Raw genomic sequence first — 144179 nt, 5'->3', positions numbered from 1 at the left:
ATTTTCATCCTGCTTTCGTGAGAGGGCAGCATTTGGTGGGGTGAAGCTGCCCCCTTTCCCCCCAAGCCACAGCCGAGAAAGACACCTGCCTGCCTGCCTGCCCGCACTCTTCCTCCTGTCTGAGGTTTTCATTGTTGTGAGCATTTCTTTTGAGGATTGGTAGCGGGGGTGGGGTGGGGTGGGGGTGTTTGGTTTTTATTTCTCCCCCCATCTGCTGGATGGTTGCAGCAGGTTTTGGTCACTTCACATGACCCTGGGACAGTGTGACCATCATAAATATGAATCATCTGAATGTAAATCAGAAGATCCTGGAGATGCTGCAACATTCCAGCTGATCGGTGCTTCTTCTGGGCTCAGCAGACGCGCCGCGATCAGTGTCACTGTCCAGATGATTGGTGCTTCTTTGGGGCTCAGCAGAAGCACTAGGATCAGTGCCGAGCTCCAGCTGGACCCTGGCGCTGATCCTGGTGCTTCCTCTGAGCCCTGACAGCCCTGAAGAAGCACCGATCAACTGAAAAACAGTGTTGATCCTGGCACTTCCGCTGACCCCTGACAGCCCTGCAGCTCCAGCCGTCTCTCACTCGGCTTGTGTGGTGCTGCCGCCAGTTCAGCTCATTCCCCTCCCCCACTACCACTTTTCTAGTATGGTCGCATATCACTTGCCAGGTGCCAATATAACACAGGTGATACGCATACCACCAGTTGAAAAGCCCTGGACTAGAAAACCTCCAAGCTCCCTTCCAGCTCTATTCTGATAGATTGATTGAATTTAAGTAGCAGTAGCTTGCAGACATATAGCTGCTTATGCATGTATGTGATTATATCCGTATAATCAAACAAAATGTATCCGTATCAAATACATTCTTAAGCTAAATGCAACCTTAGCATATACATGGGTGTCCCAAGAATATCGTTATATGAACCTATTTGTCAGTTTACTAAGTTCATTGGAGCAAAATGAAATGTTGCCTGTTATATTTACCCACTTCTTCATATATAAAGAGTCAATTCACAATAAATAATAATACAATTTTCCTAGCCTCGAGGCCTGCAAGGGATTGTCCACTGCATCACTTGGTGATCCTGTTAGCTCTTGGATCTTTTCTACTTTCAGTTGCTTTCAGTTGCTGGAATAAGGGCTGTCTTGTTGTCCAGCCCTGAAAGCTGTTGGCATTTTTGCATTTTACAACCCCCATGGCAAGGGCTTTAAAGATCAAAAGATCAAAAACGTTGAACTGAGCCAGAAACAAAGTGGCTACCTATGCAGCTTGCAGAGCAAAGGTGCAATGTGTGTCATTCTAGGGATATACATAATTGCTCACATTGCTGCATTTTGCACCAGCTGAAGCTTCCAAAATTTCTTCAAGGGCAGCCCATATATATTACATTACAGTAGTGCACTTCGGAGATAAGCAGAGCATGGATGACTGGGCAGAGCCTCCTAGTCCAGGAACAGTTGCACTGGCACACAATACAAAGCTGCAAAAATCTACCTACTCATGATTGCCATATGTTGTTTGAGCAGAAATCACAAGTCTAGGAGGACCACTAAGTTGCTGACTGGATTTGTTTGGACAATGCAACCCCATCCAGCACCAAGGATCTCATACCCTGAGATGGAAGGCCCCAACATTCAGAGCCACCTAGTCTTGCCAGGTTTCAGCTGAATCCTATGGTATTTTTCTCCCCCAGGCTCCCACATTCTCAAGGCACCAGGGATAGGACATAAACAGCATTGCTTAGGTTTCTGGGGCAGAAACCTATTTGGATATCATCAGTATACTGTATCCCCTTTGCCACTCAATGTTTTCCTTCAGAGGTTTCATGTAGATTTTGAATACTGTAGGAGGGAAGAGAGCACTAAATCCTGTGGAACCTAATGTAATTCCCCCCCAAAAAAAATTATTATAATATAAATCTCAATATTCCACTTGTCAGGGAGCCAGCTTGATATATGATTAAGACACCAGGATATCTAGTCGTGCCTTATGCATGAAAGTGGCTGAGTAACTTTGGGTCAATCACACTCTCACTGTTCTAGGAAGCAGGCAAGCGCAAACCATTTCTGAAATCTTGCCAAGAAATCTGCAGGGACTAATTCATGCTGTCACACAGAGTCAACACTGACTTGAAGACAGCAAATTTTAATTTAATTTAATTTAATAATATTTCTATACCGCCCTTCTCCCTGAGGACTCAGGGCGGTTCACAGGGCAAGAATAAAATACAAAGTTACAAATATTAAAAGAAAATTAAATAATTGCCCGATTTTAAAACAATTAATATATTACAATTATAAAACCCCAAAGATAATATTAAGAATACAAAAATAAAAAAACCCCACCAATCCCCCATCAGGCTAGGCCGGCTTGTACAAACAAAAACGTCTTGAGATCGCGACGAAAGGAGCGAAGATCGGGCGCCATCCGGAGCTCTACCGGTAACTGATTACATAGTTCCGGAGCGCCCACAGAGAAGGATCTCCCCCTGGGGGCCACCAATCGACATTCTCTGATCGGTGGCACCCTGAGGAGACCCTCTCTGTGGGAACGCACAGGGCGCAGGGAGATTGATGCCGGCAGCAGGTGTTCCCTGAGGTACTCCGGCCCCCTGCCATGTAGGGCTTTGAACACCATTACTAGTACCTTGATCATCATCATCAACAACAACATCAGTGGATGCAGCAAAATTTCATAGTCTGATTTTCTACAGCATCATGATCAAGTTGCCAAAATCATATACTGGAAGCTTTGCCAGAAGTTTCGGTCTGAATGCAGTAAAAATCACTGGGAACACCAAGCTGACAAAGTTTTTGAAAATGATCAGGTCAAGATCCTGTGGAACTTTCAGATCCAAACAGACAGACATCTGGCCCAGAACACGTCTGACATCACTATTGTGGAAAAGAAAAAAGTCTAATTCATTGATATTGCAATATCAGATGATGCATGAATTGAAGAGAAACAGCTAGAAAAAATAATGAAATATTGTGATTTGCAAACTGAAGTTGAGCAAATATGGAGGAAGAAATCAACGGTTGTATCTAGGGCTGCCTAGATACATGGAAATTTTGAACTTATTAGACCTGAATATTCAACTTTGCAAAAAAAATCACCCTATCTGGAAATGCCTATATCCTCAGATGTTACCATAACAGCTCTTAGGTCCCTGGTTAGGACTTTAACTGTTAAGTTTTTACCAGTCCCAGATTGTGAATTGAATTGAGGATTAAATCAATAATAATAATAATAATAATAATAATAATAATAATAATAATAATAATAATAATAATAATAATAATAATAATAATAATAATAATAATAATAATAATAATAATAATAATAATCCTTTTGTCACAGCACTGAACTACATGATTCCCATAGAAATGATTAATCCTTTTATAATTCTTAACAAACAATAATTGTCACACAAAAATAATTGGATACCAGAGTTGAAATATTAAAGAATAAAATAACTGTTTCCTTTCTCAGTCACAAGGGAGAGCTGTTGCTTTGGTGCTTACTGTCAGCTTTTTCCATTTCAGCTAAATGAGGACAAAGTTTTATTGTGTTAAAAGTTTTCAAAACTGTGCTTTGAAATGACCTCTATGAAAAAGTTGCAAGAATTCAACTTTTCTTATCCATGAGCTTTCAAATGTGTTTGGTCTTGGAAACGGGTCTGATGAAAAGAAACTATGTATTAGGAAATAGGGGTTAAGTTCATCTCTTTTTTTCTTTCACCCATCATCTCTTTACTATCACTGTCATTTCAACAAAAGTAATATCTGTCAGACCATTCAATATATTTTGTATTTATTTTCCCATTGCTTTTTTGATAAAAGACTGTATTTTATTTGCTCATATATTATATATACCAAGAAGAAATTTGTTCATAAATTACTGGCAACATCAGGTTTTAGTCCATTGAATAATAGAGTCAGAAATGTGCTTTGCCAACTAATATTGGAGAACCTGAGAGCCAGTATGGTGTTGTAGTTGAGGCATCAGGCTAGAAACTCAGAAATCATTATTTCTGCCTTAGTCACAAAGCGAGCTGTATGTCCTTGGTTTTGTCACGTAGACCTTGTTGAGGCCATGGCAAACCAATTCCGGAAAACCTTGCTAAGAAAACCACAGGAACTCGCCAAGAAGTCTGGGAGTCTGTTTGTAATTCAGTCCTAAGATTTGTTTGAAATTCTAGCTCAGCTGCAGAGCTAAGATCAAGGACTAAAATACTTTCCTAAAATCTCTATGTTAATAACAAAGTTGTACTTAAGTGAGTACCTGCAAGCCAATGAAAATCACTTATTTCAGAATAAAAATAGAATACAGAATAACAGAGTTGGAAGGGATCTTGGAGGTCGTCTAGTCCAACCCCTTGCTTAAGCATGAAATCCAGTACTATTTGGACAAATGCTTGTCCAGTCCATTCTTAAAAGCCTCCAGTGTTGGGAGCACCCACAACTTCTAAAGGCAAGCTGTTCCACTGGTTGATTGTTCTTACTATCAGAAAATGTCTTCTTAGTTTTAGATTGCTTCTATCTTTGTTCATTTTCTATCTATTGCTTCTCGTCTTGCTTTCTGATGCTTTGGAAAATAGGTTGATGCCCTCTTCTTTGTGACAGCCCCTCAAATATTGGAACACTGCTATCATGTCACCCTGGTTCTTCCTTTCTCTAGACTAGAAATATCCAATTCTGCAACCGTTCTTATATGTTTTAGCCCTCAGCCTCCCAATCACCTTTGTCACTCTTCTCTGCACTCTTTCCAGAGTCTTAACATTTTTTTATATTGTAGTGATCAAAATTGGATGCAGTATTCTAAATGTGGTCTTACCAGGGCATTATAAAGCAGTAGTATCACTCCTCGTGATCTTGATTCTATCCTTCTGTTAATTCAGCCTGGGATTGCATTGGCTTTTTTGGCAGCTGGAACACATTGCTGGCTTATATTTAAGTGATTGTCCACTAAGACTTCAAGATCCCTCTCACAGTTACTGCTGTTGAGCCAAGCTTCACATAGTTTGTACCTGTGCATTTGGTTTTTCTTGACTAAGTGTAAAACCTTGCTTTTTGTACACTGAATTTCATTTTGTTAGATAGGGCCCAGAGTTCAAATCTATAGAGATCTATCTGGATCTTGGACCTATCTTCTGGGGTGTTGGCTATTCCTGCTAGTTTGGTGTCATCTGCAAAGATTAGGGGTGTCAAACTGCCAGCCCGTGGGCCAGTTGCATCATGTGGAGGCCACACCTACTCCAGCTCCAGCAATGCAAAAAAGGTTATGATACATCGCGACACATCATGTAACACGGCGAGTAACACTAACACCCATTATCTAGATCATTTATGAAGATATTAAAAAATACTGGACCTAAAACAGAAACTTCAGACACCTCACTATTTACTTCCTTCCATGCAGATGTAGCCCATTAAGGACTACATGTTGAGTATGATTTGTCAACCTGTTACAAATCTGGTGTTGATCCTATCTATCTCACATTTTTTTTAACTTACTGAGAAGTAGGTTATAGTCTACTTTGTCAAATGCCTTACTGAAATCTAGGTATACTATGTCCCCAACATTTCACTGGTCCACTAGTTTAGTCACTTTGTCAATAATGAAATAAGATTTGTTCGACATGATCTATTTTTGAAAAACCAATGTTGGCTTTTGGCTATAACTTCTTTTCTAGGTGCTTGCAAATCTTCTCCAGGATCTTACCAGGTATTGATATCAGGCTGATTGGTCTGTAGTTTCCTAGATTTTTTTCCCACTTTTAAAAATAGGGACATTTCCAGTTCTCTGGTAGTTCCCTGGTGCTCCAGGATCTGTGAAAGATATGGATTCAGAAAGCAGTCTGGATTCAGAAAGAAAGCTCATGTATTCAAAATACTTGCATTAGCTCCCAATCACAGTAGCCTGTTAAATAAGCAGGACAAATTAAATCAAGCAGGACAAATTAAATCAAGCAGAAACTAGAATTCAGATAATATTTTATTCACTCTATAATTTAAGATGAATTCATTGAACTGAACAAGTATGTGAATATCACAGTCTGCACATTGTGCAGTATATATTATTAATTAGAATGTATACTGCATTCATACAGGTAATGCTCAGGTTATTATTACAATTGGGACTGTAATAATTCCCATTGCTATGCATTCATAAAGCATGTTACCACATTGCTTGGTGATGACAATCCAAGAAGGTCATTAAACAGGAAAAGGTGGGAGTCCCAAGCAAGGAATAGGGGGTAGGTGCTGCACTGCTGCAGTAAGCACTATGAAGCACACTGCTGTAGTAAAGCAGAGGGCTATGGGCACTAGAGATTGCAGATGTGTTGGCCAACCATGCAGGTGCACAGGAGGTTGCTGTGGGAAGGCATGTACTATGTATGGAATATGGGCAGGTGGGACCTGCTACAGAGCATGATATCCCTGAAATCTAGTACTCCCAGGGCTTTTTTTCTCATAGAACACTCAGAATGGAGTTCCGGCACCTTTTTTGGATGGAACCTTGTAGGGTAGGCAAGGTGAGTTGTATGACATGTGTGAGTTCCGGCACCTTTTTCTTTTACAAAAAAAGCACTGAGTACTCCTCAGTATTAGCAGCAATTTACAGAAGCGATGTGCGACCTGCTGGCTTACCCACTGAATTTGCTTGCTGGAAGCCTGTCTGGAAAGTAACAAATGGTGATCACATGACCACTACTCATTACAATATTGTAATTACAACCTGGGCCTCCAAAAATCCAGATCGTGGTCCTGTGACCCCGATGATGCTGCAACACTAACAACTTCACGGACCAATCGTAAGCCTCCCTCATTCATGCCATTGTAATTTTGAATGGTTACTGAATAAGCGGTCATAACTTGAGGATGAACTATATAATAATTTTTGGTGATCTTTTCAGTTTTTCCTTTGAAAATAGATTCAGGATTTACATCTCAAATGAAAAAAAAAACATTATTCAAAATATTGTATTATCTTTTAAATACTTAGTAAATTGTCAGTTTTTTCCATTTATTCCATGAATAAATGTAATGTACTATACAATTTTGGAATTTAAGTAATGTTCATACAGGAAAAAAAATACAGGTAGTCCTTGACTTACAACAGTTCATTTAGTGACCGTTCAAAGTTACAACACCACTGAAAAAAGTGACTTATGACCATTTTTTATACTTACAATCATTGCAATGTTCCCATGATCACCTGATCAAGATTCAGATGCTTGGCACTGATTCGTATTTATGACAGTTGCAATATCCCATTGTCATATGCCAAGCAAATCCAATGGGGAAGCCAGATTTACTTAACTTTGTTACTAATTTAACAACTGTGGTGATTCACTTAACAACTGTGACAGGAAAGGTCATAAATGGGACAAAACTCACTTAACAAATGTCTCAACAACAGAAACGTTGGGCTCAATTGTGGTCGTAAGTCAAGGACTAACTGTATGATCCATAACTAGCATTTTAATTTGCTATAGTAGTTGCTTTTCCTTACTTTATGCAATAGTTTGCCCTGGTCGGTATCTCTTTACTCTCCTACCATCGGGTAGGAGATATAGGAGTATAGCCAGCCATACCAAGAGGCTGAAGAACAGCTTTTATCCATGGGCTGTTAAGCTCTTGAATGGGAAATAATTTTATAATTTTATGTATGTCTGACTTGCAAGGTCGGTGTGTTGTGCAATTAGCTCACATGGTGTAATAAGATGGAGGGTTTGTTGTCACTGTGAGTTTGGGGGGGGCACAAAGGGAGGCTCAGCCAATCTCAATGTATACATGGTTGTACTTTGACAATAAAGGTTCATTCATTAAATTATATATTCCAAATTTATGATTTCTTAATATTTTGTACTTAGGTTCTCTTGGAGTTTGAAGCATTCTTTGTCCATATGTGCCGGTTCCTGACGGTAGCAAGCTCATCCGAGTCACATTTAATGAAGCAGATTTTACAGTTATAACAGAAAGGAGATTTATTCATAAGAAGTGCATTATAAAAAGGGTAAAATCTATCACTTAGCTAATTACTCCCTATCAGGAGACAGGTCAAAGAACCTGCTGCTGTGGGCATGCTTGATGAAAAAGGCAAGTGGAATGATCTTAATTTAGCAACACCATAAAGTGAAGAATAGAGTAATAGTGAAATAATGGATACACAGTAACTTCTTGATTCTACAAGTGATGTGCTGAAGAGTTACTGCCCTTGGATTCACAGCTCCAACAAGATATTATTTTTACTTCAACTGAAAATTAGTCAGTGTGATTCTGGTGATTTATAGGTCTGTGATTTATAGGTTCATCTGTTGGGACTACTGTTGTTCAGGTATTCAACAGAAAGTTCTATTTGACCTTCATTGTTAATAAATAAGAGATTTACGCAGACATTAATTATATGTTTTCTTCCTTCCCATTATTTGTCAGCCTGTAAATCAAATAGGGTAGAAGCAGAAAATGCCAAAGGCAAGCATAGTGAATAAGCTCTATCTTACAATCCAACTGCTTTTATTATACCTCAAAACCAGTAGCTATTCAATAGAAATCATGTTAGTATGCATATAATACAATCAAATTTGCATCTTGCAAATTTTGGAAGTAAGCTTGTATAGGAGTCCCATGGCATATAATGCAGGGTCTAGTAACTAGAGACAATGCTATTTTTCAAAATGTCCCCAATCATACTGGCAAACAGTTTTGTAGCAATAGTGATTACTGCGAAAATTCAAGTTTTGAAATAATATACAAAGATATAGGAAAGGATTGTCTAGATGCTAACATTTGATCCCACCAGAACACACAAGAAACAAGAACCTACAATACATTTTGAATATAACTAAACTATCACACATGGACTTCTTTCAGAAGTTCTGTTTCAGAAATGTTTCAAAAATATTTTATTTAAATGCACATTCATGCAAGGTCAAAAAACTGATAATGACAGCCACAACCACAGAACTGAAGTCCTGCCTCATTTTTAATGTCTGTAGTAAAAAAAAGGACAGACTTCAGTCATAAAGTGGCTGATATCTTGACCTTTTTTTGACACAACTCTGTCTCCCATTATTGTCCCTGGCTTCATTTGTAACGTTGAGGTTGAAATCTAAAAAACACCCAATCTTAAATCTGACCTTCCAGCACTTTATTGTTTATAGCTGGCATGTACAATCTTTTGATTCAATGGACACTCTGACATTTTTTTATCTAAATGAGTAGAGATAGTAACGAACAACCACAGAAACCTACTTCCAACATTCCTGAGCCTCAAAACCTTGCCCTTACCAAAGTTTTATTTTATCTACATTCTCAAAAGGAAAGCAAAGGTTAAAATTTCAGAACAAACCACCGGAACTGCAACTCATTGTATTTATCTGAAAATGGCCGAGACCCATTCTTATAAATTCAAATAATACTTGAAACATTGCTTCTAAACCCCTTTTGATTTAAAAAATAATATCAAAAAGAGCCAGTGGTTAGAGGATCCGACAGATATTAAGGGAATTCATACTGATGCTCATGGGAATTGCCTTGCAAACTCCTTATTTACAGTGATTGAAAGCAGCTAACCAGGTTTTCATACCACAGTAACTTTCTAGCCAACAATAGAAATGACAAGAGTTTGAATCAGGAATACAATCTCAAAAGCTCTCTTACACGCAAAGATAAATATTACATAAACTGTTACTTTGTAGTCAGCTTCTTGTTCAATTTCCAGGACAATTAACAGATCAATATGAAATGATGTAAAGGCAGCTGGTTCTTTCCTGCCTACAATTCATATTATTTTAATCTTTAAGGAATAAATCTTTATTATATAACAAGTCAATTACTTATCATTCAAAGAACAGGTAGTCCTCAACTTACGACCACAATTGAGCCCAACATTTTTTGCTAAGTTTTTATTAAGTAAGTTGTGCCTCATTTTAAGACCTTTTTGCTACAGTTGTTGAACAAATCACTGCAATTGTTAAGTAAATCATGTGGTTATTAAGTGAATCTGGCTTTCCCATTGACTTTGCTTGTCAGAAGCCAGCTATGAAAATTACAAATGATGACTGTTATGTACTGGGCTCTTGAGGAATACCACGTGGGTTGCTGGAGCAGCTAACGGCTCTCCAGAAAGCCAGATTACAAGTCTCCTGTGCTGCAGTTGGCTATCTCCAGGCGGCAATGGTTGATTCAAACCTATTGGCTGCCGCCTAGGGGCTAGACTATATATTGCGGCTAGTTGCAGCCATTTCCCCAGTACAGTTTCTGCACGAAATAAACTATGAGTTACCCTGTACTCAGTTACGCGTCTTCATTCCTGCGCCAAAGAACCTGCTATTTAACAGTGGCGACAAGGATGGGATCCTGCTTCACTGAATAAAGAGTTGAAGTCTACGAGGGAAAGGCAGCGCACGCCGGAGGGAAAAGGCATTTCCCCCTCCCCCCAAGGTTGGCTAGCAAGCTATGCTAGCAACCTCGTGCTCAGTGGACTCATTCCCTGAGCCTGGAAGCAGGATTTGGAAGAACACAGAAACCAGCAAGAAAGAATGCCAAAGGTTGGAAAACTGCAAGAATTTGACGTGAAACACCTGGAGGAATAGCCATCATATTTATCACAAGTAGAAAACTACCTCAGGGCCAATCAGATCGCAGAACAAGGACTGAAGGCCGCAACGCTATTCTGCATGTGTGGCCCAGCAACTTTGATTTGGCTGAGAACCTTTTCGTGCCGACACCAATTGAAGCGGTCTCCTACGCAGATCTCAAAAAGAAGCTAACTGGGCATTTCCAGCCCAAGATGTCTGAAATGGCTTGGCGGTTCAAGTTTGACCAAAGAGTGCAGCTACCCGGTGAATCAGCTTTGGAATTCATTGTGGGCCTAAGGCAGGCCACACGCCTATGCAAATTTACAAATTTAAAAGAGCGACTACGAGACCGGCTCGTCTGTGGCCTATGGGACAGAATGCTTCAGCAGAGACTTTGCCAAACTTAACATTTTCGGAAGCACAAGATGAGGTGATGGCCGATGAAGCCACCGGGGGCACAGTTCAAACAGTACAGCCTGCCAAATTGACAAAGTTTGAAGAAACGGTCCACCTTGAGGACACCAAACGCACAGAAGAATCTTCCGAGGAAGAAGAACCTGAAATCAACCGACTCCAAAAGCAACCTAACGCGCAACACCACAACAGCCAGCAGCAAGAGGACAGTTACAAGGCAGTTCTCTTACCGAGATGTAAGGGGTGCGGCGGCAACCATTTTCACGCCAATTACAGATTTCGATCAGCCACGTGCAGAGCTTGCGGAAGGACAGGCCACATCGCAGTGGTTTGCAGAGCCCACCAGAGAGACCAGTCACCCAAACACCAGTTGGAAGAACCGACTAGGAGAGGTACTGGGGCCCAGGGTCCAGTTAGTGTGGGGTTTTTCAGAAGCCGTAGAAGCATATGCCACACCGGGGCTTGACGCCCCCTCAAACCCAGACTTAAGCTCATGGTAGAGCTACAAGGAGTTCCATGTAAGATGGAATTGGACTCTGGCTCTGCAGTCTCAATTATTTCTCAAGACACTTTTAACTTCGTGTGTAGGCGCAGTAACAATTGGGCCAAACTAAGACCCTCAGATATAATCCTAACGGACTTTCAAAATGCTCACGTTAAAGTTATGGGAGAAGCCACTTTGTTGGTAAAGTTTAAAGGGTTTGGGGGGCACCTGGATATAATAGTAGTTGGGGGCCAGAGAACGAGTCTCATTGGACTCGATTGGTTTGATGCCTTAGGTATTCAGATTACTGGCATAAACCGGACACAAACTACAGACCTCACGTCAGTATGCGAGGAATATGCGGATGTTTTTGATTCAACCCTAGGAACATACACAGGCCCACCTATCTCATTTAAGCTAGATCCCAACGTAGTTCCAATCAGGGTTAAGCCTTGTAGGGTCCCCTTTGCCTTAAAACATAAAATTGATTCTGAAATCGATAAGCTTGTAGAACAGGGCGTGTTACAGCCTGTTGATAGTGGGGAGTGGGAAATTCCTATAGTCACTCCACTTAAAGCCAACAGGGAAATTTGCATTTGTGCTGACTATAAATGCACTCTAAATAAAGCCCTCAAGCAACACGCTTACCCGGTCCCAGTGGTCAACCATATTTTAGCCTCCTTGCAAGGGGGTACTATTTTTGCTAAACTTGATTTAGCACAGGCCTACCAGCAATTGCCAGTTGATGAGGCCACAGCCACGGCTCAAATGATCATGACTCACAGGGGGGCTTTCAAAGTTAAATGCTTACAGTTTGGAGTCAGTGTTTCAACGTGTATTTTTCAAGGAATCATGGAGTGTACACTCAAGGGTATTCAGGGCGTCTGCCCTTATTTTGATGATGTTCTTATTGCAGGGGAATCCCCAGAAGTGTTGGCCAGTAGGTTCAGGGCTGTCTTGCATAGGCTTCACAAAGCAGGCCTCAAATTAAAAAAGAACAAGTGTAGTATTGGGGTGTCTTCAACAGAATTCCTGGGTTTCCGAATTGATGCTAATGGCATTCACCCCGCTGATTCTAAAGTGAAGGCCATTAAAATGGCTCCTAGGCCCAAATCAAAAGGAGAGCTACAAGCATTCTTGGGCCTCCTAAACTTCTATCACACATTTCTACCTCATAAGGCCACAATAGCAGAGCCCCTCCACAGGCTTCTAGATAGGATAGCTCCATGGAAATGGACTAACTTAAATGAAAAAAGTTTCCACTATTGTCAGAAAAGTCCACTGTACCTCACTACAAAGAGTCTAAACCTGTATGTCTTGCATGTGATGCATCTCCCTATGGTGTGGGGGCAGTTTTAAGTCTCATAGAAAAAAATGGGAAACAGGTTCCTATAGCATTTTACTCAAGGACATTGTCCTATGCTGAGCGCAACTATACTCAGATTGACAAAGAGGCCCTAGCCATTGTTGCTGGAATAAAAAAATTCCATGACTATTTATACGGCAGGGATTTCACAGTCTACACTGACCGCAAACCTCTGTTGGGACTTTTCACAACAGACAAAAAAAACCCACATACTATCTCCAAGATTGCTAAGATGGTCTATTTTCCTATCTGCATACAATTTTAAATTAATTCACAAACTGGGCAAGGAAATGGGCCATGCTGATGGCCTCAGAAGACTACCACTGACATTAATGGATCCAGATCCGGCTCCAACTACTACAATATTGTCCATACAGGACATACCTGAATTTCCCCTCCATGCAGGAACATTGCTGCTGAAACTGCCACAGATAAAATACTTCGTAGAGTGTTGTCATGGGTATACACGGGCTGGTTGGATAAAAGTCCAGGCTCAGAATTTCAGAGCTATTTTGTCAGGAGGCATGAGTTATCTACCCATAAAGGGTGCATTTTATGGGGAAAGAGAGTCATAATTCCTACTTCCCTAAGAGACAGGGTTTTACAATCATTACATGAAAGCCATCCAGGCATTGTCAGAATAAAAGCTTTAGCTAGAAGCTACCTCTGGTGTCCTGGCCTTGATAAGGACATTGAGGCTCAAGTCCATGGTTGTTATACATGCCAGCAATCTAGGCCTGAAATGCCACAGGCTCCAGTTCACAGGTGGGAGGAAATGCACACTCCCTGGACTAGGGTTCACATAGACTACGCTGGGTCCTTTCAGGGACAGCTCTTCCTTATAGTAGTGGATAGCCACTCAAAATGTCTGGAAGTAATTCCAGTTCCTAACATGACTACTGCTAGGACCATCCAGGTGCTGAGAAAACTCTTTGCACACATGGGTTGCCAGATGTCTTAGTTTCAGACAATGGGGCCCAATTCACTGCTGCTGAATTGCAGGCTTTCCTCAGAGCTAATCTCATCAGACATGCAACATCTGCGCCTTTTCATCCATCTACTAATGGTCAAGCTGAACGCATGGTGAGGACAATGAAGGAAGCAGTCAAGTGCATTGTCACAGGTGACTGGCATCACAGATTGGCAGATTTTTTACTCTGCCAGCATTCTACGCCCTGCACTGCTACAGGCAAAAGTCCTGCAGAACTATGTTGGGGGAGGCGTTTGATCACTAAATTGGACAGGTTGTATCCAGATAGAGTGGCGGCAGAAGCCTCTCGACCAAAACCCCTGAGGGTGCTGCACATGGGCGATTGGGTTTGGGCCAGGAACTATGGTCATGGGAATCTGTGGATTTCTGGTCAAATTACCAAGGCATCCGGACTCCTATCTTATGAAGTGGGGTTGAATGGAGGGCGAGTTGTCAGATGACAAATTGATCAGCTCAGGAAACGGTTTCCAGAATGGCCACTAAGTGAGACTGCATCATAAGTCCCTCCTAAGGTCCTCAAACTTGCGACCAAGCCAGTCCTCACATGGACTATCAGGACTTTTCCTTCTTAACTGAGGTGGAACCAGAGGGAGAACTGGGGAGCCCTGGAATGCAACATGTATCCCCTGAAGGAGCAAGCCAACCGAACTTCAGCAACCACTGTGCCTACACTGCCGAACAGTCTGACTCTGGGGTGGGCCAACCTGGCAAGGCCAGCCAGAGTGCATCGAATCCCCTTGACTCAGGAGCACAAAGGGACACAAGTCTACCCAGCCCACTGGGTAAGCTGGTAGACCACAAAGTGATGGGAACTCCAAGACGTTCCTCTAGGGCACACAAGCCTCCTTCATATCTTGCAGATTACGTTGTAAAATAAAGAACTATATATTGTTGTAATTCCTGTTTGCCACTATACTACAGAAACTAGTGCTATGATGTAACTGTCTGAAAGTGCCGTCTTTGAAGCCTATTCATTCAGACGTTGTAACCTACATTGTTTTTTTATTATTATTATCACTTTTACTTTAGTGTGTTTGGATAGTGAGTCTTGACAATTGTTGAGACTAATTGGTGTTATTATGGTCTGTTCTAAGAGGGGAGGGGTGTTATGTACTGGACTCTTGAGAAATATCACATGGGTTGCTAGAGCAGCTAATGCCTCTCCAGCAACCCAGACTCCAAGTCTCTTGTGCTACAATTGGCTATCTCCAGGTGGCAATCATTGATTCAAACCTATTGGCTGCCACCTAGGGGCTAGACTATATATTGCAGCTAGTTGCAGCCATTTCCCCAGTACAGTTTCTGCACGAAATAAACTATGAATTACGCGTCTTCATTCTTGCGCCAAAGAATCCGCTATTTAACAAAGACCATGTGATCCCCAGGAAGCATCCTAATTTTTATCATGTGACCATGTAGATGCTGGAACAATTGTAACTGTAAAAAACAGTCATAAATCACTTTTTTCAGGACTGTTGTATCTTTGAATGGTCACTAAATAAGTGGTTGTAAATCAAGGACTACCTGTAATATCTGTTTCTATTTCAGATACGATGTACATAAAAAACAGAAGGAAATGCTTTTAAAAATGCAGTATATGAATGATTAAGTCAGACATTTTGCTGGACATGATTGTAATTTTATCATAAGGATACAATCATTTCCCCAAGTTATTGATCAACTGAGTAAACTTTCAGCTTGCCTATTCCCTATATTTTCAACACACTACTCCTTCTGCTTTCAAGGAAGTTTACTTCCTAGTAATTATTTTAGGCATATAGTTTAAAAATATTTTTCCAGAAATCAAGAATACCTCAGAGCTTTTTCTGTGTTTTTTAAATGCTGTTTGATGGAAAAATACAGCAGATATAGTTCTATTCTGTACAAGTATAAATACATGTACAGATTAAGTGAAGCCTGGCTTAATACCAGTAACTGTCAGAGGGATCTTGGAGCCCTAGTGGACAATCAGTTAAATATGAGACAGCAGTGTGCAGCAACAGCCAAAAAAGCCCATGCAATCCCAAATTGCATTAACAGACTAATTGAATAAGGATCACGTGAGGTACTAGTATCACTCTATAAAGCTTTAATAAGGCCACACCTACAATACTGCATCCAGTTTTGGTCACCACACTATAAAAAATGTTGAGACTCTATAGAGAAGAGCAACAAAGATGATTGGGGCCTGGAGGCTAAAACATATGAAGAGCAGTTGCAAGAACTTGGCATGGTTAGTCCAGTGAAGAGAAGGATGGGGTGACATGATATTTGATGGGTTGTCACAGAGAGGAAGGGGACAACCTTTTTTCCAAAGCAAAAGAGGGCCAGACAAGAAACAATGGATGGAAACTGATCAAGGAGATTCAACCTAGAAATAAAGAGAAATTTTCTGACAGTGATTGTAACCAATGAAACAGCCTGCCTTCAAAAGTAGTGGGTGCTTCCTAACTGGAGGTTTACAAGAAGAGACTGGACAGCCACTTGTTAGAAATGGTAAGTTTCCTGTTTTGGACTAGATCCAGGGGTAGGCAACCTCGGCTCTTTTATGACTCATAGACTTCAACTCCCAGAATTCCTGAGCCAGCATAGCTGGCTCAGGAATTCTGGGAGTTGAAGTCCATGAGTCATAAAAGAGCCGAGGTTGCCTATCCCTGGACTAGATGGACCAAACTCCAACTCTGTTGCTCTGTATTCTATTTAAAAAGGAAATAGTGAAACTCTATTTTTCAGGGCTGAGACATCTTTTACATACTGGTCTCCCCTGTCTCCCAAGATCATTCCTACCGTATTATACTAATGACAAGGTTTAGCTATTTTTAAGAAAGAGAGCCTGGCCTTTTAAGCCATACCTAATCATATTTTCTTGGAGAAAAATGAAAGACAAATCTGAAAGGGGTCAAATCTTTAAGGAATTCATAAGGATTTTTTTAAAAAAATGCTTATATTGATAATTTTGCTTTACAAAAGAAAAGAGTAAAAGTAAGAAAATAATTAAATTAAATCTAAAGGACAACTTTCTGAAATTAAGAGCTGTTCTTCTTAATACATATAATCACTTCTACTCTTGCCCCATACTGGGCACAGTAAAACAATCCATGTTGGTTTAAAACAAAAATACTATATGTCAATTTCTGGCCACTATTAACAAAAGTACTTTAAGTAACACCAGCTGCCTGCAATTAGTGCAGGTTCGCATCCCACCAGGCTCAAGGTTGACTCAGCCTTCCATCCTTCCGAGGTAGGTAAAGTGAGGACCCAGATTGTTGGGGGCAATTAAGCTGACTTTGTAATAATGCCGCTTGGGGTGTGTGTGAAAGCCCTAATAAGCAGGCATATACATAGAATGAAGGCTACTGCTAAGCTTGTAAGCCGTCCTGAGTCTTCGGAGAAGGGTGGGATATAAATGGAATTAAAATAAATAAATAAAAATAAAATATTTTTAGTGACAGCATATGCAAGCCTGTTTTCTCTTTGGTTTGGTGTAAAGGCTCCCTGAACACAGACGCGAAAGTGGGACCGCTTCTGAGTCACCCACAAGGGCAGCCTTCCTGGCCGCTATTTCCCTGCTTCGGACGTCGCTCTTCCGCCCTCAAGCGGCCATGGCATTCCCCCTCCCTATCATCAGGTAGGCGGGAAGAAGCGCAACTCCGCCCCGTTTCCACAGCTTCAGCGCTTGGGCTCTATCCGCGAGCGAATGAGACGCTGGGAGGAGCAGGAGGGGCGGAGCTCGGCTCGGGTTCCCTCTTTTTCTCCGGCCGGAGACCTGCAGTCTGGGTAGTTGCGGTTTGGCAGCCTGCTCGTAAGGTTGCTGGGGGAGAAGAGCGGTGACAGCGGTCTTTGCATGGTCTCTTCTCTTCCCGGAGCACTCCTCAGCGGAGTTCTCGGCCTTCCGCGCTGTTCTCCTGGAAGAGGCTGTTAAGAATTAAGGTAAGAGGAGAGGCAGAAATGTGGTGGTGGGCCTGGCGAGAGAGCGAAGGGCGAGGCGCTGCCTGTTTGGCAAGATAAAAAAGTGACGAGGCGCGTAAGATACGGTCCTTTAGAGTGGGGTGGAAAGAAAAACGCCGCGTGGAGTACAAAGGGCTGAAATCTTGTTTGAGACGCATTTGGCAACAAGGATATTGAAATGAAAGCCATCGTTGTAATTTCAGTGGGGCCGCGCTTCAGTCTTTGAGTTTTCCGGGAGTGTTTTATCACAATTCTATCGTCCCAATCAATGGCGAATGTTTTATTTTGTTACTGTCAAGGGAATATTTGGGGTCCCAATTTGAGCGGGAGTTGCGCAACAACAAATCAGAATGAAATCTAGACACGCTCTTTGGAAAGGAAAAGGTTTATTCGAGAACGTAAAGACAACCCCCAAAGGTAAGCTACAAATGGGGATATAGAGACCAGGTACTTTTATAGGGAAAGTGGTTTTTGGGAAGACGTGTAGGGTGACTGTGTAACTCCAGTGTGGAAAGGATTTTAATTAGCTTTTCTCCTATTTACAGACTTCTTTTTTCTGACAGTATGGGTTAAGTTTGGGCAACTCATTTGTGGGTTCAAGGAAGAATGTGTAAAGGATTTACCTGTTGGCTCTGATTTGTGCAGGTTAATTAGTTTAGTCTGGTCATTAATTACAAGAGGAAGAAGTGGATTAGTGATCTTTGTAAAGTGATATTCTACTCCCCCTCCCTCCCTCCTCCTCCTCCAGCCAATTTTACTTTCATATAAGACAGACCTAAAAAATGGGTTCAAGATTGCTAAATTCAAATGTTGCTCTTTCTTGCAGTAGCTTTTCATCTTTGAATAACAGGAATGGGCCTAATTGTGCCATAAATTCCATATTTCCCCGACCAGTTTGGTCAGGATGTGCCAACTAAATGGTAAACATTGTAGTTTAATACATCTAAATTTGCTCTGATTGATGTGTTTGGGTTCATCTACCTATTAAGCCTGGTGTTATTAATTATCACTGTGGCTATATTAACATGAGATTAAGGATGGCAGTTGTATCGTGTGTACCAATGCTTGCAGAGCAAGAGGATCCAAATGATCATATTTTTCTACACCTTGTCCACTCATGGTTTCATGCAGGAAGCAAAGGAGTTAATCTGCCAACAGTCGCAATGATGGATATGTTAAATTTGTAGCTTGCAGTACTAAAAATATTGCAAACTTTCCTTCCAGGGTATATCCCACACTGAAAGATATTTTTAAAAGTTCACTCATATAGAAAATGAGAGGAAAGGGAGTTTTTAAGAACCAGGAAGAGACACAAATTATTCCATACCTGCAGTGGATATTTGCCAAGCTGAAATGAAAAAAAATGCTTCCTGGAGTGATAGCGATAGAAAAAAAGAATAGCTGTATTTTGCTTCCATTATATTCCGTACAAGATGCTGCACCTGGAATGACATGAGCAAAGGACCCTTATAAGTTTCAATAAAAGAAATATCCTTAAATGTTTTGTATCTGGTTTAGGTGGCAAGTGGTTCTGTGCAATTATCTGAACATTATGTTAAATGCGGAGGTATAAATATATGCAATTGATTTATGCCTTTCTGTTGCTGTTCTCTTTAGTTGTAGGAGACAAAAGCTATATATACTTTTTAAATCCATTAGTGCCTTTGTAATGAAATACCTTTAAAATGTTTTTTAATCTATTTTGCATTCAGGGTTCATCTCTTTCCCAATAAGATCATAAACTTATAGGAATTTTCTCTTGCATGCATTCACACATGCACACACACAAACATTGTATCCTTTGTTTCAGAGTCTAAATTCATTTTGTTTATTTATTTATTTATTATTTATTCATTTGTTTGGAAGAGGGCAATCCAGCCCTCCTTTCTCCCTTGCTGTCGCTAAGGACATATAGTCCTGATTAATGATTATTCAATTTCATTGCTGAATGTCTTTTTTCTGTGTTCATTTATGTGTAACTTAAAATAAAATAATGGTTCCTCTCTTCCCTCAGGAAATGGCATCTCCAAAATCCCTAGTGAATATTCTGACCTTCACTTTTGGATCTGCAATTGGTTTTCTCCTATGTTACTTACTGTTTAACTTAAGATTAGACGAACAAATCAAGGTTGAGCCTCACATTCTTCATAATGATCCTCATGGCCATCATTCAGATAATGATGAAAACAATAACCTGAAAGGACAAATGAATTTCAATGCTGACGCCGGGCAACATAAAGGTATTTATATATCTGGAGCAGTTTTTTTATTTTTCTACATCATAAGTACCATGTTTACTTGAAAGATTGTAAATAAAATTTAAAAATATTGTTTATGGTGATATTTTAAATGCTGCACTCTCAAGAAAAGAGCTGATCTAAGTGATCAGTTAAGGAGCACCCATTCGGCAACTGTTTGAAGTTGCGATGTCGTTGAATGAGTGGTACATATGACTGGTCTTTGAAGTTCTAGCTGTTGCATTGCCTCTGTAGTCACATGATTGTGATGGTTTCCAGTGTCCCACAATCACAAGATTATCCTTTGTGAGTTCCCTTGCCAGCATCCCACAAGCAGAATCAGTGGGAAAGCTGGCAGGAAAGGTCACAAGTTACTCCTGTAAGTGGTTTCCACTGACTTTTCTTCAGAAAAATATACTACAGGATCTCATATTCTGTAGTGTATACCCACCTGCAGCCCCCTTTCCTGCAGTCCATAGTTCAGGCATACCTGCTTCCTTTTGTGCAATGCTGCAGCATCTCTCCCCATCTGGTCAAACTTATGCTGAACTGCACTAACCCATTTCCCACTTCGCTGTATTCCTGTGGTGCCATACCACTCCATCCCTTGCCTCTCAGAATTGTGTATATTACTGATTTTTGTGAAGGTTAAATTTAATAACATATGTCTTCATACCTTCCACAGATGAAAATAAAAATGTTGCTGAAGACTTGTACCAGAAGGTAAGAATACTTTGTTGGGTGATGACAGGCCCCCAAAATCTGGAAACAAAAGCCAAACATGTCAAAGCTACTTGGGCCCAGCATTGCAACAAAATCCTATTCATGAGCTCTGAGGAAAACAAGAACTTTCCAACAGTGGGATTAGAGACCAAAGAAGGCAGGGATCACTTATACTGGAAAACTATTAAAGCTTTCCAGTATGTACACGAACATTATTTTGATGAAGCAGATTGGTTCATGAAGGCAGATGATGACACCTATGTTGCACTGGACAACTTGAGATGGCTCCTTTCAAAATACAATCCTGAAAAGCCCATTTATTTTGGGCGAAGATTTAAGCCTTTTGTAAAACAGGGCTATATGAGTGGTGGGGCAGGATATGTGCTTAGCAAAGAAGCTCTGAAAAGGTTTGTGGATGCCTTCAAAAATAAAAAATGTACTCATAGCTCTTCCATTGAAGACTTAGCATTAGGCAAGTGTATGGAGAGCATTAATGTTGAAGCTGGAGATTCTCGGGATACAAGCGGCAAGGAAACCTTCCACCCATTTGTGCCAGAACATCATTTAATCAAAGGATACCTTCCCAAAAATTTTTGGTACTGGAATTACAACTATTACCCTGCTGTAGAGGTATGTTTTATTATTGGGGGTGATTATAAAGATTAACATGACTTATTAAAAATCTTTTAACTTTGTTGAACTTCTGTAATTGCTTTTTTGCATCAGATGCAGGATCCATATAGTCTCCTGACGTGTTGGATATTACCATGATCTCAGGCATAAATTTTACTATTTCACAACAGATGTTTTCAGAATGGGAGATATCTGAGCTTTATGTGTGGAAACTCAGTAACATTAAATTTAATATTTCCTACTTTTAAAATATACTAGGGAGCATCCATATATGGAAGAGATTGAAATATTTCAATTTCCCTGATGTGAATCCACTACACTGTTATGAAGCAGCTGTATACAATTCATATTCAGAGACCAAATACAGAACAAATACTCTCAGAACCATCATGATTGAAGTTAGAGTCATCTGATCTACATTTAATTAACAACTGTTTTCTTTTTGCCTTTTGATTTTGTTTTTTCTTTTTCTTTTTGTAGGGCCCTGGTTGCTGTTCTGATCTAGCAGTTTCTTTTCACTATGTAGATGCTACTACTATGTATCATTTGGAATATTTGATTTATCATCTCCGTCCTTATGGTTATCAGTTCAGATATAATCCTGATCTCCCAGAAAAACAGAATTTAAGTGAGAGCACAAAAGGTGGTATGAACATCAAAGCTGAAGAAAATCCTCTGAAAGCTTCTAAATAAGGAGCCTTATTCAGCTAAAAATGGCAACATGAGTTTCCTAAGCATATTTCCAAAGTGTTCTTTTGTATCCTTTTCTAATATGTGGTACACTTTTTCATGTGCCAAGGGACTGCATGCAGTACCACTTTCAATCTTCAATTGAAACAAATACTTTTGTTCCTGTTCACACATGGACCTTCAACATTGCCATCCATTTTGTTAGGATTTGAATGTGTTCTTCCCGTTATGTAACTAAAATTTCACTTTATTTCCTTTATTGAACCGGAAAATGAAGACATTCATGAAGTCAGCTGAAAAAACTGGCCGGATCGAAATTGGTTGAAAGAGTCCAAATTTAAATAAGATTTTATTAACAGCTTGAACACTTTAATCTCATTTTTTGTATCACAGCCTAATTGTATAGGTAGCCGAAAGTGAAGTAAATATTGTATGTAGATATGTGTAAATAGAACAATTGTTGTCTAAACGAAAGGAAATATTTCTTGAGATTACTGTTTTTAATTTCTTTTGTTTTGTTCTTTTGAGTTTTCTCTGAAAAGAGAATTCAACAGGACACAAGTATTCATAGAAAGTAGGTAGAAATATACATGTTCAAATTTAATTCTAGATATTAGCTTCATAGAGAATATTAACTAATGTTCTAGATTTAGTATCTAGCTTCTAGTTTGCTTTTAGAGTTACATATATTAAGATTCACTAATATTTTGGTTACAACTATTGACAACTTTTTCATTCTTGATTTGTTTCTCAACATACCAATCAGTTGGGAATTAGGGATATGTAAATGTTTTGAGCTTCAAATACACAATAATACATTGCGCCTGGAAGCAATGGATGTCCCATTGACCAATCAAACAGTATATTGAAATTGAAATATTTTACACACCAATATTGACTGTGGACTGTGGGAGAGTTTCTGCTATAAATATATATACTTTACTTTTCATCATAGTAAGAATTGCATTTTTACTAAAAAAAAACAACCCTTAAATGTTGATTCATTATATCGGAAATAGTTTCTAAATCAAGAAACTTCCAGCAGCATAATTGTTTCCAACAGTTCAAATTCAAATACGATTTTTAAAATGTTCAACACTTTGGTCTGTTTTTTTGAATGCTTTACAAATGGTGTCCAAAGCAGAGGTATAAATATCATTAATGTAGTTCTGTAAATATATTTCAATACTTGAAATGAATGTTGTCGAGACCACATAAAATTTTATTTCTTCCAATTGCGGTTTTGGTATTCTGTTCCTTTTTGAGGTTCCTCATGTTCCAGAGGACAGAAGCACTTATACTGTGCTTCCCCTGGAAATCAGAAACAATAGGGTTAGATGCTTTTTAGTTAATCCTCACTAACATTTTATTACACTGTTCACAATTTTATACATCAATATTTACTATGAATTGTGCCAAAAAAATTTTTAGTATGAATACGTATTTTTCCTTTTTTTCATCATTTTGCTCACAACTATTTTCACTTTTTATTCAAAAGAACCCCTTCAATTTATTTGATTATTTTTATTGGAAATTGGTATTTTGCAACAAAATTAACTTTCTAAATCAAAGAGACCCTTCATCCCATGAAGTCAGCTGACAAAACCCCCAGCATCTTATTTGGCTCCAACACTTCAGATTTAAATACAGTTTTTTTCAATGCTTCAACAATTTGATCTTTTTCTTTTGTCTCCCATCTTGCATACCTAAAAAACGATTATCTGAAGCAGAGGTGTAAATAGAATTCCTTTAGTTCTGTAAATATATTTCAGTTCTTGAAATGATTGTTGTCTAGACCTTATAAAATTTTATTTCTTCCGATTACGATTTTGGTATACTGTTGTTTTTTGAGGTTCCTCTGGAATTCATATTCCGGAGGATCTAAGAAGTTCTCATAGGATGCTTCCCCTGGAAATCAGAATCCAGAGGACATAAGAAGTATTCATAGGAATTAGGTAGAAATAAACATGTCCAGGTTTAATTCTATATATTCCGAACTGGACTTGTTTATATAAGAACGTTAAGTAATGTTTCTGACTATTTCTTTTAGCTGTTTCTACTTTTAATTTTGGGTTCGATGCTTTTTAGTTAATCCTCACTAACCTTTTATTAAATTTTGACAATTTTACACATCAATATTTACTATGAATTGTGGCAGAACTTTTTTTAGTATGAATCTATATTTTCTTCTTGTTTTTGTCATTTTTGTTGTCAAGACGACCTAAATTTTATTTCTTCAGATTACTGTTTCGATTTTCTGTTGCTTTTTGACATTCCTCTGGAATTCATGTTACAGAGGATCTAAGAAGTTCTGATAGGATGCTTCCCCTGGAAATCAGAATCCAGAGGACATAAGAAGTATTCACAGGAATTAGGTAGAAATAAACATGTCCAGGTTTAATTCTATATATTCCGAACTGGACGTTTATATAAGAATGTTAACTATTGTTTCTGACTATTTCTTTTAGCTGTTTCTATTTTTAATTTTCGGTTAGATGCTTTTTAGTTAATCCTCACATTTTATTACACTTTTGACAATTTTATACGTCAATATTTACTATGAATTGTGGCAGAATTTTTTTTAGTATGAATCTATATTTTCTTCTTGTTTTTGCCATTTTTTTCAAAACTCTTCATTTTTCCTCAAAACAATCCCTTCAATTTATTTGATTATTTTCATTGGAAATTGGTATTTGGCAACAAAATTAACTTTCTAAATCAAAGAGACCCTTTATCCAATGAGGTCAGCTGACAAAAACCCCAGCATCTTATTTGGTTTCAACACTTCAGATTTAAATACTGTTTTTTTCAATGCTTCAACATTTTGGTCTTTTTTTGGTCTCCCATCTTGCATAGTTAAAAAACGATTATCCGAAGCGGAGCTGTAAATAGAATTCCTTTAGTTCTGTAAATATATTTTCTGTTGCTTTTTGACATTCCTCTGGAATTCATGTTACAGAGGATCTAAGAAGTTCTGATAGGATGCTTCCCCTGGAAATCGGAATCCAGAGGACATAAGACGTATTCATAGGAATTAGGTAGAAATAAACATGTCCAGGTTTAATTCTATATATTCCGAACTGGACTTGTTTATATAGGAACGTTAAGTAATGTTTCTGACTTTTTTTCTTTTAGCTTTTTCTAGCTTTAATTTTGGGTTCGATGCTTTTTAGTTAATCCTCACTAACATTTTATTACACTTTTGACAATTTTACACATCAATATTTACTATGAATTGTGGCAGAATTTTTTTTTCTATTATGAATCTGTATTTTCTTCTTTTCGTCAGTTTACTCAGAACTATTTTCGTTTTTTCCTCAAAAGAACCCCTTTAATTTATTTATTTTTATTGGAAATTGGTATTTTGCAACAAAATTAACTTTCAAAATCAAACAGACCCTTTATCCAATAAAGTCAGCTGACAAAAACCCCAGAATCTTATTTGGTTCCCACACTTCAGATTTAAATATGGGTTTTTTCAATGCTTCAACACTTTGGTCTTTTTTTGGTCTCCCATCTTGCTTACTTAAAAAACGATTATCCGAAGCAGAGGTGGAATAGAATTCCTTTAGTTCTGTAAATATATTTCAATTCTTGAAATGATTGTTGTCTAGCCAATATAATATTTATTTCTTCCTATTATGATTTTGGTATACTGTTGCTTTTTGAGGTTCCTCTGGAATTCATATTCCGGAGGATCTAAGAAGTTCTCATAGGATGCTTCCCCTGGAAATCAGAATCCAGAGGACATAAGAAGTATTCATAGGAATTAGGTAGAAATAAACATGTTCAGGTTTAATTCTATATATTCCGAACTGGACTTGTTTATATAAGAACGTTAAGTAATGTTTCTGACTTTTTTTCTTTTAGCTGTTTCTAGCTTTAATTTTGGGTTAGATGCTTTTTAGTTAATCCTCACTAACATTTTATTACACCTTGGACAATTTTACACATCAATATTTACTATGAATTGTGGCAGAATTTTTTTTAGTATGAATCTATATTTTCTTCTTGTTTTCGCCATTTTTCTCAGAACTATTTTCATTTTTTCTCAAAATAACCCCTTCCATTTATTTTGATTATTTTTATTGGAAATTGGTATTTGGCAACAAAATTAACTTTCTAAATCAAAGAGACCCTTTATCCAATGAGGTCAAGCTGACAAAAACCCCAGCATCTTATTTGGTTTCCACACTTCAGATTTAAATACTGTTTTTTTTCAATGCTTCAACATTTTGGTCTTTTTTTGGTCTCCCATCTTGCATAGTTAAAAAACGATTATCTGAAGCGGAGGTATAAATAGAATTCCTTTAGTTCTGTAAATATATTTCAATTCTTGAAATGATTGTTGTCGAGACAATATAATTTTTATTTCTTCACGTTACTGTTTTGGTTTTCTGTTGCTTTTTGAGGTTCCTCTGGAATTCATATTCCGGAGGATCTAAGTTCTCATAGGAAGCTTCCCCTGGAAATCAGAATCCAGAGGACATAAGAAGTATTCATAGAAATTAGGTAGAAATAAACATGTCCAGGTTTAATTCTATATATTCCGAACTGGACTTGTTTATATAAGAACGTTAAGTAATGTTTCTGACTTTTTTTCTTTTAGCTTTTTCTAGCTTTAATTTTGGGTTAGATGCTTTTTAGTTAATCTTCACTAACATTTTATTCAATTTTGACAATTTTATACATCAATATTTACTATGAATTGTGGCAGAATATTTTTTCTATTATGAATCTGTATTTTCTTCTTCTTTTCGTCAGTTTACTCAGAACTTTTTTCATTTTTACCTCAAAAGAACCCCTTCAATTTATTTGATTATTTTTATTGGAAATTGGTATTTTGCAACAAAATTAACTTTCTAAATGAAAGAAACCCTTTCTCCCATGAAGTCAGCTGACAAAAACCCCAGCATCCTATTTGGTTCCAACACTTGAGATTTAAATACGGTTTTTTTCAATGCTTCAACACTTTGGTCTTTTTTTGTCTCCCATCTTGCATACTTAAAAAATGGTTATCCTAAATGGACATGTAAATAGAATTCCTTTAGTTCTGTAAATATATTTCACTTCTTGAAATGATTGTTGTCAAGACGATATAAATTTTATTTCTTCAGATTACTGTTTTGGTTTTCTGTTGCTTTTTGAGGTTCCTCTGGAATTCATGTTCTACAGGACTTAAGAACTACTCGTAGGGTGTTTCTCCTGGAAACCAAAATCCAGAGGACATGAGAAGTATTCATAGGAATTAGGTAGAAATATAGACTTGCAGGTTTAATTCTATATATTGACAACTGGACTTGTTTATATTAGAATGTTAAGTAATATTTCTGATTTTATTTCAGCTGTTTCTAGTTTCAATTTTGCGTTAGATGGTTTCTATTTAATCCTCACTAACTGTTTATTACAACTTTTGACTATTTTACACATCTCTATTTAATATGAATTGTGGCAGAATTTTTTTTAATATGAATCCATGATTTTTTTTCATGATACCTTAGAATTATTTTCATTTTTTCTCAAAAGAAATCCTTCAATTTATTTTATTTATTTTATTGGAAGTTAGTATTTTGCAAGAGAAATCAATTTCTAAAGAATTATTCTTTGGAATTTGGTTGAAATAGACATACCCAATTTTAATTCAAGTTAAATACATTTTTTTCAAATCTTTAATCTCTTCTTTTGTTTTTTAATAGTTTGGATTATTTAGGTAATGTGAATTTTTGTTCACGCCAAACAAATTTTTTTTGTTCAGATACTAGAAGTGTTTTTAAAATCAAAGCTGAAAAAATCTTCTTAAAACTTCTAAATAAGGAGCCTTATTCAGCTGAAAATGTCAAAATGATTTTCCTAAGGATATTTCATAGTGTTCTTTTGTATCCTTTTCTAATATGTTGGTTCATTTTTCATATGTGCGGGATTGTATGCAGTACTACTTTCAAAGTTTTGATTTACTGACACATAGAATCAATCTTCAATTGGAACAAATACTTTTATCCTATTGACACAAGATCTTCAACACTGTGGTCCTCTTTTTACTGTTGTTTTTCTATTTTTTCTCAGTTTATTTGCTTTTTTAAATTGGAAACTGATGTTTTTCAAGATCTTCAAGTTTATCTGTTAAGTCAGCTGACAAAACTCACAGCATCATTCTTTGTTGCAGTTAACCAAATTTAAATACAAATTTTTGTAAAATAGGTTAAGAGCCCAAATTTTAAATTCACAATAATAGATTGCTTTTGTTTACTGGCTGTAATGGATGTACTTTTGACCGTTTAAAAAGTGTTTGTAATATTTTATTTTATTATATAATACTTATTTACTATATTATACTTTATTATATTATATTATACTATACACTGAACTGTGACACAATTTCAGTGTGTGTGTGTGTGTGTGTGTGTGTGTGTGTGTGTATGTATTGAATCTTCCTGTTTTTGTCTTGATGCTCCAGAATTCCTTACTCAAACAATCCTGCTAAAAATCATTATATAAGTTTGTATTTTATACTTTCTATTGATAACTTAAGATAAAATTGACAAATTATTAAAGTGTTGATTTCACAATTGCACACAGTTTTCTATGGCTTTTTTGCTTGGAATATTGTTTTTTGTTGTCTTACTATACAGTATGTCTTAATGATATGTCACATATAAGGAACATTTATTTGAAGAAAATATGAAGTAATTATATGTTATAAATGTGACGTGGAGAATTTCTGGAAACTAGAATTAAAGTATACAAACACTTTGCTCTACATGTCATTATTTTACTGTTAGATTAATCATGGGGAAAGTTTGAAGAAACAATTCACTACCAAAATTTCATAAAGTCTCAGTGACTCCTTTGCTGAGATAAATATGCAACTATTTTTTATTAGCAGATTAATTTTAGGATCAGATGGCATTTAATAAGAATTTTATTGATGCTTCTATATATCCTGCAATTTCACGTGTGTGTGTGTGTTTGTGTGTCTTACCCTCTCTGGCCTCTACTGACAGGAGTGAGGTGGAGCCTGTGGCCTAAAGGTTAATACAGCTGCCTAACATGCAAGCTGCCCAGGTTTGAATCCCAGAGGGGTAAGACTAGCTGATCAAAGCTAAGGAGCTTGAAATAGCTATACTAGTCTCCCTTTAACTCTTTGTCAGTCACAAAATTTTGAATACATATTGAATATATATGTGTATATATATATATATACATGTACACACACACATACACATACATAATTTCTTGTTTTTATTTATATAAATATAGCTTAGGTAGTATTCATATTACGTACCCACAAAGTATTTTTCCCAAATATCTAATGTAAATTACCATTAAATTATATGGTTAGTCTGCGGAGAAAGCAAACTAACGCCTTTTACATAATCTTATATACCCAAATGATTCTTAATTATTCAAAAAGTAGTTGATTGAGAAATAATAGCTTTTAATAGAAAGGACAACCAAAGTTTTCATCAGGAAACGGTCTCAGTCCATATCCCTATCTTCCTTAATATCACTTTTTCCTCCTCACTGCAACTTGGCCTACAAAGGTTTTTGACAGACCCTCATTTATGATGTTTCTGATATTCATTTATAATGAATACATTGCTTTAGTCATTTGGTTTGCTAATTTTTGCACCTAGAGTGTCTGGTAGTATAGGTACTGGTTAGGTCCGGCAACTCCTATTCCTGCTATTCTAGCGGTAGTCCTTAATAGCTTTTGTGAAGGTCAAAGGGCTGCTGCTATAGGGTGCTATAGTGCTTCAAGGCTATTTAGCATGAGAAATTTGAAAAATACTTTGAGACATGGGCACATTTTTTCTGATTAACCTATTCTTTAAAATGGTCCTTGCTATTAGAGTTTCAATTACTTGGCAAATTGGAAATTTTATAATATTTCAGTTATTGTGTTCTAAGAAAAGGAGATTTGGTGTTTGTGTCCCAAACCTTATTCTGTATTCCTAAGAAAGTTTAACAGCTTTTTATATCTGCCTCCCCCCTAATACAGTCACACACAGGAAACTTTCCTTTACATATAAGGAACTTCCTCTCTTCCTTGCTTCTATCTTTTGTGAAAACAGATTTATCTAATGAGAAAATGTCTTTCACCGGTACACCTTATCTCATTCCCAGGAAAGTTTTCTTCAAGGCTTACAATGACAAGTAGGTAAGGCAACATATCTTAAAACAAAATAAGACATGATTTCTGGATCTTAATAAAAATATAAATGCTCAAATTAAACATTCTAATATTCTATACCCTTGACCGAAGATCAGTACACTCCTATCTGGGATGGTCGTCCTCTTCCATCGAGTGCGCAGCTTCGGGAGGGACATACATGGAGTGGTGAGGGAGGAAGGGGACACCCGCCTAACCAGCCAGATCAGCTGAATCAACCCTGACGATCAATGGAGTGATAGATGTTGCAGCCAGATCGCCCTCACATCCCTATGTTCTATAAAATATTCTAACTTTGTAGAGCCACTTCTCTTTGAGGGCTACTTCTGTTCTCTGCCAATGACTATTAAATTGTTTTGCTGCCCATTTCTATTATGTTAGAAAAATATCAAAAACTAGTATATAATAAAAATGAATTATAAATGTACAAATTATCTACTATAACTAAAAGAGGGAGTAGGATGAGCAGGGAGGAGGTGGGATCTATTATTACCGACCACTTCCATTGTGATACTCTCCATTGGATTCCCAAGCCAACTGGCTGAGCCAGGTCTTCAAGCTCTTGCAGAAGGTCAGGAAGGTGGGAGCTGACCTTCTGGGGGGCAGGATGTTCCAAAGAGCAGTGGTGATGGCAGAGAAAGCTCTTCTGGACCTGCCAGCCAGAATTTCCTGGCCAACGGGCCTACAGCACGCATTCTTTTCTGGCACAACTGGGATGGGCCAATCCCATTGGGATGAGACAATTCCTCAAGGAACCTAAATCCATGCCAGGAAGGGCTTTAAAAGTGATAACCAGCACCTTGATTTGCATATAGAGTTACCGTATATACTTGAGTATAAGCCGACTCGAGTATAAGCCGAGACCCCCAATTTCACCCCCAAAAACTGGAAAAAGTTGGTGACTTGAGTATAAGCCGATCCGCCGTTCTGCAAGCCTCCGCCGCCGGCTGCTTCGTTCCGCAGCGGAAAGAAGCAGGCAGGCTGCTTCGTTCCGCAGTGGAAAGAAGCAGCCTGCTTCGTTCAGGCTGCTTCGTTCCACAGCGGAAAGAAGCAGGCAGGCAGGGGGCGGAGGAACGGAGACCCGGCGACGTTTGGGGAGGTTTGGGCGCCTCTCCAAATATCCCCAAACGTCGCCGGGTCTCCGTTCCTCTGTGCCCTGCCTGCCTGCTTCTTTCCACAGCAGAAAGAAGCAGGGAGGCAGGGGGCGGAGGAACGGAGACCCGGCGACGTTTGGGGAGGTTTGGGCGCCTCTCCAAATATCCCCAAACGTCGCCGGGTCTCCGTTCCTCTGTGCCCTGCCTGCCTGCTTCTTTCCACAGCAGAAAGAAGCAGGCAGGCAGGGGGCGGAGGAACGGAGACCCGGCGACGTTTGGGGAGGTTTGGGCGCCTCTCCAAATATCCCCAAACGTCGCCGGGTCTCCGTTCCTCTGTGCCCTGCCTGCCTGCTTCTTTCCACAGCAGAAAGAAGCAGGGAGGCAGGGGGCGGAGGAACGGAGACCCGGCGACGTTTGGGGAGGTTTGGGCGCCTCTCCAAATATCCCCAAACGTCGCCGGGTCTCCGTTCCTCTGTGCCCTGCCTGCCTGCTTCTTTCCACAGCAGAAAGAAGCAGGGAGGCAGGGGGCGGAGGAACGGAGACCCGGCGACGTTTGGGGAGGTTTGGGCGCCTCTCCAAATATCCCCAAACGTCGCCGGGTCTCCGTTCCTCTGTGCCCTGCCTGCCTGCTTCTTTCCACAGCAGAAAGAAGCAGGGAGGCAGGGGGCGGAGGAACGGAGACCCGGCGACGTTTGGGCGCCTCTCCAAATATCCCCAAACGTCGCCGGGTCTCCGTTCCTCTGTGCCCTGCCTGCCTGCTTCTTTCCACAGCGGAAAGAAGCAGGCAGGCAGGGGGCGGAGGAACGGAGACCCGGCGACGTTTGGGGAGGTTTGGGCGCCTCTCCAAATATCCCCAAACGTCGCCGGGTCTCCGTTCCTCTGTGCCCTGCCTGCCTGCTTCTTTCCACAGCGGAAAGAAGCAGGCAGGCAGGGGGCGGAGGAACGGAGACCCGGCGACGTTTGGGGAGGTTTGGGCGCCTCTCCAAATATCCCCAAACGTCGCCGGGTCTCCGTTCCTCTGTGCCCTGCCTGCCTGCTTCTTTCCACAGCAGAAAGAAGCAGGCAGGCAGGGGGCGGAGGAACGGAGACCCGGCGACGTTTGGGGAGGTTTGGGCGCCTCTCCAAATATCCCCAAACGTCGCCGGGTCTCCGTTCCTCTGTGCCCTGCCTGCCTGCTTCTTTCCACAGCAGAAAGAAGCAGGGAGGCAGGGGGCGGAGGAACGGAGACCCGGCGACGTTTGGGGAGGTTTGGGCGCCTCTCCAAATATCCCCAAACGTCGCCGGGTCTCCGTTCCTCTGTGCCCTGCCTGCCTGCTTCTTTCCACAGCAGAAAGAAGCAGGGAGGCAGGGGGCGGAGGAACGGAGACCCGGCGACGTTTGGGGAGGTTTGGGCGCCTCTCCAAATATCCCCAAACGTCGCCGGGTCTCCGTTCCTCTGTGCCCTGCCTGCCTGCTTCTTTCCACAGCGGAAAGAAGCAGGCAGGCAGGGGGCGGAGGAACGGAGACCCGGCGACGTTTGGGGAGGTTTGGGCGCCTCTCCAAATATCCCCAAACGTCGCCGGGTCTCCGTTCCTCTGTGCCCTGCCTGCCTGCTTCTTTCCACAGCGGAAAGAAGCAGGCAGGCAGGGGGCGGAGGAACGGAGACCCGGCGACGTTTGGGGAGGTTTGGGCGCCTCTCCAAATATCCCCAAACGTCGCCGGGTCTCCGTTCCTCCGCCCCCTGCCTCCCTGCTTCTTTCTGCTGTGGAAAGAAGCAGGCAGGCAGGGCACAGAGGAACGGAGACCCGGCGACGTTTGGGGATATTTGGAGAGGCGCCCAAACCTCCCCAAACGTCGCCGGGTCTCCGTTCCTCCGCCCCCTGCCTCCCTGCTTCTTTCCGCTGTGGAAAGAAGCAGGCAGGCAGGGCACAGAGGAACGGAGACCCGGCGACGTTTGGGGATATTTGGAGAGGCGCCCAAACCTCCCCAAACGTCGCCGGGTCTCCGTTCCTCCGCCCCCTGCCTCCCTGCTTCTTTCTGCTGTGGAAAGAAGCAGGCAGGCAGGGCACAGAGGAACGGAGACCCGGCGACGTTTGGGGATATTTGGAGAGGCGCCCAAACCTCCCCAAACATCGCCGGGTCTCCGTTCCTCCGCCCCCTGCCTCCCTGCTTCTTTCTGCTGTGGAAAGAAGCAGGCAGGCAGGGCACAGAGGAACGGAGACCCGGCGACGTTTGGGGATATTTGGAGAGGCGCCCAAACCTCCCCAAACGTCGCCGGGTCTCCGTTCCTCCGCCCCCTGCCTCCCTGCTTCTTTCTGCTGTGGAAAGAAGCAGGCAGGCAGGGCACAGAGGAACGGAGACCCGGCGACGTTTGGGGATATTTGGAGAGGCGCCCAAACCTCCCCAAACGTCGCCGGGTCTCCGTTCCTCCGCCCCCTGCCTGCCTGCTTCTTTCTGCTGTGGAAAGAAGCAGGCAGGCAGGGCACAGAGGAACGGAGACCCGGCGACGTTTGGGGATATTTGGAGAGGCGCCCAAACCTCCCCAAACGTCGCCGGGTCTCCGTTCCTCCGCCCCCTGCCTCCCTGCTTCTTTCTGCTGTGGAAAGAAGCAGGCAGGCAGGGCACAGAGGAACGGAGACCCGGCGACGTTTGGGGATATTTGGAGAGGCGCCCAAACCTCCCCAAACGTCGCCGGGTCTCCGTTCCTCCGCCCCCTGCCTGCCTGCTTCTTTCCGCTGTGGAAAGAAGCAGGCAGGCAGGGCGCAGAGGAACGGAGACCCGGCTTCGTTTGGGGACTTTTGGGGAGGTGCGCGCGCACCTCCCCAAACCTCCCCAAACTTCGGCAGGTCTCCGGACGGCGGTGGCTTGGGAGAGGTGAGCGCGATCCCGGAAGCTCCAAAGCCTCGGCCGCGCACAAGTCCTCAGTAAGTTTTTTTGTTGACTGGAGTATAAGCCGAAGTGGAATTTTTCAGCCCAAAAAGTGGGCTGAAAAATTCGGCTTATACTCAAGTATATACGGTAAGTATCATCAGCATACTGATAATACCACAATCCGTGGTGATGGATGATCTCACCTAGCGGTTTCATGTAGATGTTAAAAAGGAGTGGAGCATGCTCTAAGAGAGAAGCCATGGGCTAAATCTATCATTCCCTATTAACACCAATTGGGACCAATCTTGGAGAAAGGTGCTTTTTCAGCACAAAACTGCCCCTAGCCTAATGTCCAACCCAAAAGTATACCATGATTGATGGTATCAAAGGCAGCTTAGAGGTCAAGGAGACTGAGGATGATTGCACTAGCCTATCCCAGTCTTGCCAGAGATCATCAATAAGTGTGATGAATTCTGTCTCTGTGCCATAAACAGACCAGACTCCTAACTGAAAGGGGCCCAGATAATCTGTTTCCTTAAGACCTTCTGAAGCTCCCAGGCAACCATCTAAAAAAGGAAGATGGGAAACAGAATGAAAATTGTCTAGGCAGGGATCAAGTGATGGCTTTTTAAGGAGAGTGTGAAGCAGGGTCTCCTTAAAAAGCTTCAGAAATGTCCTCTCCTGCAGTGATAAATTAATCCAGACATGTCAAACACAAGGCCCGGGGGCCGGATGCGGCCCGTGAAGTGGTTTCATGTGGCCCGCGAAGCAATCCTGGAAACAGTGAGGGAACGGCCCCCACTGCCTTGGCCCTGGCCCAGAGACCCTCCTGCCAGAGACCCTCAGATCCGTCCCACTCCTGCCCAGGCCCCCATAGGCACCCTTGACGCGAACGATGTAGAGCTGGCCATGCCCACCCAGTAGGCCATATGCACTCTAGCCATGCCCACCCAGTAGGCCACACCCACCCGGCCCCCTGAGGGCAACTGCAATGTTGATGCAGCCCTCAATGAAATTGAGTTTGACACCCCTGAATTAATCATTCATGAATCAAAGCAAATATATATGTCCCAGGATAATGTTGCAAGATCCAATCTGGATCAGTAACCGGGGCCAGAGGTTTAGTCATCTAATCTTTCAGACTAATACTATAGCTCAACCTCACAGAACTTGTCTCTCACCAGAATATGCAACATTTGTGTTCCTTATCTTCTGTAACCATGTGAGTGGCTGATGGCTGGTGATCACTATGAATTACTGATCCCTGAAGTACACATGGAGGTCATTGATCACCCATTTCAATGCATACATCTCTTTCATGATGGTATTATAGTTCTGTTCCTATTGGAGGAGCTTCTTTGATAAAGAATTGGGAGAGAGGGGTACTTTCTGTTGGATTCCTCTATTTGTACAACAAATGATTGCATAAAATCCAGTCACTTCAGCACCAGTTTTCCACATGGAGCACTTTTAACCTTTCAATTGCCTCCTGACATTCTTTTGTCCACCTTATCTTGGAAGTTTTCCTGGTTAGCTCTGTTAGGGGTTGAGCAATGGGGAAGAATTGGGGATAAACCATTGGTAATATCCTGCCAATCCCAGGAAAAAACATACTACATCTTTCTTTGTTTTGGGAGTTTCTACTTGTCTCAGAGTTTCCATTTCCTTCTGTTCAGGTTTTATGTATCCCTTTTCTACCATAAACCTCAGATATTGGGTTTCTTGAAAATTCAGGTAGCACTTTTCTGGTTCAGGGTAAATCCAGCTTCCCTTAGACATTCCAATGCTTTCCTCATGATGCACATGATCCTCCCAGATATCATCTAAATAAAATTGACATCATTTTCTTTGCCCGGGAAGGATTTTGTTCATTAATCTCATGAAGGCACCTCATGTAGCCAAATTACATTTTCTTAAACTGAAAAAAAAAACTCTTGGGGAACTGACAAATACTGACAAGTCTTTTCTCTGGACTGCGGTTTTGGTAGGATTTGTCATTATCCTTTGTTAAGTCTACAGAAGATAGATATTTGGCTCATCCAGAAACTTGTCCATCCTGTGTCCCGGTCAGCTATCAAATTTCACCACTCTGGCAGAAATCTATCCCAAACCGTATGTCACTATTCAGCTTTTGGCACCAACAGAAATGGCAATGCCATTCATTGATAGATGGTTCTATTACGTTCATCTGGAACTTTTTTTTCTATCTCCTTTTGTAGCAACTCTTTCAACCATTCAGGGATCCTATACAAGCAGGTCAGGTTTCCCCCATGTCTATCCTGTGTTCCACTAAGGTAGTTGTACCTGGCTGTCCAGTAACCATTTATAATTCTCCAATATTCTTCTTAACTTGTCTTTTTGATTCTCTCTTAGCTCAAGATTTATATGCATGATCCCTTGGGATGGTTGCTGTATTACCTTCCAAGCTTGATCCACTAAGTTTGGATTACTTTCTTTCAATACCAATAGGGCCATCCCAGGGTCAACCCTACTGTGCCATTTATGTAGGAGGTACACATGATATATATAGCTTTTCTATTTCATAATTTACTGGACCAATTCTTCTCCTTATTGCATAGGGACCACACTGTGCTTGTACTTTACTTTCTTTACTTGGCAATAATAATAAGATTTGGTCCCCTACATCAAATTTCTTAGTCTTTAACCCTTAATCATATTGTGTTTTTGGCTTTCCCTGGCAGTTGCTAAATGTTTCTGGGTGAAGTGTTCTACGGCCTTCAACTTATTCCTTTGTGTCAGGATGTATTCAGTCAGGTTTCTAGGTTTCCAGTCCACCCTTCTTTAATTATATCTAATATATCACAGTGTTGTTTCCCATATAATAATTCAAAAGGGCTAAAACTTGTGGATGCCTATGGAACCTCCCTATATGAACCGCAGAAATGGCAGCCATGTGTTTCAATGTTTTGGGTCCTGCCCTGTACATTTTTTTAACATATTCTTTTTTAGCATATTCTTTAGCACATTCTTAAGTTCGTTCATTAAGACCATTTGCCTGTGCGTAATAAGAACTAGCATACACCCTTTTATTCCCAGGTCTGCATATAGATATTTCAGGGGACCTGATTGGAAATTTGTGCCCTGATCTGTAAGAATCTCCTGTGGTATATCTACTCAATTTTAAATTATGACCACTTCCTCCATTATATTATTTTAGTGGTCATATTTCTTAATGGAACTGCTTCCAGATACCAACTGCCATAGTCACAGACCACCAGAACATACTCATTGCCTTTATTGGAACATGGTAAAAAGCCTGCAATATCCATGGTAACTTTTGAAAAAAGGATGGGACTAAAGATACCTTTTCCATAGAAACTTTGTCTTGTTGCCTTTTTGGCTTTACTGGCCATATTTTGCAGTATTGGATCACCTCTTTATAGATCCCTGGCAGATAGAAATTATCCAGGATCTGATAAAATCTTATAAATGGTCCTATCCCAACCCATATGTCCACTCTACAGAGTCTCATGAGCTAACTCAATATGGTTTTACACTATCCCTTAGGTAAGGTAAAGGTTCCCTCACACGTGTGCTAGTCGTTTCCAACTCTAGGGGCTGGTGCTCATCTCCGTTTCAAAGCCGAAGAGCCAGCGCTTGTCCAAGGATGTCTCTGTGGTCATCTGGCCGGCATGACTAGACGCCAAAGGTGCACGGAACGCTGTTACCTTCCCACCATAGTGGTCCCTGTTTTTCTACTTGCATTTTTACGTGCTTTCGAACTGCTAGGTTGGCAGAAGCTGGGATGAGTAACAGCCACTCACTCTGCTATGCGGCACTCAGGATTCGACCCGCCAAACTGCCAATCTTCTGATTGACAAGCTCAGCATCCTAACCCACTGAGCCACCGTGTCCCTATCCCTTAGGAACCACAATTTATTCAACCTGTTGCTTTGTATAGGGATGAAGACTTATATAGTATAGCAATTCTTGATAATGTGTCCTTGTTTATCTACGTTTTTGCAGCTAGCCAACTACGTTCTACCTGAAATCATGGCAAGATTTGCTCTATGGTCATTTTCATTGCTAACGTCAACACTTTTATCTTTTAGCTGAATTGATTTAAGTTTATGGAGAAAAGTTCACATTGCCACATTTTCAAGTAAAACAGCCCTCTTGTTCATGTGTTTAGTCAAAGCTATGATTTTCTCAGTAGTACTGTATGGTTGTGAGAGCTGGACTGTAAGGAAGGCTGAGTGCTGAAGAATTGGTGCTTTTACATTGTGATGGTGGAAAAGATTCTTGAGAGTCTCTTGGATACAAAAAGATCAAATCAGTCAATCCTAAAGGAAAATCAACCTTGACTGCTCTTTGGAAGGACAGGTACTGAAACTGATGCTCAAATGAGAAGAAAGAATTCATTGGAAAAGAACCTGATGTTGAGAAAGACTGAAGGCAATAGAAGAAGGGGACAACAGAGGATGAGATGGTTGGACAGTGTCATTGGCCCGATAAACATGATTTTGGGCAAATATTAGGAGACAGTGGAGGACAGGAGAACCTGGCATGCTATGGTCCATTGAGTCGCGAAGAGTTGAATATGACTTTGCAACTGAACAACTTGTTCACGTGATATATTTAATTATCACTCATCAGTTTTAGCATATACAGTACTTTTGGTGCAGAGATATGGTTTAAAAGGAAAATACAGTATGAAAAAATATACTTATATACATCTGTCAGTGCTTTCCCCTGTTCTTCTATAATTGATTTTGACATTTACTATGAATTTATTTTCCTCTTTAGTTTAAGACCCCTGAGTAACAAGAGTATATGGAATAACAATAACATTCAAAATACTGGTCCTGTTTTACTCAGAGATTTTTGCATCAGAAACTACCCTTAATAGTGCTAAAATCTATTACTGGATTGGCAGGATGGTGTCTTGATGTGAACAGGACACCTGTAGCCATTAATTATTGTTGCTACAATTATAGCTGGATCTTGGCATCTGAAGAAAGATAACCAAAGGGGAAATAGCAAACAACCAGATTTTCATTATCCTTAGCTGCAAGATTACATAGGCTTTGATGTAGGAAAAGAGTTATAGCTGTATCCATAGGCAGAGATTCGATTTTGAAAGTTCCCAATTATGATACAGTTGTCCATTTTTTGCTGCTGCAGTTTCTGATGATGATCTAGAATTCACATTCTATTCTGTATATTGTGTGGTACAAAATATTTTCATTTCAACATAATAAAACCATATTTATGAAGGCTAATTATGATCTTTGATATCTGGCTTATTAAAAATTGCTCCTGAAACATAGATCAATAAGCATAAAAGTGTAAACTGCTTTTTATCAAGTAAAACTATCATCTATAAAGATACAGTATTGTATTACACTATAATCTATATCATATCATATCATGCCATTATAAGACATTATAAAACTATAAAAAATCAGTGTTTCATAAAAGCACCAAGTATATTATAGAAGTACTATTAATACAGTATTTGAACTTCTTTTAGTATGATTATGCAAACTTTGACTTCATTTTCTCATAACATCTTGTGATTTCTGTAAGAGAGAAATACATTTTAATGTTAACTCCTAAAAAAATTACATGTACAGATTTTTAGAGGACAGCATACAGTTCAAATTAAACAACCAATATGTTTATTTAAGGATTTGCATCGCTATTTCAAAATAAATAAAATCCATAAATACAAGCATTTTATTTAAGACATCTCACTTACCTTTATCCTTGAACACAAATTGCTTGGCACTCTTGTTCAGTTTCAAACCTATTCTGGTTGCCTTCACAACCTCCATACCAAAATCGGGCACAAGAATTTGTATCCTTGGCATAAAACCATTTCACTTGATAATTTCGGCAGCTTCCAGTTTTCATTGGTTCTAAACACCTGGATTCTGAAAACAATATATATGCATATTTATTGTTTTGATGTACTTCTATAGAAGCTGAAATGTTTTGTCTACACAACTTTATTACTACAAATCCTTATCACTAACTGTATTTTTACTATGAAATATAAGGAAGAGTTACAATTGCATTGTTTTCAGCTTTCATGACACTCTTAGCTTTCCCTGTCTTAACTGGTTCTGCCAGATTGCTGTGGTGCTAGCTGTACATAGCGCTGATTGACTGGTAGATACAACCCTCCTTTGTAATGCTTGGAGGGTTCAAAGGTTGATAATACACAGTGTATTCACCTTCCAAGTTTCTGACCATATTCCAATCAGTACTTTTTAAAATTATTATAAACAGAAATCCCTTTAGTCAATTGGGCTTTTACTTAAGAAGACATGTAACTGATAAGCTGCCCAGACTGACCTTGTAGGGGAAATGGAAGGCATAGAAATTTAATAAAAAAAATAAAAATAGAATAACCCTACATAATTGAAACATTAAGATTTTCTTTATAATTAACTGACTTTCCTTTTATTTATTTATATCCTGCCTTTATTATTTTTACAATTAACTCGTGGAGATGAACACATCTAACACCTCTTCTTCTTCCTATTTTTGCCACAACAACCCTGTGAGGTAAGTAGGCTGAGAGAGAGTAAATGGCCCATGGTCACCCAACTGGCTTTCATGGCTAAGGTGGGACGAAAACCTATACTGTAGTCTCCAACTTTCTAGACTATAGGTTGTCCTTGTTATATGACCACAATTGAGTTCAAAATTTCTGTTGATGAGCAAGACAGTTGTTAACTACGTTTTCCCATTTTATGACCTTTTTTGCCACAGTTGTTAAGTCAGTAACATGGTTATTAAGAGAATCTGGCTTCCCCATTAACTTTGCTTGTCAGAAAGTCAGAAAAGGTGATCACATGAACTTGGGACATGACGCTGCAACTGTCATAAATACATGCCAGTTGCCAAGCATTCGAATTTTGATCACATGACCAGGGGAACGCTGTAACAGTTGTAAGTGTGAAAAATGGCTATAAATCACTTTTTTCAGTGCCATCACTAAACAAATGGTTGTAAGTTAAGGACTTCCTATACTGCCTCAACCACTAGACCAAACTGGTTCTCCAGTTTTTTCAGTCTGTTGAATGTTTAAATATCACACATACTCATTCTTGAGATCTATAAGAATAAATTACACTTTTTTATTTCCATTGGTTGTTCATTAATTGTTATGCACTATTGCTCCATCTTGTTTGCTTTCTGTAGAAAATAGGGAGATGGAAGGTGATAAATTGAAGAAACTTAGACTTAATTCCCTCTTGCATTTTAAATGTATTGATTAGATGTAAATGGCTAAAAATAACAGGATATGATAGGTAATATGTGTGCTTTAAGATCAAAATTTGCTTCTGTCTTAAAACCTTAGACCATCTGATTCTAAGCCACCAAGAATGGTAAACAGGCAGTCCTTAAGTTAAGAATGAGACCCATCCTTCTGTCTCAAATTTGTATTTAAGTGAGAATTTGTTCTTAGGGATAGGCTTCTTACCCTCTATTGCTAAGAATGACAGATAGCATTCTCCTGCCTCAAACAACAAAGCATTGAAGATGCACAGTGTTTTCTCAAACCACTGAAAACCTCTGAAAACGTAACATTACTGTTCATTTAAAATATGCAGTTTCAGCAGTTCATGAAAACATTGCGTAGCTTCAGGAGTTTGTCAGGTCAAGGAAGAAGAACGCTGTCACTTTGGTAATAGGCAGTCTGTTCATAAATACAAGTTATTTATTGGCTCTTAACCCAGACTGTCTGCACCCAACCTGTATTATTTATTCATGATAAACTGTCTCCAGAGCTTTGCTGCCAGATAGACAAAATAATGGTTGATGGCATGCCAGGCTGACCCTCAACTGTTGAGTCTCCACAACTGAAAGATGTAATCATAAGCACAGTCCAGGTGCTTATAATAATATAATTTATCCAAAGGGAATAAAGCTCCTCCTAAAGTTTACAAGACATGAAAGTGTTCACCATTACAATCAAGCAAAGACTTGATTCAAAGAAGTTGAAAGTTTCAAAGTTTCAAAGAAGGTTTGCAACTGCTAGGTATAACTGAGCACATGAGTTAACAATGTGAGCTACTGTATACAAGGTTTGACTGACATTTAGAAATATTCCATTGCTATTCCATGTAGAGGCAAGAAAGTAGTGTGAATAGTGCCAGTGCAAAAGAAAGGAAGAATAGAAGCAAAGCAAAGCAATTGTGAATTTCTGTTTTTGGTTTTTGATACTAGAAACTATGATAACAAAAAAAATTGTCCTATGAAGTCTGCTCATCCGTTTTATCTCTTCATCTTTAGAATGCTTCCATACCTTTCATAACATGTATTACTGTAGGAAGTGGAACAACAGCTGGTGTAGGTTGCACATGTCTAGTTACATTAGACACAATTGCTAAATCCGGACGGTGAGTGCTAGATTCCAAATAATCTTGGCTGACTGGCCGTCTATGATGTTCAGGAATATGCTTGGAAGTGGTTGAGGAAACACTGTGATCCTGATCCAAATAGGATGCTCCTTTCTCACTGGGTCTCTTTGAAAACTATAGTTACAATAAAGAAAAAAAACAGTAATAAAATTTAGCAATGCTTTATTCAAAGACTGTGGACTTGCACAAAGCATGAATTCTATCATTAAATTTTTGTCCCTCCTGTGCAAATGTCATTTTTAGTAATACTTACAGAATCACTAGTCTCTGGCTGTAGTGGGGGGGCATATGATCCAGGAAGATCAATTTTGGCTACCTGACTGCCATGTTCGCTGGTTTCAAATTTTGGAGAAAGAGCTGAACTAAGCACTTTGGTGATGTAGGAACTCAAGTCATTTTCACAAATTTGTCTGAAAATCTTATCCTCAAGAGCTAAACATATGAAAAATAAAACAGTATTATGAAGTGGAATTGCGTATAGATAGGAATTAATTTAAATTAGATGTGATCTATTTTGAGAGGGGGGGAGGAAGGGAGGAATTACTTGAAATTAGATGTGACCTATTTTTGTCCACATATATGGGGGGGAGGGGAGAGAGAGAGAGAAAAAAAAAGGTAGCATGCTTCAAAGCATAATACCAGCCTATTTAAAGAAATATCTTGGATCTCATAAAATCCCAATAGCAAATTGTCACAAACAGTTTATTTCTGGTAAATAAATGTGTTTTGATAGTAATTTTGTGAATGGGGCCATGGCAACTATTTAGGGAGCACGCCTCAAAATTCAAAATCACTCAGAAAGGTTGAAGTGGTGCAGAGTATTGTCCATTTTTATAGAATGGTTGACTGCCGCTTACTTTCTTCTAGCCTCAATGCCAGTTTTACATTTGGCAAAATCCTTTGATTTGGAGTTCAGTGAAAGAGAAAACCATTCATTTGAAGTAGAAACAAGAGAAGCAGATCTGAATGACTTTCTTTGCTTTCTATGTGTTTCGGATGGTCAAAGTTTAAATAAACAATTCCATCATCTGATCTTCCAATATGACCTATATTCTAAAGTTGAAAGCATTGTAGTCCTTTAACAGTATCAAAGGGATATGACTAAATGAATTTTCATAATCAATTCATTCTCCACCTAATGTCTGCTACTGATGTGAATGTTTCATTTTCCCATGCAATAATTTCTTCATTTTTATAAGGTCATATTTTTCAACTAATTATTGTAATGGAATATGGGAATTATCTTGGGTAAAGGGGGGAAGGAAAACGGACAAGAGAGGAAGGAGGTCCCAGTGGTTTAATGATCAGAGAAAGAAACTAAAGGAGGACTCTAGTAGATCTAGCAGTTAAAAGCGATGGCAGGAAGCTTTTTACTTTCAGATCTGCAAGATTCTGTCAGTGTCACCTTACAATAAAATGGATCTAGTTCATCAAGTCTTGTTTCATGTCTGGTTTACCCAGGATGACTGACAATTAATATTGTAAGTTTATAAAGATTTCTTGTCATCATTTCTTGTCATTTTCTTGTGATGCATCCACAGTTTAGCCCTATGAATATCATAAGTTCAAATAAAGGCAGCTCACTCTTACCTTGCAGAGTCATGAAGTCATCGATCTGGTAAACATGATCACTGTCTGGATCAGTAGCAATTAAATCCATTTCTTTTCGAAAATTTTCAAAGTTGGGATCAGTCTTCTGCACCACTCCAATTACAAAAATTTCTATGTTGAGGGCATGGGCATCTTTCACCACTGCTTCCAGTTTATACTGGTCACGTTGATCTGCCTGCCCATCTGTTATAACCATTGCCACTTTTCTAACTCCTTGTCGAGCCATCTGAAATATCTCTATGGCTTTGCTGATAGCTGTAGCAGTGTATGTGCCTTCCCCATAATACTGCATTGCATCAACAGCGTTTTTCAGACTGTCTTTGCTAGGAAATTGCTGCAGTGTGGACACCACATCTATTTTGAGGCTAAAATTGATGATGCCAATTCGGGTTGTGGCTTGGTTGACAATGATAGCGTCAATTATAGTTTTTACAAACCGTTTAATCCTTTCAAAGTTTTCAGGCCCAACACTTTCAGAGCTGTCAATCACAAACACAAGCTCCAAAGGATTTTCTCTGCACTTAACCTCACAGCCTGAAATAAGTGGTAGAATAAGAGTGTAAGCAATTTGTTAAATGTATGATTTTCCAAAAACTAATAAGGTCTCCAAAACATGATATAACACGAAGCATTTGTCATATCAGCTACTCAGAGTTGTATTTAAAATGGGCAGTCATACAAATCTTATAAACAGATAAAAGGTGCCTGTTACCCCTCCCATGGAGCGTTGAAAAATAGAAAAAAAGCTTAGTCATGTGGGCATGGATTTTTCAAACTCTATATCAGGTTCAGATTTGATTTGATAAATAGCAATATCAAACAGATTTATACACCACTTCATGGTGCTTTATAGCAGAGATTCCCAACCTTTCCAGCTTTGCGGACCAGCCAGGGGGGGGAGAGGGGATGGTTCTATGTAAAAGTGGGCATGCATGGGCCCACAGTTCCATTTGTGTAAACTGAGCATGTGTGCACCAGCACTTGAAGATGCATGTACTCCCCTACCACTTCCATAACCTGATTCTGAATGGCTCAAGGCGCAGTAGTGGGCCGCAGTGCAGGGGTTGGGGTCCCCTGCTTTATAGCACTCTCTAAGTGGTTTCCAGAGTCAGCACATTGCTCCCAACAATCTGGATCCTCATTTTACCAACCTCAGAAGGATGGAAACCTGAGTGAACCTTGAATCAGTCAGGATTAAACTCCTCGCAGTGAGCAGAGTTGGCCTGCAATACTGCATTCTAACCACTGTGCCACCACAGTTCCTAAAGAGGCAATGTTTTGAAACTGCTCATCTACTATTAATGCCTAGGCAGAAAATTGTACAGCAGACACATTGATAATTAGCTTGTAAAATGCATCATCACAGAAAAACAATAGAGTTTCACTTTAAAGATTCACTTTACATTACAATGATAATTCCCAAATTTGAAAAAAGTCATGAATGTAACATGCACAAATCTTACACTTAACTATAATCTCCAATACTTGTTTCTCTGATGATATGCAAGTAGTTATTCTATCAACAGTTTCTATAACTGTGCAACTTTTAGACCAAGGAAGGATATCCATTTTTATTTAGAATAAAACTACTAGGATTCTTTTCGTCTTGTATAGTACTCTTTTAACACAAAAATATTCCTAACATGCCCAGAAAAAACAGAGGTAATCTGAGATGATAGGCCTTAGAAGCTAGTGTAGGTTTTGGAACTTGCCATGCCAACTATGGCAACCATTTTATGAGAGCACCAAAGTACCCACTACATACTCTATAGATTGTCAACATAAAGCCCAATATGAAGCTTGTCCAAACTTTTGTTTTCATTTTCCTTTCACTCAACAATTTTAATTGCAATATATACTGACAAGACTTATTTTAAATTCTTTAAGCAAAAGTGATTTTTACAGTAAAATGATTTCTTTCCTTAAGTAGATCTTACCACATATCTCCATAATGAGTTTGATTATTTCTTCTTTCTGAAAGAGAGCAAGAACTTAGTTTGGTCTTTCAGAATTAGAAATACCATAAGTATTTTTAAAAAATAGTTTTCAATAAGCCATACTTTTACAGTATGTTTAATTGAATCACCGAGGGGACAGGGACAAAAGTACATTCTTTGAATACCCCAACCCAGATAGCCCCTGAGTCAGTAAGGCTAACATAACTCTCCCTTGGTAGACTTAAAATATAGTTGCTCTTTATTGATTGATTCACCAGAAAATGTGCACTGCCATCACATGGAAGTTTGTTAAATAAGGGAGCAACTAACTGGGCTATTTATATATGGACACAATCAATATGTATAGTTTCCAGACATCTGGAAACTAGCCCTAGTCAACAAACAAGTCCCAGCCACAAAAACCAACACTGGACCCACAACAACACAGGACGCCACCACCAATCATCCTCACCAGACTCAAACCCAAACCTACCCCATAGACAAAATGCAACCACCATCCAGAAACCAAACCACGGCAGCATCTCCATCTGCTGCACCCCCTCCCGACCCCCACACAAAGCAAACTGACACATGCCATGAACACAAAGCCAGACTGCAAACTCAGACCCAAACCAGAGCCTGGGATGTTACACCACAGCCTTCTGCTCAGGACATTACATCACAGAACTCAGGAGGTTACAATGCTAAAACTCGGGATGTCACAACACAGCCAACCACCCAGGATGTTGCAGCACAGAACTCAGGATATCACTACACTAGAGCTCAGGATGTCATCACACAGCCCATTATCCAGGTCATTACAACACAAAAGACTAATGGGCACACAGCCAACACCTCAGCCACACAGGATGTTATAAAACAGCCGACTAATCCACAAACAATAACCCCATCAACCAATCAACATGTAACAACACAGCCAACCAACCTGCTTACAGCAACAAAGCCAGCACCCCACACACCCCCACCAATATTTATAGAGAGACAGCAGCTCCGATCACGCTTTGCTCGCACAAGCATGAAGCCGAAGACACCAGCCTGAAGATATACATATACATATACATATACATATACATATACATATACATATACATATACATATACATATACATATACATATACATATACATATACATATACATATACATATACATATACATATACATATACATATACATATACTACTAAATATGGCTTCAATTTCACAATTTGCTATATGCAAATAAATTAGAAATAATATTTGAAAGAGATTATTATCAGCATAGGAGGCTGATTGTACCGATTCTAATTTCACACCTATGCAAAGGATATACCTAAACTGGGTAATTATGGTTTTTAATATAAAATACTATTTTGATGTCAACAAATGACAGATGTACTTACAGTAAGACCAGGTTCACCCTTTTGTCCTAAAAATCCCTGAAATATAAATAAATGGCATATTATTTCATAGTCTTATGCAACATATAGTTGTTGTGTAATATAAATAAGAGTTGGCTCCAGAGTAAGTCAGATGTACTACAGTCCTTTTGATTTCAATGCTGTAGATGTGAAATATTTAAGTTTTACCCTTGGTCCTTGAGGGCCAGGCTCTCCAATTTCTCCTTTGTTACCTCTCTTTCCCTGCTCTCCCCTCTCTCCATAGTCACCCTAAAAAGATAGAACATTCTTTTAATTATATGAATGAATGACAAGAAGACATATCTGAAGTATTTTAATATTATTTCAATGCAAGAAAGGTGCTGAATTATACAAATCAAATGTAGCTAGAATAAAAGAACTATATAAAAGAGCTATTGTAGATATAAATAATCTATCCTAGCATCTTTCTGCAAAATCACTGCAATAAACTACAACTGATATTTAGCTTTTTTTCTTTAAATCTATTAATTATTCATTAATAGGTGAACTTTATAGGTTTAGACACGTCACATCATTTTTTTACTGTGCTCCTTGACGTTCATTACTATTAATGTTTGCACTGTCTTCTTTGCATGATGATATTGGTATGCAAATTGATCCTTTTCGAATCTGATGGCTACTGGGTCATTCTCCAGATTTGCTGGCACAGTTTGGTTAGACCTTTTATTGGTTCTTCTGTTGATTGCAGTATTTCTGCAGATATTCCATTAATTCCTGTAGCTTTCCAACTTAGTAATGACCAGTGTGCTGGTCTAGCTTCATCTTTTAATACTAAAGTACATATTGTAAATAAGGAATATAGTTTAATGTATCTTGGACACTGACATCTTTATTGTACAGAATTGTATTTGTTTGTTTTTTATTGTCTTTATTATTTTTACAAATAACTCAAGGTGGTAAACATATCCAACACTCCTTCCTCCTCCTATTTTCCCCACAACAACAACCCTATAAGGTGGCCTAAGAGTGGCCAGCTGGCTTTCATAGCTAACATGGGACTTGAACTCATGGTCTCCTGCTGTTCTTTGAATCAGTTACCAATTGCCTGTTGGCATCCTTTACTATATTTTTCTAAGTCTGAAACCTCTTTCTGAATTTGGAAGAGTTTGAGAAGACTTTCTTTGTTTTTCTGTGTCTGCTTCCATTTTCACTGGATTTACGGATGTCATACTAATGCTTCTTTTCTCTTCTAGTTATTCTTGAATAACAAGATTTCTTCCTGAAATCTTTGTCCTTTTTGGCTTTGGTTTTCTTAGCAATTACCACTGTTTCTTATGATATCCAATTTGTTTTCTTTCCCTTTTGTCTTTGGCAGTCTCTTTTCTCTTTTATTTAATTATTTATTTGGTTTCTGTAGCTTCCCATCCCAACTTTTTCTTTCCACCCCGAACCAACCAAGCGATGCCCTCGCCGTGATGTCCCGGTGCCTGGAGGCGGTCCAGGTCTGGATGGGGAGAAACAGGCTTCGTCTCAATCCCGCCAAGACTGAGTGGCTGTGCATATCGGCATCTCGGGTCAACCAGACTATTCCATCTCTAATGATGGGGGGTGAGGTGTTACCCCCCCGTTGATAGGGCTCGCAACTTGGGCGTCCTCCTGGATTCACGACTCAATTTTGAAGACCATATAGGAGCCGTGACCAGGGGGGCTTTTGCCCAGGTTCGCCTGGTGCACCAGTTGCGACCCTATCTGGACCGAGATGCCCTACGCACAGTCACTCATGTGCTCGTGACCTCCCGTTTAGACTACTGCAACGCTCTCTACATGGGGCTGCCCTTGAGGACCACTCGGAGGCTTCAGCTGGTGCAGAATGCGGCCACGTGAGTTGTGATGGGGGTTTCCCGATACTCCCATGTAACACCTCTACTCCGCGAGCTGCATTGGCTTCCGGTTGCCCTCCGGGTGAGATTCAAGGTGCTGGTGATGACCTATAAAGCCCTAAATGGCTTGGGTCCGGGATATCTGAGGGAACACCTGCTGCCGGCATCAAGTTCCCTTCGTCCAGTGCGCTCCCACAGGGAGGGTCTTCTCAGGGTGCCACCGGTAAGAGATTGCCGGCGGACGACACCCAGGGATAGGGCCTTCTCAGTGGGGGCGCCTGCCATTTGGAACCAGCTGCCAGTGGAGCTGAGGACTGCCCCCGACCTCCGTTCATTCCGCCAGGACCTGAAGACCTGGCTCTTCGAGCTCTCTGGCCCAGGCTGAGGATTAATCTTATTTTAACTGGGGTTTTATTTATACAGGGACAAATATAATTTCTTTTTAAACTTGTTTTTAACTTTTGTATCTTGGTTTTTAATTACCCTGTAAACCGCCCTGAGTCCTTCGGGAAAGGGCGGTATATAAATGTAATAAAATGAATAAATAAATAAAAATAAACAAGGATTCTTGTGATATCTGCACAGTTTTTTAATCTGACCTACCTAAAAAGGCTGATAATTTGGTTCTAAAGGATCATAGCATGGTTATTAGCATTTATTAGTTTTTCAGTATTAATATTAATTTTTATGTAATCCATCCATAAGATGATAGGCAATAATCTTATGTGTTTTTAGATGAATAGTCCCTGAAGCTATCAATCAAGATTGTTCTACAGCTTTGAATCTTTTCTTCTTTAACAGAATGCAGTAAAGAAAACCTGAAAAAATAAAGAGCCTGACTCTTCAGGAAAGCTTATACAGATATGAAAGTTTAGCCTAAACTAGAGATAGCATGGCCAATAGAAACAAATAGTTAACAAAAGTGATGCAATGCTTCTAATCCTATCTTTGGTGATTTATAAGCCATTCAGAGCCCATGGAAATCAGCAACAAGTAAGTCCAAATAAATAAATAAACTGGTCACTGTAAATGAAGCAGGTTGATTGTGTGATAAATGTACAGCAGTCACCTTATTCCTCTGTTGCAGGAAATGTTTTGATATTTTTTTCAAGAAACAAAATACAGTTGCTCATTGTAATCATGGCCCATTGTTTCCAAAGTTAATGTCAGGGCAAAAATGCTTATTCATTTTTAATCTTTGCCCTGAATAAAAATTAAGGAAGAAATTCTGATTTGTATATAGGTAATCCTCAACTTACAACCACAAATGAGACCAGAATTTCCATTGTTAAGCAAGGCTGTTCGTAAGTGAGTTGCAGCCATTTTTATGACCTTTTTTGCTATGGTTGTTAAGCAAATCACTTCAGTTGTTAAGTGAATCATATGGTCTTTAAATGAATCTAGGTTTGACCATTGATTTTTCTTGCTGGAAGTCAACTGGGAAGGTTGTAAATGATGGTCACAAGAACCCCCCCCCAGGGCATTGCAACCATTGTAAATACATGCCAGATGCCCAGCTATCAAATTTTTATTACATGATTGTGGGGATACTGTGCTGGTTGTAATGGTAACAATTGGTTGCAAGTCACATTTTCAATGGTGTTGTAACTTTGAATGATCACTAAATAAATGGTCATAAGTTGAGGACTACATTTATAAACTTTCCTACAAACAATATGAAATTTGATTCAGAAAGATAATTGAAAAAGTGCCATTAGTAATTAAGATATTTCTAAATAAAGTATACAATGAATCTAATTGATTGCTAAAGGGCAAACGTCTTACCTTTGGACCAGGTAATCCAATTCCTATAGAGCCCTTTGGTCCTGGTGAACCCTGAATTCCTTGCTCTCCCTGAAAATAATATGTAAGAGTAATTCCAAATGTATCTTTGCAAAAGATCTATTTTGTACCATAATATTTATCAGGCTAAAAAAAATCTTTGCTTTTCAGTGTTTATTTAAGGGAAAGGATTTTGTAGATTCTGAAAAGGCTGGCCTTTAATTCTCATAATGTTTGATCACTGGCTCTGCCAATTGAGCTGATGGAAATTAAGTGTATAGAGTTGCATAGTCTTCAGCCTGATTCTAAATCATTTTATGTTCCAATGAAGAAGTGATTTAGCTTTATGTCTCTTGAACAAGGACTTCAATGTGCCTATAACTATGTCTGTTAAATAACAATCTTTATTAAAATCACAAAAAGCAAACATATAAGAACCTTCTCTTTAGTTATTGAGGTTTGAGTTATTATATTTCTCTCAATAGCACAGCTTTAATGTCCATTGCCTACAGAGCCACTGAGTTATTATAAACAAAACTCAAACAATTATGGATTTGTGGATTTGTGTTTCCAAGGAACAGCTTCATATCTACAAGCCCAAGGACTGGAACATAGGTGTTTTATAATGCTATAGCTACTGAACAACAGGAAGCAATTTTCTTTTGAAAAATCTCCAAATAGCTGAATCCTGGGGTTTTAAGAAAATACAAGGAAAGCCAGAATTCTCATATCCCTTTGGCTAAATGAGACCATTTTCCCAGAAAACTGACAGATGCAAATATCTCTTGCAAAAAATAAAAATAGAGCTCTGCAGCAAACTCCCTTGCTTTGGGCTTTTTCAACAATATAAGGAGGCAATATAAGGAGGGATTCTGCCCTTGAAAGATTGTTGGAGAAGTTCTATTCACCACTAGTTTTCTCATTATAAATTTGCTAAAGAAATTTTGTGGTCGTTATAGATAATAGCGGAGGCAAATTGGCTTGTATTTTTTTTTACTTTTTGGCATTGAGTTTTAAGGCACAAAAGCAAGAGAGTGAGAGAGAGAATGAAAGAGAAATAAAGAAGGGGAGGATAGTCTATACCAGTGTTCAAGGATATATTTAGTTAGATCATTGTCTTCCCTAATAGTTATAAATCAACTCTACAAAATTAAGATTGTCTAAATCTCAGCAGGCATCTATTCGCATATGCTAATTTATATGCACTGGCACAAATTTGGACTACTATGTTATCATAATGAGAAAGTCAATGCTTAATACTGATTAGTACTTTTAGGCTATCTATTTTCTTCCTTTGTCTTAAATTCAGTTATAATTGCTAACTCTTTAAATAAAGAGTATGGATCTGCTGACCTTCCAAATATTGTCAAACTACGGGGCCCAACATCTGTATCTTAAATCACACTGGCTGAATCTGATAGGAACTCTAATTCAAGCACATCTGGAAGGCAACTAGCTCCCCACCTTGAAACAGAAAATATTTTCACATACAAGAAGACCTCCTGGCAATATTTTAGCTATTGATGCTGGACTATCCTCTAAAAAATAGGGCCATTGTATTAGGATATATTTAAGAATTTAAGTTGATATAATTGTGATTGATTTGAGATCTATCAATTAGTTGGAGTTTTAAAATTCAAGGGAAATGGCAGTAATAAAACAAATACCTATGCAAAACATGAGAGGAATAATCTACTTTCAAAAGCCTTCCCTAGCATTAATATTCTTACCTTATTTCCTTGTATGCTGTCTCCTGGAGCACCTGGAGGACCAGGAAAACCCTTTTGCCCCATAATACCCTATTTAAGAAAAGGGGGAAGGGGTAACAAAAAAAATAGAATTTAAGAAATTCACAAACTTCACTGAAGTCAAAAGAAACAGACTCAACGAAAGAAGAGGTGGAGTTGCATTATACATAAAAGATCACTACATATGTACAAAAATACACAAAACCAAGGATGGAAAACCTCCTAGAATCCACATGGATCAATATAAAAGGAAAAAAGAATGACATTGCCATAGGCGTATACTACAGGCCACCCAACCAAGCAGGAGAAATAGATAAACCCTTTGCCAATCAATTAACAAATGCATGTAGGAAACATACCACAGTAGTAATGGGAGACTTTAACTATCCTGATATCAACTAGGAGACAAACTCTGCAGCAAGTTGGAGATTGAACAGATTTCTAACCAATTTAGCTGACAGTTTTGTTACCCAAAAGGTACAGGAGGGAACTAGAGGAAAAGCTATACTAGACCTAATGCTTACTAATAGAAAATAAGTGATAGAGGGAGTTGAAACTGCTGGAACCTTGGGCAAGAGTGACCACATCATACTGGAATTCAATATAATGCAAACACAGGAAATAGAATAAAATCCAACTAGTGTCTTAAACTTTAAAAGAGCTGATTTTAACAAACCCAGAGAAAGTCTAAACAAAATTTCATGGATAAAAATCCTAAGGGGAAAACAACTTTAAAAGTGTGGGAAACATTGAAAAATACAATCATAAAAGCTCAGTCCAACACAATACCACTAAAAAGAAAAACAAGAAATCCAAGAATAGTTGCACAAAGATCTCTCTGATAAACTGAAAGACAAAAAGGATAAGTACAAAAAATGGAAAGGGGAACATATAACTGAGACAAAATATCAGCAGATAGCCCAAATCTGCAAAGATGAAGTCAGAAGAGCAAAGGCTCAGAATGAACAAATACTTGCAACAAAAATCAAAGATAATTTTAAAAGTTTCTTTCAACATATAAATAACAAAAAAAGAAGGAAACAGTCGGTCCACTAAAGAGAGAAGATGGCAAGGATGTAACAGGCAGAAGAGAGAAAGCAGAGCTGCTCAACTCATTCTTTACATCAGTCTTCACACAACAAGAAACTATAGACCAGGCATGTCAAACTGCCGGCCCACAGGCTGGATGCGTCACACCAAAACTGCGCCCACCTCATTGCCGGCAATGGGGGAAAAGTTGTGATATGTCACATGACATCATGTGATGTCGCAAGTTTGACATGCCTGCTATAGACAAACCTACCAAAAAGCATAAGTGTAAAAGACGGACTAGAAATAAAAAATAAAATAAGCAAGAAAATGGTAAGTGAACACCTGTCTGACCTTGATGAATATAAATTACCAGGACCTGACAGATTACATCCCAGAGTTCTGAAGAAGCTGGCAGATGTTATCTCAGAATCACTGTACCATATCTTTAAAAAAATCTTGGAGCACTGGGGAATTACCAGAGATTGGAAAAGAGGTGATGTGATTCCCATCTTCAAAAAAAAAAGGGGGGGGGGGAGAAACAGACCCAGGAAACTACAGACCAATCAGCCTGACATCAATAACTTGGAAGATACTGGAAAAAATAATAAAAAACCTCAGATCTGTGAACATTTAGAAATAAATAAAATTATAACTAGTAGCCAGTATGGGTTTGTTAAAAACAGATCATGCCAAATCAATCTTATTTCATTCTTTGACAAAGTGACTAAATTAATAGACCAGTGAAATGCTGTGGACATAGTATATTTAGACTTCAGCAAGGCATTTGACAAGGTAGACCACAATCTACTTCTTGGTAAGCTAGAAAAATACAGAATAATAAACAGCATCACCACCAGATAGATTTGTAACTAGCTGACCATACTCAATGAGTAGTCCTTAATGGTACTACATATATATAAAGGGAAGTAAGCAGTGGGTTACTACAAGGTTCTGTCTTAGGCCCAGTACTCTTCAATATCTTCAAATATGTATAAAGATAAATCTGTTAAATGTTGGAAATGAAATCAAATACCAGGTTCGTATTACTACATATGGTGGACATGTCCCAAAGCAAAAAAAATTGGAATAAAATTCATGTATGGTTGGAAGCAATGACAAAACAACATATAGATCTAAAACCAGAGATATTCTTACTGGGCATGTTACCAGGAAATTACAATAAAGGTAATACTTATTTAGTTTTACATATTTTAACAGCAGCTAGGATAGTATATGCACAATTTTGGAAAAATGAAGAAACTCCTACAGAGGAGAATATAATTTAAAAAATACTGGAATGCGCAGAAATGGATAGGTTAACATTAAAAATTAAAGAAAAAGAAGAAACAGAATATTATATGACATGGGACTTATTTTACCAATGGTTAGCCGATAAAACAGAAGTTAGAAAGTTGGAAATATGAGAATATGTGGATTACAGTATGTAAGCAAGATTTATAATGGATTAGTAAATACTTTGATTGTTATATACCGTATTTTCCGGCGTATAAGACGACCCGGCGTATAAGACGACCCCCTACTTTTAAGAAGTTTTTCAAGGTTTTTTGTCTTATACGCCGGAAAATACTTACATGCCCTGCCCTCCCTGTCCGTCGCAGAGGAGGCGAAGGCCCGACTGGCCCCGCCGGCCCCGACTGCTTCTGCCGGCCCCCGAGGCGCAGCGTTTCCTGGGCGGCAGGCAGTGCCGGAGGGCAGCTGCCACCCCGCCACGGCCGGCACCCCTCCTGCTTCCCCCCAGGCCTTGAACTTCTCCCATTCGGCGCAGGGCAGGGCAGCTCCGCCTGCAGCCTCTTTTTCATGTGCCGCTTCCCTCTCACCGTCGGCCGAGGCGCGCTCGGCCCGGGCTCCCGGTCCCTCTTCCTGGCTGGCTTCCCACCCTGCCCCTCATGGAGCTGGACTAGGCGTGCAGCCTCTCGGTGTGGCTGCTTTTCCTGGGCAGCCTGGCGGTGCGGCTCCTGCGCTCGGACCTGTTGCTGAGCCAGCGGCTGCTGCTGCGCGTGGGGCTGCTGGCCGTCCTGCAGGCGCTGGGCCGTCCTGCCGCTGCCCCTCAGCGCCGCGCTCACGGCGGCTGCCTGCTGGCTCGTCTCGGCCAGCGCCGCCCGGCGGAAGTGCATCCCCGCGGGGGGGAGAGTGGTGCTGGTGACAGGTGAGTCCGGCGGGCGCGAGGCCCTCCCGTCGGGCAGCGGCAGGACGGCCCAGCACCTGCAGGACGGCCAGCAGCCCCATGCGCAGCAGCAGCCGCCGGCTCAGCAACAGGTCCGAGCGCAGGAGCCGCACCGCCAGGCTGCCCAGGAAAAGCAGCCACACCGAGAGGCTGCACACCCAGTCCAGCTCCATGAGGGGCAGGGCGGGAAGCCGGCCGGGAAGAGGGACTGGGAGCCCGGGCCGAGCGCGCCTTGGCCGACGGTGAGAGGGAAGCGGCACATGAAAAAGAGGCTGCGGGCGGAGCTGCCCCGCCCTGCGCCGAATGGGAGAAGTTCAAGGCCTAGGGGGGGAGAAGCAGGAGGGGCGCCGGCCGTGGCGGGGTGGCGGCTGCCCTCCGGCGCTGCCTGCCGCCCGGGAAACACTGCGCCTTGGGGGCCGGCAGAAGCGCGGGAGCAGCGGGAGGACCGGCGGGGCCAGTCGGGCCTTCGCCTCCTCTGCAACGGACAAGAGCCGACAGGCAGCGCCGCCTTCGCGTGGGGAGAGCCGCCCGACGCTCCCGCCCAGCCGTGTCCCGGAGCCGCGCCGGAGATAGCTCGGTTGCGCGGGGCAGCCCAGCTTTGCAAGAACGAGGACGCTCGACTGATTTGTTTTTTTTTCCCTTATACGACCCGGCGTATAAGACGACCCACCAACTTTTGAGAAGATTTTCATGGGTTAAAAAGTCGTCTTATACGCCGGAAAATACGGTAACTAATGTTAATGTGGGTAATACTATTTTTAATGTTTTGATTGCTATTTCCTAGCACATGATTGTATTTTGATAAATTATGAATGTGATGATTGTTGTATTTTAATACTTGTATAACTAGACAACACACTGTTCAATGTAGAAATGGAATTTTTAAATAATAATAAAAATATGTAAAAATCTCCATAAATCACTCAGATAAGGGAATAGAAGGGTATCTCATCAAATTTTCAGATGACACTAAGCTGGCAGAAATAGCAAACACCCCAGAAGACAAACTCAGAATCCAAAAAGATCTTGACAGACTTGAACAATGGGCCCTATCCAACAAAACAATATTTAATGTGGAGAAAAGCAAGGTTTTACACCTGGGCAGGAAAAACCAAAGGTACAAGTACAGATTAGGTAAAACCTGGCTCAAAAAAAGTAACTGTGAGAGGGACCTTGGAGTCCTAGTGGACGATCACTTAAACATGAGCCAGCAGTATATGGCAGCAGCCAAAAAAGCTAATACAATCCTTGGTTGTATAAACAGAGGTACAGAATCAAAATCACATGAAGTATTAGTACTGCTTTATAAAGCCTTGGTAAGGCCACATCTGGAATACTACATCTAGTTTTGGTCACCACATTATAAAAAAAAATGTTGAGACTTTGAAAAAGATGGAAAGAAGAGCAACTAAGATGATTAAAAGTCTGGAGACTAAAACATATGAAGAATGGTGGCAGGATTTGGGAATGGCCAGTCTAGAGAAAAGGAGGACTAGCAGCATTCCAGTATTTGAGAGGCTGCCACAAGGAGGAAGGGGTCAATTTATTTTCCAAAGCACCAGAAGGCAAGACAAGAAACAATGGATGGAAACTAAACAACCTAGAATTGAAAACTTTGAATGATGGAGCATCCATAACTTTGGGGGGTAGGATATTTCACTGTTTAATAACTTTAAATATTAAATAAATAAATAAATTTCAAGTTTTGATCTCTCTGTGTTAAGTTTCCACCTGCTGATCCTTGTCTTGCTCTTAATAAGTCCACACCTTCTTCCGGCTAAAATACTTTTATACAGTATGTATGTGGGATGACTAGTATCATATATCCATTTAGCCTTCCCTTCATTAGGCTAAAGTTACCAAAGTCCTTTAACCTCTCATAGCATTTAGCCTCCAAGCCCATTATTATCTTTCTTGCACTCGTTCTCATTCCACAGAACTATTTTTGCATGGACAAAAATGGGACACAATATTGAGCAGTACACATAGACTATCACACAGGTCTGCAACCCGCGGCTCCGGAGCCGCATGCGGCTCTTTCAGCCGTCTCCTGCGGCTCCCAGTCCTCTGCCATGTGCAGTCCAAAAAAAACAAAAAGTGGGACTAAAAAAGTTCAACCAATCAATTCAAATATGCAGGGTAGGTGCATATCTCGCCTTGGCTCCACTCTTCAAACCCTGTTCTGCGCATGCGCGCATGTACGTGCACACATTTTTTGTGGCTCTCAGTTTTTCCTTTTGTGAGGGAACCGGTTCTGAATGGCTCTTTCACTGTTTCAGGTTGCTGACCCCTGGACTAGCATTATCCCATCTTCTGATTTTGACATTGTACTTTTATTAATGCAACCCAAAACTACATTTGCTATTTTGGCAGCTGGAGAACATTGCAACTAGTGCATAATCTGTGATTGTACTAATATACACAGACCTTACCACAAATATTACTCCTTAGCCAGGTATACCTATCTGGCTTTTCTTATCTAAGAACTCCATGTTTCTAAGAGCTTTGGTTCCTATTTTGTTCAGTGCTATCTGTGTCTTTTGTACCTATTTAAATATTATGCTCCTTGTAGCTAGACCTTTGCCTGCTTTTTTTGTTCCTTGTAGGCTATTTTGATTTACATTTGATAAAAATAATTTTGTTCACCATTGCCATTGCCCACAGTCCTTAAGCTTAACATACACATTGTGCATTATCACAAGGATAAATACCCATACATTCTTATGGTGAAGACTCATATCCTACTAATATCCTGATTAGTTTTAATTTCTGTCCAATCTTACATAGTAAGCCTGGCCTTTGAGCTTTTTGGATTTTATCAAATATGCACACTAGGTAAATAGTCCAACTCACTTGTAATTTTGCACTAGCCACTCCCTCTCAGCATAACCTAACTGTTGTGTTGCTGTTGTGGGGACCCCTGACCTTCGGTCCTTCTGCCGTGACCTGAAGACGTGGTTGTTCCAACAAGCAGGCCTGGACTGACTACGGTTTTGATTAGCGTTTTACTAGTTTTTAAATTGTCATATAATTATTGTATTTATTGTTTAGTTCTTTTTAAAATTTTCTGTTTTATGTTTTTAATTTTTACTATTGTGCGCCACCCTGAGTCCTTAGGGAGAAGGGCGGCATATAAATTTAATAAAAAAAATAAATAAATAAATAAATAAATAAATGGATTCTTGGAGGAAAAGTAAGTTATAAATCTAACAAATATCACTACCTCTTCTTCCTCCTCATTACAAATAGACCGTGCTTAATGATAATTCATAGGCACAATAGTGATGTCAGACGTGTTCTGGGCCAGATGTCTGTCTGTTTGGATCTGAAAGTTCCACAGGATCTTGACCTGATCATTTTCAAAAACTTTGTCAGCTTGGTGTTCCCAGTGATTTTTACTGCATTCAGACCGAAACTTCTGGCAAAGCTTCCAGTATATGATTTTGGCAACTTGATCATGATGCTGTAGAAAATCAGACTATGAAATTTTGCTGCATCCACTGATGTTGTTGTTGATGATGATGATCAAGGTACTAGTAATGGTGTTCAAAGCCCTACATGGCAGGGGGCCGGAGTACCTCAGGGAACACCTGCTGCCGGCATCAATCTCCCTGCGCCCTGTGCGTTCCCACAGAGAGGGCCTCCTCAGGGTGCCACCGGTCAGAGAATGTAGATTGGTGGCCCCCAGGGGGAGGTCTTTCTCTGTGGGCGCCCCGGAGCTATGGAACCAGTTACCGGTTGAGCTCCGGACGGCGCCCGATCTTCGCTCCTTTCGCCGCGATCTGAAAACATACCTGTTCGAACAAGCCGGCCTGGCCTGAGGGGGGATTGGTGGGGTTTTTACTATCACTTTATTGGGGTTTTATTAATGTATTTATTGTTGGGCATGTATTTAATTACTTTTTAATTTTTGTAGCTTTGTGTTTTATTCTTGCCCTGTACACCGCCCTGAGTCCTTCGGGAGAAGGGCGGTATACAAATATTAATAAATTAAATTAAATTAAATTTAGTGAATGTTTGAATCTACAACACTGAAAAGTGACTTAAAATTGGTCCTTGCTCTTATGACTGTCACAGTATATCTGCCTTCACAAGATCACAATTTGGGTGCTTGGCAACTGTTGCACATTGCAACAACTATTGCAGCATCTTGCAGTCATATAATTTCTATTGATGGCCTTCCCAAGTAACAAGGTCATATGATGTGCTGCTTATCAATTGCATGTGGTCACTTAATGATCAATGCAGGAAGAACTGTCACTAAGTGGGCAATTATGTTTTGCTTAATGATCATTTCACTTAGCAATGGAGTTGCGATCTCAATTAGGTTACTATATGGCGACTGGCTATCTTGTTGTTGTGTTTTTCCAGATTACTTCTGTTTCTTTTTTTAACCTATTCTTCGTTTTTTCTCTTCTAACATATGGTATTAGCATTTAGTTATATGGGAAATGAAAGTTTCTAATGTATTATTGGTGTAATGTGCTCTGATAATCAATGAAATCCCTTCACGGGTGTATGGCCAAAGTTAAAGACAATATTTTTAATCTGTTATAAACACTGCTGCATCATGGTCACTTGTGATAGAAGGATGGAAAACTAATAAACCAGATGTAGAAATGTGTTGTTGTATGGATGGATTTTGGATAGTTGTCACTGGATATGCAAACATTTAAGACACTTATAGTCTAGGAATCCAGACTGGAGGAATTTTCCCAATACAAATGTAGCTATCCGGTAATGAGCATGTAATTTTTCTATAGTACTAGTCAGTGTAGTCTGAATTATTTAAAAGTGACCTGTATTGTTCATGTGTTTCTTGTTAAATATAGTCAAACATATACCGTATACCTAATTCCTCAGCTAGGGATCTTGGCCAGGATCACCACTGATCAACTATCAGTAAGGAAAACTACTAAAATCAATTTCCGTATAAAGTAGCTGTCTTTAATTTTAACAACGTCTCTCTCTTGCACATTTCTTTTGTTGGCTCTTGAGGTTATAGGTCAGACATGTCAAACACAAGGCCCAGGAGCCGGATCTGGCCCGCGAAGTGGTTTCATGTGGCCCACGAAGCCATCCTGGAAACAGTGAGGGAACGGCCGCCACTACCTTGGCCCTGGCCCAGAGACCCTCCTTCTGCCAGAGACCCTCAGATCTGTCCCACTCCTGCCCAGGCCCCCATAGGCACCCTTGATGCGAATGATGTAGAGCTGGCCATGCCCACCCAGTGGGCCATACGCACTCTAGCCACGCCCACCCAGTAGGCCACGCCCACCCTGGCCATACTCACCCGGCCCCTTGAGGGCAACCGCAATGCTGATGCGGCCCTCAATGAAATTGAGTTTGACACCCCTGTTTTAGGTGAAAAAACTGACAAAACCAGTAAGCCCTACATCTGCTGAGCTTGGCTACTAAGAAGTAAGATCGTTGCATTTATTTTATTTATAAATAAATACTATACTAGCATAAAAGTTACTGTTCCTATTACTAAATTATGTCCTTCCTCTATTTTATGTCACTGCAGGCATCCAAGATGTGACAAAATATAACGAATTATACACATCAACAGACTGCCCTTGGATTGTGTTGGAATAAAAAGGAATATGCTATTTAACTAAATCTGCCTCTTTTGTGGACTGGGGACAAGATGAAACCATGGAAAGAAATCAGAAAAGGAACTGGCCACAAACAAAGACATCCAGGCTTAAGGTTGTTCTGGCCAATATCTTATCCAAATTTGTGTTTTCATTATTTCTCAGAACAGATGAGAAAGGTGTTGAAATTGTAACAATAAAATGGTCAAAGTAGATCACTCCGATCTATAAAATGTAGATTATGATTAAAGTTTTCCAAGAGAGTAGCAGCCAAGGAGTAAATCAATACTAAAAATGGAATCATACAATGTTCTCTTTTCAGTATGAAAAAGCCTATATTCCTTATGAGAATTTTAGAGTACAAGTAATATTGCAAAAGCTAATTAGTAAAACAAAAAAACTAAAGTTGTTATTGACTATAAATATGAAGTGGTCCTATTTTTCTGGTGAGACATTGGATTTAGGACTGACTGGAGGGGAGGGAGTAAGTTGTAAGGCAACAGAATCAACCCTGGTACATGATTTTTCTCCAAATATTGATTAGAGAGTGTCTAAATTGAGGCATCCATAGAGTTTGAAGCCCAACTGAAATGTTCTCCTCACCTCTGTCATCTCCACTTACCCAGCAACCAAATGAACATCTCACTGACCTTTGGCCCTGGTATTCCCACTCCCCTTTGTCCAGGAGGTCCTGGTGGTCCTCGTGCACCTTGTTCTCCCTAATAGAAAGAAATTAGACAGGAATTATAATCACATACATTTATGAAAAGGAAGGAAGGAAGGAAGGAAGGAAGGAAGGAAGGAAGGAAGGAAGGAAGGAAGGAAGGAAGGAAGGAAGGAAGGAAGGAAGGAAGGAAGGAAGGAAATATAAGATAAGGCCAATCTCATTGCAATTTCATAAGCCAAGCATGATTTTAAAGCAAATTGTATTAGAAGTAATATATGGCATTACATTCAAAAAAGCAAAGTCAAATATTTCACGTAATCTGCAATTTCTGTGTCTTGTGATTTAGAGCAAGACTTGGCAACTTTAAGACTTGTGGATTTCAACTCCTAGAATTCCTCACCCAGCAGAACTTCCTAAGGAAACTTCCACCAATAAAACAAATAGGAATTGGATAATTCAGATCTAAAACTCTTTCAGCACTACCATTGTCCCTTATCTGGGACCTTTGCAAAAATTTTCATCTGCAAAATTTGACGGGAATTGGGGATCTAATGCTGGATTTCTCCTTCTGAAAGCAGAGCTGTGATATGATAGAAAACTGAGCCCTTAGACGACCACACCAAGCTTCAGAGACAACGTTCTCTGGAAAAAACATGCTTAATTTATTTTCATTTAATTTCAAAAAGTGTATGCTGCATTTCAAAACCAGGTTCTCCAAAGCTATAAGTACAAGGCTCAGATATTGCCATATGCAGCCATACACCACAGATGCCTTGGGGAACAGTATTCCAAAGATGAAGATCTTGGATTCAAGAAGGTAAACTTGCAAGCAATTGAACCTCATGTGTAACATGATAGCCTTATTCTGGTTTTAGCTCTTTTAAATTTTGGAAAAGTAAATTCCAATATTTGGAACATGGAAATGTGCCGTGTGGTGGCTGAGTTCAGTTAAAACTCTAACCAAAATAAAATGAAACTAATTATTTATTATAGAAATGATTTCCAAATGGTTTGCACTCTCTACATTCTCTCCAGATACTTCATATACTACTATAGCTACGTTAATGCTTCATAATAGCTATTCCCAGGGCTTTTTTCCTCATAGAACGCTCAGAACGGAGTTCCGGCACCTTTTTTGGATGGAACCTTGTAGGGTAGGCAAGGTGGTTTGTATGACATGTGTGAGTTCCGGCACCTTTTTCTTTTACAAAAAAAGCACTGGCTATTCCATATTCTATATATTTCCTCTGTGTTTCTTTTGTGGATGTTCTGTCTGTTCCTTCCCCAGTTTTTGTTTAATCCAGTGTTTCTCAACATTAGGGACCTGTAGGCTTCAACTTTCAGAATTCCTTAGTGAGCATGGCAGGATAGGGATTTGAAGTCCACACATCTTAAATTCCTGAGGTTGAAAAACACTTGTTGAAACCAAATTAGTAGTGGAGAGAGGGGCCCAGTATCCCATTCTCTGTGTCATTTCATTACTTCAAACCACTTTTCTCCCACACAGAGACTTTTCATGTGCAAGAAAACTCATGGTAAAGAAAATACCAGGAGCAGAATCTGGAGTAATTAAAACAGTCTACAGTATGTATTATCTCTATACAGTAGTTCTTTTAATGATTCAAAAAAATGAAAGGATATACTACTTTAAAAGAATTTAGCACTGTGACAGCTGGTGATACAGTTTTGATTGCTGCATTTGCTTTAATTCCATTTTTCTATGTTATACACAGTCTGCAATACATGTTGATACTGACCAATTTAAGCTAAATACTTTCCACATTGAAATTAGGGATCTGCAGTATGATATCATGGTAACAATGTGACCACAGACACTTCCTTTAGGGCTTCCTTTGCTCCCATTTCACTTTTTCAATTGATTTTTGAGTAAAAATATGAAATAGGTGAATGTCATGCTCATTCACAACAAAGCAGCATCTCTAGCATCATTTCCACTTATCAGAATTTCCTTGGACCTACCAATATGCAGCCCAGAATTTTTCATGGAAGTGAGCCCATTGTCCACCATGCACACACAAAGATGAGCTAACATGGTAGAAAACACAGAGAGCCATTTGGGCGTAGAATTGTTTCTCAGACTCACTGCTTTAAGATGAACGGACTTCAACTCCCAGAATTCTTTAGTCAGTGAGGGAAAATTCTCAGAATTTCCAGCCAAAATTCTGGGAACTGAAAGCCACCCATCTTAAAGTTGTCAAGTTTGAGATACCTTGGTGTAGAAGTTAAGCAGTGGTCTATAAATCAGGAAACTCTGAATACTAGACCTCTCCTAGGCATGAAAAGTAGCTGAGTGACTTTGGGCCACTCTCTCTCTTGGCCCAATCCTTCTCACAGGGTGGTTATTGTGAGGAAAAGAAGTGGGATTATTAGGTATGAGTGATACACCCACCCACACACCCACACACCCACACACAGACAAACACACACACCTATAAAGGATAAAAATCTACTATAACTCTAGATAAAGCTAACTTCAAGTAGCTTTAGTAAAGACACAATTAGAATTAGAACTTAATATAGGTAGTTCTCAATTTACAACCATTTTTTTAGTGAACGTTTCAAAGTTACAATGGCACTGAAAAAAGTGACTTACAACCTCTGCTTGCACTTACAACCATCACAACATCATCATGGTCACATGATCAAAATTTGGGCACTTGGCAACTGACACTTATTTAGGATGCTTGTCATGTCTACAAAAACCTGATTGCCATTTGTTATTTTCCTAGCTGGCCTCCAACAAACAAAGTCAAAATAGGAAGCTGGAGTCACTTAACAACCATGTGATTCACTTAGCAGCTATTGTGATTTGCTTAACAACCACAGCAAAAAAAGTTATTAAATTGGGTATGACTCACTTAACAACTGTCTCACTTAGTGATGGATTTTTCAGTCCCAATTGTGGCTGTAAGTCGAGGACTACCTGTATTTGTGTTGAGATTCTCGGTGTGCTAAATATTACCAGTAGGTGGAGCCAAATGATTCCTAAATTACTCAGATAATTTTGCATCTGAAGACATTTGTGGAGTTGCCAAGAATGAGCACACACGGTGCATTTTAAACTACAATTCTATGAATTCATGCTTGGGAGAAACTGTTTTCCACTGACGTATCTCAAAGTCAGTATAAATGAGTTTAGGCTGCTTACTATTATATTTTCCCAGCAAGCTTTGCACCAATCTCTTGCATAAGGTATATCCCTTTTGTGTCTCTTAAGACTGTTTTGCATGCCACTGAGTCTCTGTTCCCTAGTTCTATAAATGTAGCTAAAGTAAAGTCATGACTCAATAGAACTCACGTCTGCAAACAAAAGAATTACAACAACAACTCCCTTGGACATTGAACTATCTTTGCCAGTACTCTTGGAAAACAGAAGTTCTGATCCATTCCTTATGTCTCTATTGTTATTTTATATATATTTTCATTTGCACAGAGATTCCTCTCTTTCCATAAGCAGGGCAGTAGAAGGAGGATGGAAATGACAATGGATCAGATGGAGCAAAACATCATTCCCATTTTGCCTGGCAGAACTAGCCAAATCAGGCAGGTGCAGCCTCTTCAACGAGATTTGATAGATCTGATCTACTGTGTCCCCGAAAGTAAGATGTACCCTGAAAATAACCCCCACTTGATTTTTGGGGGTTGGGCCTATTATAAGTCCTACCCCAAAAATAAGCCCTAGTTTGGGGGCAAGGCGCATGCAGGGGTGGGGGTGGATCTGCCCTATGTGCCCTGCACCCAGTTAGCATTGTAGCCAGCCTACCATGAATCGATACTGCCTTGCCCACTTTTTCTGCGCCCCCCCCCCCTCCAGCCTGCATTTTGCCTTCAGAGGCCTTTCTGGAAGGCCTCTGACAGCAAAATGCAAGGGGGGGCGCCGTGTGCAGTATTCCATGTGTGGCCTTACCAACGTGTATAATATATATAATAATCAAATTTCTAGGCCACCCAACTCGAAAAGACAGAATGGCTTACATACAAGAGCTATAAAATCAACAATTGATGGTTTGCCCGTAGGGAATAGCAGCCAAACTTTCTCCTCCACCATGAGACACAAAAACAGACAAAAATGAGCAATGATGGGAGTGTTTTGAATGCTTTATAATAAAGAAATAAAATAGCAGCATTTTATTGTTGGGGGCAATAAGCTGACTTTGTAATAATGCCGCTTGGGGGGGGGGAAAGCCCTAATAAGCAGGCATATACATAGAATGAAGGCTATTGCTAAGCACATTGGTTTGTGCTTAAATTGTAAGCCACCCTGAGTCTTCGGAGAAGGGCGGGATATAAATGGGATTAAAAAATAAAAAAATGAAAAAATAAGATAACAGCATAGTAGATACATTTATAACGCATGTATAGATGTATGTAATTGCATGTAGTTATCAGAAAAATTATGTAGCTGGGCCCAAACTTTAAAATCCTACCCACTGCATTCCATACTGCCAGCCTCACTATTAGCATTAGAGGTTGAAGAACTCTGTTTCTTATGCTTTTCATACATTAGATCCTAAGCCCTCTGTCCAACAGACTTGGGTGCAGCAGAGAACATTCCATCGTAATTGCTGCTCCTTTTCTTCTGGTAGCAACATATTTTGAGTCAGTCCAGCAGTCCTGAATAGTTACTAACCGTGAGATTAATAGGATGCCTGGAGTGAGGAACAGCCAGTCTGCTCTTTTTGGGAGTTCAGCCAGAACCTGAGAGGTCACAATTTAAAAAGACATTCTTTCAGCAGCTGGCCTAGTGTATCTCCTAGGGACGATGTTGGTGGTATAGGTCTTTGATCTGCTTTATAGGCAGAATACTGTAGAGCCTGTGCCACTGCTGTGCTATTTAAGCTGCAATTCCTTAAAAGTTATGCATTTTATTTTCGCTTGTGATTACAACTATGCTCCTTTACTGTGTACCATGTTTCAATAACAAGGCAGTGCCCATATATTTCATGCATCCCACAGGCAATTTGGTGTGAATTGAATCTCTGTTACATCAAATTCCAGTTCTCTGCTGGATATATGTGTGAGCCATTTCTCAAGCCAAGAAAACAGAGCCCCAACTGATCTTCAGGGAACATTCTTACACTGCAAAATTTAGAGGCATTCCAGCTTGACTTGTATGCAAATTTATTGATGGGGGCTTTTTAGTTAAACAAAGCTGTTTTAGGTATCTGGGGATTAAAGCAGTGCAGTTTAAATTAGCAATTGGGGGTAGTGTCAAAAAAGATTTCGTCCTTGCACAATGCCAATAATGAGAGAAGAAAAACAATGTCTTTGTGGGGGAAAATAATAGCAATAAATATAATATATTATTATTGGGTACTATTTTATGGAGGGAAATATCCCTAACCGAGTGCTATCTTTATGAGGAACAGCAAAATGAAGTGTTGCCAGCTTTTAAATTTTGCAGAAATTAGATTAATCAAAATACTACAAAACCAGGGGATAGGGAAGAAATATTAAAGTCTAAAACCCAGACTGGATGCTTCAGCTATGTGGTATGCAGTTTAAATTCAGTAATCCTGATATAAAAAGTATTGCCTCTATAGCAGGGGTGTCAAACTCAATTTCATTGAGGGCTGCATCAGCATTGTGGTTGCCCTCGGGGCTGGGTGGGTATGGCCAGGGTGGGCGTGGCCTACTGGCTGGGCGTGGCTAGAGTGCATATGGCCTACTGGGTGGGCATGGCCAGCTCTACATCGTTCGCATCAAAGGTGCCTATGGGGGTCTGGGCAGGAGTGGGACAGATCTGAGGGTCTCTGGGCCAGGGCCAAGGCAGTGGGGGCCATTCCCTCACTGTTTCCAGGATGGCTTCGCGGGCCACATGAAACCACTTTGCGGGCCAGATCCAGCCCCCGGGCCTTGTGTTTGACATGTCTGCTCTATAGCCTACGTACATCGAGGCCATTAGCGTTGCTGCCCTAGCAGAATGCAATATGGAGTACTCCTTTCAGAGAAGTAGTTGGGGATTCCTAGGCAATATTCTAAAACAATATTTTCCAAATTTGACAACTTTAAGATGAATGGATTTCAGCCCCTAGAATTCCTCCGCCCGACAGCTAGTCCTATAACTCTGGATCCAGCTTCTTGCCTACTTTCTGAATGTAGTGTACCTTCAAAGGCAGAGCTAGATAGCAGAAAGGCTGCCCTTACATATTCTTCTCCATGCAGAAGGAGACAATCACTCTCTGTCTTCTCATGCATGAGAGGAAAAACACTCTGTCTTTCTGAAGACAACAAGGAAAGACATATGCCAGGCATTTGATCAAGGCTGACTCAGACTTCCATCCTTCTGAGGAATATGTGTTGGATATGTTCACCACCTTCAACTATTTGTAAAAATAATAGAGGCGGGATACAAACAAACAATTTTTTTTTTTAAAAAACCAGGCAGGAACCCTCTCTTCGACACCACACTGGGGTGAATCTTAGTCTAGTTTTCTGCCCATGTCTACCTCAAAGAGGAAGAATAATCCACAAGCAATATAAAGAGTTAATTAATAATGATGGCAAGGGAGAAGAGACTTTACATAAGACTGGTTAAGATTAAGCTTTTATGCCAGTGTTTTTTCTGGTCAGTAATAAGAGACATGAAGAAAATGATGTGGCATAGAAATCTCTAGATTGCTTAGATCCATAGATTCATGCCATTTCCAATATCAGATATAAAATGATGTGATGAGAAATATAGCCCTGAGGTTCAGGAAGGTCAAAATATGTCTTCTTCCTGTCCTTCCCTCCTTTTTTCCCTCTCTTTCTTGCAGTTATGCTACATTCTAGTCTCAAAGGCAAAAGATTTTGTACTTTAGCTTAGTGTTTCTCAATCTTGGCCAACTACAAGATGTGTAAACTTCAGTTCCCAGAATATCTCAGTCTGATTGGGGAATTATAGGAATTCCAAATATCTTAAAGTATCCAGAAACACTGCTTTAGCTCCCTGGTAGAGATCATAGATCAAACTGTTCACATAACTGCAATAACATTTAATACAACTTCGCTCCTCCACCAGGTAACCTGTTCCTTCATACATGGGCTTTCTTTATACTACAATGTGTAGTATAACAGCTTTCCTTAATGTGAATTCTATTCATACAGCCAAAGGCAAATCACATTTGAAAGAATGTTCTGAATTACAAGAACATGACAACTTAAAATATTCACCTTTTAGAGACAGAGTTTATTCTCAAATTTAAGTCTTGCAAAAATATCAAAGTCTACTCAGAGCTTTTTGAATTTTTCTAAAATTTGGTGAGAACCTCACTTGTAGCACCAATTACAGGGAAGTAAATGGTAGCTATACAAATGCAATTTGTGTTTGTCATCACAAATAACAGCAAGCCTTTCCTGCATATAATTAACAGCTCTAATTCTCCAAATAGCATGATACTGTTAGAATGTTAATTTGACACAAAGAAATGTAGAAATTCACCCAAATATGACAACCAGATTAAAGCCAAACTGCTTTACATCTGCCAAAAAATGCTGTAGGACAATTTTTCTCAATCTTAGCAACTCTAAAATGTGTAGATTTTAATTCCCAGATTCTGGGAGTCGAAGTCCATGCATCTTAGAGTTGCTCAGATTGAGAAACACTGCTAAGGACTACTACTAATTATATCTGATTATTCTGATTCATTTACAAATAGATATATTTATTACCCAAAGAGTCCATTATAGAGAGCACCTTGTAAAAGATGCTTTCTCAAAACAATATTGAAATTTATAAAGACATATATTTCAAAAGTAAATAAGACCACTGCATCTGCACCTTTTGTCCCGGATCACCAGCTCCTTTAAGGCCTCTTGGTCCTGGAAAGCCAGGCAATCCCTGAGGTCCCTAGCAGAGTTAAAGAAACAGACAGGCAAATTAGCTTTACAGAACAATAGAAAATAAGGGTGGAGCAGTGGTGGAATTCAGCCAGTTCGCACCACTTTGGCAGAACCGGTAACTAACTTTTGTGGCCCAGGCCCAGAACAGACTTCCAGAAGCGGCACCACAAAGAGAACCGATTGTTCACATATCGGAATCCCACCACTGGGATGGGGTTAAGTCTTGCATGAGTGTCTGTGTTTCCTTGAATTAGAGGCATTCAGGAGAAGAAGACACTTTGCAGGTAGAAGATTCCAAATTCAATTCCTGGTGTTGCCAGGAAAATCTGGGGGAAAGCCTGAAATCATGGGGAGAGAGGACTAAGAATAACATTTTTGGCCTAGGGGTTCACACCACTAAGACTAATATGAGTTGTTTATTTTTGGCTTAACCTGTATAAGGCTGTAATATAAGCTTCTTACATTATTTATTTGTTTGTTTCTATTTAAAACATTAATAAGCCCATTTATTATCCTTAAATGCCAGACAAGAAAAATATAAGTGAAATTACACTTACTGGTGGACCTGGAAAGCCATCCCCCTTGGTCCCGGGTGGTCCGGCAGGTCCAATAACACCTGGAGCACCCTGAACACAAATCATAAGCATTAATATAAATTCTCTTCATTAACACTGAGATGTTATTGGAATAGAATTGAGCTGGAAGGGACTTTGGAGGTTTTGTAGTCCAGCCCCCTGCTCAAGCAGAAGAACCTTCACCATTTCAGACAAGTGACTACCTAGTCTCTTCTTTAAAATCTCCAGTGATGGCGTGCCCACGATTTCTGGAGGCAAGCTGTTCCACTGGTTGATTGTCCTCACTGTCACAAAATTTCTCCTTAATTCCAGGTTGCTTCTCTCTTTGATCAGCTTCCAACCATTGTTTCTTGTCCTACCCTCTAGTGCGTTGGTGAATAACATGACTCCCCCTTGTTTGTGGCAGCCCCTCAAATACTGGAATACTGCTATCATGTCTCCCCTATTTCTTCTTTTCTTTAGACTAGCCAAACCCAAGTTCTGCTCTTCTCTGAACTTTTCCAAAGACTCAACATCTTTTTTTGTAGTATGGTGACCAAAACTGGTTGCAGTTTTCCGGGTGTAGTCTTACTAGGGCTTTATAAAGTGATACTAATACTTCACATGTTATAGTTCCGTTGCCAGTATAATGTGTCATAGCATACCAAGTTGTGCCTCTGTATGGAGTACAAATGAAGGAAAGTGTAAAACCTCTTATTGAACAATGCTATTAGGAAAAGTATGTAAGATTCTGATGCAATAAGTGCATTCTTGAATCTGAGAATGAGCAACCATGTATGGCATTGAACTAATAGTCTCTTAAATCAGAAATTTTAGAAGTGTTACAATAAAGTGTATCAGAAGTGTCACCTCCAGAATCCTGTCAAATGTTGCTGCCAAATTATGTTAATGGTATTTCGAGGAATAAAATAATTAAATATCAATCATATCAACTATGTTAAATTTAATAAAGTTTGCTTACTGTATTTAAATTACATCATATCACATTTAGTTTTTTGTCCTATTCTTGCTTTCATTTTGAAGACACATTACTCATTAAAAACAATGGTAGAACACTGGAAAAGACAGACAGAGAAAGCCAAAATTCATATTGAATGTTCCAAAGGATCCCTCTGGAATGCTGCCAATCTTTCAAATATCAAATAATTTCTTAGTGAAAAAGGAAATTTAAGGGCAAAATCTCTGTATTCCGACTTCCAAGTTCTTGTACAAGACAGAGTTGCCAAACATATGGTTTTACTTTATGAACATCCTATTCTTAAAAACTGAGTATTTTGTCCAATAATTTCCTCCTGAGATTAGAAGAGCAATTTTTCGGAAATGGTGCTTTTAATTTCTCCAACATAAGGTCAGAATACCTCACTGAATGTAGACTGTCATTTCAGGTGTGCAAGTTCAAAGGTTTAAATGTTCCATTTTTCTACATCTTTGCAAATAGAGCTATTGTGTTCTCATGCAATAGAGCATATGCACCATGTCCTACTATAGTGCAATATAAGGACTTATCTTAATCATGCTTCTTCTAAAAGCTTCTCAAGTTGAGAAGAATATAGATCTTATTTGTCCTGGCAGAGTGTGGCACCAAAATTGCATATGAAATAGCTGGATTTTGCTTAGTAGCTATGAGGGTAAGTTTTCAGTCTCTGTCTGACAAAGGAGAATACCTATCAAATTCACTGAAACTGCTAATAAGTCTGCTAATGCAGGTCTACGATAAAACATACATATTTGAGATGAGGCATTAAGGATGAAAAGACATTTATCTCAGCTTGTGATTTTATTTCATTCATTAGCATATCAGTCTGTTGTTAAACAATGTATGTGTGTGTGTATATACATATATACATACACACATACACACACACACACTCACTCACACACACACACACATATTTCAAAAATGCAAGAGAATCCAAGTTGTAAAACAGCAGGTATGAATGTCTATAAGAAACTGGAAGCTAAGTTAATCAATACTGATGGAAGAACCTGAGTGAATAAGAACTCTGAAAGTTTGATCTGTTTTCTAGCTTTACTGTATTATTTATTTTATTCTTGTACTGAGATTATTCTGAATAAAGCAGTGTTTTAGACTCAGATCATATGCTGCATCAACCTGGTAAATAATTCAGAAATGTCAGGAAACTAAACTTCTAAACTTCATTCTTTGGTGCTTAGGAATAGGAGAGTAGGATTGCAAATTTTGAAACAGAGTGCTGTACATAACTAAGCAAGTGGATATTAGAAAATAGAAATCTAAAATGTAATATGAGGAAGAAGGGGGGGGGGGGAAGATACCAGATATTAACCAGAAATTAAGTAAGAAGAATATTTTGAGAGGAAGCCCTTGTGTTTTCTTTTTTTCTTTACTGATCTTAAGCCATATTGATTTATTTATTACCTTAGGCCCCACAATTGTATGTCCAGGACTTCCATCATTTCCAGGAGGGCCTGGGTATCCTTGTTCACCCTAAACATACAAATATGAATAAATTAAAATAATCACATTACATTTGAATTTTTTTTAAGAAAATGACAACTTCAGGTGTTGATCTGAATAATTTTGATGAACAGTTATATTTCAAACTATGACTAGGAGAAGATCCGTCCACCAGTTATGACAATTCCAAAACTACAAATAAAAAGAATTTATTTCACATGTTCTATACCTCTCTGCTGCTTGCATATACTAATCCTGCTTCAAGGTACAATGTTACAGGCTCTGCGCAGATTTCAAGCATTTAAAATACATTAGATACTTGTGCCTCAAACTAGTCTTAATGAGCATTTAGTTTGATATTTAAGAGAACCTTGCATTGTGATAGATTTAGTTAGCCACATACTAATTTCTATGTTAATCCATCAATTTTTTATTCCCCCTTCATATTCTTTTAAACTGTTGTTTTCACATACATGTTATATATGAGATGTAACAATGAAAAAATGCTTGTGTCGACTCTAACAACTGTTTGGTGAATGGCCACTGTCAAAAATGTAATTATCACTATTGTGCCTTGTATATTGCATTTCTCTTAAATTCTTCTTCATTATTTTTCCCTTTCTTGCATTGTATGTATGGTGCTCGATCAGGAAAATGAACCATGCATTTGGTGAAGGGGACTTTAATTTCTTAAAACATGTGCCATTATACAGCTTTTTTCCCCAAGTGAGGGATCCTTTGTCATCTCTGAGCTTGGCTGTTTTCTTGACACGGTTAGTCAACGACTAACACTGATGAAATGTCTGCAAGAAAACAACCAAGCTCAGAAAACACCAAGGACTCCTCATGTCAACCCTGAACTATAAATATTCTCCTTTTTTGGAATTTTTTAAAGTATCAACATTTTTTTTGCTGTAGTCTACTAATGACTATTCTTTTGGCAATTCCTGTTTTCAGATGTAATGGTATGTGGGAATGTCCTTGAGAGACAGGCGGGAGAGGTGCATGTAAAAAAAAAGTCTCAGCCCACAGAAGGAGCACGAGTGTGGGAAAGGGCCACTTCCTAGTTTTCAATGGGATACTCCCTAGTTTTCTTCAGAGTAAAAAGAAAGGGGAGAAATATTTCCTGCTTGGCAAGATTCTGTTACTGTAGCCTTACAATAAAAATAAAGTTAATACTCCTGTTTGTGCTTCTTGCCTGCACTTCTCTGCGGGGCTAACATCAGGGAAGTATTTTTCCTAGGAACAGTCAGTAGCTTATATACCTTGGGGCCAGGTAACCCACGTACTGAAGGTCCTGGAGAACCAACGTCACCTTTGATTCCAGATTCTCCCTAAAAGAACAAAATCTGTTTATGTACTTGTATATCAACACATTTTTTATTTGTATTTTAAACACTCAATGAAAAGAAAACTCTTTTCCCGTTCTCTATAGACTCTTTTTATAAGTGCAGAAATAAGTCAGTTGATATTACAGGAGCCTTAACTCATATTTCAAACATACTATAAAATCTATAGAAAACATGCAGATTCAAAGGCAAATACAGCTTTTAGAAAGATGACTATGCTCATATAACATTAGTCTACAGTTCCTGGGTCTTCTCCCGGGAAAAGCATGATACTAAGTAAAGCAGAAGCTGCAGACAATTTCTGATAATGCACTCTGAAATATCTTTTTACCTTTCAATCCAAATCAGTGTAGCCCTAAAGTCAGTGGAACTCAATTTATCATAATTGTCTGGTTTCATGTTATAGATTCTTTTATTATAAACACCATTGAATTAGAATATTAAGCAGAATATTACAAATCATGTCAAAAGTCTGGATTAGATTGCAGTTATTCCTCTTCTTCCTTAGACTTATTTGAAAGCAGCTAACATTTAACACATATTTTAATTCCATATTTTCCTTTTTGTTAATTCATAAGTTAGGAAACTCATTTGTAGGATATGTGTTAGTGATATCCTGTCTATAAGACTTTGATCTTTGATCTTACTTTGTGGTTTATCAGTTTTTGAAATTGTTGAACTAGTAGCCAGATTGTTCTAAACAACTATAATGATAGCAGTGGAATTCACCAGACTTTCATGATTTGCTAATCAATATATGATCTTGCCTTTTCCAGCAAGATGTTACATTCCCCAATAGACATGCTATATTTGATCATTGGAGGCTATCTAGTAACTACAGTATATGAATTGTGTTTAATAATCTGCATGCAGAATACTGAATGTCATTATACAATAACAATTGAGAAATGTATCTAACACACCTTTGGTCCTGGAGGGCCTGGAATACCTCGTGGTCCATCTAATCCTTGGGCACCTTTCTGACCTTCTTCACCCTGTTTTTTTAAAAAAAAGCAATATTAGCATACAGAGGTTTCCACCTAATCTACCTGGTGGCAATCTGAATTGACAACTTCTATTTAGGAATATTTTTAGAATAGAGTTATGCTATGGGACAAAAAGCAGTGAATATGTGATGGAGGCTTTATAGGCTTAAACTCCAGATGTTTTCCATGTCCAAATATTAAAAAGGGCCCAACTTCTTAAGCAAACTATTTTGCTAGTTTCATAAATCTGTTTCAAGATATTGCTTCTTTGCCCTGCACCTGAAGCCTGCATAGAATCTAAGAAAACCTAATACATTTAAATCTCTTCTTTCTTCATGTAGTTCAACATATAAAACAAGAAATACAGTAAAATCTGCTATACATTCAGCTTGACTCTTGGTACTTTTATGGGCATTAATAGTAATACGGAAGTTGTTTGCCATCACTTTTTTCCATTTATTTTTAAGATCATGGCTCAGCAACTTTATTACTATCCCCTTGCTTAGTAGTCTGCTTGTTATAGAATCAATGAACTCAAGTTGTGGCAAATGAAGTATGACAGATATTTGGTAGATTTTTTTTCATGCACAATATAGCTTCCTTAGCTTTTGAATTAAATTTGTGACCTGTGGTCATAATTTTTGGCAACTAAGGTTTGCACAGAATAATCCTATCCCTCAGATGATACTCTACATTATAATTATCTTGAAAAGGCCTTGTAAGAAAATCAATAAAAAAGGATTTTTCTTTCTCTCCAAGTCTAACAGATATGGAAAAAATTCAGCAAGTCATATCTGAGCTACAACTTGGAGATTCTTTTAAATGACAGCACTTTTTCTCTGTCATCTCAATTCAAATACAATGATTGCAATTTTTTGTCCACAAGTTTTTTTATATGATCTATATTGAAAATATTTAAACCTGGAAGCATATTTGAAAAAGCATCTTTGATAAAAATATACTATTGTATATAGCTTAATTCTTCAAGAATTTTTACTTCTCTGCTCTACTAAAGTAAAGGTAAAGGTTCCCCTACACATGCGTGCTAGTCGTTTCCAACTCTAGGGGCCGGTGCTCATCTCCATTTCAAAGCCGAAGAGCCAGCGCTTGTCTGAGGACGTCTCCGTGGTCATGTGGCCGGCATGACTAGACGCCAAAGGCGCACGGAACACTGTTACCTTCCCACCGTAGTGGTCCCTATTTTTCTACTTGCATTTTTACGTGCTTTCGAACTGCTAGGTTGGCAGAAGCTGGGATGAGTAACAGGCGCTCACTCTGTTACGCGGCACTTGGGATTCGACTCGCCAAACTGCCAACCTTCTGATCAACAAGCTCAGTGTCCTAACCCACTGAGCCACCGCATCCCCTGTTCTGCTCTACTACATAATTATAAAATAAATAAATTAAATCATACCTTTGGACCCAAGTCCCCTTTCCCTGGAATGCCCTCTGGGCCCCTTGGACCAGACAGTCCTTGTTCTCCCTATTATCAACAAAATTAAGGTATTAATTCCACTCAGCACTATAAATATATACTGTATTATATCCAAAACAAACAAAACGCATCTGAAACAACAAACTAAAACATGAAAAAATCAGTAGCTTTAAGATAATAATTCAAAATATAAAAAGTGCAAGTGTCTAAAGTATTCACTCTATTTTTTTTTAAAAAAGAATATGGGAATGGAGGTGTGAGATTTAAGTGACCTAAATATATTCATAACAGTTTATTCTTCTTAGTATAAATTTGTGACAGCATAGAGAATAGAGTGCTCTTTATTGCTTAAGGCCCAAATTATATTTTAAAAAAGCAGCTCATTGGCGTCTTTTATACTGGATCCATCCCATTCATGTGCAAGTGTGGCGTGATGTCCAGGTGGTGCAAGGAGTCAAAAGGGCATGCAAGCAAGTGGTAAGAATGCTGAAGCCTCAACCGGCATTCCACTCTAGCCACTGTTCTTGGTTCTTTTCTCTAAGTCAGGCTGATTTCCAATATCAGAGTTTTATTCAGAAAGGTAATATAATGGCCTGTTGATATAAGCAATAAACAATAAACTTCCTGTCTTCCACATGCACGGCCATTTAGCTTTTCCAGTTATCCTTGGTTCCGTACTTTATAGGTCAAACTCTACGGTCTCATTATAATTGCATATAACTGGCTCATATCCCAACACATTTTTGACCGAAAAAGGGAATGTGAAAAGGCCCTCACAGGATACTATGGCTGATCTACAGGACCACATCCATATTTTCATTATTATAAATACACATAATAAGGTAGTGTGGATAAAAAAAAATACAACTAGAACTTGATCTCTCTAAGGCAGCATGAGTGGGCAAAATTGTTGGGGAAGAAAAAAGTGTTAACTGAAACTTTTTGTTTTAGGAACGGATCTGCAGGAACTTTCAGACATAAGTCATCAATGGAGCAAGTAGAAATGTACCCCCTCCCTATTCCTTTAGTACTCCTCTTGCACATGAACAAGCATGGTAGATTCCCAACTTCTTCTTGCTTCAAACACATAATGATGATGATGATGATGATGATTGATGATGATGATAGGGGCATAGGATCATGAAGGGATGCCTTTCCCTCATTCACTTGATGGATCTGCAGCCTTGTCTTAAACCCATATATACTCAGTGCTTTTTTTGTGAACGAAAAAGGTGTCAGAACTCACACATGTCATACAACCCGCCTTGCCTACCCTACAAGGTTCCATCCAAAAAAGGTGCCGGAACTCCGTTCTGAGCGTTCTATGAGAAAAAAAGCCCTGCATATACTGTATTAAAAAAACAAATCAATTACCTTTTTTCCTGGTATGCCTTGTATTCCTGGTTTCCCACTTTCTCCTGGAAATCCTGATCTTCCCGGGTCTCCCTTTGAAAGAAAGTATCATTTTTTAAAATGAATTTTTTTAAAAAAAAGTTTAACAGATTTGCATTGTTTGGGGAGGATGATTGATTACTCCCATTCTAATTCTTTAAATAGGTGAAATTCGGTTAATAACTTTTGCTTTTATCTTGAATGAAAGTGAGTCCATTAACTTACTTAGATATTGTCAGATGTTGAATCATCACTACTGTGTGTTTTGCCAATATTGAGAAATATTTGTGTGCTATTATTAACTGATGTAACAAATATTCCTACTGCATTCAAAGAATTGTCCCCTTGGATAATGCAGTTTCCAGAATCACAGCTCATAGGGAAGTTTCAAGTCTTCATTTCATTAAGCAAAAATTAAATTTTAGATTTATGATTGCAAAACAGGCTCACTTTAGGTCCAGGCTGCCCAATTCCTGGCGGTCCTACATCTCCTTTTTGTCCAGATGGTCCCAATTCTCCCTTGTAAAAATAAAAAAAATATTAATGAATAAATATTTCCCAATAATTTATAATTCATACATTATCTATTTATAGACATAAACAGACGCACATTTTTCCCATATAAAGAACAGAGCCTTCATTTTGCATGTTGCCTTCTCAAGTTTAAACTGTCTCAACTCTCATTACTAGATGTGGGAAAGCATCCTCTCACTCAGATAAAGGCTTGCTTCATTGCTCTGCTAAACTGTTCTCTCCAGATTTTGGTGTTGCCACTACATATCTAAGACAGAAGTGTAGAAAAGTGATGGGTGGGTTTCTGGTCGACAGGAAAACATCTACGAGCTGTTGAACTTTAAGGAGGAGACAAGTTTTGATAGATAATCAAAGCTGGTCACAAGTTATTCCACTTGTCTACCAAGCACAGGAAATCAGGCTTAATAGGTTTATTATAAGCTTAAGATCTCTATAAGAATCTGAACTACTAACAGTCAAAGCAAATTGGTGGTAGACAGGAACCAATGAATTCGAGGTGAGTAGGACTTAGATCTCTTGTGGGCATGAAGGGATTCGAGACTGATGATATGTCTGACCCTTTCCTTGGGCTCAGCCTAGTCATTTCCTGCATGTCTTTGCATGTATGATTCTAAACCAATGCCTGAATTACAAGAGATAGATGGATATGATGAGAATGGGAGAGAATGCAATGAGTGGGAGGAATTTCTTTTAATTACTCCATATGGTAAAGCAATCCAGCTATCAGGGTGAATCAGGTGACCAGAGAATATGGAAAGGGAAATGGAGGAGTAGCTCTTTAGTGTCTCCTCCACCTATACTTCTGCTACACATATTTCGGATAACCCTTGATCTTTCTGCCATTTTTAACAAGAGAGGCAAGAAAGATGCCTTTTTGATAAAAGAAAGAAGTGGGCCTAAAGTAGCCCTGGAAAATAATGGCCAGGGAACAGAATAAAAAAAATGGGTCCACAACAGCAGAAATGTCTCACAGGAGCTGACTAGAACCTAGCATCATCAGCATCATGCTGGAGGCATTAACATCATTTAGATGGCAAGACATGTTTTGGGGGGGGGGGGAAACCCTTTACTTCCAAACTGTAATAGCTAACTTCAGATGGGCATTCCCTAATTCATGCAATTCATGCATCTGATATTCATATTTTTACCAAATTATTGTTTGAATGTTTTAAACTATCTTTACTGATGTTATATGGATCATTTTTCATACTTCTGTGCTTTCCTTAATGTTGTTAATTACCAACTATATTATAGAAAATTGTTGGGATTTAAATGGTTTAAATATATGTTAGCACAGTAATAATCCCCTGACATGTCATTATCTATGTTGTAGTGGAATTAAATGCATATCACAGAAAATACTTTTATGCTTTATTATTATAATGGACACATGAAATCTTCCTAGTTGCAAATTATGTATACTGTATTGTATCTACTGCATTTTGACCATTAGCCTGAAATTATTTATTGCAAAATATATTTATTTATTTCATGGGTCCGTTTTGGGCCTTTTGAAATGAGCCCTTAAAACCTAGCCATATCCCCAGGCCCTTGATTAGAACAGGCAATAGACACCTTATGGGATGTTTTCATCTTTTAATTGATTGTTGATTTTCTCTGGACATTACTTTTGAGTATATATTCTGTGTATTTATTGTGCTTTTATTGTTGCATTTTGTAAATGCACCAGAGTTCTAACAGATTGTATCAGCCTATAAATTTAATACATACATACCTTTTGTCCAGGCAGTCCTATTCCTCGTGACCCTTTCATACCAGGAGCACCTTTTAGCCCTTGAATACCCTGAAAATATAATTTTTCAATTGGCTAAACTTGCTCTTGCTCAAGTATCAACTATATCGACAGAATGGACAGTCATAATATAATAAAGAAAGAAAATTGACTCACAAATATTTGGTAACCTGTACTTTAAAGTGCAAGCTTAAACATTCTTTTATTTATTGTTGAAGATTAACTATGCGTCATTTCTTTTGTCCCATAATTTCTATTACAGTATGACATATTTTTGAATTTCATATCTATCCACAATTTTTATGCTATTATAGCAGCATCAGACTTTCCTGGATAAATATTAATGTGCTGGAACCAAATAATTTGAAGAATATTACTTCTAGACCATAAAATAACTGTATTGGCATCTTTTATAGCACTTAGCAATAGCACTTAGACTTATATACCACTTCATAGTGCTTTGCAGCCCTCTCTAAGCAGTTTAGAAAATCAGCATATTACTCCCAACAATCTGGGACAATCCTCATTTTACCAACCTCAGAAGGATGGAAGGCTGAGTCAACCTTGAGCCGGTCAGGATTAAACTCCTGGCAGTCGGCAGTTAGCCTGCAATACTGCATTGTAGCCACTGCACCATCACGGCTTATGTCACATCTTATGTCACATCTAAGCTTAACTGCTACCTTGACACACCAAGAATTGAACCTAGGAATTGCTACATGTAACGCATGCATTCCACCTTTGATTTATAATGAATTAAAATTCCTTGTTGGCTTGGAATTCTAGGGTTGCATTACAAAACAACCAAAGGATACTAGGTTGTGAGAACTCTTTAAAGTAATCCAGATTTAGATTTAGAGCTACTTATGGATGAAAGCTTCTCCTAGTTTTTAAATCAACACTAATCCAATGTTAGAGTGTTCGTCTTGATTTTAGAGGTCATTCACATTTATATACAGAAACAAATTTTAATTTTCTGTATGAGGAACAAACTGTAAGCATTTTATTTAGATTTGCAGATGAACTCAGACATACATTAAGTTACAAAAATATAGTTGACACTAATTGAATAAAAGCACATAAACTAGACTGGTCCTATTCAACTATAGACCTGAGAGTTTTAGAATAATTCATTGCACTTCAATAAACATCCAAAATCAATTTGTTTACTTTTGATGATACCTGTAGCTGTTCTCAATGTTTGCTATAAATTATATCAAGAAATATAAATTGTTACATTTCTTAATAAATTTATATTAAGAAATATAAATTGTTATGAAAAGATACATTGTTTTCATTCTTAAAATGACAGAGCTGTAGCCCAGTGATGAAATACCAGTTCTCCATACAGTGCTTCCCTGGATCAATCCCAGATTTCTTTTGGGAGGCTTGGAGAACTGCAGTCTGAAACCCTGGGAAAACTCTGGGTAATTATGTCACCAATATAAAGGCAGATGGACCAAGAGTCTGACTTGATATAAGGCAGCTTGTATATTGATTGGTTTTGCTTTAACATTAAGCCTGCCTCTTTTGGGGGAAACAGTACAAAATTAAGGGTCTATAAAGCTGCTGGGCAAATCTAATTTGCTTGGAATTCTTAAGACACTGTGACTTAAATCAATACCCTAGAATTATAAATTAACCTGCAGATATGCAAGTAGTCCATGATCACACATTGTAGGTGCCTTCCACAGACAATTTTGTTAATATTTAGGGCAGGATGGATTGTGAGGTGATGGGACCAAATGAGATGTTACCTGATTTCCTTGGATGCCAGTTCCAGGTGGTCCCATTGGGCCCTGCACTCCTTCCATCCCTTGTTCACCCTACATGAAAAATGCTCCCATAAATTATTGCTTTAATTGTGAAGTATCACCATCATGACGTTAGGTTCAAATTTGAAAGTCATGTGCATTCTGATTGCAGTAGCTTACAAAGTATTCAAAAGGAACATAACTGTGCTGGGTGGGAAAGAGTAACGAGAGAAGAACAATTTGGAAAATAATGAGACTATGTCACAAAGCAGTGATATTGTAGTTATCTCATGTTAATTAATGTTGCAACATCCATGGGAAAATTCCAGATGGCAGTTGTGGCAACATGATCAAAAATCTTGCCTTTTTGTATGTGCGTAAAACACTGTATGTTGCATATGCAAAAGTGAAGGAGTATCAGTTACAATGTGAGACCACCATCTTGACTTTATCTCGAAGCAACCTCACAGCTAAATAAGTTGTTCTCTATACCAGGGTTGTCAAACTTGCAACATAACGTGATGTGTCACGACGTATCGCAACTTTTTTTCCATTGCTGGCAATGGGGTGGTCCCGGTTTCGGCATGACGGATCCGGCCCATGGGCCGGCAGTTTGACACCTCTGCTTTAAACCTTCTCTCTATTCTTTGCTTTGAATTTATTGCTTTTCCTTTAATTCTTTTCAGGCATTTTTCATGTGGCAGATTCACTGCTGGTGGTTCAGCAGTATTGCATTCTGTTTATACAGTTAATTCTATAGGGTACCTTATTTCCTTTGATGGATAGGCCTGGGGCTCCAACTGGTCCAGCAGGTCCCTCAGAACCTTTATCTCCCTGGAAAGATTTGTTAAGATTTTCTGAGTTGATTCAGGACCGTACTTAACATTTACCACAGAAGGATTGTTGATTAAATTACCTTTGAACAGCCAGACTAGCAAGGACCAGCTCTTCGGTACAGGTAGTCCTCAACTTATGACCACAAATGAACCCAAAATTTCTGTTTTTAAGTGAGGCATTTGTTAAGTGAGTTTTGCCCCATTTTATGACTTTTCTTGTCACAGTTGTTAAGTGAATTACTGCAGTTGATAAGTTAGTAGCCTGGTTGTTACATGAGCCTAGCTTCCCCATTGATTTTGCTTGTCAGAAGGTCACAAAGGTGTCCACATGATCCTGGGAAACTGCAACAGGCATAAATATGAACCAGTTGCCAAACATTTGAATTTTGATCACATGATCATGAGGATGCTGCAAAGGTCGTAATTGGGAAAAATGGTTAGAAGTCACATTTTTCAGTGCCATTGTAACTTTGAATGGTCACTAAACAGTTGTAAGTCGAGGACTACCTGTATAAAGTTTATTTGAATTGAATTTTATTGAATTTATATACCGCCCTTTCCTGTAGGACTCAGGGCGGTTTACAGGGTATATAAAACATCGATACAAAAATTAAGAACAATTTAAAAAGATTAAATTAAATCCCTAAAAATATAAAACCCCAATTAAAACCCCAATTAAAACTCAGCCTGGGCCGGAAAGCTCGAAGAGCCCGGTCTTCAGGTCTCGGCAAAATGATCAAAGGTCGGGGGCAGTCCTAAGCTCCATGGGCAGCTGGTTCCAAAGGGCAGGCGCCCCCACAGAGAAGGCCCTCCCCCTGGGTGTCATCCGCCGGCATTCTTTTACCGGCGGCACCCTGAGAAGGCCCTCCCTGTGGGAGCGCACAGGACGAAGGGAACTTGATGCCGGCAGCAGGTGTTCCCTCAGATATCCTGGACCCAAGCCATTTAGGGCTTTATAGGTAATCACCAGCACCTTGAATCTCACCCAGAGGGCAACCGGAAGCTAATACAGCTCGCGGAGTAGAGGTGTTACATGGGAGTAACGGGAAACCCCCATCACAACTCACGCAGCTGCATTTTGCACCAGCTGAAGCCTCCGAGTGGTCCTCAAGGGCAGCCCCATGTAGAGCGCGTTGCAGTAGTCTAAACGGGAGGTCACGAGCGCATGAGTGACTGTGCGTAGGGCATCTCGGTCCAGATAGGGTCATAACTGTTGCACCAGGCGAACCTGGGCAAAAGCCCCCCTGGTCACGGCTCCTATGTGATCTTCAAAACTGAGCCGTGAATCAGTTTTATGACTTAAACCAATGGTTCTCAACTTCTTTACCATGGTCCCCCTTTAAATATCTTTATGGACCATGGCCACAGACCCCCAAGATATAAGATTTAAATCATAGTGTTTTTTCAAGCATTCACACACACCCTGTGACAACCTCACCCCCCCATATGCATATGTAGTAAAATGAATTGGTTTCAATCTAATTCCTGCTAAATTTTGTCATCAGAGTTCCCTCAGTTAAATATGAATAAATTGTAAATTGGACAGGAAAAGCCTGTAGAAAAACAAATGAGTAATCTCAATCAGCAGGAGGTCATGAATCTTCCAGTGTATATTGGTCAATACAGGATACATGTGGGAAGAGGAAATAAATATTGCTTTAATTCCCACAATTACATCATTGTTTTTATATTTTTAAACTTCTTTGTTACTTAGTAGCTCCACATATTTTACTTCCAAAAGCTCCATAAATGCTCCATAAGAACATAAATGTCCATGGAGATTCATTATAACATTCCTTGGGTCCCATCATTCAAATTCAAGGTCGGATGAAACAAAAAGTCTGGGAAAACATAAGAAAGCTAGGGATGCTCAGGATAGAAATGTTTGCTGGTCTCACTGGAAAAGACTTTAAATGATTACTAGTTATGGTACTATGCAGAAAACACACATTTTTTCCTGTCAATTGTCACTCAATATGATGTGAATGAATTTGCTGGTCTGTTTTCTTCCTATGAAGATCAGTGATACCTGCACGGATAGAGAGCAGTAGGGGATTCTTATTTAATTACAGAATCCTGTATTTTCATTGTAAAAGCTCAAGTGACCTACGGTTTCCCTAGCTTCCATTAAATTTTAGAGAAAGCAATATGGGGAAACCATTCCTTCTGAACTTCTTTAGAATAGAAAGCTTAGGGATCCAGAGAGGTTTTGGAGTAATAGATAGATATACAAGAGAAAATAACAACACCAGTAGCAGTTCCATGTGCATTTGCAATGGGTGGGCCAAGAGAGTCCAGAATGATGGTTTGAACTGAAGATACTGAATGAGCTGTACACATATACTATGCTGACATATGTACAAAAGGGTAGGGCTTTGATCCACAATTATGCTCACCATTTGGACTTGCTTGACCCTTAGCTAAGAAACATCTGAGTGTCACCCTCTGTTGCCTTTCCCACACTAAAATAGGCACAAAACAGCCTAAGAGAAATCCTCAAACACTAAAATAAAAAATAAAATAAAAGCCTTCTTCACAGTTGATGAAAACCGAGAAACTGCAAGGTAGACATTGGAAAAATAATACCACAAATCTGCTATGAGAAAACCCATTCCTCTGAATTTCCACATTGAAAAACATGAGTGCAAAGGCACTATTGTGTAACTCTTTGTAGGCATCAGGCTGGTCGCTTTAAAAAGTATTTTAGCATAGCTCCTGAACTACTTTAAATACTTTTTAGAGCCATTCAGGTCATCACTATGTTTTATGGAATACAATCATTTAAGTATACATTACTTGCAAAAAATTCCCTTTATCTGTTTAAGCCCCTTACTATTCACTTAAATAGGTGAACTGATTTCTAAAAATATGCATAAAGCTGAAAAACCTATCCCTAATTACTTCTTCCATGTATCATTTTCATACCTCTGTCTTTACTCAGGAAGCCCTCTGTCTTTACTCATTTTTTTTTCTGCTTACAACATGTAATAAAACTTCCATAAGACTGAAGAATTGTCATACCCATGCCGTCTAGAAAATGAAAAGGAGGAAACATGTTTTCGTGCATTTCAGGGGACGAAGAAATGTTTTAAAGTTGAAAAACCTAGTGGCAAGAAGACATTGCCTATGAACAAATTCCCTAGAAAGAAATAATTAAAACAAACAAGAAATAATCACTATGTCTAGTTGGAAGTCTATTTGTTTTAGATAGAATATTTACCTTCCGTCCTGGGAGTCCTTCACCAGGTGGACCTCTTTCGCCCTGCATTCCCTCAGGACCACGCGGACCCTGAATTTCGAAGAAAAAAATATATCTTGTGAACAGATGATACAGCTCTCATGGACACACTATTCTCTCTATATAGACCGCCTTCCTCAATGTTGTGGAATATTCCCATGTGCTCCGTGTTTTCCTGACACTAAAGAGCCCTCACTGAAGACTTTGATTTTTAATTAATTTAGATTCCTTTGCTGCAAAGTATAGGTAAAGGTAAAGGTTCCCCCGCACATGCGTGCTAGTCGTTTCCGACTCTAGGGGCTCATCTCCGTTTCAAAGCCGAAGAGCCAGCGCTTGTCCGAGGACATCTCCGTGGTCATGTGGCCGGCATGACTAGACGCCAAAGGCGCACGGAACGCTGTTACCTTCCCACCATAGTGGTCCCTATTTTTCTACTTGCATTTTTACGTGCTTTCGAACTGCTAGGTTGGCAGAAGCTGGGATGAGTAACAGGTGCTCACTCTGTTACGCAGCACTCGGGATTCGACCCGCCAAACTGCCGACCTTCTGATCGACAAGCTCAGCGTCCTAACCCACTGAGCCACCGCGTCCCTTGCTGCAAAGTATAGAATTAGCTTAACTTCAAGTATACTGTTTATTTTCATTGTCTTTTTGATAAATGGCATTTTTAGGCTACCCAACAGGAGTTTTTTCCATAGTATCCATCAGTTAAAACTAAATTAATACTATAAAAACAATACTATACCAGCATTAAAAAATCTTCACAAAGAACAAATCAGCATAAGATTCAGATCAGGCAGACCAAAATAATCGCAATCAATATGGAATAGAATCATAATAAAGCATTAACAAAGTTTTGAAGTATCAAAGTTGTTCTTTGGATATTTCAAAACTTTAAGATTGCATATTTGATCAACCATCTGGTATCATAATTTATTAGGCAAGGTTTTTGGAACACGTTCTCAAAATGCCAAATGCACTTACCAGACCAAACAAGTTGGTCATTCCCATTGAAGATAAAAGGGAAAACAGTAGAATTGCTATTTACACGTCAAAGTGAATTATTGTAAGATTGCCAGACAGAACACATCATTCACCATTATAGCACTACATGTATTATTATTAATACACTTGAACTATTATTTTTAAAAATAACACATAAAAAGTGTTTAACAAAAAAGTGAAAGAAATATGACAAAGAAAAAAAACCAATTACGATACTTGTGCAGATGTCAGAATCCATTTATATCACATTCATAAATGTATGTTTAAAACATTATCCCCCCATATGGATTCTGCCATCTCCCGAGGAAGGAGGAGCATATGTGGATTCAGCCTGCCTTAGGTTATTTCAAAGACCAAGGAAACCTTTTGAACTGGGGGTATATCTGGCTTGTTTTTTCTTTTGATTCTGGAGAGGAAGAAGGCAATAACCATAAAGATTCGAAGTTCCTTTTTGTTTCCCACGAACGGGATGACACAAAGTAGAAGGATGGGGGCTGACCAAATGGGGTTGAGGGAAGGGGGGTTGAACCGGGTACCCTTTATAAAATTTCAATTTGTAAAACAATACTAAGTCCTGTCTTGTATTCCCACAACCAAGCATGTCCTAGTAAAGATTCCTTTTGGACTAGAACTGACTCCAAGAGTTTTTGTCTTCCTAAGACGTGGTTTGGAGTGGGTCCTGACAGCATCATTATAACAATAAACAGTTACAATTCTATATGTACTTGTCTAATGCAAATATTAATCAAATACACACACACACGTAAATAGTATTTCTAATAATTTATACAACTATCTTTTTTAAAAAAAATCTACTGTATTCTGCATAAATGAGTCCCATATTTCATTATACACGTCTATACAAAGTCTATGTCTATAGACAATCTGTTCATAAAAGGCAAGTGCAATCAGGTCTTCAACCCATGGAATAAATGGAGCCATATACTTATTTTTACGGAGCTGCAATATATGCAATATCAGCCTTTTAGCCCTAGTAAAGGCACAGAAAATCAATCAATATTGTTTGGTTGTCAAAGTCCATATCCATTCTCTGAAAATGTTTTAGCTTCTGTCTCATAATCATATTTATACAATTTGCTAATCCCATCTCCAAACTTGGTAAGTGTAGCAAAGCAACATTGTAGAAACATGTTTTAAAGAAGTATAAATATTATTACGTCTTCAATGAACTGTTGTTTTTGACAGTCTCTTTTTCTGCAAACATAATATAGCACAATAGCAATAGCCCTTAGACTTATATACCGCTTCATAGTGCTTTACAACCCTTCCTAAATGGTTTACAGTGTTAGGATATTGCCCCCAACAATCTGGGTCCCCAATAAATTATACATATTTATAAATTATAAACATTATTTTTGATGTTTAAGTCGCAATTTGAGATCCATTGAGACTTGCTATAGAAGTTAAGATACTCTCCCAATTGTCTAGGCCAGGGGTCCTAACCGCTGGACCGTAGACTGATGCCATTGGAAACGGGCCATGCAGGATTAGATTGTGCAAGCAGTGGGCAGGCACATGAAGTTTTATTTACACTTGGAGAGGATTAGATTGTGAAACCATTCCCTCTCTCCCATCTCTGTTCCACTGCCAGTCTGCGGAGCCCGAAAAGTTGGCGACTGCTAGTCTAGACAATATAGGAACCTCTCATTTTTTTATTGCACTCAATATTGCATATCCAGTTTTTTTATGGGTTTTTTAGTTTTAAAGGAATTAACAAGTTGCTTTAAGATTTTAGGTGTTTCAGAATCTGAGAATGCTGCTGGATATTATATTTATTAATTAACTATTCATCACAATTAGTTTAAGCTGCCTCTCAGAATTCATTGCTATCTCAAAACTTACTTTAAAGTTTACAAAACGTAAAAATGTAATTAAAATTCTAGAAAAAATATTTACAAATTTACTCACTGTTAAGCCTGGCTCACCAATTCCAGTTGGTCCTGGAAGCCCAATTCTTCCTTCTTGACCTCTATCACCCTTGTAAAGTAATTTTTAAAATGACACTTGTTATTGCTCCAAATAGATTTTCCAAGACAATTTCTCTACTAGTCATTTATTGCATCATCTATATTAGCTATTAAGGCCCCTGACAATCACTGTTCTGATAATCATGGTTGGATGACTGCAGATGATGTGGAGACTAGGGACCAGAATGGATAGTATAACTTTTAATTTACTTCTTCAAATAAAAATATATCATAACTAAAAAAATTACTATAATTAATGGACAGAGTTAATAGGAAATATATTATAAGCCACAGGTTATGTACTATATTGGAATATATATAAGTGAAAAATATAATTTTCTTCTGAATACAAGATGCATAGTATCAACGATGATGTTTACCATCAAAATAGGTTTATCATATATTAATTGCTATGACTTTCTGTATCACTATTTACACAAATGTTAGAGTATTCCATCGGATGTTAGTGCTGAATAAAATAAAAATAGCACAGATTACCACTGTGTGTTGTGCATTTTGTATCAAAGAATCCCAAATCCTACCAACTGCAAAAACAGAAGCTTTAGCATAGTGATTTAACATAGTAAGTAATGAAAGTAATATAAGGTCTTGTTGAAATTCTTAGAATGCAAAACCTCTCAGAGAAGAAACTCTTTTTTTCTAGATATTCATCAATGTCTAAATGTCTAAATCTTCCACCCCCAAAATTCCTATATTAATTCTTTATCTGGGCCATCATGGCTGCAATACAAGATGGTTTCCTGCTTACATCCTCCCAGCAGTCTTCTAATCTTAGGAACCGTGAGAGAGCTATCACACACCTCACATTTTAAGTGGCATTGGTACATTGGATAAGGAACAAGTTGCTATTATTACATTTTAGCTGTCAAACAATGAACCAACAAGATATGTGCTTGCAAGATTGCTTTGTCATATTCTGAAATAATTTGGCTGGCTTTACACCTTAGATACATTAACTTGTGAGAAAGACATCATTGACTGATTTTTTTAATGTTTTTCTCTTGCCAACAAAATGGAACTCTGGCCACTGGCTTTTTGATTGCACATGAAGAGATACATCCTAGCTCGTTGTTCAGGTCAAAGAGATGTTTCAGTCTCTTCCTTTTATTTTAAAGAAAATGGCAAGGACACCTCCTTTGGATGGCCAGGGATAAATTTAGCTTATTAGAACGATAAATTTAGCTTTTGTTAGAACCATAGTGCTGATGATATTAAATGGCAAGATTAGAACTTTCTGGGTTGTTTTTAATCATCATCATCATCATCATCATCATCATCATCATCTGGAAGGGACCTTGGAGGTCATCTAGTCCAACCCCCTGCTAAGGCAGGAAACCCTATACCATTTCTTTTTGTCAGGCCTATTTTCACTGTTATACTTAATTTTCCTGTATTCAAAAGGTGAGAAAGCAAATCACTATGTCATTAAAAAGTAGAAATGTAAATCAATGAATGGCTAAAAAAGGGCTCCATTTGCCTATCCATACAAGGCAATAATATCTGCCGCCTATAGAGCTGCAGTCCATCTGCATGACTGAAGTAGTGCAATAGAATTGATGTGTATTACCTTAGGTCCTGGATATCCAATTCCGGGAACTCCTGCAGGACCATAAGGACCTGCTGGTCCTGCTTCTCCCTTAAAATGGATAAAAATTTAGTTATTAATTCTTTGTATCATGGAAAAATAAATTGTAAGAAATTACTTTGGGATTTGCAACAATGCTAACTTGATCCTTTATTAATTGATCCTGATTAAAACTTCAGGCAAATTAGAACATTTAATTCATTCATTCCTTCTGTTTGTATAGTTGACCAATTTAAACCAGTGACTCTGGATTGCAAACAATAATAAAACAATTAAAATAGTTAAAACAGAACACAAAAGAAAAATGTACCGGTAATACAAAAAAACAGCTAAGAGATATTATAATCCATCAGTGTCAACATATTCTGACTGACTGTGGCCACTCAGAATATTTTTTAAAAACTCAACATTTCTTTCACAAATAATGGTTTTACTCCATAAATCATTCTATTAATTCTTCTGTTCCTATCTTTAATAAGATAATTTCTGCATTTATTTTTAATGTTTGCCCTGCTAGAGGAAAAAAAATTATAAGGTGACACATACTGAAAATTGCTTTCCAAGTACTTCCAGAGGATGTTTTCAATTGAATAATTATTCTGGGAGATTAGCCTAGATAAGGGGTAGGCAACCTTGGCTCTTTTATGATTCATGGACTTCAATTGGCTCAGGAATTCTGGGAGTTGAAGTCCATGAGTCATAAAAGAGCCAAGGTTGCCTACCCCTGGCCTAGATGATATTTTGTATTTATTTACATCTACCAATAAAGCTTCTTCCATCTTTCTTTTCTTAAAGAAGGATAAAGAGAAATCTAATGCCTTCTAACTGTCTGAACTATATAGACCAGGGGTGTCAAACTCGCAATGTCAAGTGACGTGTCGTGACATATCGCGACTTTTTTGCCATTGCCGGCAATAGGGTGGGCATGGTTTTGTTATGAAACCATGGTTTTAGCTTTTAATATTGTTTTAATTGTTGGGCTTAAGTAATTTAATCTATTTTAATTTTATACTATTTTTATATTGTATTTTATGCTGCCCTGTAAACCGCCCTGAGTCCTTCGGGAATAGGGCGGTATAAAAATTTAAATAAATAAATAAATAAATGATGCATCCAGCCTGAGGGCCGGCAGTTTGATACCCCTGATATAGACAAAAGCACCACCTTGTACATGCTGTTGATTACAAGTCTTATAACAAATCACCCATATATATTTATCAGCAAATTCCTGCTCTTCTGAGTTTTTTAAATTGTTTTTAAGAAACTATAAAAACATTATTATTAACATTACTGTAAAATTTATTTAAAGCATTCATTATTACTATATATCATATGTAAAATTATCCAGGATATTATTGTAGAAAATGTATATTTCAAAGAAAAAACTGTATTTATGATATAAAATCTATAATATAAACATAAGTAAAAGAAAGAAGAAACACTAAAAATCTAAGGGAGAAAAATACTAAAAAGAAAAAAGAAAAGGAAATGAAAAGAAAAAATTAAACACACACACATATATACACAGATGAAACAAATAAATATATACTGTACAATATTGTTTCTTCTTAATTTAATGCAATAAAGTAGTGTAAAAATGATGTAAAAATCAACTGCATTCTAGATCCAGATTTTATCAGTATTTCTATCATTACATATTTCTTCTCTCCATACAATAAACCTATTGACTTCTAATCCTTTCCCCACTATATACAACAAATGGGGGCATTATCTGCTATTTTTGTAAGCTTAAAATCTGCACCATATTTGGCAACAATCTTTGCAAGGGATGAAGCTTAACTTTTGCTGATCAAGAACAGTACTGCTGATAACTTTGGATCTACATATCATATATATGTATGCCTTTCCTATGATATGTGTATATTTATACATATATGATATGATAGAATACATATAGCAAGCACTGTAGCATACAAAACTTGATGTGAAAAAATAATGTAATGTATGCTAAGCTGCAATTATCATTTTCAATTATAAAAATCTATGGTTCTCATATGTTAAATGAGGAATTGATTTTTTTCTCTACCACATTTAGGGTGATTTGTGAATCCAGTTTGGTGGTAGAATTTTCTCTGAACAATATATTAGTTTTATTTTGCCATATCCCTTTCAGCCTAGTGTTGTGTTGATAGCACAGTATCTGTTTTTAGGGAGATCAATTAATTAAATCTCTGTTTTTAATATCTCAAAGCTTTCTCTCTTCTGCATCTTCTATTCTTGTTCATGAACTTCACTGAATAATACCAGGTGGTCTGACATATTATCATCTTCCCATTCCAGGAAATACTTCCTTTCCCAAGGATTGTTTTTAAGCATGAATTTTCAGTTATATGTTTATTTTCCATGGAGCAATTAATTAGGACAAAGAGCCTTTATTAAAGCTTTCACTTTAAGAAGGAGTACAAGCAAAAACAACAGAAATTGTATCAGCAAGCAAATCAACAACCATGAATGGATGAGAATTTTTGAAAACAAATTTTCCATCTTTCAAGAGACTAAATTTATAAAGAGGACATGCCAATTTCATAAAAATGCCCATTTAACTATAATAAATTAAGTTCTCAAAAATAAAGCAAACTCCAATTAGAATAAAACCCATTTCTTTCATTGTTCTCAGTAAGAACAATTTAATTTCGCCTTTGAAGTAAATGAGTCAAAATAGAGAAACAATTTCTATGTGTTCATTTGAAAGTAAGTGGAAATATGTGTTCATGCACACATGCACACACATCTTCAAGTCATGGTTGATTCCTGGAAGTGGTTTGCAACTGCCTGCTTCCTAAGTAGTGTAAAAAGGGACTGGTCCAAGTTCACACAGCTGGCTTAAAGTCTAAGGCAGAACTAGAATTCACAAACTCCTGGTTTCTAACTTGATGCCTTAACCACTACACCAAATTGTTTCTCTTGCAACTATATTTAAGGATAGTATAGTTAGTGTTGTAATGTAAGGATTAATAATAAGATTTGCATTTGGTTTCAGGGCAATGATGTACACTGTGAGCAAATACAAACCTCATTATTTGACAACCTCATTATTTTTCATAATAAGTATCCTAACGTTCTGCCAGCATGCAGAAGAATTTTTCCAGAAACCATTGTAGTAGAATCAATTAAATTTCAGCATAGGATTGCATCCTTTAAAATATTTTCTTTCAAGCTAGAATATATTTAATTATTTTCCATCAGTTTTATTCTGTATATTTTATTAAAATAATATGAATTTATTACAAATCTGTCCTCCGTGGTTCCTTGAGTAGATAAAAGTTAAAGCTTTGATGTTAATTATCAACAAAAAAAAATCACTTTTCCCATCAGCATGAAATAAAGAAAAGCCAAAAATTACAATGCTAATATGTGTCTACTTTCTTCTAATTATCTTGGCAAAATTTCTATGCTGATAGAATTCCTATAAAGAAGCATATAATTTTAAAGGCAACAGAAATATCAAGTATAGTATTTTTTTTAAATATGGTAATTAAATCCAATTTTAAAACATTTAATGTTGTTGAGTAGATATATTTTTGAAATCAGTTGCATATGTTCATTTGATATACAGATGAAAAAACATATATATTGGGATATATGAAAAGAAATCATTCCTTCGTGACCAAACAAAGCATTGTTTCTTTCAGCAATGATATGGTCACTAGACAAAATCATTTATTATCTATAAAAGATAAATCACTTATAATACTAAGTGATAAACCATAGGTTTCTCTGGAAAAGGTTGTAAAGCTGGTAAAAATGCAGCAAAAGAAAAAAGTACAACCAACAGCAAGTCCACCACTGGAAAACTTGAAAGAACAGGTAAGAGACACATCAACATGGAGAACATTTCTCCATGTTGATGTGTCCCTTACCTGTTCTTTCAAGTCTTCTCCATTTGGTCAGTAGGATTTGAAAATGAGTTGATAGCACATGACCAATCAATCAATTAACAATCAAATCAAATGAAATCAAAAGTTTACAAATCATAATGATGGGATTATAAGTTGTTATCAAAATTAAGAACCCTTATAACATGACTCCCTAAGAAACTCTGCTGATTTATTTAAAGCATACATGCATTTGAGTTTTAAGATCCTTTTTCAGATTCATGACAACTTATTCTAGCTGTTCACCTACTGAAACTTGAAATATGCTTCTAACTCAAAATGTAGTTTTAATTTCAAAACATTTGTCTATGTACAAATGTTTATATGCGGGTTTATTTAACCCCATACTCTCAAATACTGACTAATTTCTCCTTACTCTAATTGCTGCCTATCAAGGTTTAGTGGCCATCTGCACACATTTTGGTAACATAGCAATGCTTAGATAAAAGGGAAAGAGCAACCTTAGCAACCTAGCGTTTTTAAAATTGGCATTTGTTTAATCTAAATAATAGAATCAGAATTCCTAAGTAGTGGAATAATAAAATAAAGATAAGCAGTCATTTATTTTGGCACAATCTACATGTTGATTCTTTTCAGCCAATAATTCATAGAATATTAAAAATAGGCCGTTTGAATAGATCTATTCTTGAAATCTCTAAGTTAACACTAAATCTGATTTTTTTTCCTGCAAAGTGGTCATCCTTTCAAGAAACTATATTAAAAAAAACCTTCAGAGCATTTAATGTATACTTTTTTTAAGAAAAGCACTTTTGTATTTCTTGCAGAGATTTTGTTGTTGTTGTTGTTAGTTGTGAAGTTGTGTCCTACCCATCGTGATTCCATGGACAACGTTCCTCCAGGCCTTCCTGTCCTCTACCATCTTCTGGAGTCCATCTAAGCTCACGGCTACTGCTTCAGTGACTCCATCCAGCCACCTCATTCTCTGTCGTCCCCTTCTCTTGCCCTCAACCTTTCCCAGCATTAGGCTCTTCTCCAGTGAGTCCTTCCTTCTCATTAGGTGGCCAAAGTATTTGAGTTTTAGCTTCAGGATCTGGCCTTCTAAAGAGCAGTCAGGGTTGATCTCCTCTAGGACTGACCAGTTTGATCGCCTCGCAGTCCAAGGGACTCACAGGAGTCTTCTCCAGCACCATAGTTCAAAGGCCTCAATTCTTTGGCGCTCAGCCTTTCTTATGGTCCAGCAGAGATTTAGGTATGCCCATAATTACCAGTCTGAGTAGAATGTCTATGGAGATTCTCAAGTCATCCATGTCATGATTGTACCAAAGGTGCTTTTCAAAAGACAACTTTCTTTGTTTTTCCCTGAAGTTTTTTATTTATTTATTTTTTATTTTAATTCCATTTATATCCCGCCCTTCTCCGAAGACTCAGGGCGGCTTACAAGCTTAGAAGTTGTTTTGCTTCTCATCCAAAAAGCTTTTTCAGTTCTGAAGAATGGATCCAAGAACTGAAGAAGCTTCTTGGATGAGAAGGGAAATGTCTTCAAGGAAAAACAAAGTCCAGCTGCCTTTTTTTAAAAAAGCACCTATATGACACTCTGACTAGAAGTTACTCTAAATATAGATATTAAGTTTCATTATTTGACCACTAACTATGGATAGCCTATTTTGAGTGTTAAGTACTGTTTTATACCAACTCATTAAAATTTGGTCTCTGTAACCTAGTATTTCTGCCATTTTACCATGAATTTAGGCAAGATTTCTTCACTTCATTTAATAACTAAGCTATTTTACATGAAAACAACAGTGCTTGTACACAGGACTCTGTGTCTGAAAAGGAATGAGCTATGAATTTTCTCTATACTTACAACCTCAGCTTTTGTCAGTAAAATGCCTCCTAGCTGTATCTGCTCAAAAACATCTCTAATGACAATAACACTGTGTAAACGTTTCTTTAAAAAGTACTAAAATTATTATTAAAAATCTACAGCAATCAATTGTTGTTGTTGTTAGCTGCGAAGTCGTGTCCGATCCATCGTGACCCTATGGACAATGTTCCTCCAGGCCTTCCTGTCCTCTACCATCTTCTGGAGTCCACTTAACCTCACGGCAATCAATAACATGTATAAAAAAGCTTCAACAACAATGAAAATATCAAAGTTGGGAGAAAGAAAGCATATTTCATAACTACATTAATAATGTTGAAGCATGCAAATTATGCAAGATAGTATAGAAAAAAACATCTGAATTGGTCATAAGGCTTTGCCCCATGAACTATCAATTTTCCTGACTGTGATTCAAAGAGAATATCAGGAACTATCAATTCATCTTGTGACCGATTGGCTTTTTAACAATCCACATGTATAATAAAATACCTATTTCTATATAGCACAAGAATGTATCAACAGAAGATCTGAGCACAGGCAGTTCCAAGTGTGTGCCATATTTGTTCTGTAGTTGAGAAAACCATCTAGATCTTCTTCTGCAACTCTCCAATAATTAATTATTCTCTTGGAGAAAGCTCTTCTATAGCAACTGAATTGTTCCACTCACTGGCATTATCTTGAGAACAGACTTATTATTTATATACTTGGAAAGAGTACTCATCATATAAATAACTACTAGACTTAGAATTCATTCATAAGTGTCTGGAAAGTTAAAAAGAATAGTTGAACGATCTTTCTATAAAGATAACAAAATTTGTGTCAGCCATAGTACTGACATGAAAACGGCACTGACCTTTTCTAGTTGAATGGGTAATTATTAACTGTAAACAATGATTCACTTTACTTGATAATTTCTTCCTGAGTAAGGAATTCATTTATCAGAAATTTAAAGAATACTGAAATACAACTATTTAATATTGATGGCTTTTATAGCTTTATATATTTGCAAATCTAGAAAGTAATCAATGGAGTTCTTCAAATATACAGCCTTGCAAAATCTTGGTTAAGAATGAGGATCAATTAGGCATCATTTTATTTCTCTATTAGAACAAAACTTATTTGCCATGCTAGAAAGCTCACTTGCTACCTACTAAACAGAGAGGGCCTCCTCAAGGTGCCACCGGTCAAAGAATGCCGACTGGTGGCCCCCAGGGGGAGGGCGTTCTCTGTGGGCGCGCCGGATTTATGGAACCATCTTCCGGTTGAGCTCCGGATGGCGCCCGACCTGCGCTCCTTCCGGCGCGATCTAAAGACGTATCTCTTCGAACAAGCTGGCCTGGCCTGATGGGATGGGTTGGGTTTTTTATTACTTTTAATGTGTTTTAACCTATTGTAAGAGCTGTGGGCATTTGTTTAATCTCTTTTAATTTTTGTATTTTGTCTTTTAACATGTATTGCCCTGTTCACCGCCCTGAGTCCTTTGGGAGAAGGGCGGTATATAAAATAAATAAATAAATAAATAAATAAATAAATAAATAAATAAATAAATAAATAAACAGAATAATTAATAACAAAAACAATAGCACTTAAACTTATATACAGTTTCAGAGTGCTTAACAGCTCTCTCTAAGTGGTTTACAGAGTCAGCACATTGTCCCCAACAATCTGGATCTTCATTTTACCAACCTGTGAAGGATGGAAGGCTGAGTCAATCTTGACCAGTCAGGATCGAACTGCTGGCAGTCGGCAGAATTAGCATGCAACAGCATTCTAATCACTGCACCACCACAACTCTTAAGGATTTTATACAGTCTCCCTACTGCCCAAGTAATGTACCTTAAGTTTAACATTGCCAGTCTTCTAAATCAAATGTTTCAGGATAAAATTAATCTGTTCAAAGATGGCAATCTCTCCATACCTTAATAATATTGTGCTACTGGACAGAAGTTGACTCAGATGATCTATTTATTAGTTTCCTTGGCTATTCATTAGATTCTGAGGAGTCTTCTTTAATACCAGAAGGTGGATGCATGAATAGTTGTTCAATCCTGCTTATTAAAAGTCCAACTTTCTCATCCATAGAAACTATAGGAAAAACCATTGTCCAAATAGTTCTAATCTTTGTAAGTATAGACACATTATGTCACATAAATATATTTTTCAAGGCCTTCATTGCTATTGCATTGCGTTTATTTTTGACTACTGAATTCTTTTCTCTTCATGTTAAGTCCTAAAAGATAAAAACTATCCACCATTTCAGTGTTTTCATTATCCATTCTTACCTAGTTGCTCAGCTTATTGGTTTAGTGGGTTTTTAATGTTTAATTTTAATCATCCATTTTTACGGCGCTCTTATATTACTAGAACTTATTATTCACATTTGCAGCACAGCATAACAATTTTTCCTACCTTCAAAAATATTAAGCAAAAATAAAAACATTAAATGTTCTTTGATCTCAATTCCCTGAGGCAGTTTCCCAAATGTATACTTAGGAAGAAATTAAAATATGGATCTCTTCATAACAACTCTTCATATCCCAATTCAGGTGGGCATCTCTATAGCAATTTAGGGGAAAGCTAAGGCCTTATCATGAAGAAAAAGGGCTTGTACTACAATTAGCACAGTTGCAAGTGCCCCCAGCTGAATCCAACCCATTCGATTTAAAAGCTCTAGATTCATTAATGCATGGCATTTATTCTCATAACCATTTGCTTATTTATTTGTTTGCTGAAATAACAGAAGTGATCTATAGAAAAGATGACCAGCCAAGGATAAAAATAGTCAACGCAAGGAAAAAGCAGAAGAGAGACCAAAATTCCAAAATCCTTACTGTCACAAATGTGTTCTGCCTAAAGTAAACCATTTCTCTGTGTCCTCAAATGTTCTGGTTGCCTCAGAAATAAGGCCAAGATATTTCACATCAGGCACACCCACATATACTGCAATAGAAACTGCATTCATTATGAGTACAATAATTTAACAATCAAATGCAAAAGAGGAGTATTAGCACCATAAACATGAATTGATGTGAAAAGTATCAAGGATAATATTGATATAAATGTGTACTAGAAAGAAAAGATTGGGAAAAGGAAAAAGAGCTATGTCTGCAGTTTTCTTGGTCAGTGGAGCTTAGGACTGCCCCCGACCTCCGTTCATTCTGCCGGGACCTGAAGACCTGGCTCTTCGAGCTCTCTGGCCCAGGCTGAGAATTTTAATTTTAATTTTAATTTTAATTGGGTTTTTATTTGTTCAGGGACAGATGTAATTTTTTTTAATTGTTTTTAACTTTTGTATTTTTGTTTTTAATCACCCTGTAAACCGCCCTGAGTCCTTCAGGAAAGGGCGGTATATAAATGTAATAAAATAAATAAATAAAATAAATAAATAAATTTGATATAACAACCTTCCACAACATTCTAATTTGAAAACTATGTCTCTAGGAGTGTTTTCCCCTCTATAGGCAACATACCTACACTTTTACATCTCATTTCCATTTTAAACTGAGATATTGAAAAAAGTATTGCAAAAGCAGAATCAGTTCCTATTACTTCTGTCTCTTCCATATAATTAGGCAGAGTAGGTGTGCTCTTGGCCATGTCTCCTTACGGGATCAAGGAAGTATGCCTTTCTATCATAGCGTCTGTCCTCTGGAACAGCACCTTCATAGAGATATGTACAGATTCCACTCTTCAAATATTCTGGAAATCTTTTAAGATCAGACGATGTTCCCCTGCCTGGGATTTGGGTCTACAGGTAGTCCTCGGATTACAACAGTTCGTTCAGTCACAGTTTTGTTCCATACAGTATTAACCTTGTGAACTCTAAAGCTTTCTCCTTCCGTTATGTATTCAAGATGGACACTGATTAATATTTATATGTTACTTATATGTACATATGTTGTATATAGTATATTTAAATGTGTTACGTATGTGTACAATTTGAGAGGAAGCAACTAAATTTCATTTTTAATGTGTGCCATTGTGCCCACAGTAAAAAAAAATGACAATAGTTATCTATCTATCTATCTATCTATCTATCTATCTATCTATCTATCTATCTACTTATGACTGTTGCAGCATCCCCATGGTCACATGAACAAAACTCAGATGCATGGAAACTGACTCATATTTATGATGGTTGCAGTCTTCCAGGGTCACATGATCATCTTTTGTGACCTTCTAAGCAAAGTCAATGGGGAAGCCAGATTCATTTAAGAACCATGTTACTAATTTAACAATTTCAGTGATTTACTTAACTGTTGCAAGAAAAGTTGTAAAATTGGGCAAAATTCACTTAACAAGCATTTCACTTAGCAACAGAAATTTTGGGCTCAATTTTGGTTGTAAGTCAAGGACCACCTTTATCTGGAAACCCTGGATATTATTTATGTGCATTTGTCTGGGCAATTATGTTCTATCTCCCCATATAACTTTGTTTCTGCAAAAGTGTAAAAAACATAAGATAGTTATGCCAACACTCTGAAAATTTCTATTTAAAAAAACAAACCTTTCCCCCAATTTTTCTATTATCTAAACATTTCTTGAAGTTTTACATGTGATATATCAACCAATTTAATATTAATTGGGGGGAGCCCATAAAATAAAACTATTCCATTGATCAGAGAACATTAAATAACCCTTTTGAAAAAAAGAAAAAAGAAAACTATGAATTGTGGTGGAAGCAGTGGCTGAATATCTTAGCAAAGGACATGATTAGTGTATTACTGTATTTGTAAAATGATATATAATATGGTTCTTACCTTGTTTCCTTGAATGCCTTTTGGGCCAGGATCACCTGATGGACCACTAATACCCTTTAGCAAAATAAAGAGGGGGGAGAATTAAATTTTCTACCTATTGACATATATTTATTATTACATTTATGAATCATGCTTTGTGCATCAGAAGTTGTATTTTTCTTAGATATCCTAGATGGAATTTAGAAAATAGTCTCAATAACAGCAACAAAAGCAACCAGCAAACAAACATAAAATCTTGAAGTACAACAAAGTGCAGAATGATTTTTATTACAAAAGAGATTTTGTTCTATAGTTCTCCTGTCTGAATTATATTTATTTTTTTATATGATTTATATTAACTGTCCCTTTACATAAATGACTCTGGGCAGCATACAAGGATTAATCACAAACATATATATGTGTGACATACTGCATAACCCCATATTAGTCATTTGAAACAATTGCTTAAATTCTATTATTTTTGAGGTGATTAAAGGCATATAAAGAAATATATGATATGAACATTTGTGATAAAAATAGTACTCAAAGCCAACTATTACACAGGAAGTATTTCTATGAAGTAATGATGCATTTTCAGCATCTGCTTTTCCTCTTATATTTAGTTATTAAGTCACACCTTACAACCACATTCTGATGGATTTTCATTAAGCATAAAGATCCAGTTTATGAAAGAGTGAAAAAAAACGAAGTGAATGTTGCAGTTATGTATTGAAAATGCTTTAAAAATATAATTTATTTTCTCAATGTAAGGCCATCTTTCTCTTTTATTAACAGTATATAGAATAGTTGACATGTATACTTTTTTTTCATTGAGAATGATCAAACACAAACAATATATGTAAGTGCACAAATACTAAAAATTGTGCACTAGTATGTGTAATTTTAAGAAACAAAATATAAAAATTTAAAATCATTTTAAAATTTGAAAGTACTAAAATTATTAAAATTTAAAGACCTGGCTACAAATATACATTTAATTTCTTGTTTAACTATAGAGAGAATAAAGATGTGAGACAGTATTTTTCAGACATGGCAATTTTATGATGTGTGAATTTTAACTCCCAGAATTGCCCAGGAGGATGCATGAAATCCACCTCTTAAGGCTGCCAAATTTGAAAAACACAAATCAAAAGCAATTTACTAAAAAATAAATGCCATTGCTGGGAATCAAAAGTAATAAATAGGCCTCTGAAAAACCAAGGAAATGGTCATAAGGGACTTTTCTTCCAATTGTAATGATGGAAAAAATTATTAGATCTGGAAAGCAATTACCAACCTACGCATTGCAGTGATAAGAAATAGAAGCAGTATATGCAGGCCTACATATAATTATTCTTTAGGAACAAACTCCGACAGCTACAGGTCCTTCAAAACAATACGAGCAGTAGTCGATTAAAAGTTATTACTCACATACAGAAATTGCTAACCCACAGCACTCAGCTTTATAACAAAACCAATGAGTCATTTCACTGTCATTTCTCTGGAATTATTAGAGTAGTGTTTTCAAACGTGGCAACTTTAAGATGTGTGGGCATCAACATGCTTGTCCTGGGGAAGTCTGGAAGCTAAAGCCCACACACCTTAAAATTGCCAAGTTTGAAAATCACTGAACAAGACCAAGAGACAGGATCTACTGGTCACACTGTCATGCAGTCATATCACCAATATTCAGCAATAAAATTTCAGAATTGCAATTACACAATTTTCAGATAATATAAAATAGGATTGGGAATTTTATTTGGAAATATCATGCTCTTATATTCAAATCCCACAAAAAAGATCATCCTGTTTGGTATTTCAAAACAACAAAGACATGTTCCTAGAGGCCATGGTCAAGAATGCTAGGATGACAATCTAGAAAAACTGCCTTAGAATCATAGGCTTCTCCAGTCTTGTTCCATCTGGTATGGTTGGTTGAACTGAGGGTTTTGAAGTCCAAAACATCTAAAAAGTAAACTCCAAATCAACTAGGGATGTTCAGTAGCAATACAACTTTCTACCATGGGAATCTATCTTAAACAGAAGAATAAACATGGAGAAATGCTAGATACTTTTTCTACTAAAGGCTAAAGAATTGGCAGGGAGAGAAGCTAGCAATTCCACCGAGAAGACAAAAATGTTCTCACAGTATTACTTCAAGCTAAGGACTGTAGAACAGAATACTGAATAGGAATAAATGACAATCCAGAGATTGATAGCTATAAAAAATAAAAGCAGAGACAAAAATCTGTGCATATTTAAGAAGGCAACATTACAGTGCTCTCAGTTATTTGAGTCTCTTGAACAAAAAAAGGCTTATGCTATGATACTGGAATGCACCCAGCGTTCAAGCATCTGGGAACATTTGCCAGATACCTCCATGAAACTCAAGCCAAACAAGAATTTTTAAAAAATTCATTTTTATAACAATTTTAAGATTACATAAAGGCAAGTTATTGTCATGTTTCAAATAATTTCTAAATGTCTTTTGTAAAAGCCATGCTATTTGCTTTCAGCAAGATTTGTTATTTTAGTATTAGGATTGCTTTATATTTTAACCTGTTAAGTATGCTTCCATATAGTAGATCAACATCAGGTTAAGTGGCTTGGGTAAACAGTATTGTACAAATTTATAAATTGGGTGGCTGCTTTACAAGGGACGAGGAGTTATTATCTCAGAAATATATTTAGCAGTATTCAACCAGGGGGAACAATTTATGTATATGTCTGTTTTGTTTTTTCTTTTTATGCACTTTTTTGTGTAGTTTTGTCTCATTTTGCTTTGTTTTTATATATATTTTTGGAGTTTGAATTTTAATGTTTAATAAAAAATTAATTATAAAAAAAGATTGCTTCACATTCATTCTCCAAAAGGTTTGCTACATTTTAACATTTAAACTGACATGAGAACACAGAACCTTTTGGTTTTTAATAATAATGATGATGATGACGATGTTGGAAGGGTCCTTGGAGGTCATCTAGTCCAACCCCCTGCTCAGGCAGGAAACCCTATACCATTTCAGACAAATGGCTGTCCAGTCTCTTCTTAAATATGGCCAATCCCCTAGTTTCCTTCTCTACTTTTGGGGAGACAAAGTTGTCTGCATAGTTTGTCAGGAATCTGTTTGATCTTCCACTTGTTGCAGAGTTTGTCTCCCAGTTGATGTCAAGTCCCCCATTACTATTGTGATGTGCTTCCTACATACCTTAGTTAGCTGACTAGCAAAAAGTTCATCTATTTCCTCTGTTTGGTTGGGCAGCCTATAGTATACACCTATGGCAACGTCATTTTCCCCCTTTTATATTGACTCAAGTGTTTGAGAAGTTTGATGTTTTCTCTATTACAGTACCTTAAGAGTACCACTGGCAGGTTTTTAATATTTCTCTGCCAAATGATGTAATAGTTAATATAGGTGGTAACCATGGCTAAGAGGACCTTTGCACCCTTTGGATGATGTTCTAGTTGTGCCCATTCCTGGATCAAGAAGCTCTGCTCCTTGTCACTCATGCCCACATGTCCTCCCATCTGCAGTCATCCCATACTGCAATGCATGGGGTTGTTCTTGAAGAACATTTAGAAGCTTCAACTGCTGGAGTACCGTAAATGTATTGGTTACCTAGCACATGTAACACTTTGTGACTTGCATTGCTTGCCGCTGTGTTTCTGAGTGCAATTCAAGTTGCTGATCGTCATCTTTAAAGCCCTCCATGGCTTGGGACCAAGTTACCTGGTGGACCATCTTTTCCCAATTGTGTTTACCTCTTTAACCCAATGTGTTAGAATGGTATCTACTGATACCAGTATAATTTAATTTATAATATAAAATATCAGTGTCAGCTTCATGAAACTATCAATAATCTATCATGAAATTATTAACAAAAATCAGTTTGTTTTTTTAAAGATGAATCCAATTAACATAAGAGAAAATAAGAAAATGTAAACTTAAAAAGCAAATGCAGTTTTATATAATAAAGGCAGAATAGAATTGTTAAAAGCCAAGAAATGATAACATTTTCAAAATTCTTTTTAAAAGGTAAATAACTGAAATGATCATCTGCTGTTTTCTTAATTAGAATGTGAGATGCCTGATGGTTTATAAGAGCATATAAGGAGATCAGTTCCCAGATCTTATAAGATAGTTGTTTCCGGTTTGGTGAAAGACAATTTTTTCCGTGGATTTGGGGGGGGGAGATGGCTTTGTATGCAACCTAGATCCCACACATATGCAGATGGAGGTTTGCTCGCTCACCCACTGCTTGTGCAGCCTGGTTCCTAAAAGGCTATGGATTGGGACCGGTCCAAGGCCTAAGGGTTGTGGACCCCTATTATGTGAAATGGAATGAAATAACTGGTGAAACAACAGCATTCCCAATATTAACCTCACAGTTAATAAAAAGAAGGGATAAATCTTCCTTCTAATATATTTTGCCCAAGCCCAAATTACCCCTGAACCATTGCTTATGTAAAGAAAACAGAAGATAGGTGTGTATATTCAGTATGATGGGTAGTTTAGCCCAGAGAATTAGGACAAAACATTATTTTTAATACCAATGATAATGAAATATTTGGTAGAATTTAAGAAACTTACCTGAGGTCCTCTAGGTCCTTTGGGGCCAGAAGGGCCATCTAAACCCTGTTCAAATAAAATAATAAAACTGCAAGTGTTAATAGTCAGTTCTGGTTTAAATGATGCTTTTTACATCATTTTCTCTGCTACAATGTATCTGTTCATTACAGGAGAATTTTCCAATCTCGCCTTTTTCTCAGTGTTGTTCTTTTTTATATTATTAGTTTTTAGCTATCACCTTGAAGTCATGTTATATGAATATCGAATGTCTGTACAGTGTTTCTGATATTACACCACTTACTATATTGATATTTAGCAATATGGAGCATACTATACTCAAGGTATAAACTAGTTAATTGCCATGAATACAATGCTCAAACAGTGGCTTGTGAGGGTGAAAAGCAGATAAATTAGTTTCATCTTCTCATTTTCAACTGAACCTCCCAATACTTGTCTGTGAACAACATCTCTAGATACTGAAAATGGTTCTAATTTTGGCATGATCTCCAGCTGCTACCCTAGCCTACTAAATGAATGGCGTTGGCACTCAAAAAGTCAAGATAGCAGGATGCCAGCCTCTGTTTTACATGCATCTTACATGCAAGACCAGTAAAAAATAAGTAGGCCATCCATCATAGGACCATAGCTTCTCTAGCCTAACTTTTCTGACTCACCACCTGTGGATTCCCTGTACCCAACAACATAATATTCACATCCTTTTGGTTCCTAGAAAGGTAATATTGCTTTCAGCAGATTTCCTATGTCTTTATGACATTTAATTTCCCAGATTTTCTTGAAAAGCATAAATGAGAATTCCAACCATCAGTCACGAGAGGGTAAACTGAGGATTACAGATAGTCTACAGACTATGACCACTCATACTTAGCAACTGTTGAAAATTATGACAGGGTTGAATGAGGGGGACTTATGACTGGTTTACAAAGTTGCAGCTGTAGCAGCCTCCTATGTTTACAGGATCACAATTTGGGCACTTGGCAACCAGCTAAAAAAAAAAAGATTGCAATGAACTGCAGTCATGATTGCCATTTATAGCCTTCCCTGCTGCCTTTCAACAACCAAAGTCAATGAGGAAACAACATTAAAGATCACAAGTTTCTCCTGCCAGTTTTTCACTTACTTACTCACTGACCCATATTCCATGGTATCTATCCATGGCACCCCCAACTCCCAGCATCCATCCACTCATCCACAGCATTTGTGAATATAGCTGAACTCCATAGTATGTGCCCATGTCACCTGCTCACTCACCTACAGCACCTCCCTCCCTGGCCATGGCACCCTATGTTGCTCATACTCTGTAGCACCTGCTCATGTCTATCGACCCTGCTTCCAGCCTCCATCCATTCTCCCATAACTGTCCTCTGCTGGCCTACTGGCCTGAAACTCCCACGTCTCCTCATGAGATTTTAACTTAACGACCCACATGGTCCTGGGTTTATGACGGCAACCAGAATTGCTGTTGTTACGCAGTGCAAGCATTTGATACCATGCTTTACAACCACATTATTAAGCAACAGAAATTCCAGTCCCAATTGCCATGCACGACAACCTGTATGTTAAACATTAACAACTTCTTTTTGCACCATTATATGATTTAGCACAATCACAAAATCATACAATGTCTAACAACATTAGTTTCTTGAAATGTAAACACTTGTATAAAACTAATGAAATATTTCAAGCTGTAGAGCTACATAATATTTCAACCTGGCTAGAGTTTTGTGATTTTAATTTTTTAAAACACTGGTTTTCATTCTAGGTTGCCATCTGTAATATCATTTCAATGCCAACAATTTCTTACATACTGTACAAGATTTAATTACAAGAATTCAAAATTCCCGTGAATTAAGGCGGGGAAAAAGTATTTTATACAGGAAAAAGAAAAGAAAAGAGTGTGTGAAATTCATTAGAATGGTTTACTTGGGTTCTGGAAATGAGTACATAATATTTTCTTTATCTGACAAGTATAAGCAATTCCTTTAATTTAACCACACACAGCTTGTTCTCTGAAAATCTGTACAAATAGTCCATGTCAACTTCTATATTCAACCACGGAGCAGTCATCTGTAAAGCTATTATGAAAGCTGGGATTCCAAATGTTTTTTGGGGAAGCCCAAAATTAGGGACAAAGGGAAACATAAGTAATGAATTATCTAAATACAAAAGAAGGGCATATAACAGTACAGCCATTATATTGTAATGATGATCTGTCCAGACTGTAAATGGGTCCTTGAAGATTGGAACTGTTCCCTTAATATTTTCCTCGGTGTTCCTGCTACATGTCTGGTTATTTCCCCATAGCATAATTTCTGTCTTGTGTAGAAAAAAAGAGCTTTTGGCAAACCCTTTTCATCTTTTTCTTGCAAGTGGGAACCTTGTGGGTGATGAGAAATCTGGACGACTCAGAAATGTCTTTGAGTGCCTAATCCATTATGGCTTTTTAATCCTTTGCAGATGTTCTGTGCCTTTTTATTCTTTGCCCTGAACAAAAATCTAAATGCCCAGACAAAGCTGTTTCCTTACATATCTACAATCTGAACATATGGTGTCCATTTCTCCACCAGTTGCTATCTAATTTGGATTTTCTCTTTAAGGGGACACACATAGAGACACATACACATTTCACTTTATCATCTACTATGGCTTTAGATGCTCTCAGTGTCAATGGACAATATGATAATAATATGCTAAAAACTTTATGGATCTTATAGATTCCTGTTTATCAAATTAAACATTTTTAACACAAAAATTTTCTCCACGGATTTTTAAAAAATGGTTAGTAGGAGAGATTAGGTACATGTTTAATGGCAGTCTCTCAACAGGGAATCATGTTGCCAGCTATCGGCAGAAGACAATGTCTGAAAAGAATGTTAAACTACTGAGAGTGACTTGGGAACCTACATTTGTCATGTTTTATATATGCCAACATGAAATTAACATTGGAACTGTTATTTTCTGAGGAACTGCAGCTTGTCCATTTTTTTTAACTAGATACACAATTATTGTTCTGGGAGTACATGTTAATTAATATAGTGTAGTACTGTGAATCCTTGGTGATCTCTGAGTTTGGTTTTTTGCTTGTAGACATTTCAATACCATACAAGATATTCAGAGCACTCCACAGTCCTACATAACACTCTTTTCTATTGATGATGTTGTATTTGTATACTTTGTTGTTGTTAGTTGCGAAGTCGTGTCCGACCCATCGCGACCCTATGGACAACGTTCCTCCAGGCCTTCCTGTCCTCTACCATCTTCTGGAGTCCATTTAAGCTCACACCTACTGCTTCAGTAACTCCATCCAGCCACCTCATTCTCTGTCGTCCCCTTCTTCTCTTGCCCTCAATCTTTCCCAGCATTAGGCTCTTCTCCAGTGAGTCCTTCCTTCTCATTAGGTGGCCAAAGTATTTGAGTTTCAACTTCAGGATCTTAGTTTAGTTTAGTTTTAATTTTATATTATTTGTATACCGCCCTTCTCCTGAAGGACTCAGGGCAGTGAACAGGGCATACATAAAAATACAGGATACAAAAATTAAAAAGAATTAAATAGTAGCCCAGCTAAAACAGTTGATAACAATATAAAAATCCCCATTAAAACCCCAACATATCCCCATCAGGCCAGGCCGGCTTGTTCAAAAAGATGGGTCTTCAGACTGCGTCGGAAGGAGCGAAGGTCAGGTGCCATCCGGAGCTCGACCGGCAGCTGATTCCATAAAGCCGGAGCGCCCACAGAGAAGGCCCTCCCCCTGGGGGCCACCAGCCGACATTCTCTGACCGGAGGCACCCTGGCCTTCTAAAGAGCAGTCATGATTAACTGCCATATGCCACAGCTTTAAAAGTAAAGTGCCATTCACATCAAACTCTTATTCTAGCAATTAGGTGAATACAGTCACTGTTTATTTTTTGTTTTGTTTTCTAATTTTTAAAACTTCCTGTTCTAGTTTAGATCCCTGAAATTCCTTGGAGTTCTCTCATTCAAGCCAGCTTAGCTATTTCAAAGTCAGTTTGCCTTCTGCTATGACACATCAGTACATATCATCCGGGAGAATCGGAAGAAGAATTTGAAAAAAAAGTCATTGAAACTAGAGAAGCATAAAAGTCCCAGTAAATAAATAAAACTAAAACAAGTAGGTGCTCTATTCTTTTCTTTTTAGAGGAAACACATGCCATAAAGCACAGTACTGTAATTGCCAGAGAACAGGAAGAAACATAAACTGCCCTTGAGTTCGTTCATTCGTTCTGTCTGTCTGTCTGTCTGTCTGTCTGTCTGTCTGTCTAGCCAAGGGCATGGTCATCATAACTTTTTATTTTAAAACAGATTTTAAAATGGATTCTTTTATAATGAAAAGATGTGTTTAATAGGTTGGGCTTTGCATATTTTTTAATCAATATATAAATATTGTATAAATCAAATCAAGTCAGATTTAGACTCTATACCTTTTACCCATCTTTCGTATGCTAGTCTATGATCATATTTTAAAAAAATGATTTGATGAGAAAATTTGTACAATCTGTGTGTGTGTTGAAGTGTAACTAGCAACTATCCATTTTCCAGTGATTCTATATTTAATAATACTGCATTCCATATTGAATAATTCAGTCTTGAAGAAGACATTTAACTGTTTCCGGAAATATCTTATTCATCTTGAATTCTGTAAGAGTGAACTTGAAGTTATTTTAGTCAGCCTTACTGGTTTATTAAGCCATTTTATACAATCAATTTGATTCATTCCGGTTTTTCATTTCATTTTTTATGAAAATTTATATTATCAATTATGCATTCTACAAAACCAGTATAATGTACAGATATAAAACTTCACATCAACCAGGATTCTTAAATAACTATTGATATTGCCTTTTTCATTACCAAAAAAATCTCCACTTTTATATCTTCATCTAGTAAAAGTTTTAAACAGAAAGGATAATCAAATAATAATTTTAACTTACTCTGTCTCCTTTTAATCCTGGTGTTCCACATTCTCCTCTGTCACCCTGAAAAAAATATTGTCTATTTCAATTATTTCATTCATTTATGGATCTGAAATACAAATGCCAAATTGTCATGAAACTAATCATGATACACACACACACATATATACATACACATATACATATATATACTTATACATATACATACAAACACACACATATATATATATACACAGACATATATAGACACATGTATATGTTTGTGTGTGTATATATATATACACATGTATACATAAGGTAAAGGTTCCCCTGCACATGCATGCTAGTCGTGTCCAACTGTAGGGGAAGGTGCTCATCTCCGTTTCAAAGCCAAAGAGCCAGCGCTTGTCTGAGGACGTCTCTGTGGTCATGTGGCCGGCATAACTAGACGCCAAAGGCGCACAGAACACTGTTACCTTCCCACCGTAGTGGTCCCTATTTTTCTACTTGCATTTTTACGTGTTTCGAACTGCTATTCGAACTGTTCGAATAACAGGCACTCACTCGGCACTCGGGATTCGACCCGCCAAACTGCCGACCTTCTGATCGACAAGCTCAGTGTCCTAACCCACTGAGCCATCGCGTCCCTTTTATGTACACATACACACACACGTATATATACATATACGTGTGTGTGTGTGTGTGTCTGTGCCTGTGTCTGTCTGTGTTTATGTAAGACAGATATAAATAATTCAATTTAATCATTACAGGAAACTCAACAGAAAAAAATATTTAGTCTGAATCTAAATCTTGATCCAGAAAGACAAATAATTATGCTGTCCATTTTGATTATCTTTAAAAATACACAAACTCACGTTTAATTTTAAGTACTGCATTTCTGAATATGTAATAACAGTGTGTATGAATTGTGAGCATAAGATTTTTTCAGCCAGTTTACCTTTTCCCCCTTATATCCAGGATTTCCCTGTTACAAAATAAAATTAAAAATTACTTTATTTATCAAGGATACTTTATTAGAAATATCAATAATGTAATAATATAATAACTAGGTTGAGCATTTTGGAGAAAAAAATTGCCAAGCTTTAAAGGGAAGAAAATAAGATTTATACACTTTTACACATACAGCTTTTATATGTAAATATCCCTAATCATTTCAATTTACATTTATATGCAAGAAAATAAAAGAACACTCTTTATTGCCTGACTTAATAAGTGAGTGCTTCATTATCCTCCTTATACCTGACAGATGTGTTATATCAACTTTCTAGACGTGTCCTCTAGATGTGTAGATTTCCTGCATGTGAATTCTGAAAATATCAAACTGCACACTTTTGGAGAGTATAATTGCATAATTTGTTCCTAATAGTGAGGACAATTAACCAATGGAACAACTTGCCTTCAGAAATCAAGGGAGCTCCATCACTGGAGGTTTTTAAGAAGAGAGTGGACAGTCACTTGTCTGAGATGGTATAGATTCTCCTGCTTAAGCAGGGAGCTGGACTAGAAGACCTCCAAGGTCCCTTCCACCTGTATTCTATTCTTCTTCTGCTTACCTGGGATTCCTCTAGGCAAGTAAAAGAAATAGAATATCTCTTCTTTCAAAAACCACCTTGTGATACCAGAGCAATGAACTAATGACGTCAGATAACAAGCTGGCAGAGAAGATACTAATCAGAAACATCTTTTTCAAGAACTGACAGTTCATTACATCGATGGGCTTTTAGCTAAATGGTCATTGTAACAATCCATATACCTCTGAACCTTTTTCACCAGGTTCTCCTTTCTCAGCCTCGCCCTGAAAAGAAAGGTAGCAACTAATTAAAAATTGTCTTTGTATTTGGAAAAATTATTGCCTTGCATATGCAACATTTAACCAAGTATAGAATCTAAATTGATTATGATTTCATTTAAATATGTTGACCCAAGATCCAGACATGTGTACCAATCACTGCACAATGGAATGATAACAAGTACATCTTTCCCACACTCATGTTTATGTTTTCTGACTAATGTGGAATCCTTCATTAAAAAAAATATGTTCTGAGCGTTCCCTTAAGAGCCATTTAGTTGGCCATACTGATCTTGTTTTCTTCTTAGAATGTCCAACTTTGAAGATGAATTTGATTCTAGCAAATATCAAGCAAGAATTGTCAAGGGACCAGATTTTTTTTGAATTCAGAACAGTGGAACCCTAATTCTGATGTAAACCAAGACCCAATAAACATTGAATTGGCTCCTAATCATGGAAAAAGAAATATTTTAGGAAAATTGTAATAGTTGATGTATCCGATGAATAATATGAAAGTGAAAGCATCATAACACAGATTTGAAATAAACATCCAAAGAATTACATGGGATGTAGGACTGATGTGTAACTTCTCAACAAAAAATATGCATTTTTAAGAAATTTCATTTCGGATTTACCTTTTGCCCCTTAGGTCCTTGTTCACCTTTATCCCCTCTTCCTCCATGGCCACCCTTAAGAAACAAAGAAACTATATACATTATAAACTGAGTATATATTCAATGCAATTTAAAGTATGTCTGACTGTCAAAATGACCAGTGATTAAAGAAATCAACCAAAATTATGTAGAATAGACACATCATAGACACTTTTTTCAAGTGGTTGGATAACAATCACTAACATTTGTCCAACAAAATCTCAAGACAGATAATAGCTAAACAGGATGCCAAAGGTTAAAATCCAAGCACAGTTATAATGTTAATAACTGCCTCTATAATCTTAAGATTTGCAGTTGAAGCTCTTTAGAATATGCTACTGCTTGTGGAGATCCATATATTAAACTTGTTGGGAAAATCTTCATCTTTGTTTATCACGAATTCACTCAGGAATTATGTTTACCTGTTGCTGTCTCACTGTCTTCAGAATGAGTGTCATGATCTTGAACTGTGCCTTTGGAATCATTTTGAGTGATGATTTATGGTGCAGAATGAATGAGCCAAAGAATGTTGGTTCTTTGCATTTGGGGGATGATGATGAAAAAAATGGGCTTCATTCTTTGTAGACAATTAAGACATTGATTAAACTTTTAAATCATGTCCTCCTGTTTGGACTGTGGCTCTTCACAAAGTATGCAAAACATGGTTTGGCCCTTAACCCAACAAAAAGTTGCATACTCCTACTTTAAAGGTTGAAACCAATATAAGCAACTGATAACTAGTTGACTACTAGAGTTGTTATTACCACTATTACTAATAAGCAATTATTAGTAATATTTGAAAACATTTAAAATTATTATACATATCACTATAATTTGGTTACAATGAAACATGTGACTTATTCATTTGTACTAATAGCATGAAAGTTTTAGCTTTATTTACTATTAATTTTAATTGTTGCAGAATTTCTGCTAAACTGTTCAAAGAAGACTACAGTTTGTCTGAACCAAAATCCAAAAACAAAATTTGGGTGTATGCTACAGAGTAAATAGGGCAGTAGTGTATCTCACCCCTTTCTCCCTTCTTCCTTTGCACAGTTTTTGCACCAGCTCAACCATACTTTTTACCTGTTTTTTCCTTTTCCTATGTCCCTTAAGATACTGCTGCCAAGGGCTAATATCCTGATTTTTCACAAAATAGTCTCCAGAGTAGCCATGTTCTAGTAAGTGTCCAGATTAAACACTCATGCTTAAATGTATACATTTCCTTCCTTTCCATTTAATTATATCTGATTCTCAGAGATTGCCTGGACAAATCCCTGCAGTCTTCTTGCCGATTTTTTTCAGAAGTGGCTTGTCATTGCCTTCTTCCTGAGGCTGAGAGAAAGTGACTGTCCAATGTCACCCAGTTGGCTTTGTGCCTAGGGCAAAATCAGAACTCACAATATCCCAGTTTGTAACCTGATGTCTTCACCACTCCACCAAACTAGCTCTCTTAAAAGTTTTACACAACTGAAATTTAAATCTATCTTCTGGAGAGATTTTATGTTTTCTTCTTTGTTGATTTTTCCTTTCTTACCTGTTTTCAAATATCAATATATTATCCTTAAAGCTTTTTGAGATTATAATTTACTCTCATGAACTATAAGTAGAAAAAAACCTCACAGTTCTTACTATGGTATATACTTACAGGTGGTCCTGGGGATCCTTGCTCTCCTTTCTGACATTCACACCTCTTTCCACACTAGAAGTTTTAGGAGACATTTAAAAATAAATAAATTGGTATTGGAAATTAAGAAGACAATTTGAAATTATCAAATCTAAATTCACTTAGGAAACAATCCTGCACAAATAGGTTTACAGATATTACTTATATACTTTTATTCAAAACAATCTTTATTTATTTACTCAACATTATGGTAAACTCATAGCATGTGACGCTGGAGAGCATGCAGACAACACTTAAAGCAATGTCCAATTGTTAAAAATTTTAAAAAATAAAAGCAAGACTGTGGGCAAAGAACATCTAGATACAATATAACCATCAGCCTCCTCATGGATGCCCAAGATTGCTGAAAGAACCACTTTTCAGGGCCTTCCAAAATACTAACAAAAATGGGGCTAACCTTGCCTTGGGAGAACAATGTTCCAAAGTTTGGGAGTCACAACAGAAAAGGCACACCATCTGGGCCCCATCAGATGAAATTCTTTAGGAGACAAGACTCACAATATGCTTCTCCTATACGACCCGATGGGACAAGATGTGACTGGCAAGAGGCAATCCTTCAAAAAGTCTGGCCATGTAGATTTTTAAAGCTTAAAGCCAGCATCTTGAATTGTACCTGGAAGCAGATCAACAGCCAGTGCAGGTCACAGAATAGAGATGTAGCCTGTGCCATCTTATGGGCACATAAAACTGTTCATGGAGCTGCATTTTGCACCCAGTTGAAGCTTTTGGATAGTCTTCAAGGGAAACCTCATACATTATAGTAATCCACTCCATGTTAAAAACAAACTGTGGGAAGTAGTGTTGAAGAACCAGAAGAGCCAGAATCAACCATGATGCTATCATTGGAATAGTCCCAGGTGCTCCTGCCTATACATCTGGAGGTTGGAAGGAGAGGCTAAACCCCTCTTTAGCTTCAGATAATATGTAGTGCTAGGATTTAGGTAGATAAATTCTTGCTACAAATTATGATCAAGGTATTCTAACTAATCCATAATTTAATAATTTAATGTTATACTCTTGGATTAAACCCACGGTCTAGCTATATCATGGTTTAGTCATAGTTTGTTGTATAGGCTACATCTACCTGCATTTATTCAAGGAAGAAAGACATAAATCATAGTTAACAACCTTAATGGCTGGGTTTACATATTATACACGAAATGGTTTAACAGAGGACGTAAATTGACCTTTTTGTAGGTATCAGTAGAAGTCACAACAGTGTGATATGTGCAATGATGTCATATTTCACTTAAGTCTTCTTACTGATGCTCATCATGTCCTTTCAAATACAAACCCAGTATAGCAACTATCTTGCAGCTGAAATCCTAGCTTCACTAAAGAAAAAGTGACTTGATTCTGCAGCTAACATATTATATTTAGTTTGCCTTTCAACCTATTGTACAAGCAGCAGGATCATAAACAAGAAACAGCTGTACATTCCTGAACTAGTGAATTATTCATAACACAGAAGTTATTTTTTTACTTTGTAGAGCTTTATTTGTGGGATTCAAGCTTCTGAGAACTGTTCATTTCTCCCACTCATGCATTCACTCTTTTGGTTCAAAGCTCAGATTACCACCTCAAAGAAAAATTTACTTGAAAAATTTAGAAATGCTCAATTTTTTCAAAGATGCATTGCATCATGGTTTCAGTTGATCAACTCTTCTCAAATGAATAAAGATAATTTTAAACAGGAGGAAGGTGCTGGAAAATATATTTTTACTTGTATGATATTTCTAGATAGGAAAATGTACACATTATACCAAAATGGAAATCTACTGCATGTTCATAAAACTTTTCCAACTTACCCTCTCTTCAAATAAAGTGGCCTAAAAATTAGAAGAAATAATAGATTAGCTTAACATGTATTTCATTCATTGATTGCACTTTTGCCATGAGTATTTAAAATCAGATAAATAAGCTAATTGAAATATAATAAACATTAAGATAATAAAAGACAGTAAAAGACAAGATAAAGGAAAAAGGATAATAATAACAATAATTTATTCAACCTTTATACTGCCTGACTTTCAATTATACTGGGGAGCATTTTTTTCTAAATCATCCTATTTTCTTTTACCATCTCTGTTTGAATCACCAGCTCCTATTCCTTATTTTAGCTGCTCCTGCCATTCTAAGTTTCCATGCAGATAGAATCATGCACTCATTTATTTTAATTTATTTCAATTTACTTTAATTTATTTTAATTTATGGGAATGTTGTAGATGAATTTCATTACATTGAAACAGGAGTTTAGCAAACAGGAACCAAGATGCTATAAAGGACAGGTAATATATATGCACACAAGACCAACAAGTCCTAGGCTGCATTAAGAGAGTGACAGAATCAAGATCACAGGAAGTGTTAATACCACTGTTAATGCTTTGGTAAGACCATACTTGGAATATTGCCTAGGGGACTGGAAGCTAAAACATACGAAGAACAGTTGCAGGAATTGGGTATGTCTAGTTTAATGAAAGGAAGGACTAGGGGGGATATGATAGCAGTGTTCCAATATCTCAGGGGCTGCCACAAAGAAGAGGAGGTCAACTTATTCTCCAAAGCACAAGGCAGGACAAGAAGCAATGGATGTAAACCAGTCAGAGAACCAAACTAGTACTAAGGAGAAATTTCCTAATAGTAAGAACAATTAATCAAAGGAATGACTTTCCTCCAATAGCTGTGGATATTCCAAAATTGGAAGTTTTAAAGAAGAAATTGGATAACCATTTGTCTGAAATGATATAGGGTTTTCTGCTTGAGCAGAAGGTTCAACTAGAACAGGGCTTTTCAACTGGTGGTACGCGTACCACCTGTGGTACATTAGCATGTGGTAAGTGGTAAGCGGCCCTGCCCAGCCAAGTGTAGTGGGGGAGGAAATGAGCCAGCGCAGTGCAGGACCTACTACGAGAGAGTCCTCCAGAGCTGCAGAGTGGCTGGGGTGAGGCAAAGGCCCCAGGATTGGCATTTCCAGCTCACCCAGAAGAGAAAGGAGAAGGAGGGGGCAGAGACAGGAGAGACTATAAAAGGAGACAGTTTGGGCGGGAGAGGGAGAGGGAGAAAAAAGAAGCAGTCTTGGGAGGAGGCAGAGTCAGCTCTAGCTGCACCAAAGAGAAAGGAAGAGTTTGGGGGGGGGCAGAGATCAAGCAGGCCGACCATGAGCTGATCTACAACTTCTGTGGCAGCCATCTGTGCTGGCAGCAACAAACAGGCAAGAAACACAGCAGGGGAGGGGTTGCCCTCCACGAGGAATGAAGAAAGGCAAGGAGGAAGGGAGACGGAGAGTGGAAGGATTCTTATGTGCTTTTGTGACTTTGAAGTTCTGGGATTTGTACAACATGGGCTTTGTGTTCTTAAGGAGTATTTGGCAATTTCTATTTGGCTGATGGCTGATGTCTTGTGTTAGATTCTATTGCTCTGCTATTGTTAACTGTAAGTTTTGCTGCAAGAGATTTTGAAGTATTTTTCTCCTGAATGGATTTTGTCTGTAGCATTCCTATACTTATGAATGGAGCCATTTGGGGAGGCTACCTTAGCTGGCAGCCAGTACTTACTAATTTTTTTTTCTTCCTGCCAGCTCTTTAACTTTCCTTTCTAAAAGGTAAAGGTTCCCCTGCACATGTGTGCTAGTCATTTCCAACTCTAGGGGCCGGTGCTCATCTCCGTTTCAAAGCTGAAGAGCCAGCGCTTGTCTGAGGATGTCTCTGTGGTCATGTGGCCGGCATGACTAGACGCCAAAGGCGCACAGAACGCTGTTACCTTCCCACCGTAGTGGTCCCTATTTTTCTACTTGCATTTTTACATGCTTTCAAACTGCTAGGTTGGCAGAAGCTGGGACAAGTAACAGGCGCTCACTCTGTTACGCAGCACTCAGGATTCGACCCGCCAAACTGCCAACCTTCTGATCGACAAGCTAAGGGGAATGTGCCTTTTTAAGCTGGTTCACTCAGCAGTGTGTCTTTTCTATTTCTGGAGGCTTTTCCTTGTTTGATAAATAAATGGAAGAGAGAAAATATAGGGTGTGTGTGTCAAATTCTTCCTTCAGAAGGAGATGGGAATGAGAAAGAAGGAGGCATGGAAGGAAGGAGGGAGGGAAGTCCCGCCTTAGCACTTGGCCACCAGCAGCCCTGCCATTGTCTTTGTCAAAAGGTTGCAAAAGGGGATCACATGACCCTGGGACACTGAGATCATCATAAATATGAATCAGTTGCCAAGCATCCAAATATAAATCACATGACCCTCGGTATGCTCCAATGGTCATAAGTGTGAAAAATGGTCATAAGTCATTTCAGTGCAATTGCAACTTTGAACAGGGTTTTTTTTGGTCATCAAGTTTTTGACACCTTGCTAGATGGTACTCGAATATTGCCATATCCTAAAAGTGGTACAATCGGTGAAAAGGTTGAAAAGCCCTGAACTAGAAGACCTCCAAGGTCCTTTCTGTTATTCTGTTACTCCATTATTATGTCTGAATGCTAGTCTATTCAGGAAAAATTATCATTTAACAAATGATCTTTAATGCAAAAGTGGCTCTTTCACCAATTATAATGATACTGGTGCCATATTAACTTCAAAGGCCTGATTAACATTTCTTTTCATGGCAACATAACAAACAAACAAAAGCTTGGAAAACATCTACAAGTTTTACACTGAGCTCATATTATCATACAGTATTTAAAGAGCCTTGGTGGAGCAGTGGGCTAATGCCTCCTTAAGTAACACCAGCTGCCTGCAATTATTGCAGGTTCGCATCCCACCAGGCTCAAGGTTGACTCAGTCTTCCATCCTTCCGAGGTAGGTAAAATGAGGACCCAGATTGTTGGGGGCAATAAGCTGACTTTGTAATAATGCCGCTTGGGGGGGAGGGGTGAAAGCCCTAATAAGCAGGCATATACATAGAATGAAGGCTATTGCTAAGCACATTGGTTTGTGCTTAAATTGTAAGCCGCCCTGAGTCTTCGGAGAAGGGCGGGATATAAATGGGATTAAAAAAAAATTGCAATGTATGAAGAAAAGTTGACTACAGCAAAAAATAGGCAGGTAACTATACTAAATAGGCAGGTAACTATACTAAACAGTGGCACAGATTTATTTTATTCACTTAAAAAGATTTCAGCCTTACCAACAAAATCTCATGAATATTTGTTTAATAGAATGAACTGATGTGATTGTATAGTTACTATATAATTGATTGCATGTAATTTTATTTATTTATTGTTTACTTTGGACTTACTGTTTATTTTCTAATTTTGTTTTTATTTTTCTAATAGGATTTAAGAGTTCAAAATAAAACACCATGTAAGTTTTATCTAAGGATCCCTGGGATTCAGATTCTTCCCACTTTTCTGCTGTCTAATTGACTGGGAATAGTGAGGAACAGTTCCTGTCATTTTTTTTAAAAGAGAAATAAGCAATCTGTTGAGAAATAATGGAATAATGTATATATGTACTATATGTAATGTAATGTAGGTTGTTACTTACTCATATATCTATTGCTTGAAATTCTTTCTATATCAGAAACATTTAATGATGCAGGAAACAATTTATAATAAGTGGTTAATAAGTGGTTATACATGCAAACAAACTAAAACAAGTTAAGTCATATGTGCTGATCTTTTCAGGTCCTGATTCTGGGAGAAAAACCTTAAACGTTGAAAACTAAAATATTTTTTAAAATAGCAATAGCAATTCCTCCCCTCACAGAGCTGAATTGATGGGAAAGGCTGCACCTGGTTAAAAAATATCTTTTATTTTTTTTCCAGTCTTTGATGTTTCTAGATATTCAAGGACAAGTACATCAACTGATCTCATTTTGTTATTTTCCATGACAGTTCTTGCTTTTTAAGTCTTGCTGGTAGATTGAGCAGCTTCTAATAGTCCCAAGTAATGCTATTATGAACTTTGATATGTCTAGTGCTCCTTTCTGATCTACTTGTATCCTGTTTATTTTTTGTATTATGTTTATGCAAGATATTCTGAAGAACCTGCCATACAAAATTGCTCTCTCTGCTTGTTTATTCCATGAAGCAAGTACACTGCTATTGTATTTAATTTTATAATTTCTAATTTTATGATTAGATTTACAAATCACCATGTACACCATTATTTAATATATTAAATAAGACATCGTGACTGGGTTTCATAAGATGCTAATTCAGTGCTAAGTAAACCACATTGTGGCTTAGAATGTTACTCTAAGTGCTAAATATTAATGTAATTCAGTGGCTGGGTTCAACAATACACTAATCTCTATATCTGGTTTTTAAAAACATAATTGCTACATTTCCTAACTTTCCAAATAATACATTATATTATGCTTATGCTGATTATACTCTGGATCACAGAACTTCTCAGATAATGGATGGATTTGCTGAGTCACTACCTGACTACCTTAATTTAGCTTAAATTGTTATGTAAACCCAGACTGCATTAAAAACTGAACTCAGCACATGCTAGTATGTTTCTACCAAAGAATCAGCTTTTGGAAAATTTCAAGAAATTTGAAAGGGTGTATTAATGTGTATTTTGCTGAAAACATGTTAACTCCTGAACAGACTAAATTTTCACAGCATATTAGACTAAAAAATGATTGGGTAGCATGTGGATCAGTGGGTTTACACAATGAATGTGCTGCATTAAGCCGTAATGTGATTTGTCTGTGGTTATGACTAAATCAGCTAATAAGGATTTATTCAATAAATCTTGGTTAAAAAATCCTAATTTGTGATGTGTGACAATATTCAGTGTTCCTTTAGCTTTTTAAAACATGCTGTAGAAAGTGAAAACCTCATTATCAGATGCAGTCAGTCTTGTAAGGTAATCCAGGCAAGAAGCACACCCAGAAGGACTAGCTCTACTTTATTATAAGTTTACAATAGAGGGGCAAGTGCCAGTTTGCCACCTTAAATATATTTGCAAACCAAAAAGGAATACCTGTTTGGCAGCTAGGAGTGTGGTGGCAAGTGTTGGAGCTGGCACTGCCTATGAAGACATTGGATGGCTTGACAAAAGTCTAAGTGGCAGCATATTCTTTCTAACAGTGGTGACATTTGATGGTGGTGAACTATTTTTCAAAAAAATGCCAATGGGCTGCATAAGCCTGCTAAATGGACCATATGTTGTATCGCCCTAGTTTAGACCATACCTATAGTTTGTATATGTCTTTGACGATGGGCCTGAAAGTGTGCCCAAAGCTGAATCAAAGAAAAATACTACCCACAACACTGCTCGCTCTATTTACAATACTCAACATTTGGGATATTGTTCTACTGGCAGTTTAAAGCATGGGTGTCATAAAATATAACTATAATGTTGGTCTTCCATTCTGCCCATACTCTGAGACTGCCTTCTTTTTCATTCTGCTGAAGCATATTTTCTTCCTACTCTGACATTCCCTTGATCTTGAAATGTATCAAACTTTGAGGTAGGTCAACTATTAAAGAAGTATCGACTGGAAGTTTCTCATGTCCACCAACAAGTAGACATTGGTAAGGTGTCATCATCAAGTTACTGCAGAATGTCTGATGGTTGTGACACTGCAAGGCTGGGTGGGGAGCGGAGAGGGGGCAGGAGAGGGCTGGGAATGAGGGGCAGCAGATTCAAGACAGTTCTATAACTTTCATATAGAACTCTCTGAGGTCTAAACAAGCAAACAAGCATTTCAATAATGATTGGTGGTCATGTTAGAATAAGAAAGACAATAGATATGAGTTGGATTGTTATCCTGCCTTTCTAACAAAGAAAAATAATACTCAAAGTGGCTAACAAACAAGAATAAGTTAGAAAATTTTTAATAAAACAATTAAATAATGGTATTTTATTATGATTAGTTAAGTAATTGAATTCTTAAAGTTAAACCATTTAAACTAAGTAATTTAAACAATTAAAAACTAAATTAGAATAATATAATAATTTGCATGTGCAAAAGTTATAAAATAGTAAGTAATAACTCTCACCAGTAAAAAAAACTTAAATGCAAGGTTGAAAAGGTGCTGCTTAGGACTATTTCAGAAAATAGTCCATCCTTATATTTTACATTTTTTAAAACTGAGATTAATGTATAACTGCAATAGTTTGCATCATTTTCTCTTAATTTTGTCTTCCATATGAGTTACAATTTGAATTATTCTGGGACTCCTTGTCCACCACATCTATATCATGTTGGCAAATGCCATAGTATAAGTTTATTTGCCCAATCCTAAAATCATGTGCTCCCTATTTTGAGGCCTTGCAACTTCAACAATAATTAAAATGAATTAAACTTTAAAAATATAACTTACCAACTGGTTCCTTATTTTATCTGAAAGGCTGGGCTCATTCAAAATGAAAACAGATTTCCCTGGAGAATCACCAGCTATCAAATGCAGCTTCGTTTTATTGACATCATTAGACAAACCAATGGTAATGAAAGATATTCCAAGAGCTCTGGCCTTTTCTGATATGTCTTGAACGTTGGGATTTTTGGGATGATCAATACCATCTGTCATTAGCAAAACCACTTTGATGCTTGTTTTATGACCTTCTGCTTTGAGTAGCTGAGTTGCATTAGAAATAGCATAGTAGGAATAAGTGCCATGCCCAATGTAGCTCATTTCATTGACTTTTTGCTTAAAAATCTGCAAGTTTCTCCACGCTGAAAAAGGACAGTCAATTCTGACAGAACTACTGAACTGCATGATGGCCAGTCTGATGTCATACCTGTGGGCACGGGTGGGCTTCATGAGGAAGATTTTATCACTTAAGAGGATAGCAAACTCTTTCTGCTTATCAAATAATATACCCTTTGCACTTTCAGAACTATCCAGAACAAAGATGATGTCAATAAAACAGACAGAATCTAAAAAAGGACAAGATTAAAAATGACATATTGAGCAAAGTCATATACTAAAAAAAAGTAGGCAAGGCAGCATTGTGATCCATGTACAAAAGGAATGGGCTGATTTCATAATTTTGATTCCTCATTCCATGGACATCACTATCAAGGCAACCAAGGGGAAACTTCAAAGGATATTGATGTACAACAGGATTTTTATACCTCTATATTACCAATTGTTTTACATGTAAGAATGGACAACTTGTGAAACCAAAGAATTTCTACCCCAGGCCCTCAGCTAAAAGTGGTACAAATTGGAACAATAAAACATCAGTAAAATTGTCTATGGAGATTCTCAATCATCTAGGTCATGGTTGCCCCAAAGGAGCTTTTTTTCCAAAAGGCAACTTTTTTCTTTGAAAACATTCTCCTTCTCATCCAATACGTTTCTTCAGTTCTAACTGACTGGAGGGGAGTAGAAGGATGTATATACTTTGCAGTCATCCAGTCATTAGCACTCAGAGTTGTTGAGGCCACTTGGGGATTTATCTGTATCCTCAGAGTCACCTGAATCAGAGTGCAAACGAGTGTGGATCTTCTTAAGAACGAAGGAAGAAGATTCCACACCGTTTGTATTCTGATTCAGAGTGTTAATGACTGCAAAGAATATACATCCTTCCTTTTCCCTTCAGATAGTTAGAACTGAAGAAGCTTCTTGGATGAGAAGTAAAATGTTTTCAAAGGGAAAAAAACCTAATAATGTCTAGTTGCCTTTTGAAAAAAGCATCTTTGGACATCAGTGAGATTCTTACCCTTCCATTATACATCAAATCTTCTAGGCCTAAACATGGTTTGCTATCTGAAGAATATTAAATAGCATGCCAATAAGATAATGTAGCTTCAGTCATGTAGAAGCTAATAAGTTATACTAACTGCACTGATGTAAAGAGTGAGGTTTATGTTTCAACTTCTTTCTCACATAACAGAATAACTGTGAGTAAATGCACAGAACAAGGGAAGTTTTACAACATAACATTCCTTTTTGCTTTGGTACAGGATACATCTCTTCTTAAGCATGAAACAAAATACAAATCACTCCTTGAAAAGTCTCATTAAGCATCACTCAATATCCTGGAGTGCTGAAAGGACCTTGGGAATAACTTATCCCAATATTCCCTTGCTGAATGCAAAATCTGAAATATCAGATACATCATTCCTAACAATTCATGCCCAGTTTATATGTATACAGTATAATTCCTTCTGAAATAGTCTCACTGTTGAACATTCATTATTTTTAAGATGATTTGTTTAGAGCTGTTTCACAATTCTAGTTGTACAACTCTGATTTACAGAATTGCAGAACAGAATGGATATTTACGCCACAAATTCAAAATGATAATGTCCTACACTAGAGAGAAAGAGCACCAAGGAGATAATAGTTGTACCATTTAAATATTTATCTCATAGGTAGCCTTCAATAAATATAAATAATTCAAAATTGTAGGCAGGGGGGACTTCTATTCTACAATTCTTTTATATTATTCCCTCCCCCCTTTATTAAGATGTTACTAGATCGACACCTCAATATAATCCAGTGGCAATGACAGTCATGTTTATCAAAAGATATGATTACTGAACCAGCTGAATATCTCTCAAACTATTCTGAAAATATGGTTGAGGGGCCTATATGATTTTCAATGCATATTCCATGCATCATGTCTGCCATTAGAAAGAGATACACATTCAAAAGAGAATAACAATGTCCTTTGTAATCCACAGAATAGATTACATATAGAATTCCATGAGATTTATGAAGATACAAAATGCTGGTAGAGACATATACGGTATCACTCTCCCTTCAGAATCTTTTCATGCAACCTATAGCACTTCCTTTTTTATTTATAATGCTTATATCAAATTCTAGGAATTTACCCTGAAGATTGTCTTTTCTTGCTAGAGGACTTAACCTTTGTCCCTTCCTTCTGTTTTGTCCATATACTACATTGTTTGTTGCAATGGCCAAAACCAAAAGGTAAAGGACGGAGTGTTTTTTCCACATTGTGACTTGTATTCAAAATCCAATGACTGCTTACTGCTCCTGCTAATAAAAAAAAAAGCCATTAACTTTTCATCATGTTAATAAACCCAAAATACTGACTTGTATGGAACATTGTTAAATGATTATAAACATCTACAACCTTGTAATTAAATTGCAGTATTTCATTATTTAAATTAAACTGTCTTATCTTCCTATTACTACTGGTATTAGGCCTGGAAAAAGCTGTATCTAAATTCTTTTTATTGACTTCATTTTAAAATCTATTTCATTTTTCTATTGTAAGCTTTCATAAAACATAAAAAAACAAGGAAAAACTATTCTAAATAAATAAAGAGAAAATATTTATGCATTTTTTCCTTCAAGCTGATATACCAGATTTCTCAAATCATACATTTTGCAAGTTTCACAAATCTTGCTTATTTCTTATACTTTTTAAAGGATAGATATTTTATGCTTTTCTGTCTCAAGATAATGGGATAAACATGGCTTGCATTAGGTAATATAATTATAAAAATTAGCATCATCCTCTTTTTTAATTTAGTCAATTAGCATCTTTCTTTTAGATGTGCAAAAGAATTGCTGAAATGACTCTTATTTCTGTTATTTATCTTGAAAAAAAATCAGACCAGTTTTCTCTAAAAAAAAGATTGCTTGTGTAATTCTGTTCCAAAACTGCATTTTTAGCAGAGTCATTTCAATCAGAATTCATGTGCAGCATTTAATTCTATTTAGAAAGAAAACTATTTTGCATTCATTAGAAAATATCTACAATGTAGAACCTAATACAAAGTATATTTAAAAACTACTAATTTTGCAGGACTGCAGAAATTTATACAGCTTACTGTCTGCCTTCAATGGGGCTTACATGCAGAAAACTCAATATTGGTCTTAAATGCTTTACTCAGAGTATCTCTACTAAATTCAATATTAACTTGTGATACCAACATAACATTTTCAATCCTATGATTCACTGATAATGCCAAAATGAATTTTATATAATATTGTGAAACTCTATCCTCCAACAGAAAATAATGCATTATTTTTTACTGGTACTATACTTATATCGCTAATTTCAACAACTGTTAAAATTCAGTTGATCATTGATCATATCTTATTAAAATTAAAAATGTTATGCTTCGGATTTGCATTTATTTTGCTAAGATAAATTATTTTTATCATCACCATCATCATCACCATCATCATATCATCATCATCTTACCTTTCTTTAGAAAGCACTGAAGCTCAAACTGGAGAGTAAATAATTTTTAAATAAATATGATCTTGAAAATTCATTCTGGGGATAGGGGATTAGTTTTCTTTCCTAAACAATTGCGATGTTCTGGAATAACTAATTAGTCCAGATGCAAATAATAGTACCTTGCATCTGGAACTTGATCCTTGACTCATGTTTCATTGCTCCAAGCTGAATGCAGAATGGTTAGGCATTTGGCCAGATCTTCAATCTGGGTGCACATACTAAAAATGTTAAAGGAGCAGCTTTTCTGAGAGTTTGCTTTACAAGTGGCTTGTTCATTATTATACAGTTTTTATTTTTTTATTTTTAATAGCAGTCGCAATATCAGATGAAGTATTTATATAAATCATGGTAAGTTGCAATTTTATTATCAAGGCTTATTAAATAATCCAGTTAGCTAGATTCACATATTGTACTGAACATCAAATAAGTAAAACACATTATGCTTGCATCATATAAAATATATACCAATATCAATTAAAAATAAACTAAAATGGTACTGTAAATCATAAGACTCACAAAATAAAATTTGAAAAATAAAAATATTTTAGACCTTAAACCTTAAATTTCTCTTAAGGTGATCTGAGAGAAGGGCACATGCCACGGAAAACAGTCCTGTAGATTAGTGGTCTCCAAAGTGAGGTATTTGCCTTACTGTGTAGTCAAGACAATCCATGCAGATAGCAAGAAAATATTGAAATATTGTTCATTCAGCTTTATGTAATTATCTGTGAAAATAACTTAAGAGACAGGAAGAAAAAAAATTATAGCCTAGACCAGAGGTAGGCAACCTTGGCTCTTTTATGACTCGTGGACTTCAACTCTCGGAATTCCCAAGCCAGCCATAAAAGAGCCAAGGTTGCCTATCCCTGCCCTAGACAATGGTCAGACAAGAGATTTCTAGACTTACATAAGAATTCTGATCATGGTTCCTCCCTAATTCTCTTCACAGTAAAGGTGAGGAAGGGGAGAAGTACTTTCAGACTTGAACGATTCTGTTACTATAATAGAATGTTTTGGGCTTGTCTCAAAGGAATAACAGTATAGCAGAGTTTGAAGTAATCCTGGAGGTCTTCTGGTCCAATTACCAATTCAAGTAGGAGACCCTATACCATTCCAGACAAAGAGTTGCCCACTCTCTTTTTTAAAGCCTTCAGTGATGAAGCACCCACAACTTCTGAAGGCAAGCCATTCCACTGGTTGTTTTCACTCTTAGAAAATTTCTCCTTAGTTCTAGATTGCTTCTCTCCTTTATTAGTTTACAACCATTGCTTCTTGTCTTTCCTTCTGATGCTTTGGAAAATAGGTTAATTCTCATCTTCTTTGGGAACCCCTCAAATATTGGAACACTTTTATCTTGTCACCCTTAGTCCTTTATAGTAGACTAGACATACCCAATTCCTGCAACCATTCTTCATACGTTTTAGTCTCCAGCCCCCTAATCATCTTTGTTGCTCTTCTCTGCACTTTTTCAGAATCTCTGAATCTTTTTTATATAATGTTGATCAAAACTGGATACAGTATTCCAGTCTTACTAAGGCATTATAAAGCAGTACTAACACTTCATGTGATCTTGATTCTATCCCTCTGTTAATGCAGCCTAGGATTGCATTGGCATTTTTGATGGCTGAAGCACACTGCTGGCTCATATTTAAATGATTGTTCACTAGGACTCCAAGATCCCTCTAGCAGTTAGTTATTGAGCCACATTTCAGCTAATCTGTATCTGTACATTTAATTTTCTTTCCTAAGTGTGAAACCTCATTTTTCTCTACACTGAATTTCATTTTGTTATATAGGTCCAGTGTTCAGGTCTGTTGAAAACACTCTGGATTTGATGACTCCATGGAATATCCTTGGAAGGACTATGCCTTATTGTTGGGGACAGGAATACTACCTAAGTATTCAGGTTTTGAAATATCAGCAACCATTTGCACCTTGTACTAATTCTTAAGTTTTCAACAGTTCTGTTTTTATTCTTTTTTGTAAGTAAGTAAAGTAAGATTAAAAGGGACGTGGTGGCTCAGTGGGTTAGGATGCTGAGCTTGTCGATCAGAAGGTCGGCAGTTTGGTGGGTCGAATCCCGAGTGCCGCGTAACAGAGTGAGCGCCTGTTACTTGTCCCAGCTTCTGCCAACCTAGCAGTTCGAAAGCACGTAAAAATGCAAGTACAAAAAATAGGGACCACTACGGTGGGAAGGTAACAGCGCTCCGTGCGCCTTTGGCATCTAGTCATGCCGACCACATGACCACAGAGACATCCTCGGACAAGTGCTGGCTCTTCGGCTTTGAAACGGAGATGAGCACTGGCCCCTAGATTTGGAAACGACTAGCACGCATGTGCGGGGGAACCTTTACCTTTACCTTTAAAGTAAGATTATCCTTTTTCCCCCAAATCCCAAATAATTTTTTTAAGAAAAAAAGACCCTTTTGGTAAATACTCTGGTTGTCTGGTTCCAGTTTTTGCTTCTAAGAAATAGAACACAATGTAAATTTAATCTTGATCTCGACATATCCTTTTTGATGGCTGGGTTCACTTTGTTGGAATTCCATTCATGGTTGTCTTTATGTCCCCCAGTTGCCATCCAGACTATTACATGAGTTCAATGTTTTAATTTGGCATGTCTTCAATAAATTGTCATTATTTCATCTCCAGCCCACAAGTGAGCCAAGTTAAAGTTTTCAGCTATACCAATTTTAAAATACAGTTTTTATTTATTTTATTTAAGGGCTATTCCACATGGGGCTCCATTTCTATCTGTCCTGTTTGCCGTCGTTTGCTTCCTAGAGACTAAAATGGACGTTCTGAAACTTGAGCTGGCCATGGTGGTGGTGGCCCTTTCAGAGCTGTATACAACAAAATTTCATTTTGATGTATGCTGATTGGTGTACATTCAAAGTGACAATAAAGTTGTTGTTATTATTATCTTATGCATTTTTTGTTGTTGACACAATCTAGCATGCTTCATCTACAATATGAGTAATAACATAGTCAGGAATTGGGATCTGCTTAGTTATACTTGTCATTCTAGCCTACTCTCAGCTCTTGAGGCAGACCTGGTCAGGGAACAGACAATGCATGGATTACCGAAATTCTCTAGGGGTGCGATGGCTCAGCAGTTAAAGATGCTGAGCTTGTCAGCCGCAAAGCTGACAGTCTGGGTTTGAGACCTGAATAGTGCGTGAAGGGGTGAGCTCCTATTACTTACCCCAGCTCCTGCCAACCTAGCAGTTCAAAAGCATGCAAATGCGAGTAGATAAATAAGGATTACATTGATGGGAAGGTAACAGAGTTCTGGGCTGTTTGCCATTCCTGCCAGCTTGGTGTCATCTTCAAATTTGATAAGTTCCCTTCTATCCTATCATCTAAATTGTTTATGAAGAGTACTGTAGCTAAAACAGAACCTTGAGCGTCCCACTGCTTACTTCCCTTTATGTAGATGTACCCATGTTTCCCCCAAAATAAGATCAGGCCTTATATTAATTTTTGCTCCAAAATACACATTAGGGTTTATTTTCTGGTTAGGTCTTATTTTGGGGAAAATACGGTACTAAATGTGTCTGTCTGGCTAATGATCTTAATGGGGCTTATTTTTGGGTTGGGCTTATATTATGAGCATCCTGAAAAATCATGCTAGGACTTATTTTCAGGTTAGGTCTTATTTTTGGGGAAACAGGGGTAGTTCTATTAAGGATTACACATTGAATGTAGTTTGTCAACCAGTTACAAATCAATCTGGTGGAGATGGTGTCTATCCCACATTTTTCTAGTTTATCAAAAAATAAACTGTGGTCTACTTTGTCAAATGCTTCACTGAAATCCAAGTACACTATGTCCACAGTTTTCACTGGTTCACTAATTTAGTCACTTTAACAAAGAATGAAATAAGATTTGTTTGGCAAAATCTGTTTTTAATGACAGCAACTTTTTGAACCTTAGAAGTCATTTCTCCCATTTGGTGATATACAGAAGATAGGGTGGATATTGATATTTCTAGTGCTATAATACCATGAAATTAATCTCTTTTATTTTTATTTTTATGCAAGTCTGGAACCTCAGAGAGTTGAGGGATCCTGTTGAAACTGAGGCTATCTGTGGAGCTTGTCCCTATCAATCATAAGCATGCCCTTCCCTCTAGCACAGAATTCCCCAATGTTTCTGGCTTTGTGGACCAGTTGGAGGTAGGGGAGAGGAGATGGTTCTGCATGAGTGGCCGGCAAGGGCACGTGCAGTTCTATTTGCGCAAGCGGTATGCATGCACACCTGCTGCAAATGGACCATGCACGCACACACACACTCGCCTACTGTTTGTGCAAGTAATGCATATGCACATGCACTCACGGGCCATTTCTGCGGCTCAGTTGCAAGCTCCCCATGGCCCACAAATGGGCCGTGCATGCACACACATGCTCACCTGTTTGCGCAATGCGCTCAAAGGCCATTTCCATGGCCCAGTTGCAAACCCCCCATGGCCTACAACTGGGCCATGGGCCACAGGTTGGAGACCCCTGCTCTAGCATATCTCAAGCAGCACCTTGATTCATCTAGGAGTTGAGGATAATGAAGCAATCTAGTGGACTCTGTAGCAAAATGAAGGAACAAATTAGTCTGAATGTGAATTTGGGCCCTTCCCAAAACTATTTGCATTCCTATTCCATGGCAGTAGATATAGTGAAGATATCCTCATTTCTTCTATTGTGTCTGTGTAAAAAGGACCAGTGATTATTTTTCAGTACTATTCAATATCTACTCCCTCAACAATGTGGGAGAGGAACTGGTACACCCAAGAAGCTCACTGTAAGCAATATTCATTGTGCTTTGCAGGAAGGTTTATCAAATTTCTTCAACAGCAACTCTAGCATTGGGACAGGTTATATGAAGATAGCATTGAAAACCACTGTTCCTGTTCACGTAGATTATCTTCAATTTATACATCTGAAGGAAGAGGATAGGACATGTGGAGAGGCAAAGGCCACCAGCTATTTGCTCAACCCAGTACTTCCTGGCTGATTAAATTGTGCTGGAACCCACTGTTATGGTAAATGATGAAACAAGTAAGGGATCTGCTGTCATATGCCTAATGGAGATAATTATAAAATGAATAGAAAAAGCTTTCTGGGCCCAGATACTCTCCCTGGATGTCAAAAACTAAATGAAAAGAGTGAAATTTTCCTGGATATCCCAGCAGCTTTTGACACTACCAACTTCTGGCCTGGCTGGTGTTGAGGCATTATTTCACAGTAATTGCTGTACTTTGCTGAAAGTAATTGCTTTCTGTCAGGACACATTCAGAAGACAGTGTCAACAGACTGCTATCTGACATCTAGACCATTGACCTGCGATGTTCCACAAGTTTCCATCTAATCCTCTCTCTAAGCTTTATCCTATATTCCTATTTATAGCAGTAATAGAAATGAAATGACATAGCTATAAAGGTAAAGGTAAAGGTTCCTCTGCACACACATGCTAGTCATTTCCAACTCTAGGGGCCAGTGCTCATCTCCGTTTCAAAGCCAAAGAGCCAGCGCTTGTCCAAGGACGTCTCCGTGGTCATGTGGCCGGCATGACTAGACGCCAAAGGCACACGGAACGCTGTTACCTTCCCACCGTAGTGGTCCCTATTTTTCTACTTGCATTTTTACGTGCTTTCGAACTGCTAGGTTGGCAGAAGCTGGGACAAGTAACAGGCGCTCACTCTGTTACGCGGCACTCAGGATTCGACCCGCCAAACTGCCGACCTTCTGATCGACAAGCTCAGCGTCCTAACCCACTGAGCCACCGCGTCTCTTGACATAGCTATATATATATGCATATGTAGAGGATAAATAAAGGTTCCCAACAGGACATAATTGTCTATGTGGCATAATTTAATGAGTAATATTAACATGTAAACTATTAAACAATTTTGGGTCTGACTATTTGGGAAACTACTTCTCCTATTATTTTGACTTCTAAACCTGTTCACCTACAATTCTGTTACCAAGGGTTAAAATAGTAGAAAAAAACAAACATGCAAATCCAAACAAGACAACCATGCTGAACAAGAAAAATAGAACCAGGTCTACTATACCTTACCAGTGACCAAGATTACAGACTTGCCTGGTTATTTAAAATAATAGATGTTCATTTAAAGAGCCCCCCACTATTTAGTTTACCTATATGGTATTGGGAGCCTCCTGTGACTCTCAGGTTCTAAAATATATTCCTTAAAGTATGTTCCCCCCCAATTTCCAATAAGCATTTTAACAGCAATAGGGCAATTTTTTTATGTGTGCAGCCTTATAAACCAGATAGCCAAAGAGAAGCAAGACTTTGATTGGGGTGGTTGTATTGCCATTTTTATTTTTGACATTTGTCCCCATGCTCTCCTCCCCCAGCTCCAACACATAATCATCATTTTTTTAATATAAACTGGTAAAAGGATGTAGCATTTTACAATTCCTTGGTTTGCCCACCTGGGCATTTTGAAGCTCAACTTCCATTTGTAAAAACCAGCTACATACTTTTCCTACTTTGGAAGGTGATGCAAGTGCAATGTCTCTTCATCTTAATACTGTATAATTTGAAGTCCCTAGAGATCTGTGAGAAAACAATTATTTTTTCTAAAATTCAGAAAATGAATTTTAATAATTGTTTTGAGGCATCAAGCACTCAGTATCTTTGTAATAATTGGCCATGCAGTAAATTTGTAACTTTGTACTTTATTGATGTTTCTAAGGTATTATATTAGATCGTACCAGGACTGAATATGTGGATAGTGTCCTTAAATTTTCAACTATATGAATTGAGCTCCATCTTGTGGGTTTCAGTGGCAACTAATTTAATTCAGGAACTATTAAATAGCCACCGTGGTTTACAATAAAATTTAATAATTCTTATAACTTTTCTTCCTATATTAGTATATAGAAAGAAATCAAAAAATTATTCCCAGATTTGATTTCCAACCTCAAAATAATGACTAAGATCCAAGTTTACTTCAGTCTCATTTATTCAGTAACTGAGCACAGAACAGCAATTACCAAAATATTGTTAGTTACTAAATTATTCTGGACATGTTCAATAAATCCATAAATTTAATTTTTAATTACAGATCCAATTCCTTCTCAAAATATTATTTATAGAAATCCTGTTATGAACTAATATATGAAAGCTGTAGGTTGAATTTAAAAATACACAATTTTCTACAACTGCTTACCTGAGTCTCACACCAACAGGATCGTCTCACCCCATCTGTGAAGGCAAAGGAGGCATGCTGCAGATCCCATTGCTCAAGGAAATTGGCTGAAAAGGTCTGGGAAAAGAGTCTTTTCTACTATAGGTCCTGCTGTTTGGAACATCTTGCCCCTAGGGAGAGATCTGCTCCTACAGTCCTGGACTTCCAGAAAAGATTGAAGACCTGGTTCTGATGGTTTGGGACTGCAACGGGGAATATCACATTGGAGGTGTTGAATCCTGCTCCCTCCTTCACGTCGTTAATTATAAATTGTTTTTTTTATTTTAGGATTATATATTTTTAATAGTTTTATTTCTTTAAATGTTGTAATTCACCCAAAGTTCCTTTTAGCAGGATGGCCAGCAACCATATTTAATAAATTTTAAAAAACTAATTTTGTGAATGCTTAAACTAAAACAATGAATTGGTTTTTATTCAGAAATGCAAATATAATTCTGTATGGAGGAAGGCATTATAAGAGGAAAGTCAAGTTATCTATGACAGCCAAAAACCAGGAGCACCTGTTCATACTATGTAACAAATTTGATTAGAAAGTATAAACTTGTGTGAGTGATGAAAAGAGAAGCTTCATCAACTAATTTATAGAATGGAATGTTGTAACTTTTGCTAATTTAATAAGAAAATCATCCTGTTCCTTTGCTGCTGCAGCAAGACTTCTAGGTAACAATGGCAGGAAAAAAAACCAACAAGATTTAAAGGCCACAGCACAATGCTTACTTATGATTACAAAAGGTGGCAGCATAAAAATTATTTTCAAATTGCACAAAAATAAAATTTTGTTTTAGCTACAGTAAGCCCACAACTTAACAGAATAAGGAGAGAAGTATTATCAATTAAAGCCTTAAAGCAGGGCTCTTCAAACTTGGCCCTTTTATGACTTGTGGACTTCAACTCCCAGAATTCCTCAGCCAGGCATGCCAGCTGAGGAACTTTGGGAATTGAAGTCCACAAGTCATAAAAGGACCAAGTTTGAAGACCCCTGCCTTAAAGCAAGGGAGCCTTGTTTACTTTATATATTTTTCTCATTTTATATATCCATTAAAGATGAATAGGATTTAGGCAAGCACATTTCAAGAATATCCAGGGAAGCGTGTAGTGTATGGGCAGATTTTGCACTTTATATCTGGTGTCCATTAACACTGAGTTTGCTAATTATCTAGGTTGCCAAAATGTGGAGGACCACTAATGTTTGTCCAGCTTTCTGTACCGCAGATATAAGTTTTGCCCTTCTAAAAGTTTTTTTCGACTTTCTGAAGTTTCCTGGTGGTCTCCTGTTCAGCAACTCTTAGCTCTAGCCCTTTTTCCTAGATCAGCCAAATCCATCCAGGCTGCGTCACGACAGATGGACGCATAAACATAATTTGTGGCTTGTCCGTCAGCCGGCCCAGGCTTTCAGCGCTCTTCTTCCTCAGGGGCAGAAAGACACGCTGCTTAGCTCCGCCTGGAAAAAGTCTTCGAGTCAACTGCCAGTCAACCCGACCGGAGATGCCCACAAAGTGAGCCTAGCAACATTCGCAGAAAACCCGCAATTCGGAAGCCGGGGCCGCCAAAAACAATTCATGGGAAGTAGCATTCCTGATAAACTTTCATAAAACCACCCCCTTCCTTCTCGGAAGCATTTGCTCTTCATGCCGGAAGTAGAAACTTCTCTGAAGGCGGAAGTCCGAATTTTTGTGGAGGAGCTGCTTTCATGTTTTCAAAGGTGTTTTCCCACCACCACCACCATCTCGTCTTAATCTGCGTAATTCCGGCGGCCTCGGGGAGGTGGGAGTCGCGGAGCCCTGCCCTGCCAAGTAGTTTCTCTCCAATTTTCACTTCGCGGTGGCAGCAATCAGAGCCGCTGATTTTACTGAGGTCTGGAGCGCAGAGTGTTCAATAGATTGTCGCCGATCTCGAGTATCAGCAGATTTTTTTCCCCTTCAGACCTGATTTTAGGAAAAAATGCGGGCACGGAACTTAGAGCTCTCCGTCACGGTAATTAGACTTTTTAACATTACGATAGAATTTCGTGAGGCGAGACTGCAACGTACGTTAACATTACTAACTAAGGTCCTTGTAAGTCCTGTGGTGTTTTTTTTCCTCGTGATGTTGCAATCGTTAATGATCACTGTGATGCTCGTAGTTCAGACGTTCAAATCTTATACTAAACGTGGCTTGGTGGATAGTGGACCTTTTCTCTCAAATTTGTCACCTCTTTGCTTAATTGAATTCAGAGTACTTGGGAATTGCTAACTTGCTGCGTTTAATCTGCAAAAAAACAAACAAAAATAAACCCCAACAATGAAGGTAGTATGAAGTATGAGATAGTCTAGATATTGCTCAACTTCAATTCCCAGAAATGATTAAAAACTTTCATATTTATCTGGTTTAGAAAGTAAATGCCTCATACTGTGCTCTCTTGACTCTGTATATAAGAATCGATCCTACCTTTTGTACTGTATAATCCAGTAAGAAAAATCAACAAAGCAAGCAAAAGGATTATAGATAGTCCTCAATTTACAATCATTTATTTACAACTATTTGAAGTTACAGTGGCACTGAAAAAAGTGACTTATGATCGTTTTTCACACTTACGACCATTGCAGCATCCCCATGGTCATATGATCAAAATTCAGCCTCTTGGCAACTGACTCATATTTGACGGTTGCAGTGTCCTGGGGTCATGTGAGAAATTTTGGGGTCAATTGTAGTCGCAAGACTGGAAAGAAGGTTTAACAAAAAAAACACCTATTGATTTATTTCATTAAATTCATTATAGTTACCACCCTTAACAAACTGGGTAGCTTACAAAATCTAATATAAGATAATTAAAAACATAGAGAAAGCAACTCAAGCTAAAAACATATATTAAAACACAGTATGGCAGCTGCCCTCTCTCCTCTTCCCCCAACAAATTAACCCCAGGCCTGGGACTAAAGTCAGATTTTAAATGCTTTTCAAAACCCTAGGTGCCACCTGAATTTTTGAATGAGGAATGGTATTGCTGAATTAGTAAACCATTTGAAATTTTTGGTTGTGTAATTGCCATCTGGGAACAAGAAACTTGAAGGTACTTTGCAGTGCTCATTTGGAATGATGTAAATGTAAATGATGTAAATTTGATAATATGACATTGATTATTATTTTTTCTTTTTACAAAAAGGGGTCCATATGAGTGAACTCAGCTCTAGTTTCCCAACAACGTTTTAAGCTGCCTGATTCAATTTGGAGGAACAGATATGAGTGGCTCCAAACCTGATATTCTGTGGGCTCCACACCATGTCGATAGATTTGTTTTATGTGACTCAGAACTCAGTCTTTATCGTATTGAATCTGCAGTAAGTTCAGAACTCAAAGCAGGATCACTGCGTTTATCTGAAGAAACTGCAGCTACTCTTTTGTCCATTAATTCAGAGACTCCATATTTAAAATGTGTGGCTTGGTATCCAAAATATGATCCTGAATGTCTACTGGCAGTTGGCCAAGCTAATGGTCGAGTTGTCTTGACTAGCCTTGGCCAAGACCACAATTCAAAATGTAAAGATTTGATAGGAAAAGAATTTGTTCCAAAGCATGCTCGACAGTGTAACACCTTGGCATGGAATCCATTAGACAGTAACTGGCTTGCTGCTGGCTTGGATAAACATCGAGCTGATTTTTCAGTATTGATCTGGGATATAAGTAGTAAATACACTCCAGAAATTTCAATTGCCACTGAGAAATTAAGGCTTTCAAGTGATATTGAATCAGGATTAGTTGTAACAAAATCACTGTATGAATTAGGTCAGAATGATGCTTGTCTTTCTCTTTGTTGGCTTCCACGAGATCAGAAACTTCTTTTAGCTGGAATGCACCGAAACCTGGCTATTTTTGACCTTAGAAACACAAGCCAAAAAATGTTTGTGAATACCAAGGCTGTTCAGGGTGTTACTGTTGATCCATACTTCCATGATCGTGTGGCTTCCTTCTATGAAGGGCAGGTTGCCATATGGGACCTTAGAAAATTTGAGAAACCTGTACTAACCCTGACAGAACAACCAAAACCATTAATAAAAGCAGCATGGTGTCCTACAAGAACTGGGTTATTAGCTACTTTAACCAGAGATAGTAACATCATCAAGCTGTACGATATGCAGCACACTCCCACACCTATAGGGGATGAAACGGAACCTACAATAATTGAAAGAAGTGTTCAGCCTTGCGAGCACTATATTGCTTCCTTTGCATGGCATCCATCAAGTCAAAATCGAATGGTCGTTGTGGCTTCTAACAGGACTATGTCAGATTTTACTGTGTTTGAAAGAATATCTCTGGCATGGAGTCCAGTTACTTCTTTAATGTGGGCTTGTGGAAGACATTTGTATGAATGCACAGAAGAAACTAGATCTTTTGAAAAAGACATAGCCACCAAAATGCGCCTCAGGGCTTTATCCAGATATGGCCTAGATACAGAACAGGTCTGGAGAAACCATATTCTTGCAGGAAATGAAGATCCACAACTGAAGTCACTTTGGTACACTCTGCACTATATCCTTAAAATAGTATTTGCCACACAGGATGACTGATTCCTTCCATTCCGGGGCCTTTTTGAAACATGGATTTGTGCAGAATATATTTGGGGTGGTCCCTTTTTTCAGATTAACATAAGGAGACATTTGGGCCCTGGCATTATGCATCATTATATAAAACAGTACTAATGGCTTTCAGAAAGCTATACCTTTGTTACTTAATGTGTCTAAAGAAATCTACATTTTTGTTGATTTAAGACTGAAAAGAAAGATAATCTCTGAGTTTCCTTATCAAACTTGATAATACATGTCTGTTATAACCACTTTCTGCTATTATATAGTTATTAGCTATTAGTTATTCAGAGGATTACACTAAGCGTATAAATAATTTTGGAGAGGGTGTTTGCACAATTCCTTGGATCAAGGAAACCAAATCAAAGTTGGTTTCTTTATGATACCACCTCTAATTCAGTAGCAAATTAGGAAATATTAATTAATAAATATAATATTGTTTTTGCCTCACACATCATCTTATTAAGTTATTTCCTATACTGGAAAATACTTATGAAGCAATATGCTGATGATATGGATCAAAAATTCACAGGAAACAAAGGATCTTTGGTTTATGCAGGCATCAAATCTATAGTGAAAACTTCTATGGGTAAGTTCATTTTGCATATTTCATTATTTGATAACATATTAAATAATTTAAAAGTGAATGTCTTTTAAGCTTTCATGGCCTACCCAGTATTACAGATTCATCTATTGACAACTTCTTAAAGAAACTAATATTTTTTTCCATGGACCTGCATGGTGTGCCATTTGATTCATGGTAAAGTAACATTTGATTTAGAGAGGTGGCAGTAGGTGCAACATTATGTAGTCAACACTTTTCTCTTTGAAACCAATACATTGCATTGTCCTAGTTAATAGCATGATTGAATGCTAATAACAATGTTAAACAATAATAATGATAAAACAATGCTTAAAGATTGTTGCAATACCTATATTATAATGATAAATTTAACATGATACATTCAGATATTAAGAAGTTGTGTTTATTGTGTCTAATGTCAATCCATAATTCCTTTTCAGGAACAACAGAGAACTTGAGGCACAGCCGAAGTGGATCTGATAGACATGCAGATATTATTCAGTATATGAGTGAGGAAAGATCACTGGCTTTGCAGCTTTGTGGATGGGTAAAGAAGGGGGCAGATCTGGATGTGGAACCCTTTCTGTGCTCTTTGGAGCAAGAAGGAGACTGGGAGCGAGCTGCTGCTGTAGCATTATTTAATTTGGACATCCGACGAGCAATACAGATAATGAACAAAGGAGCATCTTCTGGCAAAGGTGTGTTATGATGTACTACCACTTATACAGCATTTGTTCATGCTGAATATTATTTATATGTTTATCTGTTAATCAGACTGCTTTAAGCATTGTTAAATCCAAAGGTACAAAAAATACCTTTTTTTGATTCAAGGACTGCTTTATAGAATGACATAAGAAAACTGGGACCTAGTTTATACTTCTATTTGTAGAACATATGAAATTTCATTTGCTACCAAACTGTTTAGTCCCTTAGCTTGCACAAAAATCTGTGGGATTGTGGTTAATGACTTTTAATTTCTCCTGGTTATTCTTTAGATTCAAGCTTGTAGAAACACTTGGACCATAACTTCGTCATTTATCTAATGGTATATGAAAATTAGAATTCAAGTATCTTGAACAAGAGCTGTGTGGTGACCTAGTGGTGACCTAGTGGTGAAGATGCTCACCTCCCATTTGGAAGGTAGAGAGTTCAGTTCTAGGTAGCAGCAGATGTTTCTTTCCTAGGATGCAAAGAAAAAATATGCTGTGAACAAGAAAGGCATCCAGCCAGTAAATGCTCAGCTCCTTCCAGTCATGGCCTTAGATAGTTCACCTGAGTTGATTGGTACCCAACTCAGTGGATTGGTTCAGAGTATTTTTACAGAATCAGCAGGGCCAAGTGTTGAGAAATTGTAAAATATACATATCTAAAAATTAATTGAATTCAAGTATTATTGCAAGTTTATTGAACCCTCAAAGAATGTGTTATAAAGAATGGATGTTTGCTTGTTTTTTCTTCCTGTTAGCATTGTAAGAAATATGAAGGTTCTTTAAGTCATGATCTGTATCAGTTTTGGGTCCAAATAACTACATGTAATTATTACAATACAATTACAATACAACATTGGAAGAAACTATTATAATTAAGGATCTTAATGTTATTTCAAACTATATTCTTAAAACCTGGAATTTGTCACCTCCTTTGGCTCGGTTGAGTCTGGGTGTCAGGGACACACTGAGCCGATCAAGGTTACTTGTTAATGGTTGCAATGTGTATTACAAGGACAGACTGTCTGTAATGGTCTGTGGGAGTTAAAGTCTTTGCCATTTTCTGCTGTGCAAGGTGTTTAAACTCAGTCACCTCTTCACACCTCCCACCATTCTATTTGGAAATCCCACTATACTGGGATATAACAAAAGGATAATTTTATATAAATGGAAAATTAACTTCCTGACTTTAAGGAATGGGTACAGTATATGAATGTGTTATTTATTTTTTAAAAATCTTTCTCTTCCAACATTGAGGAAATGAAACCATATCTTGCAGTATAGTATATATTTAGTGATAAGCTGAAGGATTGAATTTTATATTGTTATCAATAGTTATTGCATGGGTCTTTTCCTTTTTTCAATTTATTTTTTATTTTTGTCATATTTATTACATTTGAATCATCATATGACACAGACTGCATATACTTGCAAATACAAGTACCCCTCGACTTAACGATCATAACTGACCCCAAATTTCTGTTGCTAAGAAAGGCAGTTAAGTAAGTTTTGCCCCATGTATATGTTCTTGCCATAGTTGTTATGTGAATCACTGCAAGAACACTGTTGTTAAGTGAATCTGGCTTCCCCATTGACTTTGTCAGAAGGTGCAAAAGATGATCACATGACCCCAAGACACTGCAACCGTCAAACATGAGTCAGTAGCCAAGCGTCTGAATTTTTATCATGTGACCATGGGGATGCTACAATGGTCATAAGTGTGAAAAACAGTTATAAGTCATTTTTTTCAGTGCCATTGTAACTTAGAACAATCACTAAATGAACTGTTGTAAGTCAAGGACACCTGTAAACCGAGAATTTTAAGTACCAAAAAATTAAGTTTGCCTTATCCATGCATGGGCTTGGAAATATATTTTTAAAAGTACTATATTTCCCATATAGGCTCACATATAAGCCAATCTACAGATAAAGTTTAACTTGATTTTTTTTCCTCTTCCCCTATTTGGTATTGTAGGGATGGGGTTTCTTTTGTATTTCTCATTAAAAAATTTTTTAAAAAAGATTGATGCATTTCACAGAATGATACTTTATGTATATTTTGATCTGTTGCTTATTGCTTATTATGTTGCTGGTAATTCTGCTGCTGACTTTAGGTTGTATATATATATATATATATATTTTTGCAATGCAGGTGATCTAAATCTTAATGTGGTGGCTATGGCATTGTCAGGCTATACAGATGAAAAGAATTCCTTATGGAGAGAAATGTGCAGCACTCTTAGGTTGCAGCTGAACAATCCTTACTTATGCGCCATGTTTGCTTTTTTGACCAGTGAATCAGGGTGTTATGATGGGGTTTTGGTAAGCTTTTACCAAATTTTTAAAATTAAAAACTGTATCATTATTGAAATATGTAGCAAATAATTCATTTTTATGGATTATTCAGTGTCAGATTAGGAGTTTGATCTATCAATTAAAGTGGTATAAATTTTGAGCCTTTGAGACAAAGGCAAAAGATATTTATGATAGAATGTATTGTGGCAACACAGTTGAAAGTAGGTTTTCTTTGCATTAATTGTCCTTGCTCTTATGCAAAATATTTTGAAAAATCCCTGACATTTATGAGAAGGTAATCAAATGTGATTACTTGATCCAAAATATATACTAGTAATCAAGTACCGGTAATTAGAAAATGAAGGATTAATGAAAATGTATCATGTTTTTAAGAATTTGATACTGTTTTTATATTTTATATGGGGTGTGTGGTGGCTCAGTGGTTGAGACGCTGGGTTGCCAGCTGGAAAGCCAGCAACCCAGGTTTGAGACCTGAGTGCCACACGATGGGGTGAGCTCCAATCCTCGGGCGAAGTCCTGCCAACCTAGCAGTTCAAAAGCATGCAAATGCGAGTACATAAATAGGTACTGCTTTGATGGGAATGTAACAGTGCTCCGTGATGTCATGTTGGCCACATGACTGTGGAAATGTTTTTGTGGATGGTGCTGGCTAAATGGCCTTGAAATGGAGATGAGCACCACCCCCTAGAGTTGGCAATGACTAATTTGCAGGGACTCCTTTACCATTTTTACCTTTATATTTTATATTTTCAAATTGCAATATATAGATACTGTCCTACTTGTTACCTCATTTTCATGAAAAAATAAATCATTTTAGATTATGGTAAAAATCTCTCTCTCTCTCTCTCTCTCTCTCTCTCTCTCTCTCTCTCTCTCTCTCTCTCTCTCTCTCTCTCTCTCTCTCTCTCTCGTGTGTGTGTGTCTCTCTCTCTCTCTGTGTGTGTGTGTGTGTGTGGTTTTTTCAGAATGAAAGTAATGTAGCTGTACGAGACAGAGTGGCATTCGCTTGTAAATTCCTAACTGATATGCAGGTAAGGTGATCAGATGTGCTGCCATTTTTTTCTGTTTACTCCAAAGTTCTTTCTAGAAAATACACTATGTTGAAAAGAACAAATAATAACACACTACATCAAAATGATAAATATTTTGTGCTATTCTGGGCATCAGTGTGCCTATAGATCAATATTTCTCAACCTTGGCAACTTAAAGAGATGCATACTTGAACTCCCAGATTTTCCTAGTCTAAGTTTGATTGGAAACAGTTAGGGTTTGAATTTATTTCACATTTCATTGCTGATAGTGACTACCCAGGCCCTTGGCGGTCTCTGAGCTTGGATGTTTTCTTGGAGACATTTCATTACTCAAAATAGCACTGCTAATATTATCTAGTTTGA

The 144179-nt window shown here is 37.9% G+C and overlaps 3 protein-coding genes across 3 annotated transcripts in view; 2 read left to right on the top strand and 1 right to left on the bottom strand.

Annotated features, from left to right (window-relative positions):
• Positions 1–17608: 17608 nt before the first annotated feature.
• Positions 17609–24276, top strand: C1GALT1 (core 1 synthase, glycoprotein-N-acetylgalactosamine 3-beta-galactosyltransferase 1). Its single transcript, XM_081344862.1, has 4 exons — positions 17609–17772; positions 19805–20030; positions 20713–21380; positions 21864–24276. The coding sequence occupies exons 2-4, from the start codon at positions 19808–19810 to the stop codon at positions 22074–22076; spliced, it is 1104 nt and encodes a 367-aa protein (XP_081200988.1). The 5' UTR covers positions 17609–17772; positions 19805–19807; the 3' UTR covers positions 22077–24276.
• A 14541-nt stretch (positions 24277–38817) lies between these two features.
• Positions 38818–126131, bottom strand: COL28A1 (collagen type XXVIII alpha 1 chain; the record flags this gene model as incomplete). The annotated part of the gene is made up of 35 exons (XM_081343260.1): positions 38818–39730; positions 39910–40084; positions 42469–42697; positions 42837–43015; positions 44174–44728; positions 46132–46168; positions 47533–47568; positions 47719–47799; positions 51177–51245; positions 52904–52972; positions 62386–62454; positions 70186–70254; positions 70805–70873; positions 73221–73289; positions 74525–74593; positions 75532–75603; positions 77009–77077; positions 78404–78475; positions 78872–78940; positions 80691–80759; positions 82466–82534; positions 83228–83296; positions 86519–86587; positions 89471–89539; positions 91118–91186; positions 101635–101688; positions 106203–106247; positions 111150–111194; positions 112069–112095; positions 112885–112926; positions 113556–113609; positions 115222–115275; positions 117069–117089; positions 123540–124096; positions 126005–126131. 34 exons carry the CDS (start codon positions 126129–126131, stop codon positions 39912–39914), a joined length of 3495 nt encoding a protein of 1164 aa, XP_081199386.1. The 3' UTR covers positions 38818–39730; positions 39910–39911.
• Positions 126132–136305: 10174 nt separating this feature from the next.
• Positions 136306–144179, top strand: part of MIOS (meiosis regulator for oocyte development) — a 19230-nt gene continuing 11356 nt past the window's right edge. Inside the window, exons 1-6 of the mRNA XM_081345206.1 lie at positions 136306–136594; positions 137763–139126; positions 139670–139768; positions 140203–140460; positions 142622–142791; positions 143751–143816. Coding sequence (XP_081201332.1) covers positions 137839–139126; positions 139670–139768; positions 140203–140460; positions 142622–142791; positions 143751–143816 — 1881 coding nt within the window. The 5' untranslated portion in view covers positions 136306–136594; positions 137763–137838. The remainder of the gene's footprint in view (positions 136595–137762; positions 139127–139669; positions 139769–140202; positions 140461–142621; positions 142792–143750; positions 143817–144179) is intronic.

The sequence above is a fragment of the Vipera berus genome (genome assembly GCF_964194415.1).
Source record: "Vipera berus genome assembly, chromosome: Z".
Taxonomy (NCBI): domain Eukaryota; kingdom Metazoa; phylum Chordata; class Lepidosauria; order Squamata; family Viperidae; genus Vipera; species Vipera berus.
This window is presented reverse-complemented; position numbering and strand designations above follow the sequence as displayed.

Excerpts from the sequence above, each read along its gene's own strand:
- C1GALT1 (XM_081344862.1), top strand. The coding sequence starts at position 19,808 with ATGGCATCTCCAAAATCCCTAGTGAATATTCTGACCTTCACTTTTGGA. Across the intron at positions 20,031-20,712 it reads TGACGCCGGGCAACATAAAG|ATGAAAATAAAAATGTTGCT; the intron begins GTATTTATATAT and ends TACCTTCCACAG. Across the intron at positions 21,381-21,863 it reads ACTATTACCCTGCTGTAGAG|GGCCCTGGTTGCTGTTCTGA; the intron begins GTATGTTTTATT and ends TTCTTTTTGTAG.